Below are 123,024 nucleotides of genomic sequence, written 5' to 3' on the forward strand. Positions count from 1 at the left end.
GAAAAAGCAACTAGGGAAAGCCCTCGACTAGTCCTCATCCAAGAAAAGCAGGGACGCTTGCAATGTCTAGGTCTCTCACTCACACACACACACACACACACACACAAATGGGAAACCCCTCTAAGAAGCAAAAATAGCAAATAGTAAAATAATGAAGTAAAGGCTGTATTGTTGAAGCTGTGTGTGTGTGTGTATGTATGTATGTACGTGCATGTGCGTAGGTGAGTGTGTGTGTGTGTGCGTGCGTGCGTGTGTGCGTGCGTGTAGGCTGTAGGGACTGTGGTCTGGCATAATGGCCGCTTCATTCACTCTCAATTTGCAGTGAGTGTGTTCCTGTGTGTGTGCGTGCGCATGCACATGCGTTTAGTGACAGTGTCTGCACATTAAAACGAATACCTATGCCATGTCCTGTATAACACGTGTATGCGTATGTGCGTGCGTGCGTGAGTGTGTATTGCGCATGTGTGTACGTGTATGTGTGTGTGTTGTTATGTGTCTTCTGGGGCATGGCCCATATCCTTGACATCCTTTTAGGACTGGCTCTCACACTGGCACAACACAAACCTGTACACACACACACACACACACACACACACACACACACACACACACACACACACACACACACACACTCAAGTGGCCGTATAGGCCAAGGATGTGAGTCATGCACACACTTAAGACTTCTGGGGTCAATAGAAACCAAAGACCTAGTGAACTGCCAGAAACAGAAAAAAAAGTGTGTGTGCGAGCGTGCGTGCGTGTGTGGGGTGGGGGGGCTCGTCTGAGGGAATAAATGGAATCACCACATCTGAGCATGTATGCGCGGAAGAAATGCGCTGCCGTGTTTATACATCAGAATGTCTGTGGTAATACGGGTACAAACCAACTGTATTTGTTGAGGTTGGTTTACCGTGTGGTTTCTTTATTGTTCCACACAGGCAAGAGGTTTTCCTGAATGTCTGACAGTATGTTGAAACTCAACGCAAACAATGAACAATGCACGTTGCAAGGCCCAATGAGGTGAAACATGAAAATGACATATATATACAGTAGATACAGAGTACATGGTGTATACAGTAGATACACAGTATATGGTGTATACAGTAGATACAGAGTACATACTGTAGTGTATACAGTAGATACACAGTACATGGTGTATACAGTAGATACATAGTATAATTATAGTGTGTTATGCACGGTCTCCTTTCAAAGACAATAAAAATAGGACTTCCTATTAGGGCTGCCCAGCGTTTGTTTGTTTTATTGTCAACGCGATATCAACTTGCAAAGATATGCGATATGTGAATAAATTATGAGCAACAACAAAAAATCCACTCTACGCATACAAACAGTTCCTGTCCAATCACAAGAATGATACTGACATTCAAGGCCAATCAGACGGGGCCTTGCATGTGACACACTAGAAAGAGTGGGAAATCGGAAACCAACAGTGTTTACAAACAGCCTTCTGTCTCTGGAAACACCACGATGGAAAACGTGGTTCTCGGATACTAGGGGTGCAACGGATCACAAAACTCACGGTTCGGATCAGATGACCGTTTTGAGTCACAGATCGGATCATTGTTGTGGGATCAGCATAGAGGATTTTGTTCCCCCTCAAAGTATTAGATGAAAGTGTAAGGAACACACACTTATTTGATTACCAATTTGTTAATTCTAGGTGTCTCTCATAAGGGATTTATCATTCTGGTGTAATGAAAGAGTTGTGGTCAGTCTGGTAACTTTGCTCCGGAGGTCCATCTCTCTGTGTAGGCCTAGTGTTGGATCAATCTTTCACAATTCTGCTTTGTGTCTCTGTTGATTGATTGATTTTATTTGATCATTCATAAAAGATACATATAAAACTGCCCAGTAGAAATACATACATACATTTAAAAAATCAAGGTTAAAAACACAATAAAGCGAAAAGGCTTATTTCCATTGTGGACTTCAGGGGGTAGGGGGTGGGGTTGGGTATGGTGGGCAGTTTAGTACAAAAATACTAAAACAAACCACACAATTTCACTACATTAAAAAAGTAAAATACACACTAAAATTCAATTTATCTACAGCATTCCCTTTAGTCAGTCTAATTAATAATAAAATCAAAGATCCCTCTAACCACACATTACACATCAGTTTAACCACTCATCCTATCCTTCCTCGCTTCTATGAGAATCCCATAGGCAGACGCCAACCACTTTTTTAAAGCAGTATTAAAGCCTCTTTCTGTAGCTAGTGCTTTGCAAGTGTTCATGTTTGGAAATTACCTTGTTGCTGAAGTGACTATGAACAGAAACATTAATGTCGTGGCTTGACATTGTGCACTGAAATTACAGCTACCTGCAACTTGGTTCCTGTTGGTTGTAAGTTAAGGCCATGGGTAGGTAGGGAATTTTTAATTTTTTTTTCCCACGGCGACTATGGATAGGGAATTTCTTTATTTAATTAAAATGTTCACAACAACATGGATGCATGTACTCTGCCAGCATGTTTAATATCCATAATACTAAAGGTTTGACTAAGATTTTTATGAAACGTTATTGAAAAAATTAAATAAAAAAAATTTAACTCATAAAATACATTGGGTCGCACCTAAATCGGCAGGGTCAGTCGGCAACCAGAACCAAACCATTATTTTTTTTAGGCCTAGTTAGCTTGTTCTATAAATAACAACATTAAGGCTTTGATTATGGATCTTGCCCTGTCAATAACTAAATGCATCTGGATGGATCTGCTGGTAACGGACCGTTAAATAATCAACGCTTGCACATTGATTAATTGAAAATTGTATTAACAGATTGCAGAATGGGTACAATACAGTACGGCTCAATACACACAATTGTTAAGGGGATGCAGACCAGAGAAAGACTTTCGTCTTGTTTACATCAGGGTCCCCCATTTTCAATTCATCATGACATGCCTCACATGCCTCACAGTGCGCAATTCTCACACAGTCGCCGTTTAATCCATCTCTATGATGGACAAAACTAAATCTGTAAATGCCCCCAAACAGCAGACGTAAACTATGCTGGAGAATATCATGTGATATAGCTCACTATGATGGTACATTTTTGCAATGAACACGTAGTTCACATGCATGCCGAACCACGGGGGGCTGACCCGTACGGATCACGGATCAACTAGGATCGGTTACACCTCAACTTTGAACAGCAGCCGGTCTGTGTTACCAACAGCTCCAATATAAAGTAGGGATGTCCGATATTATCGGCCAATATTGGCATTAAAATGTAATATTGGAAAATATCGGTATCGGTTTTCAAAAAAACGTTTTTTTTCTTTTTTTTTCTTTTTTTTTTACACGTTTATTTAACCTTTATTTACCCAGGCAAGCAAGTAAGAACAAATTCTTATTTTTATTTATTGTCAAAAGTATGCATAATGTTGTGTTAATTCCACAACAAGAGATATGTAATGTTAATTACCTGAAATTATTCAGTTTATATCGTTTATATGTCGGTTGATATTGGTATCGGAAATTAAGAGTTGGAAAATATCGGTATATCGGTTATCGAACATCCCTACTGTAAAGGCCACCAAACTTAGGGCTGGGCGATATGGCATAAAAAAAAATCCCCGATTTTTTTTTTTATCCGATTTACGATTTTAAATCGATTTCTTTCTCTTGAAAACTAGAAACGCCAAGTAAATCATTCAAATAAGCTTTGTTTTTATTTGACACAAAAAGATTATCAAACCAAGATGAATTTCCCTATCGGGATTGAAGTGCAAACCTAACTTTCACCAATCTATATATATATGTAAAAGGTTACTCTTGATCAAACAAAGATGAATGTCCCTATTGGATTAATAGTGCAATAACTTGCTTTTTCACCAAACTTCACTTAAAACAAATAAAAGGTGCCTCTTGATCATCAAACAAGAATGAATTTCTCTATTGGGATTAATAAAGTGCAAATCTAACTTTCCCCAAACATCACTTTTTGTAAAGTAAAAGGTGAATCTTGAAAAAAAATAATAATAATAAAATAAATATATATATATATATATATTTTTTTTTTATCGATTTAGATTAAATGATTCATTCGAATGAATCGATAATATAGATTAATCGCCCAGCCCTAACCAAACTACATGACCAGTTCAGATTGATCATCAGACTAACAAACTAGATGACCAGTTCAGACTCGTTACACTCGTAGCCATCGGTGACTGAATTCTAAAAAAATTCATGTCAAATAGATACTTGATAGACCAGGGACCTCAGTTTCACAAGATCTTTTCCCAGGGACCCCCATCTCAGAAGACATTTCCGTTAGATATGACTGAGAATTCCATGACTGTCTGTAGGTGTGGAGATAACAGAGGAAGGCCATTCTTATATATTCTGAACATCAACTGACATCAATGTTACATTCAAGCATTGTCTTTTCATTTAATAAAACAGATGCTACACTTACAGTAGGGTTGCAAAGGGTCGCAAAGACTTCAGATAAATCTCTGGACATTTTCCATGGGAAGTTAAGCTCGGGAATTTTGGAAGTTTGGTCCAATTACAAATGAAAATGTTTAAATGGATCCTTTAACTGTTGACTGAGACGCGTTCAACTCATAAGTAAATTGTAGAGTTTATTTTATGTTTCTACCAACATATGATATGGTAAATACAGCCTGTGCAAATAACCCCTATATTTCCATTGTATACCTGTCAAAAATGTAAGTCTTCATATTAACATGCTGTTCAGAATTATTGCCATGTTACTAGCAATGAATTACCTTTGATGAACCAATTTGCTGTACTTTCTGGACATCCAGCTTTATAAGAGCCAGGAACACTGCCGACCTAACATCCAGCTTTATAAGAGCCAGGGACACTGCTGACCTAACATCCAGCTTTATAAGAGCCAGGAACACTGCTGACCTAACATCCAGCTTTATAAGAGCCAGGGACACTGCTGACCTAACATCCAGCTTTATAAGAGCCAGGAACACTGCTGACCTAACATCCAGCTTTATAACAGCCAGGGACACTGCTGACCTAACATCCAGCTTTATAAGAGCCAGGGACACTGCTGACCTAACATCCAGCTTTATAAGAGCCAGGAACACTGCTGACCTAACATCCAGCTTTATAAGAGCCAGGGACACTGCTGACCTAACATCCAGCTTTATAAGAGCCAGGAACACTGCTGACCTAACATCCAGCTTTATAAGAGCCAGGGACACTGCTGACCTAACATCCAGCGTTATAAGAGCCAGGGACACTGCTGACCTAACATCCAGCTTTATAAGAGCCAGGGACACTGCTGACCTAACATCCAGCGTTATAAGAGCCAGGGACACTGCTGACCTAACATCCAGCTTTATAAGAGCCAGGGACACTGCTGACCTAACATCCAGCTTTATAAGAGCCAGGAACACTGCTGACCTAACATCCAGCTTTATAAGAGCCAGGGACACTGCTGACCTAACATCCAGCTTTATAAGAGCCAGGAACACTGCTGACCTAACATCCAGCTTTATAAGAGCCAGGGACACTGCTGACCTAACATCCAGCTTTATAAGAGCCAGGAACACTGCTGACCTAACATCCAGCTTTATAAGAGCCAGGGACACTGCTGACCTAACATCCAGCTTTATAAGAGCCAGGAACACTGCTGACCTAACATCCAGCTTTATAAGAGCCAGGGACACTGCTGACCTAACATCCAGCGTTATAAGAGCCAGGGACACTGCTGACCTAACATCCAGCTTTATAAGAGCCAGGGACACTGCTGACCTAACATCCAGCTTTATAAGAGCCAGGGACACTGCTGACCTAACATCCAGCTTTATAAGAGCCAGGGACACTGCTAACCTAACATCGAGCTTTATAAGAGCCAGGGACACTGCTGACCTAACATCCAGCTTTATAAGAGCCAGGGACACTGCTGACCTAACATCCAGCTTTATAAGAGCCAGGAACACTGCTGACCTAACATCCAGCTTTATAAGAGCCAGGGACACTGCTGACCTAACATCCAGCTTTATAAGAGCCAGGAACACTGCTGACCTAACATCCAGCTTTATAAGAGCCAGGAACACTGCTGACCTAACATCCAGCTTTATAAGAGCCAGGAACACTGCTGACCTAACATCCAGCTTTATAAGAGCCAGGGACACTGCTGACCTAACATCCAGCTTTATAAGAGCCAGGGACACTGCTGACCTAACATCCAGCTTTATAAGAGCCAGGGACACTGCTGACCTAACATCCAGCTTTATAAGAGCCAGGGACACTGCTGACCTAACATCCAGCTTTATAAGAGCCAGGAACACTGCTGACCTAACATCCATACGCTTTATACAGTTTTCTTTGCTCCTGGGTGTGGGGTTTGCCAGGCAGGAAAGGAAATTATTATATAATTATATAATATATAATAATTAACTTTGTGTGCCACACCCACCAAAAACAACACCTTCTGTACAGTACATGGGAAGAACAAATAGTTTATTACACACAAAACATCGTCCATTTCCAAGATAATCCAGTCTTTTTCCATAGATTGCGAGATAAAACGTGTTATATGCAATAAGCCCAAACCGTTCTGGTTGATTCCCTGAAACCCCAAATACTCCCAAATATATACTGTGACGACCCCCACTCTACCTGCAAATGGGTAAGTCTGCTGACTCAGAGAGCATGGTGGAGTGGGTGTGTCGTTAGCCAAATTGGTCTCACCTGTGCAATGAGAGAGCTGCCTACACATTATGTATATTTATTACATGGCGTTTTAACATTCGCCGAAATGCTTGATTGTGATTGGTCAATAGCCCCCGACAGCGGTGAATTATTTTTCGATAACCACCGGTGATTATTGTTTTTCGCAGCTGGAGTAATCAAGCCCCACTGACACGCGTGATTACACAAACCAAGCCGCATTTCTCGGAGACGCTCTCTGATTGGCACTGACTGACGCTCTCTGATTGGCCACTGACGCGTTTGCCCAATCCGTGACGAGCTGTGTCTTTGCCCATTTCCACGCCAAACAGCCTGAAAACTACCTGGCGTTCTATCGCCATGCTCTAAGACAAACTCTAACCTTAACCAACTTCGACTGTTTCAGTGCAATCAGACACACCTGCCGGGCTGCCCGCGATAATAATAATCACTTTATTTGGGCTGACAGAGCCACAGAACAACTGCGTCTGCATTTGATCTCGTCTTGTCGATGGTGTAAAATGAATTAGGTGTATTGTTAGTAAGTTAGCCATGTAATAAGCGGGATAATGTATAGCTATACTCGGTCATCATCGCAAAATAATTTACCTTCACTGACGTTTAAAACACCTCGCCGAGGCGCCTCTGTATTTTAAACTCTGTGTCGGTCAATTATTTTGCGACAATGACCTCGTAGCTATACATTATCCCTTACATAATGTTTCCTTGTCTAATCCCCTCTGTCTGCTTCTCCACTCCTAGGAACAGGTTACCAGCACCCAATTTGATCCTTTGATAATACTAATACTTCCACCACAGCACACTTTCTCACTCATCCACACACTGCATTCACCACTGATTCTGATACATACATTTGTTGTTTATGCCATTATTCTTTGTTTAGATCTATTGATTGTACATTGGCTAGCAATATACTGGGAAGTGGTGTACGGTGTCGTCTGGATCTCAGCCTGTTTCGGATCCCAGACCTTTTTCCTCGACGTCTTTTCCTGGGGTCTAGGAACAAAGGATCCGGTCCTAGTCTCCGGAGGATTTCTTCCGGCCATTGATGTGGTTCGGAAAGTTGATCCAGCGAGTAATCCAGTTGGTAAGTTTCCCGTAATCCAATGTCAATGATTGACTGACGGTCATACACATATAATGCACCAACAGTTGGTGCAAATAAAACTCCTAATACTATAAAAATTAACAAAATAAAGCACAGTCTCGTCGGAGCGATCAGAAAGGCAGCCATCACAGCAGCGCCAAAAAAACAACAGTGTGGTGAAGAAGGCACGACAACGCCTCTACTTCCTCAGGCGCCTAAGGAAGTTCCAAGTCAGCCAGAAGATCCTTAAGAACTTCTACTCATGTACAATAGAGAGCATCTTGACCGGCAACATCACCTCCTGGTTTGGGAATAGCACTGCAAAAGACCAAAGCAGACTACAAAGAGTGACACGTTCAGCCGAACGCACAATTGGAGGGGGGCTCCCCACTCTCCAGAACATTTACAACAAGCGTTGCAAGGGGAAGGCTAAGAGAATTATTAAGGACTCGAGCCACCCGAACAACTGCCTCTTTGAACTGCTGCCGTCAGGCAAGCGACACAGGAGTCTCAAGGCGAGCACAGAAAGACTCAGAAGTAGCTTCTATCCCCAGGCCATCAGGCTGCTAAACGAACAATGAATGAACACTACACAACAACAACCACCAAACACACATAGCACACACATCCACACGCACACACTCACTTTAAACAAACACACTGTAGCACCCACTACACACACTTTATAGCACACACCCACTTTAAACAAACACACTGTAGCACCCACTCCCCACACTTTATATTTATGGATGAAGGATTGCACTACAACTCGTACACCTTACTGTAAATTGTACCTAAAATTGTACCTCATCCCATTTCTGCTTTGCACTAGATAGTACTGTACATTAGTACACTGCATAGTATTGTGTATTGTATATTATATGGTAACTCAGAACATTGTACATATGTCTATACCGAACAACTGTGACCTCATTCTTCTTCTAAATTCATGCTATATTATGTTATTATGTTATTTGATACTATCTTGTCTAGCACAGTCTCTGGAGCGTAACAGTAAGAAGCATTTTGTATGAAAGTATTCTGTACTTCTGTATGACAACTATTAAAGAACTTGAACTAGATAGGATTAAATAAATTCTTTTGTTAAATTGTTATCACGTGTGGACTCCCTATTTGTTACAAATGACCCGTTTGTGACAATACCATATACACATGTGCCTTCACAAAATTATCAATTATCAACACTGTGATCGTGTTTGTCGAGCATGTTTTACGTCCGGTAAAACACAGAACTGTGATCGTTACATAAACATGTTTCAGGTTCGGTCAAATAGACATAGGGGGTCCTTACCTTAGCCAGAAGGTAATCCAAAAAGAATAATTCCAATGATCCCATCGGCGATCGTGATTACTCGTTTATATGTAATTACACGTGTTTATGGGACACTATAGGTTTTGAGGCGAGCAGATCTGCTAGCAATTGCTTTGGAAGAGCTCCTCCCCTTCAGAGCGAGTCTCGATAGTCCGGTTCATTCATTGACTCTCCGGTTCCCTTTCTATCCGAGTTCAAAAGGTAGGCGATATTTTCACCTGGTGATATTTGATCGGCATTGCAATTCCAACGTAGGCAAACGGGCCAGGGACCCATAGAATGATCCAAATGATGGTTTAGAACGGGGATCAGAGGAAAAATATCAAAGGATCAAAACCAGAGAAATGTCGGGTCTGGCGCTGAATGAGTTAAAGGTAGAATCTGTAATGCTGTCAAACAGTGACCCTTAGGCAAAGGAGCCCCACTTGTATTGCACTTTTGTTTCGGTCTAATGTGTGGTCTAACAATGTATTGTGTCTAAATGTATCTTTACTGTCCAATTTGATGTCTGCAAGTATCTGTATTTCTTCACTGTTTCTAAACATGTGACCGCAGATGCACAGCAGAGCAGGCACATCATTCCACCACAGACAGCGTTGAAGTACTGCTAAGAGAATAACTTTGTGTAAAAAAACAACTGAACTCTGCACTCCTTTTTAAGGTACCGGTAGGTAATTTAGGATTTCTTCTTTCTCTCTATTCCAATAATCCTGTTTGCTAATGTAATGTCACTATTAAAAGGAGTGGTAGTGAAATTAACATGGATGTGTTTCAACAGATGGAAGCGATCCTGAGAGTGAGGGAAAGTCTGGAGATGAGGAGCAAGCAGCTCGAGGAAGAGGAGGAAAGCCTGGACACTGGCCTTGACTATTTGGACAGGCTTGAAGAGAGTAAAGAGGTCAGAGAGAAGGAAAGCCTGGACACCGGCCTTGACTATTTGGACAGGCTTGAAGAGAGTAAAGAGGTAAGAGAGGAGGAAAGCCTGGACACCGGCCTTGACTATTTGGACTGGCTTGAAGAGAGTAAAGAGGTAAGAGAGGAAGAAAGCCTGGACACCGGCCTTGACTATTTGGACAGGCTTGAAGAGAGTAAAGAGGTAAGAGAGGAGGAAAGCCTGGACACCGGCCTTGACTATTTGGACTGGCTTGAAGAGAGTAACACCCCTTCCTGACAGGGAGCGACGCGAGCGAGCGTGATTGCGAAAATGATTAAAATGTATTCGTTTCAATCAGACTATCCTGACCTGCCGCGAGCGACAGCGAACTGAGCAGCGATGTCGTCCACCCCTCAGATATTCGCTCGCTGTGTCTCTAGTTGAGCGATTACGCGGCCGAGTACCGCCCCTAAACACTTTTTATTGGTCAAGAATCGCAGGCTGCTTTGACCCCCCCCCCACGTGTGCTTCCAGGTAACACACACACACACACTCGGACACGCGCCGCCTCATATCAGGACAGTGTCGCGCGCGATTTCGTCTCCAGTTCGCTCGCTCGCTCCCTGTCAGGAACAGGTGTAAAGAGGTAAGAGAGGAGGGAGAGGTTGGACAGAAAAGGCAGAGGAGAATTGGCTAGTGAGGGGTTAAGAGTCCTTCATAATCAACAGCTATTTTAATGTAAGACATCAACAACCATTTCCCTTTTTTACCTCGAGAACGTAAAGCATGTCCAAATGTGGGGGAAAAAGATGCTCATGGAGAGGATGGTCCCTGCAGCAGCAACTCATTGAAAGGAACGAGAAGATCTTGATTCGTGAACAGCAGCAACTCACCATAAAAAATAGGAGGAGGCTGGAGAGGCAGAGGGCTGAATTGGAGAATCAAAGGGAGAATCCGGTGACCATCAGTTTGGCTCTGAAGGGCCTCTAATCCCTCAGGAAGGAAGACGAGGCCAAGTCAGCCCTTCCGCAAAAACCCAGCTAAGAGGCCAACTAAGTACAGCCAGCACCTGACCCGTCTGAACCTCTACTGGCCAGAGAGTATCTGGGGGTGCAAGACCGAGCATGGTGACTTAGACCTATCCCCCCCACGACACACAACAAACCACCTCAGCTGGTGTTTCGTACCAGTAGTCATCAGGCCCCACAACCGTGGGCAAAGACTGCTGCCAATTGCCGGAGAGCTAACGACTGGTGAACATAAGAACTGTTAGGACTATCTGACTCTTAACTCATTGACTACCACGCTGTTTTCCCATCTTTAATATCTGGCGCCAGCGTTTCAGACCGTTTTAATGATGTTTGTAGACCCATCAACGTATATTCCATATTATAGCTATGGAGACATACTATGGCTCATTTGAAATGCTTATATTTATACTTCCAACAGGGAACAAACCGTTTGTTTCTACAAACATCCATTCCTGCGCAATCCCAGCCTAAATAGTGGCCATTTCCCCAAAATGCATGCACATTTTCTAGGAAGAGAGATATTGCGTCTTTTGTGAATCATGCGCCTGTTTTGGCCCAGCGGTGAGATTTTGAGTTGGACAAGACCCTGCCATGTATTTGTAATCCATAAACGTACCTCGTCCATGCTGTGCGCCAGCGAATTTGCAAGAAGGAGGCTGGGAAGAGCGGCACTATGAGGAGCCAGAGCTAGCCTCAGTCGCTCGCCAGCTCTGCGGCCCCGCCTCTGCTTCCGATCCCTCGCTGCGTACGAGGCCTCTTTGTCCGAGGAGACGATGTAAACAGACCCGGAGGTCTGACGATGTTGTTGGATCCATCGAAAAATATGGAAATATCCAGTAATCCGACATGTGAACCAAGTAGCCCTTGTCTTGTGTACAAAGGGTCAGCGCGAATATACTGGGCGAATAGACTGAACATGAGTAATGCAAATAATAGTTGATCTGCTGTTTCTGGCGAGACAAAGAGCCGCTGCCGTCCCCTTGCTAAAAAATGTACTTAAAAGGTAGGCGAGACTGCTATGTAGGTAGCTTCGGCAGCTATCCCCTTAGTTCTCTCTGCTAACACAGCCCAGGCTACCAGCACTGCCGCTAGCCTAGCTCCCGTAGCTTGCACAGCTAGCAGAACCTCTGCCCCCACAGCTAAGTCAAGGGTTTATTCTGTTAGGAGGCTCAGTGTAGGCTGGTTCTCTACCACTAGCTTACTCCATCCTGCTACTGCTAGCGAGGCTTCTGCAGCTGGCAGAACCTTTGGCGATAGAGCAGCCTCTGCAGTAGCTACCTACCTAGCTGCCCTCGCGTGCACAGGCTCTATAGCTAACGTAGCCTCAGATGCTGGGACCGCCCCTTCGGCCAGCATGGCCTCCGTGGTTAGCACAGCCCCTGCCGCTAGTGTAGCCTCGGTAGCTACCACCTCAGTCCAGTCCACTAGAGCCCTGCCTGCTAGCGTAGCACGCACTGCTAGCAAGTCTCAGAAGGCTAGCAAACCTAAGAAGACTACCTCTTCCTGCTAGTGTACTCTCTACAGCTAGCACATCCCCCACTGCTAGCAGACTCTCTGCAGCCAGTGCTGCTCCTGCACCTAGCTTAGCCCCTGCTAGCTTACTCCAGATCGCCTATGTAGCCTCTGTAGCTGGCGCCTTAGCTCTTCCTGCTAGTGTACCCTCTACAGCTAGCACATCCCCCACTGCTAGCAGACTCTCTGCAGCTAGTACTGCTCCTGCACTTAGCTTAGCCCCTGCTAGCTTACTCCAGATTGCCTATGTAGCCTCTACCACCAGCATGTCTCCCACTGCTAGGACTGCCCCTTCAGCTAGCAAGGTCAGTTTCCCCACTGCTAGGACTGCCCCTTCAGCTAGCAAGGTCAGTTTCCCCACTGCTAGGACTGCCCCTTCAGCTAACAAGGTCAGTTTCCCCACTGCTAGGACTGCCCCTTCAGCTAGCAAGGTCAGTTTCCCCACTGCTAGGACTGCCCCTTCAGCTAACAAGGTCAGTTTCCCCACTGCTAGGACTGCCCCTTCAGCTAGCAAGGTCAGTTTCCCCACTGCTAGGACTGCCCCTTCAGCTAGCAAGGTCAGTTTCCCCACTGCTAGGACTGCCCCTTCAGCTAGCAAGGTCAGTTTCCCTGGAGCCGCCCCGTCAGCTAACCCCACAGTCTCGTCCGCTAGAGCCCCTGCTGCTAGCACCTCAGTCTCGTCCGCTAGAGCCCCTGCTGCTAGCACCTCAGTCTCGTCCGCTAGAGCCCCTGCTGCTAGCACCTCAGTCTCGTCCGCTAGAGCCCCTGCTGCTAGCACCTCAGTCTCGTCCGCTAGAGCCGATGCTGCTAGCACCTCAGTCTCGTCCGCTAGAGCCCCTGCTGCTAGCACCTCAGTCTCGTCCGCTAGAGCCAATGCTGCTAGCACCTCAGTCTCGTCCGCTAGAGCCCCTGCTGCTAGCACCTCAGTCTCGTCCGCTAGAGCCGATGCTGCTAGCACATCAGTCTCGTCCGGTAGAGCCCCTGCTGCTAGCACATCAGTCTCGTCCGCTAGAGCCCCTGCTGCTAGCACATCAGTCTCGTCCGCTAGAGCCCCTGCTGCTAGCCTATTAGTCCTGTCCGCTAGAGCTCCTGCTGCTAGCGCTTCGGTCCCATCTGCTAGGTTTCCTACGCCTAGTCCCTCAGTTCCGCATGCTAGAGTTCCTACTGCTAGCGCCTTAGCCCCACCGGCTAGTGTAGCCCTAGCAGCTAGCACAGGTCCTGCAGCTAGCATTACCCAGGTAGCTAACTCAGTCTCTACTGCCAGTTTAGCCCCTGCTAAAGTGGCTCTAGCTGCCCCTGTTCCTCCGGCTCCCGGGGAGACACCGACGTCTGGTCCGGGTCGTGCCCCTGCTCCTGTCCCCGGGGAGTCTCCTGCCTCCGGCTCGTCGTCTGGTCCCGGCTCGTCGTCTGGTCCCGGCTCCTCGTCTGGTCCCGGCTCCTCGTCTGGTCCCGGCTCCTCGTCTGGTCCCGGCTCCTCGTCTGGTCCCGGCTCGTCGTCTGGTCCCGGCTCCTCGTCTGGTCCGGGCTCCTCGTCTAGTCCGGGCTCCTCGTCTGGTCCCGGCTCCTCGTCTGGTCCCGGCTCCTCGTCTGGTCCCGGCTCCTCGTCTGGCCCAGCCCTGCGCCGTGGTCTACGCCGTGGTCTACGCCGTGGTCAACGCCGAGGTCTGCACCGAGGTCTACGCCAGGAGGGACCCCCGTCCGGGGTCCTGCACCCGGTTCCGAGATCTGCACCTGGAGTGACGTCTGGCCCAGCCCTGCACCGTGGTCTACGCCGTGGTCTGCGCTGTGGTCAATGCCGAGGTCTGCACTGAGGTCTACGCCGGGAGGGACCCCCGTCCGGGGTCCTGCGCCCGGTCCCAAGATCTGCACCTGGAGTGTCCCCGTCTCCAGCCCCCCTCACCGGGCCTCGGTCCCAGTCTCCAGCCCCCCTCACCGGTCCTGTCCAACCTCTCCAGTGCCCCTCTCCGGGCCTCTGTCCCTGTCTCCAGCCCCCCTCTCCGGGCCTCTGTCCCTGTCTCCAGCCCCCCTCATCGGGTCCCTGTCCCCATCTCCAGCCGCCCTCACCGGGTCCCTGTCCCCGTCTCCAGCCCCCCTCATCGGTCCTCTGTCCCCGTCTCCAGCCCCCCTCTCCGGGCCTCTGTCCCTGTCTCCAGCCCCCCTCTCCGGGCCTCTGTCCCTGTCTCCAGCCCCCCTCATCGGGTCCCTGTCCCCATCTCCAGCCGCCCTCACCGGGTCCCTGTCCCCGTCTCCAGCCCCCCTCATCGGTCCTCTGTCCCCGTCTCCAGCCCCCCTCTCCGGGCCTCTGTCCCTGTCTCCAGCCCCCCTCTCCGGGCCTCTGTCCCCCTCTCCGGTGCCCCTGGTCCCGTGCCCCGTGCGCCCTTCTCCCGGCTCCCCTCTGGTCCTGTTCCCCGGCCCCCCTGCTGCTGTGCCCCTCCTGGGTTCTTTTCTCGGCCCCCCCGGCTCCAGTTTTCTGCGTCATCTGCCCCTGTTTTTTCCGGGTTCTCTGCCCTTCGCCCCGCCTGTCCCTGGTCGGTCTTATGGGTCGTCTGGGAGCCTCCCCTTCGGGGGGGGGGTACTGTCATAATCTGCCCTTTGGACTCAGGAACGCTCTGAACAATTCCGAACATTACCCTCTGGCACCACCTTGTGGTTTATCGGGGAATGAACTCCTCCTGTCTACTGTGGCCTCAGTCCTTGTGTTGTTATGTTTACAATGTTTAATCCCTGCCTGGCTCAAGACCTTGCTGCCTATTATTATGCGTCTCTATTAGCCCTGCCTGTTAGTCTAGTGTCCTTGTCTTGTGGTATTCATTCTGTCCTTGTGTTAGTGCCTAGTCTTGTCTAGTCTCCCTTGTATTCTTGTGTCAGTATTCTTATCCTCTGTTCCCCAGCTGTTCCTGTTTAGCAATCACGTGTTTAGTATTTAGGATCTCACCCTCCCTGTTACCAGTGTTGCGCCATTGTTTGGTTATCCGGTCGCAGTACCCTTCCGTGCTGTGTTATGTCTCCCCGGTGTTATCCTGTCGTGCTACTCTGCTTATCCTTCGTGAAAGCCTTGTTATTCTGTATTTCCCCTGTGAGTCCGTTCCTGCTTCCTAGCCACGTTTTCCAGCCCTGCTGAGGTTTTTGTTCCTGTGTTTTAAGTTCGGTTTTGTTTTGTACCCCTGTAACGTGTGCCTTGTTGACTTGCTCAGTAAAAGCCTGGTTATCTGCAACTTCGACTCGTGCTCGTCTCTCTCTCACCCATCATTGTCCTGCGCTTGAATCCTACCCACTTCTCCTAAACACCTCACTACAACAACAATGACCGAGTATAGCTATACATTATCCCGCTTATTACATGGCTAACTTATTAACAATATACGTAATTCATTTTAGACCATCGACAGGACAAGATCAAATGCAGACGCAGTTGCTCTGTTGCAGTGTTGCTCCTCGCCGGCAGGTGTGGACGTGATTGCACCTGATGTAGTGCAGCTGTGCGAGATAAAGCTGGGAACGAGGTTATAGCTTTCGTGACTGCGATCAAAATGCTTGATTGTGATTTATCAATAGCGCTCTGTTGCCCCTAACAGCGGTCATTATTGCTTGTTGCCCATAGCAGCTGTCAATTATCGAGAAATAATTGACCGCTGGTTAGGGGCAACCAAGCGCTATTGACCAATCACAATCAAGCATTTTGGCGAATGTTAAAACGCCATGTAATAAGTTAATAATAATCACTGCACAGACTCTGGTGCAGTGTGTTACGACGGTTTGGACCATGTATACCATCATCACTATTACTACTGTCTGATTTAATCCTGCCACTCACTACTCTTCACTACTACTACTGTTATCACAATTATCATTATTACTTTGCACTTTGTTCTATTATTATTACTACCTATCCTACCTATACCCCCCCCCCCTCCCATGCTGCTATGACACGTGAATTTCTCCAAGGAAGAACTTGGACAAGGAGCACTTGACTTCACTGTAGCTGTGGGCCTCGCTGTTCTGTTCCATGAAGTGGGAACCACAGCTTCAATCAGCAAAACAAAAAAACAACTGACAAATTATTTTTATGAAAATGACTTGCCGATAGATATAATTTGCAACACTATGCATGTTGTAGAAGAATATTTTACTTCAGTAGGATAATTGTGATGCGTTAACTTGGAATGCGGTTGTATGATTGAGACGTGGTCCTCCAAATGAATGGAAATGAATGAGAGGAAAGGTGGTGTTGACAGCAGACGACGGGGACAGCAGTGGTCACTAGCTGACTTGTAGATGACTTTAGAGCAGTGTTTCCCAAACTCTGGGTCGCGGACCCGTTTTTATTGAGTCGCCAATAAAAAAAGAATAATAATTAAAAGAAATAATATTTTTTTTTTTATAAAAAAGCTGTAGATGTGTTGATTCAGTTGGGGACCACATACTTATGTGGATCTGGGTTTTCTACTCTAGCATACCTGAAAAACAAATACAGAAACAGACTAAATGCTCAGCATGACCTCAGAATAGCACTTTCAAAAACCAAGCCCAGAATAGATCTGCTGGTTGAAAACCATGGTTAGATTTCATTGTGCCATAGATGAAATATTATACCCCTTCTAGCATGATGTCAGGTCAGTAGAATTTTTAAATAAGTCAGTACAAATTAATCAGAATGTTGCTCAATGTTGGGGTTTAAGGTTGAGGGAGGGGGTAAGAAATGGAGAGTTGAAAAAGGGGTGAGAAATGGAAAGGATAGTAGAACATGTTTGTTCAAGTGTTACAAAATTGTATGTACATATGTTATGAGGTGGTGAGCAACTTAACATTACATTCTGATTATTGCTGTGATGTACTTTTATAATTAAATAAATACATTTCAAATACATTTGAAATTCATGGTTTGTTGTGTTCTTTATCAGTAGTTTATAAATGTATGTTATTTTTTTTTATATCTACTTTTTTCTCCCCCTTTTTACTGTATTTTTCTCCCATCCCAAGTTGTTATGCCAATTCCCTTCCCTTCCTGGTCGTTGCGCGCATTTCCCCTCCACTTGCCGGTCTAGGGAGGGTTGATAGATACTATCACATGTCCCCTCTGATACATGTGGAGTCAGCCAGCCGCTTCTTTTCACCTGACAGCGAGGACTCTCACTCGGGGAGCGTAACGCGTGGGCCGTGGGAGGCTCACACTACTTCCCCCAGTTCCCTTCCTCGCTGAGCAGGCGCCCCGACCGACCTGTAGGAGTCGCTGTTTACAACGACCAGGATACACACCCCACCGGCTTCCCACCCTCTAACACTGCCAATTGTGTTAGTATGGACGACCGACCAAGCTGGAGGTACCGCTGACAGCTGGATTCGATGCCAGTGTCTCTGCGGTGGTAGGCAGGCGCTTAGTCTGCTGCGCTACCCAGCCGCCCATGTTATGGCAATTCATGATGTATTTTTGTAAGTTTGGGTCCCGGGGAAACACCAAATTTCTCTTTTGGGTCTCGAGCTGAAAACGTTTGGGAACCCCTGCTTTAGAGAGGTAAGACTGCTGATCTACTAAAGTGAAATATTCTTTTAAGATGTGTTGTATGTAGTTATATGTTGAGTTAGTCCTACCAGTGATTCCTCCGAAGGTACCATAGGTCATGTTGCAGGCTGTTCTCTGCAGATTGTGTTCGTACACCAACTTTAACTGGTACTGGGCTCCGTGTTCCACATTCCCTGCAGTACCTACACACAAACACAGAGACACACATTTTTTAAGAAATCTTCTGGGACAATAAACCAAAATTATTCTGCCCAAATAAGGGAGGCCGCCCTTATTTGGTTTATTTATACCTCCTTCTGCATGGAAAAATTATTGGGTTATTGAACGAGCTTCATCTGTGGTTCACACAGACTCTTTGCCTTGCTCAATAATTAGCGGCTCACACTGTACGAGTGTTTCCTTCACTAGGCTTCTCATCATTCTGAACTCAGACCAACAGTGGATTGATCGCCAGCTGCGTTTCTCCGGCTGAAATGGGCGGTTAGGGGGACACTTCAGCTGGGAAGACCAAACATTTCCATGTAGGTGTTCGTCTCTGCTCGCTCCTCTCTGTTCTCTATAGACAATGAATGATTCCATATAGTGTCATGAACTGCTGGGGTGTTTTGTGTGTGTGTTTTTTGTTTTTGTAGCATCCTGAATATTCTACTATTTTTTTTTTTTTTTTTTTTTTGTCTTTTTCCCCCTCCATTTTCCTCCGATTTTCTCCCATCCCAATGTTAGTCGTATGCCAATTCCCAGTCCCTTCCTGGTCGCTGCGCTTTACCCCCCACAGTCAGATCATTTGGGAGAGTGGAGGCTACCACGTGCTTCCTCCGACACACGTCCAGCCAATCACCGCTTCTTTTCACCTGGCAGCGCGGATTCTCATTGAGAGGGCGTAGCGTGTGGGAGGACCACACTATCCCCCTCACGTCCAATCCGCGCTTAGCAGGCGCCCCGACCGAACTGTAGGAGTCGCTGTTTACAACGACCCGGACCCACCCCGCCAGCTTCTCCCACCCTCTGATACAGCCAATTGTATCAGTGCAGACGGCCAGCCAAGCTGGTGACAACCCCGGAGCTGTGAGCTGGATTCGAACGGGCGAACCAAGCTCACAGCTCCGGGGCTGGTGACGAACGCAATCTCCGCTCGACCACCTAACCGCCCCGAATATTCTACTATTATTCAGAAGTGCTAACGTAACCTTTTACTTCCCCTGTGTGCACAAAGACATGATAACAAGTGTTTCTCTTTGATATCTCGCCCGGACAAATAACGCAAGGTTCTCTTTCATCCCTCCGGCTTCAATATGGATTATTAATGTGCAACTAAATCATCCTTCTTCCTGCCTTGAGTGTCCCATTGTGGGACCAGATTGCGGTCGCCAGCAGGGGGCGGTGGTGGCAGGCGGAGCAGAGGAGAAAGGAGATGAGGAAGACGCTGGTTAGCTGGGGAGCGGAAGCGAGAGGAGTCCTCTTCGACGGTGAACTTGGACGTGAGCAGACGTGTGCTCTCGGAGAGCCCCGTTGGGAGCAAGCGGGAGAGATAGAGAGACTCTGCTACAAAACGGGTTATTATAGAAATACAGGCGATAGTGGAGTGTTGGACCAGTGAAACAGAGAATGACAGAAACTTGTAATACCACGGGTTATACTAGAAGTGTACGCGGTATAGTAGCTTGTAGCTAACGGCTATAGACACTTTGAGTGCACCACTAGGCGAGCGTCACCGAAGACAGGTGGTAGACAATAGCCACCGTGCGTTAGCTATATAGGCGACAGCAGGAGGGTCTACCAAGACCCACAGTTTAGCTGTGTTTAGGTTAGCCTACAGCTTAGGCCGCGCGCCAGCTCATCCCTTCAGCCCCGCAGTGGACGTCTCTTCGACGGAGCCGAGGACGCCTCTTCTCCCAGCAGAGGTCGCCACAACACAGCACGCTCCTCCAGCCCACGCCACTGCCCCAGCTGCCTACCCCGGCCCGCTGGCTGTTATTGCGGGATCGCCCGACAGCCATCTTACCACCCGGACGAGTGGTGGTGAGAGTGGGCCCGCCATCTCGGTTAAGTACAGCGGCACTTTGAGTGCTGAAACAGTATCATACGATTCACTGTGTGGCGCAGGCCCTAAGGGCGAAGATAAATGTTGTTTGAAATGAACGCTAGCAGCAGCGTCCAGGGGTACCCCAACCATTTTAAGCCGGCTTTAGCTAGGTCTTTCATTTGGTAACGTGGGCCCACTTTTCATTTTGTTTGAGTGTTATAACGTGCATGTTCAATTATACCATTTCCCATTCAATGAACCCTTTCCTTCCCGTTGTTAAAGTAATGCAACAGTATATGTAAACCCTTAGAGGAAGGTATTGTTACTGATACTAGCCCAGACGTGGGCAACACTTTAGTCTGCAACTTGAATGAGAGCACGTGGTGCCTAAAGTGTATAGCATTGAAGCCAACTGTATTTGTCTGCAACTTGAATGAGAGCACTTGGTGCCTAAGGCGTATAGCATTAAGGCCAACACTTTTATCTGTAACTTGAATCTTAATCGACACTAAACAAGTACTGGATGGGAACAATGTGTGTGTCGATTACGGAGTCCGTGTATTTAACCCTTTTTGGTCCGGGTAATGCTATTATTATTTAACCATTCCCCACCTACACCCCTATTTCAGCGTTAAAGGTCTCTACAGGTCATTAAGGAAGGGTACTGCTTTGGGGGAGTGAAAATCATTATTCATCTAACAGTCACCAGGTGTGGGAGGGCTAACGGAGGTACTGGGGGAAGTGAGAGTGTGTGGGGAGCTACTGTTACTGCCCTGGAGGGCGAGGAGGACCAGAGTACCACTCCCAGGTTAGTAAATCCTGGGCCCCATCTGCTCCTGCTGCCCGACCTCCAGTTCGACGTTCCGGGCCCAAAGACGGGGGTTAAGTTAGATCAAGCTCTACTGCATCCCGCTACCAGGTGGCCGTGTACAACCAGTCCCATAAAGCAGGGATAAGCCACCCTGCTACATTTTGTTTGTTTATTAGTTGTCACTATAAAATACATGTACTTCACAGTGAAATGTTTGGTTCTGTATGAGCCCCTGATAGTGTGCTTCATACAGTAAAAAAGTAAGTAAAAGAGGAATATACATATATACAATATACAATCTAAAGTACAGCCTAAGTACAATCCAAATAGAGTGAGTAAAAATGAGTAAACAGTGAGGTACAAATGCAGACAATGAGGTACAAAACTTTAAGGTAATGTGCAAATGAGGTATGAGTGCAAATCTCTTTAATAAATAGATAAATATAATGTAGTGTTGAAGTGTCTAAAGTGAGTTAATAAGGTGAGCGTTTGTTTAAAAGTGAGTGTGTGCATGTGGATGTGTGTGCAATGAGTGTGTCTGTGTGTGTGTGTGTGTGTGTGTGTGTGTGTGTGTGTGTGTGTGTGTGTGTGTGTGTGTGTGTGTGTGTGTGTGTGCGTGTTACCTGAGACGGAGTAGACCGACAGCTTCCTGGGGTGTAGTACAGCCAGATGGAGGAGGTCTGAGCACCTGGACAGATAAAGACAACCACAAACACTCTCACTCTCTACTGGACTGACGGAGTTATCACCATCACGATGATCACCAGTGATCATTCTTACCTTATAAAAGGGACCCTAAAATCTGCACCACAGCAGCTCCAATTATGTTTAAAGTAAGGCTGTCAAAGTTAACGCGGTGTGTGTGTGTGAGATATAGAGAGAGAGAGGGGGGTGAGAGAGATGAGTAAGGGGAAAGAGAGAAAGAGAGATGGGAGAGTGTGTGTGTGAGAGAGAGAGAGAGAGAGAGAGGGGGGGGTGTGTGTGATTACTCAGCCCTTGTGTGGGTGAATGTAACAAGTGCCTAACGTTTTCTTTCCCCTATTATTTCATGCACACTTTATTCATTGTTTTAAATTATTATTTTCTTTTAAGTTATTTTGTGCATCACTGTTTTGAATTTGATGCAAATTTGCAATGCATGACGGTCATCCTTTTGTGTTAAATGGCTGCATAAAGCAAGCATTTGTTGACTCGCATGTTGACAAGAGTATTAAAACTTGGAACTTGAAAAAGATCTGTTTAAGGTAGAAAAAAATATATAATAATGTGAATAATTTGCGATTAATCACGGGTTAACTATAGACAATCATGCGATTAAATATTTTAATCGATTGACAGCACTAGTTTAAAGTGATAGTTTGGATTTTTCACATGAAGTGGTATGAAATATAATAAAATAATCAATGCTCAGCCATTATCTGACTTACTGAGACCCGTGGACATTGGCGTGATGATATCTTGGTATTTATTTTTTAGCTGCCCAGAACACAGCCAGAACATCCCTCTGTGCTGGCTTGTCTGAAGCTGCCCAGAACACAGCAGAACTTCCCTGTGTGCTGGCTTGTCTGAAGCTACCCAGAACACAGCCAGAACTTCCCTGTGTGCTGGCTTGTCTGAAGCTGCTCAGAACACAGCCAGAACTTCCCTGTGTGCTGGCTTGTCTGAAGCTGCTCAGAACACAGCAGAACTTCCCTGTGTGCTGGCTTGTCTAAAGCTACCCAGAACACAGCCAGAACTTCCCTGTGTGCTGGCTTGTCTAAAGCTGCCCAGAACACAGCAGAACTTCCCTGTGTGCTGGCTTGTCTGAAGCTGCCCAGAACACAGCATAACTTCCCTGTGTGCTGGCTTGTCTAAAGTTGCCCGGCTCGCCCAGAACAGCCACAGGACTTCGACCACAGGACTCAGTAAGTCAGCTAATGGCTGTACTCTCGAAATCTCGAAAGATCATTGAGAGCAGGCTCTCATTTACAATGACGTCGAGAGGAACAATACATGATACAAAAACTATAGAAAAACAGAAAAGTAAATCAATTAAACAATTCAAATCAATCAAAACAATTACAGACTGAGGTGAATTGGCCAATTGCCAGAGAGGACCACCCAACCGTATCATAAGATAAGATAAGATAAGATATTCCTTTATTGATCCCCTTGGGGAAATTCAGGCATCATAGCAGCATGGGGGGGGAGGGGTACAGGTAGTAAAACAACACAGTATACAGGTAGTAAAAGACAACACAGGCAGTGTAAACAATTTGATCAATATGGTCAATATAATTTACTATCTGACTAGCTGAGGAATATTCACATTATTCACAGTGTCACATGAGGTGCAGTATGCAAGAGGTAGTGTTATAATTTACTATCTACTGAGTATACATTAATCAAAGTACCAGGGTAGTCATACAGGATAAAATGACGGTACCATAACTGTCACCAGAGATACATCTATATATAGCATATAGAATAAAGATATACAGAGACCAGAGGCTTTAGAGTGGAAACAGCAGCATGTCTATAAACTACAGTACATCTTCATAATCCAAAAAACAGACACCAGAGAAATTTGTTTCGTTTCATTTCATACATTTCAGTTTAAGATGCACAAGTGCATCCTGCAAAGTATTAAATTAAATGAGTTGTACGTTTTCAATGGCTAGTTGTACAGAGTCACCAAGACAATAGACAATAGTGTCATCCGCATAGAGATGAGCCCGACAACCCCCCAAAGAAGAGACAATATCATTAATATAAAGAGTAAATTAGACTGGCCCCAGGATGGAACACTCCATTTGTAATGAGCAGAAATTCTGACTGGACATTTGTCGTTTTCACACACAGACCTTTTTCGGATAAATAGCTCTGAAACCATTTGCAGGCAGATGTGTCAAAGCATTCATTAACCTTTGCAATAGAAGAGAGTGGTCAACTGTGTCAAATGCTTTTGACAGATCTACTAGAAGGGCAGCACAATGTTTTCTTTTGTCAAGGTCAGATACTATATAATTTACGTCCAACAGCGTGGCTACATGAGTAGAGCTCCGGACTCATGATCGGTTCGAGCCCCGGTCAAGGCTGCTGTCGGAAAGTGGTGTTGTTGTCCAGCAGGGGGCACTCTGTCCTCTGGACTTGTCAGTAACAATGCCCCTGTTACGGTGATAGGGACGCATGTGTGACTACATGCGTGTTGTTGTAGCGATTTTTTATTAGTTTGTCATGACAAACCAATTACATAATCCAACATGTGTAAAGGCACAACATATTCCAGTTAACGGTATATTTTTTTAATGATTCGTTACGACGCAATCAATACTTCCATGCGTTCGGGACCTCCATGTTTTGGGGGTATTCATCAGAAAAATCGGATCCGGGATTCGGCTCCCATCAGTCGGGCAAGAACTGCGGGTTTTCAGCCTCTCTCCTGGAGCTTAAGGGGGAGCCGCGCTCGGCCAATCAGAGAAACGCGGAAGGCGCTCGGCCAATCAGAGAAACGCGGAAGCGCATGTTGGTTGCCTAAAGTGTTCACGCGATAGGGACACCGTACAGCTGCGAGTGCAGTCATTCGGATGAGACGCTAAACCGAGGTCCTGACTGAATTCGGACGCCTACCGCAAAGAGTAGGGGGTTCCCCGATGTTCCTGGCCAAATTCCCAATCAGGTCTCTGACATCAAGGCCACCTAATCATCCCTTCCCCTTAATTGACTGATATCAATCCCTGTCTCCTGAGCCGTTCAGTCATTGTGTAGTGTGATGTGTGCCGGGTGCCTTTGTATGGTAGCCATTGAGCCTGCGTAGCCCAAGGTTGGGTGCTACCAGTGGTGGTGAAGGAGGCAATTCCCACGCTACAAGCGCTTTGAGTGTCTAGAAAAACGCTATATAAATGCAATTAATTATTATTATTATTACAACTTGAGTAGTGGCTGTGCTATGTTTTGCTCTAAACCCTGATTGATGGGATCCTATTGAAGCGGATACGGGACAACTAGCTTTTGTGAGTTTAGTTTTTGCCCAACAGCTAGGCTAGCTGATCCGTATTCGCTTCCATTCATTTGTGCTAAGCTAGGCTAGCTTGCAGCCAGATAGCTTTCTACTGAACGCACAGAGAGGAAATTGCGATCTATCCTCTTCCTGGCGAAGACAGTAAGCACATTTCCCATAATGTTGGTGTGTCCCTCTAATAATGGATCAGACTGGTGCTCGGCATCAGCAGATACAGTTCAGCAGTATGGCTGCAGCCTCCCTCCGGTGTTGCCGACATATCATCACTGACTTGAGAGGACATGCCAGCATGGCTTCAAGCCCCTCTCCATTCCAACCTAATCCCACCCAGCTTCTTGGCAAACAACATTCACTTCCAATTTACATTTAGAGTTAATTTGAACTGAACATTAATTGATCCCGACCAGACTGTAAATAAAAAGTTCAAAGTGACACATGATGTGGGATGAAAGACCATCAGCTTCATCGATCATCTCCACACTTGATAAAAGGGTGAACAGGGTTATAAGTGAGGACAGTGTTGCTTTCGGAGTTCTATGGCTCTGGTTGTGGGTAAAAGTGGACGGATTGATGCTGATCCTAGAGATTTGGAGATTTGGTGAGTTCATCCGAGTCACCCCGGCATGAGCGAGAAAAAGCGACAAACCTATTTGATCAAGGGGGAGGCTCTCCACATGAAAATACAAGAAATCTATTTTGGATGTGCAGCCCTGCCACATGTGCTGGCCCTGTGCCAAGCTGCCAAATGCTTTGCATCTTTAAACCGCAGCTGTGATGTTTGCAGAAGGAAGAACTACAGGATGAAAGAAAGAAGAAAATTAATTGGACCCCAGCGATTTCCTCTCTTCCTTGGAATCCTGTCAATACTTTTAGCATCTCCTTGCCTCACCCCTTTTCTTTGGCGATATTTATGGCGTGTTTTTCTCCTGAGGCGCTACTTCGAGAATACCCCGCGGCCGTTAAGTGAATAACTCGCCGAAGACCGCATGTAACAAAACGACACGACATATTCCAAACAGACAGATTTTGCGGCGAAGCCTTTGACTCGCACTCCTGACCAACCCCCATTGTGGGAAGTCTTCAGGGGAGGGGGGGGGGCAAACATGCCAGGCCTTTTTCCTGGAAACCCGGCTCTCCGGGAGGTCCCTGCACCCCCCCACCACCAAAACAACCGCTGCAATGACAAATCCTCGCATTCCAGTCATCGCCATCGTCCGCCGCAGCGTTCTGTTCATCCCTCTCTCCATCTCTCTCCTCCCGACCTTCCCTCGCTCTTAACCAGCTCCACACCAAAATATATACTTTATTTTAAAAAAAAATCACATTTCTACTCGACCTTTAAACAGTGGGATCAGCTTCTTGAGATGGAATTATCCTGCTACAATAACAAAGCGGGACCGGAGCTCTTGGGGTTTGCGACAGCTATGCGAGCATCTCCGTGGTTAGCCAGACGCTGTAGGAACGTCTATGTTTGGGATTCGGGGCGGTCGATAGAACGTGGTAAATCACGGTGGAGGAGGAGAATCTGATGACATGGTGGTTTGGGTTTAGTGTGTGTTCTGATGGAAAAACAGTTTTCTGCGGTGGTGAGTTACACTGGGAAGGCTGCTTATGAATGAACAGACAGGGTAATGAATTATGAACATGTTATTTTAAAGGCAGGCTCTGGTATGAGCTGTTATGCGACAGATATTTTGCGGCCGACCAATCAGATTGGCCGAAAGACTTCCTATGAGTCCTGATAAGTGGTTTCAGTAGAATTGCGTCCACAGCCTGGACTCAAGTTGATTCCCTGTTGCAGTGTTCACTAATATCAATAGCTGACAGGAAATGCGACATAGTCCATTTAGAATGTTTATGTTGTAGTCTATAAAATCGTCTATAACAGTACTGGAAGTGGAATATACGTATACTATATTAGTAACACGTCTTTGATATTGTGTTATATGTCCCACTGTGACACAGTGGTTAGCACTGTTGCCTCACAGCAAGAAGGTCACAGGTTCAAAACCCAGCAGGGGGATGTTCTTTGTGGAGTTTGCATGCTCTCCCTGTGTTTGCAAAAGTTTATTCCGGGTGCTCCGGTTTCCTTCCACCAAAAGACATGCATGTTAGATTTCCTGCCATTGCCCTTGACCAAGGTACTAACTAGCATTACAACTGGAGTTGGTCCCCAGGTGAACAGTGTGTGGCTGCACTGTTCCTAAATAGTTAGGATGGGTTGAATGCAGAGAACTCTCTCTCTCTCTCTCCCAAATAATATCTGATCTCCACCATGCGGAAGCTTGCGTGTGTGAGTCGGTCTGACTTTCTGACAACAGGGCTGATTTGGATGAAATGGTGCTCATAGGCTGACAACAGGCCAGGGACCTGGGCCCTCATTCATCAACGTGGCGTAGAAAATGTTCTATTTCCACACGTAAGCACAGAATTTAGAATCAGTGCACGCACAAAAAAAACGGGATTTACCACACGTGCGTACGCAGGTTCTACGCACACCTGTCATGATAAATATCACCTTGGCCCTGCGCCGAGGCTCGTGCACACTTTCACGTATTTGCATACCAAAACCGCCCCGATTAACCATATACGGTAATGGGCACCCCCATGAAATGTGGAAGAATGGACTAAACCGAGGGAAGCGTGTTATGAGACAGGCTGACAGACGTGTACACGTACGGTGATGTCGGATATGATATCTATTAACCATTGCTGCCTGGGCAGCGCAAACACTAATAAAGACCGTGCTGGAATATGACTGGCTTTTTCCGTTTTGTTTGATTAATACCCAGGGATTAAAGTTCTCCTCAATTTTATTCCAAATCGCGACGGATTTTCCGTCAATTTTCTACCTGCTGCATATGATTTCTAGAGTCATACAATCTATTTTGATGTCAGTATTGGGTAGCCTATATAAACAATAATACGAGAGCATATACAAGAACAATGAATCTCACTGCCAATGATGTAGCCTATACGCCATGTGTAGCCTGCCTATATGTGATCAATACAAACTTGAACTTGAATTCCATCATGTCTGTGTGCGGGTCACTGCGGGAACTCACAAGGCTGTTGTCACAATGTAAATAAGAACGTGCACTGAAAAGTTACAGTATGTAGTTGGTTGATTATTTGTATGACAGTCAGTAAACCCTTGCAAAAAGTATCCATTTTATTTAATGAATTGAAAACATTCAGCATCGCCTTCCTCCCGGCATGCAGCAACAACATGTATCAGGCAAATGCGCATCGCAACATTGACTTAGTGGAATCCCTTTCTATTCACATAACTGCATTTGTGATGGAGCTTTGACAGCTACAGTAACAGTCTATTGCTCGATCCATCTCCAATATCACGATGGACCGTGCCGGTGGCAAAGACCCGAGGGTGGAGAGGATCTTGAATGAATTCCATCATCATATTTATATGTTGTGTGTCTGTCCACTATGTCTGTTACTTTGTTATTCCCCCCCCCCTATCTATGTAAAGCGACCTTGGGTCTCTTGAAAGGCGCTATATAAAATGAAGCTATTATTATTATTGTTATTATTATCACATCTGAGCGGGAGCTCACAAATAGACTGTTAGTCTCAGTGAAGTTTCAACGGAGGTCATCTATTCTAACCAACAAATTGAAGTAGAAAGCATTTCGTGACCAATCTTATTTGGAAACATGAAACACAAAATAATTCGCTTTTTATTTGAAACAATATTTAATCGCGTTTGGAGGTTGGTGTTTTGCGTCTGCCCCCCCGTGCCAAACAAGCAGGCCAACCTCTTGTTCGCGTGTGAGCCCGTTATAATTACACTACTGTCGCTATTTTATAATGAACTATAATGAATTACGGGTCATACAGAAGTTGAACACTAATGCACGGAAGCTTATTTCCGCCTTGAAACTAATGCAGAACTGAGGAGCGCTTATGCCGTAGTAACGATGTTCTACCACTGGGCGTCAGCTAAGTGTGCTCCGAGCTGTGCGTACACATAAGCACGAAGTCAAGTTCAAGTTGAAATTGATGAATCCCACTCTTTGCTTAGAAATGGTCGTACGCACAGGTTAAGCACATATCTGTGCGTAAGTCAGGTTGATGAATGAGGGCCCTGGATTCTGGAATATTTTTGAGATTGGTCAATGACAAGTATTTTATTTAAAAAATATTTATTACCACCATTGTCCATTGAAATACATATTCAGTATGAACTTACACCTTTCCACAGTGAACCTATTGTTATTGCTATACCTTTGCATTAAAAACATTTATTAATTCATTGAGCGCCACACTGTTTTCCCATCTTTAATTATATTATTTCCAAATCAAAGGTATATACCATATATAGATGTTTTTCACAAAGTCATCAAGGGGGGGGGGGTTGTTTTACGAAGTTGCGATCATTACCAAAAGCATGTTTTAGGTCCGGTAAAATACGACGCTGTGATCAATACAAAAGCATGTTTTAGGTTCGGTAAAATAGACCTAGAATAGACCTTACCTTAGTCAGAAGGTACTCCAAAATAAATAACCCCAGTAATCCCATCGCGATCGCAATTACTCATGTGCATTGGGCATGGCTATCATACAGGAAACAATAGGTTTCAGGCGACCAAATCTCCGACAGATTGCTGTGTTCTGATTCACTTTGAGGGGGAGGGGTTCCTCCAGCCAGAGGCACAGAGAAAGAGAGAGAGAGACCTTAGATACCCAGTTCAAAAGGTAGGTGATACTGCCACCTGGCGGGATTCGATCATCATTGCAATTTTAACATAGGCAGCGGTGCCAGGGAGACACAGGCAGGTCCGCGCGAGTGTTTAGAATGGGGACATCGAGGGGCGGTTAGGTGGCCGAGCGGAGATTGCGTTCGTCACCAGCCCCGGAGCTGTGAGCTGGATTCGCCTGTTCGAATCCAGCTCACAGCTCCGGGGTTGTCACCAGCTTGGCTGGCCGTCTGCACTAATACAATTGGCAGTATTAGAGGGTGGGAGAAGCTGGCGGGGTGGGTCCGGGTCGTTGTAAACAGCGACTCCTACAGTTCGGTCGGGGCGCCTGCTAAGCGCGGATAGGACTCGAGGGGGATAGTGTGGTCCTCCCACACGCTACGCCCTCTCAATGAGAATCCGCGCTGCCAGGTGAAAAGAAGCGGTGATTGGCTGGACGTGTGTCGGAGGAAGCACGTGGTAGCCTCCACTCTCCCAGATGATCTGACTGTGGGGGGTAAGTGCGCAGCGACCAGGAAGGGACTAGGAATTGGCATACGACTAACATTGGGATGGGAGAAAATCGGAGGAAAATGGAGGGGGAAAAAGACAAAAAAAAAAAAAAATGGGGACATCGAGAAAAAAAAAAGGATCTAAAAACGAGAACATTTGTTTTTGGCGCTCAACAGTTGGATTTGAAACACGAGAATTCTCGTTTTTGCCGCAGAAAGAGTTAATACATTTCCATCATTGTCCATTGAATTAAGCCCCACCCCCTGTCATATTTCATGAATAATTTGTCTTAGAGACGTATGGGAGGTGTCAACAAATGTGTGATGTAGTGTGTAATGTGTAATAGTGTGTTAGTATAATAGTGTAATAGGAATAATGTGGGGAGAAATCTGCTTTCATTGGTCTAAGTTTGCCCTCCCTTCTACACTTAAGCCCTGCCTAACGTGTAGGCTACTGGAAAATAAATGGGTGGCAGCTGCCTGGTGGAGATTTGCACTCCTTGCTGGTTATTAATGTGCACATAAACACACACCCAGTGGGCTGTGCTCCATCAGTCTAATATCACTCCTGTCCAGAACCTCTCTAGCAGAAGTGTAGAGTAGGAAGGTTGATCAAAGAATGACACCATCATGGTCTCAGCATAGCCCGGTCCTTCTGAGACAGAAGCCCAGATCTCCATTTGTGAGTTGGTGCATTAGACCGTATCTAAGCAGGGCTATGTTGGGTTAATTCCACTATGACCTGTAATATGACAGCCTGGTCAAGGTCACATGCCCAGCGGGCCGAGGGCCAAGGGGGCCTGGAGGAGTGGAGGAGAGAGGGGATTAGCCTGTGATCTGCTGTTTAATGCTATGGAAATGTGAATGAAGCTACTGTGACATGTTGAAGAGCTAACATGACAAATGAACCCTTGACACGAAGGAAAACATGAAGTCTTGTTTCCAGTGAGTTTGGACACTCCAACTTACCGCCTTTAAATAATTAACCATTTAAATGAAAGGTTTGAATTACATTTTTAATTAAAATGTAAATGTTTGAAATCATTGTTCATCTGAAAACACATCGTTTGTTATGGTTATTTTTCTCAGAAATCCTAATAAAGAATGGTTTACTCACATGATGACACAACACAAGACATCACTTCTAATATCATAATGTCGAGATGTCACACATCTAATATAATGGTCAATAGCTAATGCCAATACCGATATTTAGAGGGTAGGGTGGACGATGATGGATTTTCTTTTTTTTTGCATCAGATAAAATACAACAATTTAATAATAGCAAATGAGACACATAATTGCTGAACTTAAATCAACATTTATTTAGCACAAGCATATATTCTTACAAAACATAGAAAGATTAAAAAATATTTTAAACTACAAAATGTGCATCGTCTGTGTTCTTTAGTACATCTGCACTCCTACTTATTATTTTAAATCACCAAATGTATACAAAATAAATAGATAAATAGATTTACATTTTCAGAATCAACAGACACTTTGACACAAGGGGGAGCACTAACATGTTTGTTAATCAGCCACACATGAGTGCAGTCATTGGCCAATGCAGATTATCTCATAGCAAATAACAGATATTGGCCCAGTTAATCGCTAATAATATCATTATGTGAAGAAGTAACACATGTAATATCACAATGTCAAGAAGTCACACATCTAATATCACAACGTCAAGAAGTCACACATCTAATATCACAAGAAGTCACACATCTAATATCACAATGTCAAGCTACTCTTAAACCCTCTGTGCCGTGGCCCAGAGCAGGTCTACTTACGAGATGAACTTGCCCACTTCCACCTGGATGATTGGGTCTCGGAGCTGGACCTCCAGTAGCTGGGCATCAGCCGAGCCCTGGCCCCCCTCCCCAGGCTTACTGGCCAGGGGAGAGAAGACCCGCAGCATGCCCATGTAGCTGCCCACCACCACCTTGTCTGCAAGGACACCGAGATGCATACACAATCAAATACAATTAATGTATACAGGACTTTGTCTTACTGTTAATGGTGCAGACACACAGTATGACACAGGTTCCAATGACAACAGGAGTACGCTTTTGCAGGGGACTTTGTGGTTGTTTTAATTTCAATAGTTATAACTATAATTTCATAGTAACACTGAATTTACCAACACTGATTTGGAGTTGGATATGACTGTGAATGAGATATTGCATGGTACATGTTAAGTATCTTTCATGGTATTAAAGATACACACACAACACATATAGACCACCGCAACACTTCCGCTATTCTGAAATCATGGGAGAGAGAGCGAGGGGAGAAAATGAATGTGGATGAGAGCCTTGACATTAAGTGGTTGTAGGTACGGCTGTGGGGGTGCGGGAGACATGATCCAATAACGTGGAAGTGCAGTGTGTGGCAACCCCAAGCCACCCCTGGGCTTGGTGATTGATGGGCGCTATGTGGCGACCCAATGGCTGGGCGCTGCCCATGTTTGGGCGTCCGCTTCCGGACGCACCTGTCACTAAATACCCATCAGAGTGATTACCTGATTAGCGAATCACGGCGCGGTGCGCCTGTTGGAGAGGGGGGACTTAATGGAGCCGAGGAGCCTCCTCTCAGTCCCCCGTAGCAGCGCAAGGCAAAAGGCCACAGAGCGGAGACGCCGCCCGGCCGACAGCAAACCGTTATTATTTGACTAAGAAAATAAAGAGTATGATTTTGGGAACTGCAACCTGTCTGTGTGTTGTTTATTCTGCCACCCCTACACCTGGAATTGCCACAGTGGTGGAGAATGCGGGCATAGTCTACTGGCAATCAGGGGTGCAGAATAAACAACAATAGACTTTATCAGAATAGAATAAAAGAAATTAAAAAAAAATATATATATATATATATATAAATTTAATAACGGAAAAGGCATGGACGCGCTGGTGCAGCAGCTTGTACAAGCGAGCATGGAACAACAGACCCGGCACGAAGAGGCCCTGCACGAACAGAGGAAACAGACGGGGATGATCCACGCGGAGCTCCAGCGGATGGCCGCTCACCGGCAGGAGGAAGGGGCCGCCGGGACGCGGCCTAACCCCGGGCGCTTCATCCCCAAGCTGACGGAGCAGGAGGATATAGAAGCCTATCTCCTGGCGTTTGAGCGCACCGCCGGCCGGGAGGGCTGGCCCGAAGACGACTGGGGGGGACTGCTGGCCCCCTTCCTGTCGGGTAATGCACAAAAGGCCTACCAGGACCTGCCACCGGAGCAAGCCGGGAACTACACTCGGCTAAAGCAGGAAATTCTGTCCCGGTACGGCCATAGTCTGCAGTCCCGCGCGCAGCGGTTCCATGACTGGGTGTATGACGCACAGGCCTCCCCGCGCTCCCAGATGCACGACCTGGTCCGCACAAGCCGAGCCTGGCTAATGACTGACCCCGGAGGGCCCACGGTTTTGGAACGGATTGTTATGGACCGCTTTGTCAGAGCCCTCCCCTATGACTCGAAGAAGCAGGCGAGTCAAGCGGACCCCCGCTCCGTGGAGCAGCTGGTGAATATTGTGGAGGCCCACCAGGTAACGCGGGAGTTACTCAAAGGGGGGCGAGGGGAAAAGCCAGAGCGGCCGAGAACAAGGAGGGGTCCCGACGAGCCCAGCCCAAGGGGCCGGGTAGGGAACGCAGGTGAGCCCGAACTACCCCGAAGAAGACCGCTGTTCGACCAGGACCAAAGACGCTGCTACGACTGCGGCGAGCCCGGGCATCTCTCGTGGAACTGCCCAGGCCGGGATGTGTCCATGCCATCGGCGGCAGCTTCAGACCCCCGCGGAAAGACGTGCAACTATGGCGCAGCCTGTTGGGCCCATAAGGAAACATCGGCGACACTTTTACCCGTGCGCGTCAACGACAAAGATGCCGTAGCGCTCCTGGACTCGGGTAGTGCCATAACGCTGGTTCAGCCCCATTTGGCACACTGCGACGCAGAGGCTCCGCAAGTGTCAGTGTCCTGTGTGCACGGGGACACAAAGTTGTATCCTACAGCGCCGATCACCCTGACAACCACCAAGGGGGTCTGCTCGATGACAGCCGGCGTCATACCTAACCTGCCGGTAGCGCTGCTGATTGGTCGAGACTGCCCCCTGTATCGCCAGCTGTGCTCAGCCGTCATCTCCCCGCGCACCCCACCCTCTACGGGTAAACCGAGGAAGAAGAAAGGGTTACGTCAGCCGAAGGTGTGTGCTCTGAACGTAACGGGGAGTGAGACTGAGACGGCCTCAGATGTAGGTGACGACGCGCCGGAACCCCTGGATATACCGGGGAGTGAGACAGAGACGGCATCAGGTGTGGGTGACGACGCGCCAGCGCCCCAAGCGGGCCCCGAGACGGATAACAGTGACGAGGACCCCTTTGCGGAGTTCCCCCAGGCGGACGAGGTGGGGAGGGACCTGGCGGGTCAGTTCGGAACGGCCCAGCTGGAAGACCCAAACCTAACGCAGGCCCGGGCGAATATCAAGACCATAGATGGAAATCCCGTGGAGGGGGTGAGTAACCTGCCATATCCTCACTTTGCAATAAAAAGACAATTGCTGTACCAAGTTGTAAAAAAGAATGATGAGGTTAGGGATCTATTGCTGGTACCGAAGTTCTTTATTCCCACTGTACTCCAGCTGGCGCATTCACATATCCTCGGAGCGCACCTGGGCGTGGACAAAACCATGGAGCGCATAAGGGCGCGTTTCCATTGGCCGGGCATGAAGAGAGCGGTAGAGGACTATTGCCGGAGCTGCCCAGAGTGTCAACGCGCAGCACCAAAGGTACAATATAAAAGTCCTCTGATCCCGCTGCCCATCATTGAGACCCCATTCTCAAGAATTGCCCTCGACGTAGTGGGCCCTTTAGTTAAATCGTCCCGAGGCCACCAGTATATACTGGTGATCATAGATTATGCTACCCGTTACCCCGAAGCCATCCCGTTACGCACGGTGACGGCCAAAATTGTGGCACGGGAGCTCTTTCATTTGTTTAGTCGGGTGGGAATTGCCGACTCTATTCTCACGGATCAGGGCTTGTGCTTTATGTCGCGGGTCATGAAAGAAATGTGCAAACTAATGAAAGTGGAACAGCTACGAACCTCCATATACCATCCACAGACGGATGGACTGTGCGAGCGCTTTAACAAGACCCTGAAAAGCATGCTAAGGAAGGTGATGGAGAAGGATGGGAAGAATTGGGATCAGTTGTTGCCCTTTCTGATGTTCTCTGTGCGTGAGGTCCCACAGGCCTCCACTGGCTTCTCGCCATTTGAGCTGCTCTACGCCCGCAAGCCGCGGGGTCTCCTGGACATCGCAAAGGAGATTTGGGAGGAACAGCCGTCGCCCCACCGGTCTCTCATAGAGCATGTGCAGGTAATGAGAGACAGGATGAAGGCGCTCTGGCCAGTGGTGAGAGAACACATGCAACAGGCCCAAGACGCACAGAAGCGCATTTATGACCGGGGCGCACAGCCACGGGAGTTTAATGTGGGGGACCGAGTCCTAGTACTGGTACCGACAGCAGAGTGCAAATTCCTAGCCAAATGGCAGGGACCCTACGACATAATCGAGAAAGTGGGTCCCGTCAACTACAAGGTCCACCAGCCCGACCGTAGGAAGCATCGACAGTTATACCATGTTAACCTGTTGAAGAAATGGCATGCCCGGGATGTGTTGCTCTCGCCCCCCCCTCTTCCCCCTTTTGCGCAGCAGGTGGCAGAGGCGGCCGATGTTCCCATCGGGGAACAGTTGTCCCCGACCCAACGGCAGGAGCTTCGGGAGCTGGTCCAACAGAACCGGGACGTGTTCTCGGCCACGCCGGGCCGCACCACATTGGCCCAGCACCACATCATTACCAGCCCGGGAGACAAGGTAAAGCTGAAGCCCTATCGTATCCCAGAGGCAAAAAGAGAGGCAGTCAGAAGAGAAGTGCGGGTCATGCTGGAGATGGGAGTAATTGAGGAGTCTCATAGCGGGTGGTCCAGTCCTATTGTTTTAGTGCCAAAACCCGACTCAACAACCAGGTTCTGTAATGATTTCAGGAAGCTTAATGAAATTTCAAAGTTTGACGCCTATCCCATGCCTAGAGTGGATGAGCTCATTGACAGACTGGGCCTGGCCAGATTTATCACGACACTAGACCTAACGAAGGGTTATTGGCAAGTCCCTCTGGCCCCCGCCTCAAGGGAGAAGACGGCTTTCTCCACCCCAGATGGGCTGTTCCATTATAAAGTTCTCCCGTTTGGCCTGCATGGGGCGCCATCTACCTTTCAGAGGCTGATGGACAGAGTACTACGGCCCCATCGGGAGTATGCAGCCGCATATCTCGATGACATTATCATCCACTCGTCAGATTGGGACACCCACCTCCAAAAGGTGAGAGCGGTGTTGGGGGCCCTCCGGGAGGCGGGTCTCACCGCCAACCCAAAGAAATGCAGGCTGGGATTAGAAGAGGCAGAGTACCTGGGGTTCACAATAGGCCGGGGCAATGTGAAACCGCAGAAGAGGAAGATTGATGCAATAAGGGAGTGGCCTCGCCCTTTAACCAAGAAGCAGGTCAGGACATTTAATGGGCTAGCGAGCTATTATAGGAGGTTTATCCCTAACTTTGCTGCTCGCGCTGCTCCCCTCACAGATCTGACCCAGGCGCGGCGGCCGTTCACGGTGAAGTGGACACCGGAGGCGGAGGCGGCGTTCGAGGACCTCAAGACTGCCCTCTGTTCGGGACCGGTGCTGATCTCCCCGAACTTCGACAAGGAGATGACGGTACAAACAGACGCATCAGAGGTGGGACTGGGAGCGGTCCTCTCCCAGCAACTGGAGGGTGAGGAACATCCGATTTTATATGTGAGCAGGAAGCTGCTGCCACACGAGCGCAACTATTCTGCGGTGGAGCGCGAAGGTCTGGCAATTAAGTGGGCACTGGAGACGCTCCGCTATTATCTGCTGGGGAGGCGTTTCACGCTGGTGACGGATCACGCCCCCCTAGTCTGGATGGCCAAGACAAAGGGGACCAATGCCAGGGTGACTCGATGGTTTCTGGAGTTACAGTCATTTAACTTTTCTGTCATTCACAGGTCAGGGGTGGCGCATGGCAACGCAGACGCCCTCTCCAGGAAGGATGCCTGTTGGGCGTCGGACGCTCTTCCCCGACGGTCGGAGCTGGAGGGGGGGTACTGTGGCAACCCCAAGCCACCCCTGGGCTTGGTGATTGATGGGCGCTATGTGGCGACCCAATGGCTGGGCGCTGCCCATGTTTGGGCGTCCGCTTCCGGACGCACCTGTCACTAAATACCCTCCAGAACATTTACTACAAGCGTTGCAAGGGGAAGGCTAAGAGAATTATTAAGGACTCGAGCCACCCGAACAACTGCCTCTTTGAACTGCTGCCGTCAGGCAAGCGATACAGGAGTCTCAAGGCGAGCACAGAAAGACTCAGAAGTAGCTTCTATCCCCAGGCCATCAGGCTGCTAAACGAACAATGAATGAACACTACACAACAACAACCACCAAACACACATAGCACACACATCCGCACGCACACACTCACTTTAAACAAACACACTGTAGCACCCACTACACACACTTTATAGCACACACCCACTTTAAACAAACACACTGTAGCACCCACTCCCCACACTTTATATTTATGGATGAAGGATTGCACTACAACTCGTACACCTTACTGTAAATTGTACCTAAAATTGTACCTCATCCCATTTCTGCTTTGCACTAGATAGTACTGTACATTAGTACACTGCATAGTATTGTGTATTGTATATTATATGGTAACTCAGAACATTGTACATATGTCTATACCGAACACTGTGACCTCATTTTCTTCTTCTAAATTCATGCTATATTATGTTATTATGTTATTTGATACTATCTTGTCTAGCACAGTCTCTGGAGCGTAACAGTAAGAAGCATTTTGTATGAAAGTATTCTGTACTTCTGTATGACAACTATTAAAGAACTTGAACTTGAGTGATTACCTGATTAGCGAATCACGGCGCGGTGCGCCTGTTGGAGAGGGGGGACTTAATGGAGCCGAGGAGCCTCCTCTCAGTCCCCCGTAGCAGCGCAAGGCAAAAGGCCACAGAGCGGAGACGCCGCCCGGCCGACAGCAAACCATTATTATTTGACTAAGAAAATAAAGAGTATGATTTTGGGAACTGCAACCTGTCTGTGTGTTGTTTATTCTGCCACCCCTACACCTGGAATTGCCACAAGTGGTCTATGTGCCATGTGCAGTGCACGCAGACCATGACAGGCTATCAACAACAGCACACATATACAAATACACACACAAACTGACCATATCCTGTGCCACTGTTGTCCACATCTCCGACACATAGGCAGCCCTGGTCAAACTCCTCCCCCTCGCCCAGCACAGACGACCACCAATCACGGGCCTTGAACAGAGACATGCTGCCTCTAACGGAGACATAGAGAGAAAGACAGAGGGACAGAGAGAGAGTCAGGGCCCAGGGTACAGACAAACAGTGAGAGAGAATTACATTGCCATCCTAGTGGTCACCACACATGCAGTGCCTTTCACTGTGTGAATAATAAACCGTGTACATCAACTAATGATCCACTGTTAGGATCTCAGGCAAAAAAACACTGGATTTGAACAGATTATTCTGCATGGTGATAGCATTCTCAATAGTACTGTAGGCCTAACCCAAGGGTCGGCAACCTGTGGCTCCCTGGTCAAAAAAAATAAAAAAATAGAAAATATTATTATTTTTTTAAAAATAACTTTTTTTGTATCTCTTATTTTGGAGATCGAGGTCATACTGTGACACTGAAATGAAAAAATATTTCATCAACAAAAATATTTAGTCAACAAAAATATTTCATCAACTAAAATATACAGTACGTCACACCCCGCGCCTCTCCCTGCCGTCTGCAAGTGGCTAATCTCGAGTTTCCGACCCCCCAGTAAGCTAACCATGGATAAATCCAAAAAAAGGAAAGTCTGAGGGAAATAGAGGGGTTAATTCAGCGTGGACAGATTAATTTGCTTTCACGACTAACAATGCAGGTGTACCTGTATTCCTGATATGTGGTGAGAAATTTGCAAACAACGAAAATTTAACATTTTATTTTATAGATTTTCCACAAATAAGGGAAGGACTCAAATAGCACTGCATAGTTCTGTGTTTTATTTCAAAGTAGGTCTACACATGGTAGTCTTTTTTCAAAGTGGACTACTTTTTATTTTATAAATGTTCCACAAATAAGGGAAGGACTCAAATATACCTGAATAGTTCAGGGTTTTATTTCAAAGTCGGTCTACAGACACCAGTGTTTTGTCTCCTCTTCTGTGTTTTATTTAAAAGTAGGTCTACACAGCCAGTATTTTTCTCCTCTTCATAAGAGTTTGAGGTTTTCCTTTGTTATAACAGGTAAAAGCAGCAATAAAAAGTCAAACATTTTCTTTTAGTTGCTTTATAATTCCATTAATGCAACAAACTGTGTGCTATAAGTACAAAGTATGATACATCGCTAATTACTTTGGGTATGCAATCGTCAGGCGTTTTATGCTAAATGTGGGGTATGCTTGGGGATATATAAAATGTTATACACTGTTATCTTCATATTTTCATTTTTTTGTATCCACTTTTTCTCCTCCTATTTTTCTGTATTTTCCTCCCATCCCAATTTAGTCGTTATGCCAATTCCCCCCTCTGGTCGTTGTGCGCATGTGCCCCCCACTGGTCGGTCTAGGGAGCCCTGAAGTCTATCACATGCTTCCTCCGATACAAGGAGATAGCCAGCAGCCTCTTTTCACCTGGCAGCGAGGACTCTCATTGGTGAAGTGCGTGGGAGGTCACACTACCTTCACCATTTCCCTCCCTCGCTGTGCAGGCACCCTGACCAACATGTAGGAGTCGCTGTTTACAATGACCAGATTACCACCCACCGGCTTCCCTCCCGCTGACACTGCCAATTGTGTCAGTATGACGACCGGCCAAGCCGGAGGCACCGCTGACAGCCGGATTCGATACCAGTGTATCTGCGGTGGTAGACAGACGCTGTGCTACCCGGCCGCCGTGTTATCTTCATTTTAAGGGTAAATTGGTTTTGCGGCTCCAGATGAATTTTATTTTGTGGGAGGGGGGGGAAATGGCTCTTTTGATATTAAAGGTTGCTGACCCCTGGCCTAACCCATAGAGTAGTCTATTTCTAAACCAGTCTCAATAGTAGGCCTAACCCAGATTAGTCCATTACTAAACCAGTCTCAATAGTAGGCCTAACCCATAGATTAGTATATTTCTAAACCAGTCTCAATAGTAGGCCTAACCCATAGATTAGTATATTTATAAATCAGTCTCAGAAGTAGGCCTAAACCATAGATTAGTATATTTCTAAATCAGTCTCAGAAGTAGGCCTAAACCATAGATTAGTATATTTCTAAATCAGTCTCAGAAGTAGGCCTAACACAGGGGTCTCAAATTGGCTTGGGGCCACTGCTGGTATTTTCATCTCATAGGAGGGCCACTTCAACATCCAAGTACTACTTACAAACTACAAGAAAGCACAATATTCTTTCTTTGTTATTTGAATAACAACATAATAACAACATAACATATCAAATTCAGTTTCTGTACATTTTTAACAGTTCTCTAACAAATCTATATATTTTTTTACATATTTGATCTTCAATACATTTGTAGGCTACTACTCTATTTCTTGGCAGCGCTTCTGCTCACACAGCAGAGCCACATTTACCCTGATGGAGGTCACAGTGGAAACTCTTAGTATTGCTTCAAGGTGGGCATCACTTAAGTTTCTTTAATAGTTGTCATACAGAAGTACAGAATACTTTCATACAAAATGCTTCTTACTGTTACGCTCCAGAGACTGTGCTAGACAAGATAGTATCAAATAACATAGTATAGCATGTAAATTAGAAGTAGAAAATGAGGTCACAGTGTTCAGTATAGACATATGCAGAATAGACGTAACTGAGTTACCATATAATATAACTGAGTTACCATATAATATATACTTAGTCTGGTTCTGTATATTTACATTTATTAAAGTTCATAGTTGAGAAACATTTCTCACACCAATGAGAAACACTTTGGACAGCTCTGGGAAGGAGGGGGTTCCTATTAAAGAATTTCACCACCGTAGTTTCCACCTCCACGAGTTGAATGGTTAGAGCACTTCACACTGGACCACAACAAGTTGAATGGTTAGAGCACTTCACACTGGACCACAACAAGTTGAATGGTTAGAGCACTTCACACTGGACCACAACAAGTTGAATGGTTAGAGCACTTCACACTGGACCACAACAAGTTGAATGGTTAGAGCACTTCACACTGGACCACAACAAGTTGAATGGTTAGAGCACTTCACACTGGACCACAACAAGTTGAATGGTTAGAGCACTTCACACTGGACCACAACAAGTTGAATGGTTAGAGCTTCACACTGGACCACAACAAGTGTTTTTGTTTTGAGTTGGCCTGGTAGAAAGAACTGTCCTTGAGTCTGACGGTACGTACAGCCCTGCTCCTGTATCATCTGCCAGATGGTAACAGCCAGGGGGAACAGTCTGTGTGCTGGGTGGCTGTGGTCCTTGGTGATGCCGTCTGCCTTCCGCAGGCACCACTGATGAAAGACATCCTGGATGTCTGGGAATCTGTTGCCAGTGATGTGCTGTGCCGCCTCCACTACTCTCTGTAGTGATCTGCAGCTGTGGGCAGAACAGTTCCTCCACTACTCTCTGTAGTGATCTGTGGGCAGAACAGTTCCTCCACTACACTCTGTAGTGATCTGTGGGCAGAACCCGAGTTCTGTCGTAGCTGCTCCATCTCCAAAAATCTTGGAACAAATGTTCAAACATGCCTTATTTGGATAAACTGACCACATATTGGGAATCTAAATGGTTAGCCTACTTTATGACCTGAAAAATACTGAGTGACATAATAATAGTCCTAGATCACATCTTTCAGCCTTCTGGTGTGAAATGCATTCTGGGATACTTGGTTGTCCCGAAGGATTAATCTGTTGGATCCTTCAAATTTGGGTGAAGCTGCATTTGAAGAAGCCTTTGAAATGGGACAGCCTTGGTGACGTCGCTTTGCAGCCTTTGAAGGATACGGCCCCTGAAAGGAGACACAGCTAGTGTCCTTGTTTAGTTCCAAATGATTGGAATTATAAAATTAAAAAACAGTCACATGACTTTTAATAATTTTTGTTTTGCAATAATAAAAAAAAAAAAAAAAAAAAAAACAGTCACATGACAAGCTCACCTGCCTTAGTGTTGTTGTTAAGTAATTTGATAATGTTAATTGAAAATTAAAGTTTCAGTTTGATATCACACTTGACTATGCAGTCCAACATAATGACCATCAATTACATTATTCTCCATACCTAAGCTATTGGGAAAGTAAATCATTAATGAAAGAATTCCTTCTGATTATCATGATGATCGCATTGGAAAAGCTTGATGGAAACGCTCGCTTGATGGTCGATTTTGGAGATGTCCAAAAAGACTATGTGCAAAAGAGGCGATGGAGACACATTTATGGAATAGATAACAACGTAGTAGAGGATAAAGGATTCCATGACTGCTCAGCTGATTGGTACGATTACATTAAACAAATTCAACTGGGTTTAAACTTTTGTGAAACTTTCGTAAACTGTAAATGATCTCCATCACAACTTTACCATAACTGTCAGATGTGCACTGCTGCTGCACTGGGGAGAAGTATCAAACGTGAGGCTAAAATATACTGGAGCAAAGGCAATATGTTCATTATACTATTGTTTGTTATAGCCATATAAACCACAGGAATGTAACATAACATGCCTATCCCATATATCTAGGGCTGACCTTCAAATATTTTTTTGGCATTCGAAGCTTCGGGGCAAAGATTCGATTTTAATTCGAAGTTTCGAGATTAAAAAGAAATTCGTTTTTTAATTAAAGGGGAACTATTTTACTATTTCTTTCACTATTTGGGCACTTTTACACAATTCCTGTGAGTCTATGGAACACCTCTGTAATATATATATTTTTTTTTATTCATTGTTTTGTATTTCTAATCAAGTCCTCAAAAACAGCATTTTTCTACCTCAAGATCTCGAGCCATTTGGGCTGACTGTGTGGAGTGGGTACAGAACTGTGTGCAGCTCATCCTGCACCTCCCCATTATCATGCAGCGGTGTCTCTCTGACATCACAAATCACGCACATTTTCAAATGACTCAGTTCAGTGAGGGTGAATATTGTGAGAGGAGAATTGGAAGAATGCGCCAATATGAGAATTTTGAGACATAGATCATATTAATATAAGTTCACATAGCTAGGAAACAATGCTAAACACTCAAAAAGGCCATTTATAAGATAGTTCCCCTAAAAAAAAAATTGGGACCTGTACAGCACTTGTCAACTTTGTTGTTTTTAAATGTGCTCTATAAATAAATTGGATTCATTAATTAAATTAATAATGAGTCAGTGCCGAGTCCGACCTCATCTTAAATAACAAACAGCATTGCTTGTTGTAGTTAACAAAGAGAGGCAGAGTTGATTTTGCAGGTAAAAAAAAAAATTAATTTCTTTTTAATATATTAAAAATTTATTTTCCCATTAGAATCCCATGCCCATCGAACGAAGCTTCGAAGTATTTAAGACAGCCCTACATATATCATGGCATAGTATAATACCTTTAGGTAAAGGTAGCATAATAATAATAATAATAATAATAATAATAATAATAATAATAATAATAATAATAATAATAATAATAATAATATTACCCCTGTTACAATTGCTCCCATCACTCTTTATGATGCCTGTGCTTCTGCCTTCATCTTGCTTCAGAAAACAAAAAATATGGTCTTATATGAGCCGACACAAAAAACCTGACCAATAGTCGACCATTCTAGACAGCTACGTATGTCTTGTTTTTTCTGACGTTGCTACGTTCCGTGTTCAGGTATTAAGTTTTGGAAAAAAAAGTCAGCACACCGTCTGCAGTGTGCCCAAGTTTAATATAATTTAACACAACGTTTCGGCCTGTGGCCTTTTTCAAGTGTCACCAACGTGTGAAAAGGGGTGGGGTATATATACATATTAGGGGTCAAGGTTGAACCAGGTCAAGGTTCAAATCAATTAGCCTATAGGCTACAAATTTACAAAACATACTGCAGCTCAAGTGCCAGAACATACGGTACATAGTTACAATAACAGTAGTACGGTAGTTAGTAGTTAGATGTAACACACCTTCACGTGCAAAATAGAGAAAAAATATATATAATGAGAAAACTTAAAAAACGGAACCAGACAGAATGTGTGTATTTACAGGAAGGGTTTAATGTCAAACTCTTCATTAAGTCCTAGAGGGGCCATAGTCTGAAGGGTGTGTATATGTCTCTCTCTGTAAAAAAGTAGTTTGCCATGGTCTCCGCCTCTCGCTTAAGATATTAAGTTTATTCACCTCAACCCAACTATGGAACGCACCTAATACACATCTATTAAACACCTAATGCATGCCTACAGTAATACACATCTAATACACATATTAAACACCTAATACACACCTACAGTAATACAGATCTAATACACACCTAATACGCAACTAATATGCACCTAATACACACCTAATCCACATTAAACACCTAAGGCCAAGCAAAATAAATGGTTTGGTTCCGGTTGCCGACCGACCCTGCCAATTTAGGAGCGACCCAAATTTATTTTATGAGTTTAAAAATTGTATGATTTATGATTGTAAAAAAAAAAAAAAAATTAATATATATATATATATATATATATATATATATATATATATATATATATATATATATAAAATATTTTATTTTTTTTACAATACAGTTTAGTTAAATCTTAGTCAAAAAGTGCAGTCCATGTCAATAATGAGAATATATAAAAAGCAAGTATTTCACAATATTTGCACAGCTCTCTGACGTCAGGTGATTTAGTGAGTAGTATTTAGGGGTGGCATTTTTAATACTACTGTCTTTGTATTTTAACCTTTAGTATTATGGACATTAAACATACTGGCAGGGTACATGCATCCATGTTGTTGTGAACATTTTAATTAAATAAAAAAATTCCCTATCCAAAAAATAATAATAATAAAGATAAATAAAAACAATTATTAAATAAATGCCCTACCTACCCATGGCCTTAACTGACAACCAACAGGAACCAAACAATTTATTTTGTTAGGCCTAATACACACCTACAGTAATACACATCTAATACACACTTAACCTCTTAACTCATTGACAGCCACGCTGTTTTCCCATCTTTACTCCCTGGCGCCAGCGTTATTGACCATTTGCACGATGTTTGCGGACCCATCGTATATTCTATATTATAGCTATGGAGATGTCGTGGAAATATATTATCATGTTCTTATAGATCTGTGTTGAGATATCATGTTATACAGCTTGACTCTCAGTATGACCAGCTTGACTGGTTAATGTGTGTATGTCTCTTTAAGAACATTCCGACATCCTCCCAGTCATAACAAAGTTGTTGTTGCTCCCAGTGACTGAGAACCATTTTTGTTTACCTTCATCATCATATCTGATATTATGTTATGACTGACAACTGTGTATTTAACATATGTCTGAAACAGCACTCTGGGTCAGTCTATGGCCAGACGCTAGTGGGTTAACATATTGTCTCTGACGTGGCCATGGTGAAATAAACTTTCTTCTTATTGTTAATAAACTTTCTTCTTATTATTGATAATGACTCAGAATGATTTGTAAACGGTTCATCGTTTAGTCCTTTAATATTTCCCATTACAGATGGCGACAAGGATGGGATTCGAACCCACGCGTGCAGAGCACAATGGATTAGCAGTCCATCGCCTTAACCACTCGGCCACCCCATTACAGAGACAATAGTATGGCTCATTTGACAGGCACTATTTATAGTCCAACAGGGACAAACCAGTTCATTTCTACATACTTTTGTTTGTGCGCTATTCCACGCTAAACATCGTCCCGTTTCAAAATAATCCAGTCTCGTTTTCTAGATTGTGAGATATGACGTGTTATATGCATATGCGCAAATCGTTCGGGTTGCTCGCCTGAAACCTATATTATTTCCAAATCAAATGTATATACCATATAGTGATGTGTCTTTCAGGGACCTGGATTCTGGAATATTTTTCAGATTGGTCAATGACAAGTATTTTATTTAAAAAATATTTATTTCCACCATTGTCCATTGAAATACATTCAGTATGAACTTACACCTTTCCACAGTGAACCTATTGTTGTTGCTATACCTTTGCATTAAAAACATGTATTAATTCATTGAGTACCACGCTGTTTTCCCATCTTTAATTATATTATTTCCAAATCAAAGGTATATACCATATATAGATGTTTCTTCACAAAATCATCAAGGGGGGGGGGGGGGGTAGTTTTACGAAGCTGCGATCCGAGGCACTGAAAGACAACCGAGAGAACCAGTTCAAAAGGTAGGCGATACTGCTACCTGTCGGGATTCGATCGTCATTGCAATTATAGCATAGGCAGCGGTGCCAGGGAGACACAGGCAGGTCCGTGCGAGTGTTTAGAATGGGAAAATCGAAAAAAATAAAAAAGGATCTCAAAACGAGATTGGCGCTCAACGGTTGTATGTGAAACACGAGAAATCAGAATCAGAATGAGCAGAATGAGTTAAGCCCCAGCCCTATTTTTGGAAAATCCGCCTAAAATACATACCTAAGTAAATGGAAGATTGCTCCACTTCTACAAGGCCCATTTGCATGTTATTGGTATCTAGGGACATCTAAGGGATCTCAGGGAATGTATTCCCAGTGTCAGAAATATTGTGTCCGTTACTAGGCTTGAGTAAATTGTAATGAACCAAAGGAGAATATCAATTATATATATTTTTTTTCATCTTTGACAGTGAATAACACCATGCTAAAAATGAGACATGAGAAACTGGCACTGAGTTCGTTCAGCAATCAGCACCTTCTTGAGATCACATGTACAAAAAATCTAAGCAAATGAATAAAGGGAAGATGATTAAAGGTTTTGTAGATACAGTACTGAATTCTGCCATCCGGACACATGCTATTTGAAATATTATTATAGAATATAGAACATCAGGCCATAATACATGTTGTGAAGGGCCAGATTAAACCGAATATATATATTTATTTATATATATATATTTAATTGTATTTGTATATTCTCTAATATTCCCTGATATCCCTTGTATATTCCTTGTACAATATGCATTGAATATCCATTCTAGCCTACTGAACATCCCATAATAGTCTCCATTCTACTATTGGTCGAGACCTTGGTGCCAGGCTGCCATACCCCTCAGACCCAGTTCAAACGTACCGCTCCACATGTACGAACAAGTCCTAGTTCCGCGTAGGAATCTGACTACCGCACCACTAATGGGACTATTTGTTCATAGTGCGTATATATACTGCGCTACTAAAGTAGGACTTCCTTTTTCAGTCCAGTTTCTTACCCTCCAATAGAGTCACAGACGTAAAGCCTCCCCGCGACGCCACGTGTGGGAGTAAGGCCAAGTTCGCCTACCATCGGTATTGAGACATCGTGTATATTAATATTTGAATAGTCATATTTGGCACTATATCGTCGAGTTGGACGTAGTCTATTAAGCTAATAATAGTCTGTTAATATATAGTGCTTCGTGCGGTGAGAATACTACCGTAGTCAGTACCCCATCGTTTCGGGCAGAGAACTGGCTGCTTACCCAGGGTGGTTGACCCCACGTGAAGCTGCACCCGAGGAGCCCCAGAGCCGACGAGCGAGTGGACCTGTATACCGGATTATTCTACCGACGACAGCCCGCCTTCCCAGGCACGGATTATGCTTTGTATACTTTGATTATTCCATGGATAAAGACCCCCGACACTGCCGTGTGTTGGAACCCCCCCCCCTGGAGAGGACGCAAGGTGAGGAGACGCTCTGCAAGACGAGGTCGCTTCACGTCTCTCCCCCGTGGACCGGAGAGAGCCGGCCCACAAAGAGTCCACCTGCTTTCATCTGTGGTCCAAGGATCGCCGGCGCATCGAACGGCACTACAGTGGGTTCACCTGGGATACCCTTGGCCGGATGAGGCAGCCGGATTCTACCCCCCCCCCCCCTCCTACTCCTGTCGGCTTACAAGCGACCGGATTAACCCCCTCTAGTGTATCCAGTATATAATCATTAAAGTATCATTGCTGTTATTCCTTAAACTATTCCAGGTCGTATATGTACCACCTGCGCCTTCAGAGATTGGACATTCTCTATTGATATACCGACGAATACTCTTGCCATAAAAGTGCATACTATTTCCATTCATAAATGTGATTGATTTGATTAAGTGCTTGCTCTACACACCATCAGTGTGTAGAGTGTAGAAATAAAGACCTATTTCTAATTCGTACATTTGTGTTGGATCCGTTTCATCTACGTGACAGTGTTCATCATAATATATTTATGCCGTGTACTGGGTGGCCGAATATTAAGTACAAAGGTAGTGGTAGTAAGTATCATATCTAGTAATACAGTCAGGGAATTGTACCCCTCAGTTACAATTGGTCCTTCGAGCCGGATGGTAATTAGTGTAATATTAATATAGTGTTATTAATATTGAAATGGCCTATGATGAACACTCCACGAAACGATCCTCCTAACCAACGCCCGCAGCGCGAACGACGGCTCCCTCAGTACTTAGAGGCTTACGCTGTCAGTCAACAACCTAGTCTTCTACTAACAGTAAACGCGGTAAAACTAGAAAGTAAAAGTATGTCTAACCCCAACGCCCAGACTACCCCGACCATAGAGGCCCCTACGGGCTCTAATGTAACTGACCAAGTTCACGGTGGGGACCAGTGGGAACCAGACATGACTTCACACCCCGCCAGTACTGAAGAAGTAGTCCCCGATGAGTCCCGGGAGGAATACAACGCTACCGAGAGAGAACTCGGCACGGAAGAAGACGGGGAGAGCACCGTGGAGATAGAGCTCCAAGGCTCCGCAAGGAGTACCCCGAGGGAAGGCTCCCCTATACAACCGCCTTCTCCCAGCGAGGCAGAGAGGACCCTACAGCAGGCCTTCCTCATCAGCCTGAACGCCGCTGCTGAACGCGACCGACTGCAGATCCAGCAGCAAAGCGAACACGAGCAGATACGTCTAGAAATAAGACGCATTCAGATGGAAGAGAATGTGGCCCGAGAACGAGCCGGTGCTCAACGGGACGCAGCGCGCAACAGACAGCAGTCGCAACTAATAGAACAGCTGATCAGACGGACAACACCCTCTCCCTCCGCCAGAGGCTCCAGGAACTCGTCTAGACACACCTCCAGGGCGGCATCCCCTAGCCGAGTAAACAACCCTGAACTTGACCAACAGACGAGGTCTATACCCCCCACAGACCACCTCCCCCCACCGGTCCAAGCGAGACCTAGCAACCGGGAAGGAGCAGCATATCCTGTGGAGAGGCTAAACCAGAGACTACAAGCACTGGATGACCTAACTGAAGACGAAGAGGAAGAGGAGGAGAACCACGCCCGAAGACAGCACAGTACTCTACCGGACCAGGAGGTCCGGTACAGCCCAGGCTATACTCCCGCGGAGCTGCGCTACAGACCCCCGACTCTATACACGGGTGAGCACGACGCACGACCCGCACCGAGGAACAGCACCTGGACAAGCGGGCCATGGTACACTGCCGGTACCAGCCCATACCAAGGAGCGGGAGGAGACTCGCCTAGGAGGCCTCTCCCCCAACGCTCGCCGATGTATCCACAGTCAGCGTCATACATTGGCACGCCTATGGTACCCGACTTCACCCAAGAGAACCGGGCCCAGTATACAGAACTCCGCATGTGTCTGGAGACCATGTTGGTGGATGTATTGGATGAACGCCACAAATACGCCATCCTACTGAAGCACTTAAAGGTACCCCGCGCACATAATATAGCGCTCGCCTACGCGACTTCCACCACCCCATACACAGCAGCGCTGGTAGCATTGGACCAGAGGTATGGGCGCATATGGGATTACGTGATCCAGGAGATCCGACACATCGACCGCTTACCCCCAGCAATAGACAATAGAGCACTGGACGACCTGTCCATCAGAGTGCAGTCCCTGGTAGGGATGTTGGGAGCGCAAAGAGAGAAGGGGAGGCATGAACTTTACGCCAACTCAAATGTGGAAAGGATTCTGGAGAAGCTGCCGCCCGCTCGTCAGGAGCGCTTTAGGCGGCAGAGGGACCACAGAGACCCGAATGGCCCCGAACCGAACCTCCTCGATCTAGCAGACTTCCTGGCGAGAGAAGTCAGCAGCCTACGGCTAGATACATTCGGACGGAGCACCCCTGGCTCCAGAGAAGGAACCAGACGACTAAATGATGGAAGAAGATCGGTGACCGTGATGCACCAATCGGAGTCAGTACCGAGCAGCAGGAGCCACAGTACCCCCTCCAGAACGGAGAAGTGGAAGATAGTGTGCCCCTACTGTGAGAAAGAACACTGGCTAGCGCAATGTGACTCCTTCCCCAAGCTGAACGCGGAGGAAGCAAGTCAATGGATAAAGTCCAACAAGCGTTGCTTTCGCTGTGCGCGCTCACACATGGCAGCCGCATGCCGCTTAAAGAAAAGGTGCACCAAGTGCGATGGAGCCCATCTGGACATACTTCACGACAGTAACAGACGGCGCCCTTCACCCGCACCATCCAGCCGCAAAGCGAGCGTCATGTACATCGATCCCGCCAGCAGCAGTGGAGCCCGAGTACTCCTAAAAGTAGTGCGTGTGACACTAAGCTACCAGAATAAAGTCCTGGACACTTACGCCGTCCTCGATGACGGGTCAGAGAAGACCCTGCTGCTCGCCTCCGCTGCGGCCCAGCTAGGGCTGCGGGGAAGCGAAACCCAAATGACAATTCGGACAATAAGACGAGATTTGAAGACGATAAAGGGCGAGAATGTCTCATTCTCTATCGCAGCAAGCGGCCAGCCTGAGCGACGGTACCAGATTACAGACGCTTTCACCAGCCAAGAAATAGGACTGTCGCGGTACACATACCCCGTCGCCAAGCTGATGGAGAAATATGCACATCTGCGCAAGTTACCGATCCCGCTCATAGACAATGCTATGCCGACCCTGTTGATAGGCTCCGACCATGCAGACCTCATTGTCCCGATAGACCGGGTTCATACCGGACCCCGAGGCTGTCCTGCAGCAGTCGAGACCCGTTTGGGATGGACTCTCCAAGGCCCGCTCGCCAAATCTCTCAACCGAAGTACAGCCACTAGATGTCTCCACTCCCGAGTCACAGAGGGAGAAACCGCACTCCTGCAACACGTAGAGCGGCTATGGACCTTGGAACAAATGCCCTTTAAGAACGGAAAGAAAGACATTCGCTCTAAAGATGACATTTACGCCATTCACCTCCTCGAGACAGGGACCAAGAGAGTCCCGGTCAACGGCGTGTTGAGATACGCCACGCCACTCCTGCGGCGAGAAGGAATGCCTACTTTCCACGCCAAGACAGACGCCACAGAACGGTACCTGCTGAACACGGAGCGGCGCTTAGCCAAGAACCCCGCCCAAGAGAGTGTATACCGCGCTGAGATTGAGAAGCTCATCACAGCGGGACACGTCACAAAGATGGACATTAAAGAGGCTGACCAGACCACTGAATCGTGGTACGTGCCTCACCACAAGGTCCATCACAACGGTAAAGACCGCATAGTATTTAACTGCAGCTACCAGATCGGATCCCAAAATCTGAATAAAGAGTTACTGCCCGGTCCCACACTCGGCCCCTCCCTACTCGGCGTTCTACTCCGCTTCCGCCAGGAAAAGGTGGCCATCAGCGGGGACATTAAAGGAATGTTCCTGCAGGTGAGATTAATAGAGGCGGACAAGCCCCTGTTACGGTTCCTATGGAGAGAGAAGCCAGGAGATGAGCACCCAGCCATCTACCAATGGGAAGTCCTCCCCTTCGGAACGACGTGCAGCCCCTGCTGTGCTACATTTGCACTACAGAAACATGTAGCAGAGGACCCAGCAGCGGACGAAGAGGTCCGACACAGCGTAAAGAACAGCTTCTACGTAGACAACTGTCTACAAAGCCTTTCAACCCAAGAAGAAGCCGAGGCTCTCCTGATTAAACTCCGCGCCTCATTGATCAAAGGCGGCTTTGATCTCAGGCAGTGGGCCAGCAGCGATCCGCAAGTACTGCGCAGCCTCTCCTCCGAGGACAAGGCAGCCAGCAGCGAGACCTGGATGGCTACAATCCCGGGAGAAGCCCAGGAGATGACCCTGGGATTGGTGTGGCGATTCAAAACAGATTCGCTTCACTACAGACACAAGCCCCTGACTACGGAGCAGGGAAGGCCGGCGGCGGCGCCGACCACCAGACGGAGTGTGTACACAACACTCGCCCGACAATATGACCCGCTAGGATGTATTCTACCGTACACCACCAGGGCAAAAATGATTGTACGAGCATTGTGGGACAAGGACCAGGGCTGGGACGACCCCATTCCCGCACACCTTGCATCCACCTGGAGAGAGTGGGAGATGGAGCTCCACTCACTCCCAGGCGTTAATATGCGCCGAAGCTACTTCCCACCCACGGTGAGGCCAGAGACATGTAAAATGGACTTACACGTCTTCAGTGACGCCTCAGAGGTCGCATACGGATCAGTAGCCTACTTGCGGGCCCAAGACCAGGGGGGAGAGATCTACACAGCATTTGTCCTCGCCCGCTCGAGAATAGCCCCACGCAAGCAACAATCTATCCCACGTCTAGAGCTCTGCGCAGCCCTAGCCGGAGCGCACCTAGCCACGCTCATCCAACGTGAGCTCACCATACCGGTGTCTAGAACAATCCTGTGGTCAGATTCCACGACGGTACTCGCCTGGATCAAATCGGACTCATGCAAGTACAAAGTCTTCGTGGGAGTCAGAGTCACCGAGATTCAAGACTTAACCGAAGAGTTAACCGGAGAAACAGAGTGGCGCTACGTTGATACAAAACAGAACCCAGCTGACGTCATCACCCGGGGGATGCCCCTGGATGACCTCACCCGTCGCAATGTCTACAGTGACGGCCCCGCATTCCTAAGACTCCCGGAAGGACAGTGGCCCATGCCTATCCCGAGGGAAGCAAGTCCAGAGGAGGTGGAAAATAAGAAGTCTGTGTTCTGTGGATTGAGCACCGTAGCCTCCACCGACCCTAACATAGACGATTGCACGTCCATAGAGAGTGCACAACAAAGAACATTCCTGCGGTACCACCCGGAGTGCAAGTCCCCCGCTGATATGTCAGCAGCTAACTACGAGGAAGCAGAATTGCTTCTACTGCAGCGAGCCCAGAGAGACTCGTTCCCCGATGAATTGGCCTGTCTACAGGGAGGAAAGCCCGTCCCATCCGACAGCAGATTAATTCATCTGGCCCCCGAGAGCGACGCTCATACCCTCATCAGAGTGGGTGGTCGCCTACGCAGAGCCCCCAATCTACCGGATGACATTAAATACCCGATCGTATTGAACAGCCGACACAAGGTCACAGAGCTGATTATAAAGAAATACGATGAGGATGTACATCACGCAGGAGCAGAAAGAGTCTTCGCGGAAATCAGACGTCGTTACTGGATCCTACAAGGAAGAGAGGCGGTACGACGCTTCCAGCGAACATGTCTAGACTGCCGCAAGTGGCGCGCGCAGCCCAGCATACCAAGGATGGCTGACCTTCCTCCATGTCGCCTCCGAATCGGTGACAAGCCATTCCACTCAACGGGTATGGACTGCTTTGGCCCGCTGCACATAAAGAAAGGAAGAGGAACCGAGAAGCGGTGGGGTATTGTATTCAAATGCATGACCACCAGAGCGATACACATCGAGCTTCTCCCGACCATGAGCACAGACTCATTCCTTATGGCCTTCCGTAGATTCACATCACGGAAAGGAAGACCGTCTACCCTATTGTCCGATCATGGGACAAACTTCAAAGGCGGCGAAAGAGAGCTGAGAGAGAGCTTCCAAGCTATGGGCCCAGAACTTAAGACCCACCTCGCTCCAGCACAGGTTGATTTCCAATTCAACCCCCCAAACGCACCCCACTTCGGTGGCACTTGGGAACGAGAAGTGCGCTCCATAAAGACAGCCCTGTACGCAGTACTTGGGGCCCAGACTGTGGCGGAAGAAGTCCTAATGACAGTCCTCACGGAGATTGAGGGAGTACTTAACTCGAAGCCCCTCGGATATGTCTCCAGTGATGTGGCGGATATCGACCCAGTTACCCCCAACACACTCCTGATGGGGCGGCTAGATCCTGCATTACCCCAGACAATGTACCGGCCTGAAGAAGCGAACGGCCGACGAATGTGGAGGTACAGCCAAGTATTAGCCGACAAGTTTTGGAACAGTTTCCTACTGCACTACCTACCGTCTCTACAGACCCGCCAGAAGTGGGTAAAGGAGAGAGACAATTTGACAGAAGGAACAGTCGTCATGATTATTGATCAATCACTGCCCAGAGCTATGTGGCCGGCCGGCCGCGTAAGCAAAGTGATCACCGGTGCCGACGGCAAGGTCCGAGCAGCTGAAGTGCTCGTCCAGGGTCGCACTTACACCCGTCCCGTGGCGAGGCTCATAGAACTGCCTCGACTCCCAGACACAATCGATGATGACCATGACCCTACAACCCTATGACTTTGTGAAGTTGACTGACCCCTACAGCAAACCCTTATGTGTAAATAGACAACGCGATTAATCTGTCTCTGTTTAACTGATTAGGTCTGGGACCAATCAGGGGGTGGCTGTTGTGAAGGGCCAGATTAAACCGAATATATATATTTATTTATATATATATATTTAATTGTATTTGTATATTCTCTAATATTCCCTGATATCCCTTGTATATTCCTTGTACAATATGCATTGAATATCCATTCTAGCCTACTGAACATCCCATAATAGTCTCCATTCTACTATTGGTCGAGACCTTGGTGCCAGGCTGCCATACCCCTCAGACCCAGTTCAAACGTACCGCTCCACATGTACGAACAAGTCCTAGTTCCGCGTAGGAATCTGACTACCGCACCACTAATGGGACTATTTGTTCATAGTGCGTATATATACTGCGCTACTAAAGTAGGACTTCCTTTTTCAGTCCAGTTTCTTACCCTCCAATAGAGTCACAGACGTAAAGCCTCCCCGCGACGCCACGTGTGGGAGTAAGGCCAAGTTCGCCTACCATCGGTATTGAGACATCGTGTATATTAATATTTGAATAGTCATATTTGGCACTATATCGTCGAGTTGGACGTAGTCTATTAAGCTAATAATAGTCTGTTAATATATAGTGCTTCGTGCGGTGAGAATACTACCGTAGTCAGTACCCCATCGTTTCGGGCAGAGAACTGGCTGCTTACCCAGGGTGGTTGACCCCACGTGAAGCTGCACCCGAGGAGCCCCAGAGCCGACGAGCGAGTGGACCTGTATACCGGATTATTCTACCGACGACAGCCCGCCTTCCCAGGCACGGATTATGCTTTGTATACTTTGATTATTCCATGGATAAAGACCCCCGACACTGCCGTGTGTTGGAACCCCCCCCCCTGGAGAGGACGCAAGGTGAGGAGACGCTCTGCAAGACGAGGTCGCTTCACGTCTCTCCCCCGTGGACCGGAGAGAGCCGGCCCACAAAGAGTCCACCTGCTTTCATCTGTGGTCCAAGGATCGCCGGCGCATCGAACGGCACTACAGTGGGTTCACCTGGGATACCCTTGGCCGGATGAGGCAGCCGGATTCTACCCCCCCCCCCTCCTACTCCTGTCGGCTTACAAGCGACCGGATTAACCCCCTCTAGTGTATCCAGTATATAATCATTAAAGTATCATTGCTGTTATTCCTTAAACTATTCCAGGTCGTATATGTACCACCTGCGCCTTCAGAGATTGGACATTCTCTATTGATATACCGACGAATACTCTTGCCATAAAAGTGCATACTATTTCCATTCATAAATGTGATTGATTTGATTAAGTGCTTGCTCTACACACCATCGCTGTGTAGAAATAAAGACCTATTTCTAATTCGTACATTTGTGTTGGATCCGTTTCATCTACGTGACAGTGTTCATCATAATATATTTATGCCGTGTACTGGGTGGCCGAATATTAAGTACAAAGGTAGTGGTAGTAAGTATCATATCTAGTAATACAGTCAGGGAATTGTACCCCTCAGTTACAATACACATCTAATACCGGATCCTGAACATCCACTGGCCAGATACCATCAGTAACAACGATCTCTGGCAGAGAACGGGCGAACAACCAGTGGAAGAACAAATCAAGAGAAGAAAGTGGGGATGGATTGGCCACACACTACGCAAACCAAACACCAGCACCACCAGACAGGCCCTTAGATGGAACCCCCAAGGCAAAAGGAAGAGAGGCCGGCCCAAGAACACCTGGCGCAGGGACTTGGAGACAGACATCACACAGAGCGGACTGACATGGAAACAGCTGGAAAGCAAAGCACAGGACAGAGGACCCTGGCGAACTGTTGTCGACGGCCTATGCTTCCCCAAAAGGAGCAATAGGTGTAAGTAAGTAAGTAACACATCTAATACACACCTACTACGCATTCTATTCTTGCCTCAATATGTAAATACCCTGTTCAATAATTAGTGTCCCTCCTTGAGAGGAAAGATGTGGTCGACTATAGTCCATATTTTGAGAGTATACATGTGAGTGTGTGTGTGTGTGTGTGTGCAATGCATGCAGCAAGACCTCTAAAGGCCTTTCAATAGAGGGTGTGAGCATGTGTGTGTGTGGCCTGACTTTGACCCAAAGAGAGAGTGAGAGGGGAGAGAGAGTGAGAGAGTGAGAGAGAGACAGAGAGACAGAGACAGAGAGAGAGAGAAAGAGAGAAAGAGAGAGAGAGAGAGATACCACTAGCTACGTGTGACACTAGTCACGGTCAGCCAATAAGAGAGCAGAGGTCCAGGTCACATGACACAAGGATGGACCAAGCCAAGCGGCTTTCCTAATTGTAACTGCTGAGCAGGTGGAACAGAAGGCTAATCCAGAGAGAGCGAGAGAATCCCTGCCATCTTTATATTGAAGTCATAGAAGTCACTATTAGTCACTTAGACCCCATAATATGGAAAAATAAGATCCAGATTAAAATATACTAGAAGTACCTAAATGCACCCAATGTTAACTAACTGTGTAATGAGATGTTGTGTTTTTATTGATGTTGCTTTTTACTATGTTGTATGTGCGATGGTGCTTTTTACTGTGAAACTGCAGTAAGAGGGCTCTACAGGACAATAAAGGTAGCCTATTTGTTATTACTTAACTTTATTTAACAGGAATTAACGTGGTTAATAGTAGGCCTACATTAACATTTACAATGACAATATACTAGCAAAAGGCCTAGGGGTTTTCTAAGTATCAAATGTCTTATAATTAGTGAAAGATATCGGCAATATCACAGAAGGTCCTACTAAACTTTACACGCTAATGAACCTACATACAACTATCAGAACTGCATTGGTCTGCCTTGCTGCATGCTTCATTGGACTCCAATGCCTTGACCTGTTGCACGTATAGCCTGCTACTGACATGATAATCCATCGCATATTTTGATTTGACAAAGGCATTACCAACACAACTGCAACATAGAATAACTGACAAAGTGCTGCTTTGCTCCAGATGTATTGGCAATGTAACAGCCAGCATGAAGGTCAGTTTTCTGATTATTTCAATTCGTGGGCATTGTACCAACATGCATCCTTCTGCATGTGTGTGTGTGTGTGTGTGTGTGTTAGTGGGAATAGTTTATTGAGCAAACATTGCTTTAGACTCCAGAGGGCTGTATGTGAGAAGTGAATTCCCAATCTGAGCGACCGGTCAATTGTGTGCTTCCAATGGAGTCTCTGGTTATTAATAGCCACCGGGCTAATTAACTAGGCAGCTACTAGCTAGGTACAGTGGCTAACTGACTGTACCTGGCTAATTAACTAGCTAGCTAGATGCTAACTGGCTGTACCTGCTGCTCAACACCAAACTGCTGAAGCGAGGCGTTAGGTTTCGCCAGTGTGTTTCTGCTTACCTCGGGGAAGACGAGACTGTGTGTGAAAGCCGGGCGTTTTGTTTTACAGGAGGCAAAAAAGAAATCACATTTCTTGTGTCTCTCTCATCAACTTGCTTGAAGTCATCTCCCCGTTGTCATAGCACTGACGCCAAACGGAGAGGCTGCACGCTTGTGCGCATGAACGGACATAATCTCAAGGTTCATGGGAAATGGAGTTTCCATGGTCTCTGGTTGGAGCCAACCACCAACGATAATAACATAAGATTTCTACAAACTCAGACAGATGAGTTGAGTACGGATTCGAGTTATGCAAAATGTTGATGCCAAGTTGATGTGATGATACACTTGAGTGTAAAATATGAGTGAGTACTTATATTTAAGCCTGTATACAAGTATGGAGATTATTTAATAGATATTTAAAATGTGCATAGGGCAATAATAAAATATTGGCTGGGTGGACACATCTCTGTTGTTAATCAATTCAAGTGGCTTTATTGGCATGACGCAGCTTGTACATGTGCATTTGTTAGTTGCTGTTATTACACCCTGTGGTTGTTGTGTCAATCAAAACCCTACATTTAACACTCTGTCCAGTTGTGAAAATATAGGGCTCGTCCGGGATTTGAACCCGGGACCTCTCGCACCCTAAGCGAGAATCATACCCCTAGACCAACGAGCCACATGCAAATAAGGGAAGACCATGTACCTCAGAAGGTCATATACGCCACGTTGCATACATTTCAGAACTATTTGGACTCGCTGCATGTTATAGCTAATGCTCTGCTGCCATCTAGTGTGTTGTTCTGGTATTACAGGTCATTCATGCAACAGGTGTACGTGAGACCTAGTCTGTCACAGCATGACAGTTTGACATGATCGTTTTTAAGAAATATGCACAGAAAAGTATCAAGTGACGTTTTGTTTATTTTTAAATATACATAATCCAACAAAAACAATGTACATTTCCTCAAGGCCTATATATGATACTGTATTACTGCCTGTTTTATTGAAAGGTTCTTTTTTTTCTCCCCCGGCTTTGGACATAAATTGAACAATAAGAAAAGGCAACATGCAGGTGATAGCAGCACATTTAACACACAGACATCTTAAAAGAGAACATCAACGAAATATGTGCGAAAACAACAGAGAATGTGACATTTTACTCTCTCCCTCTGAAAGAAAATATTTTAGAGGTAGTGTTCCATTAGAACCACAAAAATAAGGTAATGGATACAAAATAAAAGATTTGGGGTTTTTACTAAAAACACAAGACAGCGGTGAAAGGTGTACTTCCTTGTTCACATTATTGTCCTCGTAAACAGAGTAGCCGGTTACTTGTCGGGACCGCCGGTTTTGGGAGGCATTTATTGTAGCTTTTCTTTTAAAACGAGAAACCAACTCAAAGCATCACTTTAAGCCGAAGTCACTCTCAGCAGTCTCAGGGACATCAGATTGAATGGCAGCGGTGACCTTGTCTACTCTGTTCTCTGGTAATTCCAACGTTATTGGAACGGAATACTGTCTACATGTTGGAAAAGTTAAATAAAACCATTCCATAGACATAATTTCAAACTCCAGATGAGAAGAGGCATAAACAAACATGGCTTTGTGTGTGTGCATGTGTGTGCGTGTGTGCAAGAATCAGCCTTTACATCCATGAATCGATTCTACTGCCACCATAGTTTAGGTATGCGTTTTACTTCACTCATACCATTCAAGTTAAAGTGCATTTCTTCTGATAAACCGATTCCTCAAGCCATACATTTTCCTTTGTATATGCAAATAACAGGACACCCAATTACCAACCTTCAACCGCAATATATTCCTCTGCTCTTCTAAATGCATGAATTCTACAGCACTCAGTTGCCGATATTACACACAGAGTAACTATTTAAAATGTATTTCTTGGCGTGGTCCATTTCCTAGCACCCCTATAGCAAGCCGGTGTTCGCCGCCTTGCTCAAGGACACTTCCAACAAGGACGGGTACATTGACTGTCACAGGGACCGACCATCCACTTGCGGGACAGTCTCTCTAACCACACTCTGGTGCAGTTCCTCTGAGCTGACACTAGGGTGCACCAAAGGGATCATTCAACATCAATAACATGACCACAATCATGTGATGTTTCTAGATTCTCATGGCAAGTACATTTGTAGTAATTTTGGGGACAAAAGTAACTAATGGGTTCACATTCCCCCCAATTGTATGACGGGAGTAAACGTGGTGAGATGCATTCTGGGATTGTTACAAAGAAACCGCTGTTTGTGTCGTCTGTGGGTGCTTGGTTTTATGATACGCAAACCTTTGTACACCGATACAAACATTACAATATCAAAAAGAATCATATCAGGAACAATTGTAACAATAATGTGCAAATTATATGGATAGTTCACGTCTTTCTTTTGTCCTCTTTTGGTTATTACATTTCCAGAATGGGGTGGGAGAACACGGGCAGCGCTGCATACAGAAAAACAAAAAGACACATGGAAAGACTTGACTGATGCTGCATGTACTTTTAAATCAGTTCATTCATCGGAGAGAAAAACGTCTCTTAAAAATTAAAAATAAAAGGTGTGAAGAAGAGGGGGGAGACCGGGATCCAACCATGACCCACTTTGTTGGCGTCAGAAGTTGGATCCACAACAAGTTACTCTACAGTATGTCCGGAGTGGATTGTAATGGCGACAGCCGACGGAGTAGGAGGGCGGTGGTAGTGGTCATTTTCAGGTCGGTCTCTTGCAGTCTTTTTCCACGGGGTCTGACAGACTCAAGGGTGGGCTGGGAGTGAGGTGTATTAACAGGGTGAGAGTGGTGGGGTGAACTGGGAGTGAGGTGTATTAACAGGGTGAGAGTGGTGGAGTGGACTGAGAGGGGGTGTATTAACAGGGTGAGAGTGGTGGGGTGGACTGAGAGGGGGTGTATTAACAGGGTGAGAGTGGTGGGGTGAACTGGGAGGGGGTGTATTAACAGGGTGAGAGTGGTGGGGTGAACTGGGAGGGGGTGTATTAACAGGGTGAGAGTGGTGGGGTGAACTGGGAGGGGGTGTATTAACAGGGTGAGAGTGAAAGGGGGGAGTTATAGAATCTTCTGGAGGATGGCGTTGGGCACTTCCAGAGTCTCGTCCTTTACCAGGACGATGTCGTAAGAGTCCAGATATTTCTCCAGACGCTCCTCCACCTGCAAGGGGACAAGATGAGATGGACGCATTAATCCTGACACAAGCACACTATTAAAAAAAACACCGACATCCTTGGCTCTAAGCTAAAATGACCTAGAAACAAATTATCTCTGTTCTGGTGAGTGTTGGAGTGGAGTTGGAACAAAGTGTAGTTTCAATGAGTGTGGGTCTGATTGCTATCTGCGCTGTACCTTGTCGTTGAGGAAGCCGATCTTGAGGATGTTCTCCACATTGGGCACGCCGTCCGCCATGTTGAGGTCCCCCAGGGAGTCACCCATCAGTACAATGTTGCAGTTGTCTTTCACCTGCTTGAAGTACTCTGTGTTGCGCAGAGCACCATCGTGCTTGTTGTAGACGTGGATCAGCTCACCCTTAAAGCCCTTCAGAACGCCCTGGGGAGAGGGAAATAACAACAGAGTGAGTGATGGGATGGATTCAGAGCTCTCAACCCAGGTGAATCTAAGTGAGGAGATGATACATGTCCAAGTAACGATTTGTGTAAGTCAGAAAAGGACCCTAATGTATTGGGTATGGTTCAGGTGAAGGACCTTAATGTATTGGGTATGGTTCAGGTGAAGGACCTTAATGTATTGGGTATGGTTCTAGTGAAGGACCCTACTGTATTGGGTATGGTTCAGGTGAAGGACCCTAATGTATTGGGTATGGTTCTGGTGAAGGACCCTAATGTATTGGGTATGGTTCAGGTGAAGGACCCTAATGTATTGGGTATGGTTCTGGTGAAGGACCCTAATGTATTGGGTATGGTTCTGGTGAAGGACCCTAATGTATTGGGTATGGTTCTGGTGAAGGAGCTCTCAGACTCACGTTGTCGTCGAAGTCCATGAAGTTGGAGAGCACCTTGACGTTGGGGTGGTAGACGCCGGCCTGGCGGATTATCTCCTCCAGCACATCTCCCAGCCCCGCCGAGAAGATGAACACTGGCACATTGTGCTGCTGCAGACGGTCAAAGAATTGCTCGTAGCCCTCCCTGGAAACACACACACACACAGTTGGACAAATGTATTGGTAACATATGCCTAGAGTGAGGATCCTAGCTTTGGATAAAAGACTACAATCTTGTCCCATTTTAGCAAGTGTGCTAGCGAGTGACATGTACATGCCAGGACTGAAGAAATGCATGTACATGAATACAGAGTGAAGTGGTTATAGAGGTGTTGCTTCTGACCAACAACCTTACAACCAACAACCAACCCACACTTTTTCATATCAGTCGATAATAATGGATATACAGACGGGCTATAATGATATTGGTTTAAAAGGTATAATTCTTGTAGTTAACATATGGTTTACAACATAAATCAGTTTTCCCAAAATGTGATTCCATGCAGCTGTCCCCGAAGCCTGTTTTTGGGATTCGAACTTTGGCAGGGTTTTTCGAACGGACGTTCGAACCATCGTTTTTAATCATGCAAAAAAGTTGCTCCTAAATCATTTCTCTGGTTCAGTACTGTCAAGTCTTGACTTTAGGCACATAGCGCACATTTACGCATATAATGTAGAGCATATGAGCATATTGCTGCGGTTATTAAAAGTAGTAGTACCTACTTACTGGTCACGGGAGGCTTCAATAACGTATGGATGGTAGGGCTGACCCTTATTAGTCGATTAGTCGACTAATCGGTCGAAAGGAGCCGTAGTCGACTGCCAATCTCTTAGTCGAATATAAAAAAATATATATATATATATTAAAAAAAAAATCATTCTTTCCAAAAGAAAAGAGGCCAAGAAGCGTGGCTAACGCTAATGGCACGCATACCAGAGGCTAACTACCTACGAAAACAGGCACAGAGGCACTGAAAGAGGATTTCACCCATCTAATGAACACACTAGAGTAGACAAATATCAAGATGTATCCATCAGCATGCTTTTGCAGAGGACAAGAAGCCTTCAGTCGACTCCTTCAGACATTAAGCACCCCCCACAGCCCAAATGGAATGATACAAAAAAAAAAAAAAAAAAAAAAAATATATATATATACTATATATATTTTTTAAGTCGACCAATAGTCGACTAACGGCAGATTTTGGCCAATCATAGTCGACCATCCAAATCCTTAGTCGGGGACAGCTCTAATGGATGGTAATCCATTTTGTGAATACATTTGTTGAAACAACATCTTTGTTGGCCGATGGCTCCTGCTATCTTAACGTTAGCAAGCTAAACTTGTAACTTGTAACTTGTGTTCCGCTGGGAAAGTTCAGCATCACTGCGCATACACATGGTTTAATCCATTCGGAAACGTTGTATTATGAAATAAGACTGGTGAGTATGAGGAGTCTCTCTCTCTCTATTTTTTTGACCCCCTGATTGATTCATTTCCTGATAATGTATGACAGTGACCCCATGATTGATTCATTTCCTGATAATGTATGACAGTGACCCCTCCTCATCTCGACTAGACTGTGTTGTGTTGTGTCTGTGTTTGTGCGTGACTTTCAAATTATTGTAAACAAAACATAGTACTGTGATATTCTGATATATATCACATTCCGATATATATTTTTTGTGTAAAATAAAGAAATAAATGAAAAATGAAGGCTTGAAAAAGAAAAGCGGAGGTTCGAACCCATTAATTAAGATTTGAGTGTCAACGTAACAAAGGAAGGTCCGGACCGTCGAACGTTTGGGCTCAGCCCTAGTGCTCAGACTGTCCTGATTGTGTTCTGTTCCATCTAACTCTGGATTAGATCTAACGTTTTAATGTCCTCATAGAAGCCACTTCCCAATCACATGGATGGTAGGGCTGACCCTTATTAGTCGATTAGTCGACTAATCGGTCGAAAGGAGCCGTAGTCGACTGCCAATCTCTTAGTCGAATATAAAAAAATATATATATATATATTAAAAAAAAAAATCATTCTTTCCAAAAGAAAAGAGGCCAAGAAGCGTGGCTAACGCTAATGGCACGCATACCAGAGGCTAACTACCTACGAAAACAGGCACAGAGGCACTGAAAGAGGATTTCACCCATCTAATGAACACACTAGAGTAGACAAATATCAAGATGTATCCATCAGCATGCTTTTGCAGAGGACAAGAAGCCTTCAGTCGACTCCTTCAGACATTAAGCACCCCCCACAGCCCAAATGGAATGATACAAAAAAAAAAAAAAAATATATATATATATATATACTATATATATTTTTTAAGTCGACCAATAGTCGACTAACGGCAGATTTTGGCCAATCATAGTCGACCATCCAAATCCTTAGTCGGGGACAGCTCTAATGGATGGTAATCCATTTTGTGAATACATTTGTTGAAACAACATCTTTGTTGGCCGATGGCTCCTGCTATCTTAACGTTAGCAAGCTAAACTTGTAACTTGTAACTTGTGTTCCGCTGGGAAAGTTCAGCATCACTGCGCATACACATGGTTTAATCCATTCGGAAACGTTGTATTATGAAATAAGACTGGTGAGTATGAGGAGTCTCTCTCTCTCTATTTTTTTGACCCCCTGATTGATTCATTTCCTGATAATGTATGACAGTGACCCCATGATTGATTCATTTCCTGATAATGTATGACAGTGACCCCATGATTGATTCATTTCCTGATAATGTATGACAGTGACCCCTCCTCATCTCGACTAGACTGTGTTGTGTTGTGTCTGTGTTTGTGCGTGACTTTCAAATTATTGTAAACAAAACATAGTACTGTGATATTCTGATATATATCACATTCCGATATATATTTTTTGTGTAAAATAAAGAAATAAATGAAAAATTAAGGCTTGAAAAAGAAAAGCGGAGGTTCGAACCCATTAATTAAGATTTGAGTGTCAACGTAACAAAGGAAGGTCCGGACCGTCGAACGTTTGGGCTCAGCCCTAGTGCTCAGACTGTCCTGATTGTGTTCTGTTCCATCTAACTCTGGATTAGATCTAACGTTTTAATGTCCTCATAGAAGCCACTTCCCAATCACATATGTGTCCACCATACAGTGGTACTGGCAGAGTGTAGATGTGTGTATGGAGGTGTCTGGGTACCTTAGAGCTGCGTCAGACTCTCGTACCACTTCCGCCAGTTTCTCCCTCTGTAGCCTCTGCTCTACCAGTAACGTGTGGGACTTGAAATACCTGGGGGGAAAAGAAGCCGATATAATACTGTTGTCTTTTCATCTGATAAAATACAATCATTCAAATATAACCCAAGTAATGATACAAAAACATTGTAACTTAAATTTCTGTTAGTGAGCTTGTTTTCCTCCAACCAACCACCTCCGCCCCCTGACATGAGGAACCAAGGCAGCACATAACCATAGTTACACATACAAAAAGTCCCGCAAAAACGTCCAACAACATCCTGATAAAAAGAGCCATTTCCTCACCGCCACGTCAAACTTATATCTATTCTACAACACTGTGTGCATGTGAATACACTCAGTGTGTGAGTGTGTGTGTGTGTGTGTGTGTGTGTGTGTGTGTGTGTGTGTGTGTGTGTGTGTGTGTGTGTGTGTGTGTGTGTGTGTGTGTGTGTGTGTGTGTGTGTGTCTCTCACCATTCTACCATGAAGGGGTACTTCTCCTCCATGGTTAGATGTGGGTCGATCTCTATGGGATAGTATTTGTTCTTGAGCTGGAGCAGCTTTTGCCTACAATCCTCCGTCACCAGGCTGCAGTTGTCGATGATGTCTAGGAACGGACCACAGAGAAGGTCATTAACACACAAGCTAATGAAGCTATACAGGTCACAGCTCTGTAGTAGATTAAATCACCACTTCAATCTGATTCATTAGGCCCGTCAGGCAGATCTGATATGATTCTGATTCATTAGGCCCGTCAGGCAGATCTGATATGATTCTGATTCATTATACATGTCAGGCAGATCTGATATGATTCTGATTCATTATACATGGCACAGGCAGATCTGATGTGATTCTGATTCATTAGGCCCGTCAGGCAGATCTGATATGATTCTGATTCATTATACATGTCAGGCAGATCTGATATGATTCTGATTCATTAGGCCGGTCAGGCAGATCTGATATGATTCTGATTCATTAGGCCCGTCAGGCAGATCTGATATGATTCTGATTCATTATACATGTCAGGCAGATCTGATGTGATTCTGATTCATTATACATGTCAGGCAGATCTGATGTGATTCTGATGTATTATACATGTCAGGCAGATCTGATGTGTCCCAACATCTTAACATTTTAACTGAGGTTTGTTTTGATTCAGTTCAGTTATTAAAAGTGAAATACGTATACAAATGTGACAGACGTGTAATTAAAACCTTCCTCCTAAGTATCACCATTGTGTAAATTACTTAAATAAAGAAACACACATTAACTAACAATTCATTAGGATTAATATTGATTATTAATTCCACAGATCAATGCAGTTGGGTTTCCACATTCATACCGATGCTTCACAATGCACAGATTACTTTCTACAGCATTACTTGGTGGTGTATATATGATTACAATTAGGGATGTCCAATATTATCGGCCGACCGATATTATCGGCCGATATCGGCAGTAAAATGTGATATCGGAAAATATCGGTATCGGTAAAAAAAAAAGAAAAAAACAATAATTTTTTTTTTTTTACATTTATTTAACCTTTATTTACCCAGGCAAGCAAGTAAGAACCAATTCTTATTTTATTTATTGTCAAAAGTATGCATGTTGGTTTAATTCAACAACAAGAGATATGTAATGTTAATTTTTACTTTTTTAATTATCATATTTTGCACAGATAATGCTTACATTTAGAAAGCCTTTTGAATGCATCCAGTGAAATTATTAATTACCTGAAATTATTCAGTTTTTTTGGGGGGAAACCCTGCATATATCGGTATCGGTTGATATCGGTATCGGTATCGGTATCGAAATTAAGAGTTGGACAATATCGGAATATCGGTATTGGTAAAAAAGCCAATATCGAGCATCCCTAATTACAATGATATAATTTAAGAACTCTGTGGTGTATATATATCATTAATTATAGAATGACAAACGCTATAAACTGATCTTCCCTGGGTTGTTATTGTACTCACTGTGACATGTGGGACAGCGTTTTCCATTGATGGCGAACTTGCTTAACGTCATGTCAAAGTCTGTGATGATCTGGAACAGCAGTAAGCAGGACAAGCAGTGCGTCAGGACAACACTGATCATCTGGAGACATTGTGGATGCAGGACTTTTCACTGGGGTGGACTTTTTCCAGCGGCTTCAAAAATGACTATTAAACTAATTAGGAGGTATTTCACAGGGTTTCTACACATTATACATGTTACACTTCAGGTCCATTACTACCCATACTGCCCCATTAACTACAGGCTACAGAGGGCATAGGTTCCCCAAGACAATTGACTAGTAATTAATGGTAGTCAGCAGTTGCAAAGGTCAAGTTGATTAACAGTTTGTCACACACCCACACACCACACACCCACACACCACACACGTTACCTGTAGTTTGGAAGCTCCTCCCTTGATAAGACCACAGATGATCTGCTCAACCCTCTCAGGGTCCCTCATGTGGACTGTGTTCTTCTCAAACTGCGGCATCTAGGGAGGGGGAGAGAGAGAGGGAGAGGGGGGGGGAGAGAGAGGGAGAGGGGGGGGGGAGAGAGAGGGGGAGGGGGAGATAGAGAGGGAGAGGGGGAGGGAGAGAGAGGGAGAGGGGGAGAGAAAGGGAGAGGGGGAGGGAGAGAGAGGGGGAGGGAGAGAGGGGGAGAGAGAGAGAGCGAGGGAGAGAGCGAGGGAGAGAGGGAGGGAGAGAGAGGGAGAGGGCGAGGGAGAGAGCGAGGGAGAGAGGGAGGGAGAGGGGGAGAGAGAGGGGGAGAGAGCGAGGGAGGGAGAGGGAGAGAGAGGGAGAGAGAGCGAGGGAGAGAGAGGGGGAGGGAGAGAGAGAGAGGGAGAGAGAGGGAGAGGGGGAGGGAGAGAGAGGGAGAGGGGGAGAGAGAAAGGGAGAGAGAGAGAGAGAGAGTGAGGGAGAGAGAGAGCGAGGTATAATTGATCAGACAGGCTCTTGAATGTATGCACATGCCCCATTGAGGTTGGAATAATTTATTGGTAGGTTTTTAATTCATGAAGGTGTCCGTGTGGCTCACTCACGGAGTAACGTCACTTCAGCTTTAAAAGGGATAGTTCAGATCTTTGGAACCCTAGTCCTATTTGCTACTTACTTACCAATGATGGTGTTGGTTGATAAGAGTCCTTTCTCTTGGGCTAATGGGGATCCAAATAAACTTAAACTTCTCAGCACAATCCAGACAATTCAAATCCACTTCATAGAGCACACAAAGTAGATTTCAATTGTCTTCAGTCAGCTTGTACAGAGCAGACAGGAGCTCGACCCCATTGACTTTGCATTGATTTGCGGCTAACTATCTGGAGCTAGTATGAGGAACAGCATGGATTGTGCTGAGAAACCAACTAACATCATTGGTAAGAAGCATATGTTTTCCGAAATCTGAACTATCCCTTTAAGGGCTCTTTGGAAGCCTTCCTCCAGCTCTCTCCAAACGTACCCCCGTAACCCAATCACACCTCGGGGTTATCTTGGGTTGGGAGCTTTGGTATGTAGCGAGGGGGCTTGGGATGGGTGGGGTGGGGAGAGTTGAGGAGAAGGGGGAGGGAAGCTTCTTGACAGTACCGTCATATTACATTTTCAGACGAGTGTGAGAGGAGGGAGGGGGGAGGGCAACTGGATACCCTAAAAACACACACACACAGCCCCCTAAACAGCTGATGTTTAGATAACCTTGTTGCATAACAAACTGAAGCACCCAAACAAGCCCCCAGCAGAACTAAAGAGGGAGGGGGGAGGCAGGACAGAAAGACTGTGTTCACATCAGGACATTCTCTGCTGCTGATCAAGAAAATATATACTCATATTTCCAGCCTTCGACTACAGGACACATACAGGACTACCTACAGTAGTAGACACATTTTCACTACTGGACTGCTCCAAACCTGTGAGAAAAACTATGGCTATGGGGTTTCCAATGGGAGTGTGGTTTAAATATTGATTGGTTTGCATCCATCTTGGAGACAAGACGTTGCTGGAGGTGATTTGCTTGTATTAGCCTGAACTAGAGCTGATTTGGGAAAAAATATAATTGTGATTATTTCGATTTTCACAATATCAGATATCTTTGGCATTACACAAGCACGAACACAAACACACCCTGCTGTTTTACTGTTGACATATCAAATGGTTAGATACTCACAGTCCAGCTATTGTGTGTGTGTGTGTCAACACAACCAGAGGGTTACATAACATTGTGTAAAGAGGAAAGTGGCTTAATTTGAGGCGTAACCGACTTCGCTGAACAAACCATTGTTGGGTAAGAACCTTTTGTTTTTGTTTTTACTTTGCTTTACAATACTGTACTTTAACCTGCTTGTGCTGCTCTGAGCAGCTCTTTAGCTGAGAGCAGAAAAGTGGCTCAATCTACTGCAACTACAGAGTTTAGTTGCACTCAAGAGCTCAGGACATTACACCCCACCCCCCCCCCATGTATGGTAACAGGATCAAGTATATTAAGAGGCTACTCAACATCGTGCTCAACCGCGACACTTTAGTGGAAGTCACACTTTATTGTAACACACACACAAAATATATATCACTGCAGTATTTAAAGAAAAGTTAAAGAAAATAGACCGTTTGGAATGAAATAACACCATGACAATCACCATGACCACGTATTACAATATAAGTACATAGACAATATACATTAGCATATTGTAATTTGTACTGGAAAAGTAAATACAATCAAAACAAACAAAAATATGATATTAAGCTGACCGTGGTGGGAGCTAGGGCAGAACTCTCTATCTCCCTCTCCCACTCATCAAGCCACCATCCCCCACTACTCCGTATGTAATCTATCTACACTGCACCTCTTAAAACCTCACAATATTTTGATCCCTGCCAAGACAGCAGCACAAATGCACGGACGCAAACTAAGCTACAGGCAAGAATAACTTTTCTTCCCTATCTTCCGTTATCGGTTATCTCTATTCTTTATATTATATTATTACCTCTATTCTTTATATTATATTATTACATCCTCTCTTTTCCAGGTTCTTATTTACCTTTGTACATTGTCTACCTTTGTACGCCGTGTGTAGTGTGGGATAATAAAGTTATCGTGTTATAATGGTTTTTTATTGGACTTTTATCAAAGTGCCTTACTGTCCTGTAGTTCCAGGGATGGAATTGTATTCATGCATTCATGTTTTATTTTTCATTAGGTTTAAAGCTTGCAACATAAAATGAAGACGTTCCAAGGTCAAAATGTCTCTGAATATAAACAAGTCATGCAATAACCGTTCTCAAACACTATTAGATATTAATTTTAATATAGACAAAACATGCAAAAACTGTCCCTCAAACACTCACCATAGACGAAGCCAACCTTACTATTAGATATGAATATAGACAAAACATGCAAAAACTGTCCCCCCAACACTCACCATAGACAAAGCCAACCTTACTATTATTAGGTATGAATATAGACAAAACATACAGAAACCAACACTCACCATAGGGGAGGTGCAAGCGAGACTAACCCAGCCTAGATCCGACATGATCTACTTTCAACCCTTCTGTGTACAAAACATTCTGCATTCAAAACAGAACATTCTATACACTGCTCCAAATAACTAAAATCCTGACCCTTCACAGCATCTGTTGTTGGTTTGTTTGCTTGTTGTTGCTTTTAACAACTGGTAAAAAAAAACAAGAGGAATAGCAAATGCTATTATGGGCAGCTTTACACACACACACACACACACACACACACACACACACACACACACACACACACACACACACACACACACACACACACACACACACACACACACACACACACACACACACACACACACACACACACACACACACACACACACACACACACACACACACACACACACACACACACACACACACACACACACACACACACACACACACACACACACACACACACACACACACAGTCACACACACACACAATGGCTTACCTCTGCTCTTGGGAGTGTGGGTCAAAACAAGGGTGAAGAAAACATTATCTGGCTGACAAGAGCTTATATAGCCTCACCACGGCAACACAAGGGGAGGGGGCGTGGTCAAACAAATATTAGATAATATAATCCCTCCCCTTCACCAGGGGACTGGCAAACACACATTAAGGCCACATCCAGACGGAGACGGAAGTCACGGAACGGATCTTTTCCGTTTTCATTTTTAAAAAGTCTCAAGAAATATGTGCGTCCAAACTAAACCACTGAAAATGCTGTAACGCTGCCACAAATGTACAAAATAAATGTCTTTCCTGTTTTAGACTTCGCTCTTTTATTTTCAGTGCAAACAAACAATATGCTCAGCCAGCACTAGACTTTCCTTTCTTTAATATAAACACAAAAAACAATGTCAACGATGTTTAAATTCCCTGATTGTCAGTTCTTAATGGAAAGATTCATTTTCTGCTTGAAATTAAAGTGCAATATTTGAAATACAATGAAAGGAATATGGCTGGATTTCTTATCAAAGGGAAAAGTGTCACTGTTATTTAAAATAAATAAATAAACAAATTAGAAGGCCATCAATATAAATTGCAGCATACATCAAACTAACACACACACACTGTACTGTTTCAAAACAACACTGCTCTGTTCATTACATTTTTAAAATACGTACATTATCGGTCTACATTTATTTAGACTAACATTATTTAAATATTGAGTGCAACTGTGGTGGGTTGGAACTATCTGTGGGTTGGCGGGTCCGCAGGGACATTTTAGTGTCACAGACCTTCAGCTCCGGTAACGTTAGGAGTTCATAACATCAACATGCAGTGGAAAAGCGGCAATAGTCCCGGTTGGAGTTAGTAAAACACAGTTGTATGTTAGCCTTCTTGGATGTTGAATAAACGCCTATCATTGTCTTTAAACACCCCGCCTCTCAGACTCCCATTTTCTCCTCTGCTAGCTAGTAGCTACGATAACATTGCATTGACTGTATTAGCTGGCGGGTTACCATAGTTCAACATGCGTTGTGTTGTACAAACTGCTAACGCTATGGCAAGATGTGTGTAGGCCTATGTAATGTTAATGGCTATGTTTTTAAAGTCGTAATGAAGATTGATTTATATTGTGCTTGCCATTTACACAAACTGACTAGCACCTGGCTGCAGTGCTGCTGCTGCAGCCAGTGCTCACATCTCCCGGCTCCGTGCCAAATAAAGTTTAAATTTTTTAAATGTGCGCATCCCCTGAACCGTACGATACACAGACGCCCCGAACCGTGGAGGTCGTATCGAACGGTACACGGTTCGAATGCGTATCGTTCCACCCCTAGTATCGACTAGTGTTGTCACGATACTGGAATTTCTAACTTCGATACGATACCTTGAAAACCATTTGTTTATCTTTAGATCAGACATTTAAAAATAACTAAATGAACTAATCGCATAACAGCATCTAAGTTAATTTACTTCTGACCATTATAGTCAAAGTATTTTCCTATGAACTGAAACTCATAAGACCACATAAGACTAGCATCATTGGCGTTCAGTTACAGCTATATTGGCCAACGTTAGCCAGCTATCTAGCCAGCTACTGCACCACGAACTGCCAGCCAGCCAGCTGGCTACCTTTAACAACAGCCATCTAGCCAGCCACTGCAGTAACTGCACTATGATTCAGATTCAGATTCAGACAACTTTATTGATTCCGCGTGGGGCAATTCATATTTGCAGCTTCACCAACGAGCAACAAAGACAAACAAACAACAAAACATCTCAACGACAGCACGGCAAAAAAAAGAGAAACACTCCATGTGATACACAATCCAGCAAAGTAAAAGTAAAAACAGACAACCAAGTGCAAAAGGCTACTTAAAATGACTACAGTCTGTGTTTAAAAGTCCGATAGCCAAGGGGACAAAAGATTTGGCGTAGCGGTTGGTCCTACTTGGTGGGACGTCATAACGGCGGCCAGAAGGCAACAGTGAAAACCGCTGAGACAGAGCATGGAGGGGTTGATTAGTGATGCTCGTCCCCTTCTTGACCACCTGGTCCGTCCAGAGAGAACATAGGTCTCTCTGTTTTACTCCAATTATTTTGGAGCACACTTTCACTATGTACTGTAGGCTGTTCCTATCTTTAATAGACAGGCCACTGAACCAGCAGATAAAAGAAAAAGTTAGGAGGCTTTCAATAAAATAACTATAAAAAGTGCTTAGGATCTTCGCACTAACATTAAAAGAGTTCAGCTTTCTCAGCAGGTAGATCCTCTGCTGACTTATGAACTGCTAGCCAGCCAGCCGGCTACCTTTTAATTCACAATACAACAGCCAGCTAGCCAGCTACTGCACTACGAACTGCCAGCCAGCTAGCTGGCTACCCTTAACCCACAATACAACAGCTATCCAGCCAGCTACTGTACTACGAACTGCCAGCTAGCCAGCTGGCCACCCCCAATCCAGCAAACGGTACAAAATAGGGTCTCAGCCAAATCACCTCGATTTGTACAGTTAGTTAGCTAGCCATTCCATTGCGAATTAAAAGGTAGCCAGCCAGCCAGTATTAGCTAGCTAGGTAGCTAACGTTAGCCAACGGAAGAATGATAGCTAGCTAGCCAACGCTAGCCAACAGCTGCAAGCCTACAGCAATGAATGCCAATGATGTTATCAGCTGTTGATATAATAGCTATCAACAGCAGATAGCCAGCTAGATAACGTTAGACAACGCCTCATGTATTAAACTAAAGTTAATCGTTTACTGGGCCATTTTGTTGAATGCTTCAGTGATGTTGAAAGAAGAGCTGTCGAGGCTCTGCACTTGGAGCGAACGAGAGGATTTTGTGTTGACAAGACAGGTCCATGAGGGGTGGGGGGAGGGGCAATGCCCCAGCAGCATGTGTGTGCGTGTGTCAACAACTTGCTGTAGGAGAGAAGACAGCGAGAACGCCAGCTGGTATCGATAGTGCAGAAAGTATCGATATTGCGGGAAATGAGTATTGAAACTGAACTTACTTAAATATTCTGAATCGATATGTATCGAAAGAAATCGATATTTTTTACAACACTATATCGACCGAATCACGTCGGTACTACCAAGTGCCGATTCATGTGAAATTAACCGGTGCCACATTTTAGTAAAAATGTGTTTTTTTTTTTTTATTCCGAAACCTATGAAGTGTGCCGCACGTTCACGTCAACGTGCACAATACAAGCTTACCTAGGATTTGACTTGATTCAACAACAACAAAGCAGTCGGGGCAATGGCAAGCCGAAAACAGGTGCATACCTTCAAAATAAGCCATCACTTGTACAAATCAGTAGGGCTGACCTTTGATTTTTCTTTTGGAATTCGAAGCTTCGGGGCCGAGATTTAATTCAAAGCTTCGAAATATATATATATTTTTTTTTATGTTGTGGGACTTGTACAGCACTTTGTTCAACTTTGTCAGTGCTGTAAAGTTTAAACCTTTTTAAATCTTAGACAAACTAAACACTTTGCTTGCTTCCATGAAATGCCTTCACAAAGTGCATTGCGTAAGCAGTCACTTGGAAAGCAAGAGTGTTTGGCTGATAGTTCATGTAGCACGTTTTGAATGAACTGATCGGTGGGTTGGTCCTAATTGTGCAGGGACAGGGCTTCAAATTATAATTGATCCGCAGAATCAGGGGTTTTGGATAAATATGCCTCGTTTTATAAATGTGTATACAGAAACAATTCCGTTGCTTTTGTTGATAATATTCATTAATTTCATTGATAACTGTAATTGATGCTGTAATTTCATTTTCTAATAAATATGCATGATCAAATTCAACAATGTGCGCTTTTATTTTGATATTCCTTATTTCCACGTTGAAATGATGTGATACATTAAGTTTGGGGTCACCAAAAAAAATGGAGTCGTGGTATAAAAGTTTGAGAACCCCTGGTCTAATGACTTGTGATCCCGCTTCTATCCCCAGGCCATCAGGATGCTCAATGACTCCATGCAACACTAACCCAACCATCTATGAAATCATAGCACTGATTGGAGACAAAATAAGTGATGAGATAGTCAAACAGGTGAAACAAGCTAAATACTTTTCCATCATAATGGACTGTACTCTTTGAAAGTAATAAAAAAAAGTGTATTTCATATATATTATTTGTACTTATTTGTAACATAATGGAGATGAACACTGGTTGGGGGCACCTCCTAAGAATTATTGCCTAGGGCACCAATAGACCCTAGCGGCACCACTGCGCACACACGCGCACACACACATGCACGCACGCACGCAGTTAAGATATAAAGTGGATGATGACATTGATTCAGAAGTTGACTGCCACTATGGCTTCTTATCAATTTTATTAATAGGTTGATGCTGGCAAGCCTTCAAAATTATATCCTATTTAATCAACTTCACAGTTGGCAAAGGAATGTTTACTCAGCTAACAGTTAATTGTGGGAGTTAACAGGGTGGGACTTGAGGCGCGTTCATGTGCTGCATAATTTCAAGTTGAATGGAGTATTTGCGTATATGCAGGCGTACGCGCGGTTCTATAAATCTGAATATTTCTTGGTGCACTGCACACCATTTCCATCTTTTGAGCAAACTTGAATTTTATAAACATACCATGGGGTCAAGAATCGTTCGTCGACATCAACTAAGGCAGGACCATGCAATTATTATCCCAGCCTGGTTGGGCTTGTTGTGACCTGCTTGCAGTACCAGATGGGTAGGTGACAGTGCCATGAGTACTGCTGGTTTAGACTCTTTCAAAGTCAATTATAGCAGTGTTTCTCAACTGGTGGGTCGCGACCCACTTTTTGAGTGGGTCGCGAATGTGTGTGTAAAAAAAAAGTTTAAATTTTTTTTAACTACCTATCTTTGTGAAAGTGGCTTCTCAGCTCTGGTCCAGCTGAAGACAAAGCAGAGGAACAGATTGGACATTGAGCATGACCTCAGAGTTGCTTTGTCTACCATCACCCCAGACTTTGAGACTCTTGTCAATAGCAAACAACATCCCCAGTTATCCCATTCGTTCCCTGGGATGTTAAGCTAAGAAGTCTGCTAAGAAGGATATATTATTTATTATTATTATTTTATTTCATTGTGTTTTTAGCCCTAGTTGCACTTTTGTTGCAACCCCAGTTATCCCATTAGTTCCCCCAAACTTACTGTAGAGAAGTCTGCTAAGAAGCATATTATTTATTATTATTATTATTATTATTATTATTATTATTATTATTATTATTATTATTATTATTATTATTATTATTATTATTATTATTATTATTTTATTTCATTGGGTTTTTAGCCCTAGCTGCACTTTTGTTGCAACCCGTTATCCCATTAGTTCCCCCAAACTTAGGTTTGTTATGTTAAGCTAAGAAGTCTGCTAAGAAGCATATATTATTTAATTTCATTGGGTTTTTAGCCCTAGTTGCACTTTTGTTGCAATTGTTTGTGTTTATTTCATGTTTTTAACAGTGCATGAACGATTGTGTATTACTGCAAAAAAGAAAAATATTGAAATGAATCATAGTGGTTAAAAATATTGGGTCGCGACTTAATGACTAAGGAACATTTTGGGTCCCGAGGCTAGACCAGTTGAGAACCACTGAATTATAGTAGCCTACACTTTTCTGGGATTGACAACTGGGCTGGAACTATTTGAATTAGTCTGAAAGAGGCGCAGCCCGCCCACCCTGCTGACACTCCAAGCATGTAAAAACAATGAAATATCTGTATACGACCCAGGTCTGTGCCTTACCCAAAAACACTGATACTATTGGTGAAAGTTCTGTCCCAGCAGGTAGGGACGCCACGGTGAGGACATTGTGGCATTAATGAGACAAGCTCAGTGTTTCCCCTACCATTGCCTTGGTGGGAAGGCCCGCCCCGCCCCTCCAGAAAAGAATATTAAAGTTTAAAGTTTGCTTTAATCACAGTAACGTTGGCGAGCTAGTTAAATTATACATAAATCGGTTTTCATATAAATCAATCTTCACTAAGACTTAAAAAGGTGGTGTGGCACGGTCTACGCGGAGAAAAAAAAGCTACCAAATCAAATCCATTCCGAGACAACTCTGAGACAACTCTGAGACTGACTAGCGTCGCGCGTAACAAGTCTCAGTCTTTCTCGCTCTCCTTCAAGTAACCAAACGTTACACGTTATAAAAACGAACTAGATAGTTGATATGAACTGGATAGTTCATATAAGCCATTCTCCCTTTCTGTGTGTGTGTGTGCGCGCGTCTGGTCTTTGGCAAGTTTGATAGTATTTACTATTTACTGAGGATGGCCAGATAATGTTGATATTTAAACTTACAAAATAATTATACAGAGAGAAGCTTCAGCAAGTACAAAACGCTGCTGACCGACAAAAGAGAATCCCTCACTGAGGAAAACACAAAGGCCTAACCATCATGTATCACAATGGTGAGGTCAGCCAGAGATGGGGAGAAGCATGAACCTTTAAAGGACATCTCTTTGAAATAAATTACATTTTAAATTTTTTTTTCTTTTAAACAAATTATTATTTAGTATTATTTAACTATTTAATTATTATTTAGTTATTGCACTGCACTGGCAGTTGAACTGCATTGAACTGAACTGAATTGGAAAAAAGAAACCTCATAACCTAACTGGCACTGAACATTGAACTACACTGGCACTGTTTGCAGATGTACTGTTATTAAAGTTAGTTAAAAACATAATTTTGTATCGTCTTTTTTGGTTAAATCCAAAGGAAAAAATATAAAATCAGAGAAATCCGAAAACGGGAAAATTAAAAACAGAGAAATCCGAAAACAGGAAAATTCATATCCGAAAACAGGAAAAGATAAAAACGGATTTCACAGGGCCCTAGTTAAGGTGAGTTAATATTCTGAAAATCTGCTCCGCTCTGTGACTCTTTGGTCAGAGCGTCCAGTGTGCACTCTGTCTGAGCCCTCAGAATTTCCGAACAACTTGAGTGCGCTCGCTCCGACACTGGTTGTAAATAGTTATGAGTGTTGTATGTGCCTCCCTGTATTGTAAATAGTTCATATGCGTGTTGTCACTACTGTATAATTGTAAATAAGTAAATTTATGTGTTGTAAATATTGTTAATATTTATTTACCTAATTTATGTGCAATCGTTTCATTTCAGCTCAGTGTAGAGAAATGCACCGATACTAACAACCGCCTTGCACACGTCTATGACGACACTGTTGACACCACGTATCCGTGACACGCGCGCCCCACGACAACACTAGTAGTTTTGGGGGCCTACCACCCCCCCTGAAAAAAAATCCTAGGTGAAACACTGAAGCTATGTTAATAACTGACATGATGATGCGAGCGCTGGTGGCCGTGTGAACAGCTCAGTGAGTGATGACAAACCTTCCCAGGGAATACTCACTAAGTCTCCCTCTCTCGCTCCATTTATTTTGATATCTTTATTTTGATATATTGCCAGATAAGAGATAAATAAAAATACTGTACAATATCTGCACTTGTTAATCAGATGCATATTACAACTGTAGCACATAGAACTTCTTCATCTTCTTGTGCTGTTATTGTTCTCTCAGCTATGTTTCTGAAATATCTGATTGCAGTCATAGGCCTTTATATGATCAAATCATAACATACATCATTATTGTCGTAATAATTTTTGCTGTTCTCATTTAATCTGAACAATGATGATAATTGTAAATGCGGGACAGTCTACGTTAATTTCATGGCTTAGATTGTATTTTGTGATGGTTCCGGGAGGATGGTAAAAAAAAAGGTTAATTAGGAACAGTCACTAATGACAACACTGCCTGGTGTTACCAGTTACAGCGGATATTTTACCAGAGATGTGCGTTGCATTTAAATTCACTTGACATTTAACCGCACTAGGGTTGCCAAGGTAGTAGATGAGGAGTAGTAGCAGTTAGCACGTTTATAACAACAAAACTAGTATCTCGAGGGGGCGGTACTGAGAATGAGAGAGACGGTGGCATTTGAGAGCAAAACAACAGTGGGGGCAAGTAATGGACTCTGTGTATGGCTGACCACCAAGTAACCAGCAGTGACATGAATGTCTCGTCCTTCTCCTTTCCTCCTAGTAGACTCCAGCTATGGAATGCCCAAAAGGTCAGACGGTCAACGCTCACTTTTCTCCTAGCTAATGAGAAGGCCAGGTTGTTTAGTATTTGGCAAATGTCACTCACAAAATTATTGGGACGTGTCTCACATGTCCATGCACGCACCCCCCCCCCCCCCCACACACACACACAAACAAACAGAATAAAGTGTACCCCAGCTAGGGCTGTCTTAAATACTTTGAAGCTTCGAAGCTTCGTTCGATGGCACAAGCTTCGAACATGCGTGTGCGTGTGTGTGTGTGTGCATGGGGCCATTGGGTGGGGCCGGGGGACAAATACACTGGAGGAAAGTAACCCAGCTCAGCACTGCCCAAATTATATCATCACTATTGCCTGTTTGAAGGATATCATCCTCAAACACATATACACCTACATGCCTTATAGAATTCCACACATAAGAAAGAAAGTTACTGGGATGAATAAACAAAATAGGAAATAAAATGTAGAAATGCATGCAATACATAAATAAATATGAATCTCCATATATGAAATAGAACATTTAGATAAGGTGCTACTGAGATGTTTTGGTGAGTTCTTTGTTTTTTTGTGGAAGTAGCCCTTCTTAAAAATGCATGAACAATCACTGATAATTGGTCTGTAGTGGAGTCTACAAGGTCTACATTGCCGGACCATGTAGAATCCGGACCTTGTAGACTGACATAATTCTGTGCATAGTTTAGTCTACACAGGCCATATTTCAAATTTGTTACTTACTTCATTCATCTTAAACATTCTTGATTTGGGGGATTGGTAGTTCCCATGAAATCTGAAGTTGTTCAAACGACAACAGCGATCCACCTTGAATTAAATCACACAGCCGAGTGAAACCTTGTTGGCTGCGTCACAGTCACGAAAGGGGCTACTTAATTCATTAATCCAATCCACTTTATTTATAGAGCACATTTAAAAACAACAAAGTTTACCAAAGTGCTGTACAAGTCCCACAACATAAGATAAAAAAAGAATTATAATAATTATAAAAAAAAATTAAATAAAAAAAAATAAAATTCGAAGATTCAAATTAAAATCGAAGCTCGGCCCCGAAGCTTCGATTGCCAAAAAAAACTTCGAAGGTCAGCCCTAACCCCAGCAACATTCTGGTTAATTGAGTTCAATTGTTCAGTTGAGGCCAAAGCCTATCTGTGCTCTATAATAGTCCTGAGGCTAATTGACAGGCGCATGGACATTCCAAAGTCATGACCAAGACGCAACAAAACTAGCACACCATTATTGACAATGAACAGTCAACATGGTGTGCTCTAGAGTCCAGATTGTTCCACGGATGTTATTTGCGGTGGGAAGGAGTCTGTGCAGTCAAGTGACAGTTATGCAGATGAAGGGACCGACTGCATGCAGGACGAGAAACATATGTTACTGTGCCAGCAGGGGGAAATCTATTTGTGGTGGGCCTGTCTGACTGGGCTGATGCCTGAGCACAAGTGGACATGGTGGCTGGGATGAATCAGGGATGAATCAGTGAACTACATTATGTGGGCGAACATTGGCGGTACTCAACCTTCACTCAGTTGTTCAACACTGACCTGCGTTCGACCTACAAACAGTTAAAACTAGAGTTGTTCCGATACCGATACCAGTATCGGCAATGCCGCCGATACTGCCTAAAATGCTGGTATCGGTGAGTATGCCGAAAGTCTAGCCTCCGATACCATATGTCGTAATTTATCAACAACACCTGCGGTCTGCTGAGTGAGCATTATAAAACAAACGTGTTTTTAATCGACCGTGAATTAAAGTGTCAATGCTTTAACAGCAGAGGGGTGTTGACGGGGAGATGTGTTCGCTTGCTGGTGTTATTTAGCATTAGCTGAAGCGCTAACCGAAAGCTAGTTTTAGCTTTAACGTTACCTTGGCTAAAGTTGGGGATATTCATAATCCAGCAATAGTGGCTGCAGACCTGCAAGCAAAGTACAGCAAGTTGGCACAGGAGTATTGCAAGGTAAATCACTTTTTCATCAGTAATGTTACATTGTTTGTATTTCCATCTAACGTTAGCTAACGCTAACCTAGCTCAAGCTAATGTGGCTAACTGATCGACCTCTTGCACACAATTAATGACATGTTGCGGACAGCCATATCGGTGACAATGTTTAGCTTTTAGTGCCAAATGTTGAATATTTATTGTGCATTAAAAATCACAAGAGAGCCTCTACTAGCTAACTGAAGTTACCGGAGCCTTCTGGAGTGCAACAACGTATTGCGGAATCAATGTCCCAACAACCATTCCGTGGGTGAACTCATTGAGATAGTTGTCAATTAATGATACTAATACTAATCTATACAATCAACTGTTGTTGAATAAATACCATAACTTTATAGTTATTACTAAAAAAACATTATATATAAAACAGTAGCTGTAAACAAATTAAAAAAATTAAAAGTTTTATAATTTTATATAATATATATATATATTTTTTATGTATGCACTGGTATCGGATCAGTATCGGTATCGGCCGATACCCAAAGCTTAGGTATCGGATCGGATCGGGAAGGAAAAAATGGTATCGTAACATCTCTAGTTAAAACGTCAACCTGGGTCAACTTTTATTTGACATTGAACCACTAGGCTACTAGCACCCCCCCCCCCCCCCCCCCTCTTAGTTGTGTGTTGATTCCAAAGGAGAAGGCATAAAGCAGGCTGGAGCATGAGAAATCCCATCTTCCCTTCTCCCTCAGACCGCCCCACATACCATGGCTCCCACAACTAGGTCAGCGTCGCCCAATCACATTTCACCATAGCGACACTGCATCTGCGAGCCTGTCCAATGGCTACCTCTGACAGGGTTTTAAAAGGCACAACGGTCCAATCGTTGCAGGGCACCGAACCAGGAAGGGGGTTCGGGTTTCTTGAGTAACAGGTTGGGTTCTTGCCGGGTTGAGAAATTATTATAGGGTATAGACTATACTGCATCATATGTAGGTCAGAAATCCAACCTCTCTCTCCACCCAAAGCCCCCAGGGGTGCTTGGACTTGATCAAATGCTCCATACGCTCTTCAAAAGACAAAACATTATTTATGATCTACATTCTGGATCAACAAAAACAAGTTTCACCCAAGTTAAAAGAGTTCATCTATATCTGGCTTAAACACATGAATAAGCCATAAAGGTTTGCAGAACTAGGAACATGGACTGAACAAGGGCTAGTTGCCTGGGTGATATGAAATAAATGTATATTGATATATAATAGGACTATAACACGATACCCGCTCACGTATGGGAAATCACATGATAATCAAACTGATTAATTTATTGTATGGTCAAGTGTAGCGTTGAGTTCCGTTAACCTTGTTCCCTGTTTGAACCAGTCCCAAGTTAGTAAACTGCCCAGATTTGTTAAGTGAGAGGAGTCTAACAAATTATCTTATTGAATCTGTATCTCCCCTCAACCCCAACCCCAGTCTTTCAATATTACATTATTTATGATTTGGTAAAATGACTTAAAACTAGGGCTGGGACTTTATCGTGTTAATTTCAATTAATTAACTACAGAAAGAAATTCACCTAAAAGAAAGTACGCATTTTATCGCACGTGCAGCACTTTGCTCTCGTCTGTCGGCTCCGGGCTGCGTTTTCGCTGATCAACCAATACATTGTTCGAAAGTTTAATTTGCCGCCTTTCGATCTTCACCCCACTCAACCTATTGCATGCTTGATGCTTCGGGTCTCTCGAGTTAGAAGACGAAACATCCGGCAAGCGTCATTTGACAAGCCGTTCGGACGAGTGAGGTCCGGTTGTGAATGGTCCTGAACGCGTGAATACTTTCCCTAAGGCAGGGAACAAACTTAACTTTTTGACTTACCAGCCATTTGGCTGGTAGATTTTAAAAAGTACCAGCCATCGAGATGTTTTACCAGCCAAAAATTATAAATAGCTTTTTAGTATATCGCCATGTGTTATTATTACTATATAATACTCTCGTATGCTATTTTCAATTAATATCATAAACAACATAAGGAATATTAGCATAATTTTGAGTGGACTGAAGGAATGAGTCAGCGTTAATAGTTTTAAATGCAAATAATTTATTGCGAATTTATTTACAATATGGAAGCAAAAGAATTAAAGAACATATTAAAACAACTTCAAACAAGATAAACAAATCCATACTTGCCACCTACAAGGCAACAAGGGATGTTAGCGGAGTCTGTAATGCATCCAGCCTTGTATGGAATAATAATATAATAATAGATAATAATAATAATACCGTCCACCCCTAATATAATATAATAATAATCTGGTCAGCAGCCTCCACTGATGTAGCGTGATTCAAACCCCCTCAATGTGCAGTTTCTAGTTAATCAGTTAGTCAGTTACGCAGCCTCCACTGATGTACAGTGACGAGTGAATCTGGTAGTTGGTTTATGACGTTACGAGTTAATCAGTCAGCAGCCTCCACTGATGTTATGACGTTACAAACGCGAAATAACATTATACATTATGCTCCGCGAAATAAAGAGAGCTTATTATTAATCAGTCAGCAGCAGCCTCCACTGATGTTATGACGTTACAAACGCGAAATCACATTATGCTCCGCGAAATAAAGAGAGCTTATTATTAATCAGTCAGCAGCAGCCTCCACTGATGTTATGACGTTACAAACGCGAAATCACATTATGCTCCGCGAAATAAAGAGAGCTTATTATTAATCAGTCAGCAGCAGCCTCCACTGATGTTATGACGTTACAAACGCGAAATCACATTATGCTCCGCGAAATAAAGAGAGCTTATTATTAATCAGTCAGCAGCCTCCACTGATGTTATGACGTTACAAACGCGAAATAACCAGGGTACAAAATATGCCTCCACATATTTGGTCAAATCAAATGCAAAATTAAATATCAGAGCACAATCAAAAACACGATTGCAGGTTTTTTTGTAGGCTAAAGAACGGATGAAGACAGACCTCGTGTGCGTCTCATGTTACAAACTTGATCTCGTGAGCAGAGCGCATCTCATTTACATTTAAAGGTTCATTGTTTGTAAACATTAGAACGGACACGTGAGACGTGACACACACACACACACAGTTTCACTTTCGTTTCAACTCACCACGCCCGCATCCAATAGGGGCCAGCTGCAGCCCCGGAGATTGTTCCAGATTGGGCAACTTTCGCCCGCTCCCACGACATTTCTCCCTCCAGCTGGAGGCTACTCATATCATATTAATGGCGACGCATGCAGTGGATTTTGTTGGCCGCCAGATGGCGCCCAGGCCTTAATTTATGACGGCCAAACATTAAATCTACCAGCCTGTGGCGGTGGGCGTGTGACTATTTTGTACCCTGCTAAGGGGTTTGTACTTTTGCGCGATCTGATTGGCCACTGACATTTCTGGTCATGTGACATGTGCGCCAATCGTGTGACGGCAAGTTCTGCCACCGGTTAAGCTTAGGCACTCTTTCGAAGTTGGTTAAGGTTAGAGTTTGTCTTAGAGCAGGGCGATAGAACACCAGCCCTGATTCCAAACTCTAACATTAACCAACTTCGAAAGAGTCGCCTAAGCTTAACCAGTGATAAACTAGGCGTTAGGTAGTTTGCAGGCTGTTAGACCCGGAAATAGGCGCAGAACTTGCCGTCACACGATTGATTGATTGATTGATTGAAAACTTTATTAACAGATTGCAGAATGGGTTAGGACATTTACAGGGGCCAGTTTCGAATTGCAGTCTCCCGTAGGTGTTCTTTGAGAGTGGTTTTGAAAGTGGGTAGTGATTCACATTCCTTTACAGCTTTAGGTAGGGCGTTCCACATTGATGTGGCATAATTGCGAAACGTGTTTAGTCCCTTGTTTGAGCCGAATCTGGGTTTAACATGATTTGTGGAGCTCCCTCTGGTGTTGTGATCGTGGTATTCACTGACCTTTGGGAAGTATTTTGACATGTACATGGGTACCTTGGTCGTGTAGTGTATCTTGTAGACCAGGCCCATTGCAAGTTGCTGTACTCTGTCGTCTACTCTAAGCCATCCTAGGTTGTCAAAGTGGGCAGGGGTGAGGTGGGTTCTAAAAGTAAGGTCAAGCAGTAGTCTGACCAGTTTGTTTTGAGATGTTTGTAATTTTGTTTTTAGCGCCTTTGAGGTGCTTTGGTACCATGAGGTGCAAGCATAGTCGTAGTACCCTTGAATGAGTGCTCCTGCCAGAGTCTTCAGGGTATTCTTGTTTACCAGAGAGGAGATCCGGTACAAGAATCGAGTTCGTTGGTTGACTTTTTTTATTACATTGGATGCCATTTTGTCACAGGAAAGATTAGCCTCTAGGATGGAACCCAGGTAGGTAATTTCATCTTTCCTTGTGACAATATTGTCACCCACTGTAACTGAGAAGCCGTCGGTCTTGCTGAGTTTGTTATTTGAACCGAAGAGAATGGACTCTGTTTTGCCCATGTGTAATGATAGTTTGTTATCAGCGAGCCATATGCAGATTTTGCCTAGTTCCGAGCTGAGGGTTTTTTCAACCTGTAACTTGTTCTTGTCAGAGACCAGCAGGGCTGAGTCGTCCGCAAACAGGAACAAGTTGCAGTCACAAGCTGACGACAAGTCATTTGCATAAATTAGGAACAGTAGCGGTCCTAGTATGCTTCCTTGTGGAACACCACAGCTCACTGTGAGGGGGGGGGGATAGGGTACCGTTTACCTCCACCATCTGTTCTCTCCCCTCCAGGTAGGATTGTATCCAGCTCACTGATAAACTATCAAAACCAATTGCTTTTAGCTTGTCAATCAGAATGGAGTGATTGATTGGCGCACATGTCACATGACCAGAAACGTCAGTGGCCAATCAGATCGTGCAAACCGAACGCGAGAGTACAAAGTACAAACCCCTTAGGGAAAGTATTCACGCATCTTGAACTGACCAGTGACCAGTCACGGCTGATGGCAAAAATTATTTACCACCGTTGTAGCCAAGGGGCGTCTGCTCCGAAAGTGATCCCAGACGGGCGCTCAGAGTGGGGGAAGGTGACACAAAAAGATGAAGAAGTCCTTTGTTTTGACTCATGAGGTGAAATAAAGGCAGTGGGCGGCCATTTTGGATAATCACGCTGAATTATTGTGGTACACACATTACAAAAACCTTTGTGAAATACACATTCTCCGTGGGATTTTTATAAACCTTGGACCTGTATGACTATAAGACTTCAGGCTATGGAACCGTTATGTTTTCCAGCTCCTACCTGTCAGCTGGAATTTAAAAACAGGCATCTGGCAACCACTAAATGTGAGTACACACAACTTTTACTTCAGTGTGTTCAAACCTATTTCATTAGCACTCAAAGTGATTTTCTTTATTGTGTAAGAAACTTCGGAATGTTACCTTTCAAAAGAGAAAAGGTCCTCTATATATAATATATATTTATAATTATTCCAGACGCTCCAGAATTGCCAATCATCCGCTGATGGCAAAAATTATTGGTCAGCGTTGTAGCCAATACTTTTCCAACGATAGCCCACGTGTGAATCACACTTCAGAATGAACGGCTGTGGTCCGTGGATGAGGAAATGGATTTTGGAGAGCTTTTTTTTGTCACCAGTTTTACTCGGATGTCTCTCAAAGACCCATTTCTGAAAGGATTTTGATAAAATTTGGACCTGTACTACATAAGACGTCAGGCTATGGAACTGTGTTTTCCAGCTTATACCTATTTTTATTTTTATAAATAAATTGAATTGATTGACTGTCGGCTCCGGGATTGTTTGAACTCACTTTGCTTACCACTACTGCCACCCACAAACTAGGCCATAAGCTTAACTCGTGATTGTTCAGTGTATAATGTGAATGTAGATGAAAATTGCATGCTCCTCTGATCATTATGCTGCATTCTGGACTCAGTTAGCCCGCCTTAGACAGAAAAAGCCAAAGTCTAACCCAGCCGTGGCTAAATGACGCCACTAGAGCCCAGAGGAGAGAGTACAGGAGAGCAGAGTGTAAGTGGAATAATGATGATAGACTGTCACTCTATGTTTCTTTCTAAATGCTTAGAGACACTCGCATCAGATACCAGCTAGCAGTTAAAGCAGCGAGAGCCGCATACTTTTCATCAGCCCTGGATGTGTCTCCAACTAAATGTGTAGGGCTGTCTTAAATACTTCGAAGCTTCGTTCGATGGCACAAGCTTCGAACATTAAAAAAAAAAAAAAGTTTAAAAAAAAATATATATAAATTTGTTTAAAAAAAAATATATTTTTTCGCTTCGATTTGTGTGTGTGTGTGTCTGTGTGTCTGTGTGTCTGTCTGTCTGTCTGTCTGTGTCTGTCTGTGTGTGTGTGTGTGTGTGTGTGGGACAAATACACTGGAGGAAAGTAACCCAGCTCAGCACTGCCCAAATTATATCATCACTATTGCCTGTTTGAAGGATATCATCCTCAAACACATATACACCTACATGCCTTGTAGAATTCCACACATAAGAAAGAAAGATACTGGGATGAATAAACAAAATAGGAAATAAAATGTAGAAATGCATGCAATACATAAATAAATATGAATCTCCATATATGAAATAGAACATTTAGATAAGGTGCTACTGAGATGTTTTGGTGAGTTCTTTGTTTTTTTGTGGAAGTAGCCCTTCTTAAAAATGCATGAACATTCACTGATAATTGGTCTGTAGTGGAGTCTACAAGGTCTACATTGCCGGACCATGTAGAATCCGGACCTTGTAGACTGACATAATTCTGTGCATAGTTTAGTCTACACAGGCCATATTTCAAATAATCAAAATCTTACTTCATTCATCTTAAACATTCTTGATTTGGGGGATTGGTAGTTCCCATGAAATCTGAAGTTGTTCAAACGACAACAGCGATCCACCTTGAATTAAATCACACAGCTGAGTGAAACCTTGTTGGCTGCGTCACAGTCACGAAAGGGGCTACTTAATTAATTAATCCAATCCACTTTATTTATAGAGCACATATAAAAACAACAAAGTTTACCAAAGTGCTGTACAAGTCCCACAACATAAGTAATATCACACCACCTACATCTAGCTTAGATGTCTCACCGCTCTGTTCATCCAACCTGGCCTGTTTTCAACCTATCACCCTCTCTGCTCTCACAGATATAGTCTCAGCTATGAAACAGACCACCTGCCCCCTTGACATAGTTCCCTCTGCTCTTCTGAAAGAAGTAGTTCACACAACTGGTCCCAGCATCCTCTCTATCATTAACACCTCCCTAGTCACTGATACCGTTCCAACCTGCTTCAGACATGCAGTGGTCCAGCCCCTTCTGAAAAACCCCAACCTAGACTTCACCCAGCTCAATAACTACAGGCCAATCTCCAAGCTGCCATTTCCCAAGGTCCTTGAAAAGGTTATTCTCTCCCAGCTGTCTCCCTACCTGCACTTGAACCTCTCACCACTGACAACCGCGACTGTGCTGTCCTTATGCTCCTAGACCTTAGTGCAGCTTTCGATACGATAGACCATAACATCCTTATTGATAGTCTCTGCCAGGCAGTTGGTGTCAGTGGCACAGCTCTATCTTGGTTCACATCCTACCTCAGTGATAGAAGCTTCTCTGTCAACATCGGCAATTGCTCATCCCCCTCTGCCTCTCTCTCCTGCGGGGTCCCACAAGACTCCATCCTTGACCCTATTCTATTTTCTCTGTATATGCTGCCCCTTGGTTTAGTCATTCAGAAACACAACATCTCTTTCCATTGTTATGACACTCAGGTCTATCTCCCCATGAAACCCAATGACAAGTCCAGTCAGCCTCCGATCCTGTCTAGATCAGATGACATCAAATGCTGGATGGCACAACTTACAACTCAACGAATCTAAATGTGAAATCCTCCTTTTCGGCCCAAACCAGTGTTATCGCCAGCAGCCTGGGTAACCCGTCTGTCCTAGTTCAGCCCCTTTTTTTTTTTTTATTATATCTACTTTTTCTCCCATTTTTCTATTTTTCTCCCATCCCAATTTCGTATCGTCCAATTCTACCCTCCCCTGTCTCGAACGCTGTTAGGCCATGCCTCCCACAAGCCGGCTGCAATGTGGACGAAGCCTTACATCACATGTCCCCTCCGGTACTCGAGGAAGCAGCCGTCGCATCTTTTCACCTGCACAGCGCAATCTCTCAGCGTCGGGGGTCTGCGTGGGAGGGCACGCCGCCCCTGTCGCTTCCTGATTCTGCTGCGCAGGCGCACCAACCGACCTGTAGGAGTCGCTGTCCACAACGTCCGATCCCCACCCATCAGCTTCCCACCCCCTAATACTGCCAATTGTATTAGTATGAACGACCAGCCAAGCTGATAGCAATGCGGAGAGCTGGGCTCGAACCCAGCATCTCCTGCATTGGTGGTGAGCGCCTTACCCACTGCACCACCTAGCCGCCCTTAGTTCAGCCCTTTGTTAAAAACCTGGGTGTGTTCTTCGACCCCAAATTTCACTTTGATAGGCAGGTGGACTTGTGGTGAAGGGGTGTTTTTTCCAGCTTCGGACCATACAGGGCTGTACACTGCAACGAGATGATCGCAAATTGCCCCTTAATTTGGCTGTTGCGAGTGAAAAATAATATTTGGGAGCAACGTTGCGAGTAGTGATTTCAACCCTTCATTCGCATTTCACTCTTAAATTAATCCATACAAATTGGATAATTTTTTTTTAAAACATTAGCCTACAACCAAGGCTGTACAGTGCGACACAATGTTGTGGTGCTATGAAAGAATCTGTCGGCAATGAATGAACTTACTGCAATCGCCGATAGCCTGAGTGAAAAAAAGATTTGCGTGGAGTGAATCTGGGTCACGCTATATACTTGGTACTTGTAGTCTATCGTGCGATTAAAGACCATGTCCCTGTCTGCGTAGAGTCTATACATCCAACACCAAATCCCATAATTCCTAGCTAAACTAAACCGAATGTGGCCTCTTCCTTTCAATAATAATATGGGCTATTATTGCATCGCCAAAGAAGCACTTCCTTTCAATAAATTTATGCCGCTAATTTTGCAAGAACAACGGAGTGGATATCAGTCCATCTTATGACAACCACGTCCGATGTGGAGAGATGATAAGATGATGATGATTGACGTGATGATGTGATGATTGATTGACGGGGACACGAACACTTCTAACGTTCAGGTTCAGCCATGCATTAGGTGAGTAGTAACCCCATATTAGGACGTGAAATACTGTCTACTTCAATTTCCCTCCGGGGATCAATAAAGTATCAACCTATCTATCTATCTAATAATGAGACAATATGCAAATAAGATAATACTAATAATTGTCACGGTTCCCCGTATATGAAATGAAAGTGGCTTGCAACTTTACTGCTGGTAAAATCACTGTTTATTTCTCGTTTTGCATAGTATTACATTCCACTTCTATAAACAATCAAAGTCCTACCGTAAGAGCCTCATACGGGTAAATTAAACCTTTTTGATTAGTCTTTCCTTCGAGCTAAGTTGGACTGAACATTTCACTGTCAAAAGCGCAAATGTAAATAAGGTTGCGTCGCAACACTGTTTTCAAAATAAAGGTCACATATACAAATACCTCTCAATTCTTATAAAAAAAGTCTGGGATATACATAAACATTAATTGGCATAGATCTCTATAAACGGCCCAACACATTGATCACTTTAGGCACACACTGAAACCAGTAACATCACAAATATGAAGCAGGTAATTACCCATAAAAATAATAAACCTTTCATGGGGTTATTTACAATAATAATAATTCATTTGATTTCTAAAGCACTTTTCATTGTGAAACAAATGTAAGCAGAGTTTCTTGTCCTCCTGATTAATGCAATGGTGTGTGTGTTGTGGTGATCTCATTCAAGGAGCACTACACAAGCGCGCGCACACACACACACAGTTTGTTGTTTTTGTTCCATTAGTGATTTACACACTCTCAGTTGGTTCATTATAAAAGATACAAACCTGAAAACAAACGCACTTAAATGTTAAATAAAAGGACCACAGTAATGAGGCAGGAGGAACATATTTTTTTAATAATGGTAAAATTGTAATTTAAAAATGTGCCCCTAAAAAATATTCTTTGCCCCTAAATTTCTCATTTAGGGGCAAGTGTGCCCCTAGTGAAAAAGCTTAGCGTACAGCCCTGCCATAGCTAGGATCAAGGCCATTCTCTCCCCATCAGACCTTGAGAGAGTCATTCACGCCCTTATATCATCACGACTCGACCATGGCCCGCCTACAGCTACCCCACAACGCCGCTGCTAGATTGCTCACAGGTAAGTAAGTAAGTAAGTATTTATAAAGCACCTTTCATACATGTCATGTAGCTCAAAGTGCTGTACACAAATATAGGCATATATAACGATAAAAGCAATAAAGTCACAGTGATCAGTTAAGATCAATGTTTAAAAAAAAAAAAAAAAAAAAAAAAAATAATAATAATAATAATAATAATAATAATAATAATAATAATAATAATAATAATAATAATAATAATAATAATAATAATAATAATAATAATAATAATAATAATAATAATAGTAATAATAACGTAAAAATGAAAATAACGTAAAAATGAAAACAGTAATTTGCTTACCAGTTTGGGAGAACAGGTCCGCACAAACATGTCCGCTCAGTAGCAACCGGAAGTGCACTAAACCAATGCACTTGTACGGTAGGTAGCAATGTTTAGCTCTTATAACGCTAGTGTAGTTACGTTTTTATCAGTGGTCAGAGTTGGGTCCACAGGACTTTTCCAAGTCCCATGGATCCATCAGTGGCCGTGTATTGTGTGCGTATGTACCCGTTCCCTCATGTGGTCAGTGGCCAGAGTTGGGTCCACAGGACTTATCCAAGCCCCATGGATCCATCAGTGGCCGCGTATTGTGTGCGTATGTACCCGTTCCCTCATCTAAAGAGTTGGGTCCACAAGACTTTTCCAAGCCTTACGGATCCATCAGTGGTCGTGTATTGTGTGCGTATGTACCCGTTCCTTCATCTAAAAAGTTGGGTCCACAAGGCTTATCCTAGCCTCATGGATCCATCAGGTTTTTCCAAGCCATAACTATTTGTAAGCTAGACTGTATAGGTACGTTTTTAATTTTCCTTTAAAAATGTGTATGGAGCTGGCGTTATGTGTGTTGGTAGTGTGTTCCATAGTTTTGGGGCATAGTTGGCAAATGCCATACTTCCTATCCTCTTTTGGTTTCTGGGCGTGTCTAGTAAACCTGTAGTGGATGACCGTAGCGTTCTTGAGGGCAGATAACTAACTAGGGAATTTGCTATGTATTTTGGGCCTTGCTCATTAAGAGCTTTATATGTTAGGAAAAGGACCTTAAAATCAATTCTATGAGTTATTGGAAGCCAGTGCAGAGTGGCTAGGACTGGAGTGATATGTTCTCTTCTCCTTGTATGAGTTAGTAATCGAGCTGCAGAGTTTTGGATAAGCTGAAGCTTCCCAATGGTTGCTTTGGGAAGACCAGTGAACAGTGCATTACAATAGTCAAGCCGACTTGATACAAAAGCATGAATGAGTGTCTCTGCATCCTTTTTATTTACGAAAGGTCTTACTTTCGCTATGTTTCTTAGGTGGAAGAATGACGTTTTCATGGCCTTAGTCTGAGTCCAAGATGACACCTAGGCTTGTAACCTCAGTCTTTACATAGGATGACAGACTCCCCAGGTACTCGGAAGAGAGCTCATATCACCCCCGTTCTTGCCTCCCTTCATTGGCTCCCAGTGCGCTATAGGATAGATTTCAAAGTTATTTTATTCGTCTATAAAGCTCTTAATGGTAAGACCCCCTTTTACCTAGCAGACCTCCTCACCCCTAGGCCTATACCAACTTCAGGGCTCTCAGATCTGCTGATAAGGGTCTCCTAACCACCCGTAAGTCCAACTTCAAGTTTAGGGGGGGCGTGCTTTTGCTGTCGCAGCCCCTGACCTCTGGAACTGCATCCCCACGTCCATCAAATTTGCCCCCTTCATCGAGTCCTTTAAATCTAAGCTCAAAACTCACTTGTATTCCTTAGCGTTCCCTGACTCACTCTGACTGTTGTTTTGTTACTTGTTTGTTTTGACGTGTTTCTGTTCCTTTGTTTGTCTGTTGGTTGTTTATTTTCTGTTTATTTATACTTTAGCAGTACTTTCTTAGCTACGCGGCCCACTGTAAAGCACTTTGGTTGACAAGTGTCATTTTTAAATGTGCTATATAAAAAATATTAAATATAAAATAAAAAGTCTAGAATTTATTTGATGAACATTTTTAATCAAGTCCCACCACTACTTAAAACATATTATTCATGATTTGGTCAAGTTACATACAAGTACAACAGTATTATTTATGATGTGGTCAAGTTACTTACAACATATTATCTATGATGTGGTCAATTTACTTACAATTTATTATCTATAATTGGGTAAGTTACTTACAACATGCTGAAAGAATACCAGTGCTTTGTTACTGAACTGACTGCAATAAAAACGATAGTCTTCTTTATCCAATAAATTGTCTATTTCCCCAAAATAACAGCCTAAAAAGAGATTCACTGAGGGATGGATTAAGATTAGATATCTATGCAAAAAGATATTTCAAACGCCAATTCTTGTTTTAATCCTAGTCTGATAAATCAGTAAAGAGTATTTCATATCTCAAGTTATGAAAATGTTCAGTTAAAATGCGCTTGTTGTCATTAGGCTTAGGGCTGGGCGGTATGGTCTAAAATGTATATCACGGTATAATTTGAAGCATAGACGGTAACGGTATATATCACGGTATATTAAAATGGGATCTTAAAATGTCTATATAAATGCTTCTGAAGTGATAAAACACTGGTATGGCAGCCATTACTGTACATAATACAGAGGTATTTTAATAACATTTATTGTGCAAAACTGCAATAGAAAAATGCAAAACCTTTTCTCAAGTGTCTGCGGGCAGGTAAGGTCATTAATATTTTGACGCTGTTGAAACATAAATAATCAAAAATTATAAAATGATTCTGTTACAGCTGCTGAGCTATATATATACACTATAGCTAATGTCCATCAATATCTTCCTTTTGAATGAAATAGGTTCAAGAATCAGGATTGTTGAGAGAGAGAGAGAGAGAGAGAGAGAGAGAGAGAGAGAGGGGGGAGGGACTCAGCCCCCCCTTCCCTCACTATTGGATGCCTCTGAGTGTTCCCAGGGATAGGTTGAGTTAGCGTTAGCAGCTAATAGGCTTGGGCGGTATCATTTTTTTCATACAGTCATACCTTGCTGACATAATACTCCGGTATACGGTATATGACGTATGACTTTCATTTTCATCAGCGCGGGGGGGGGGGGGGGGGGGGGGGGGGGGGGGCGGAGCTAACAATATATTCGTTATCACCATACATAACGCTTATATTGAAACACGTTGACATTAGGGCCGTTCTTTCAACCTAAAAGTGCACTTTCTTCAACCTCAAAACTAAATTCCTTAGCAGCCCTTGTTACCAAGTAAACAAATCACAGAACGGTAGCCAGTTAGTAGGTATCAACGTTAGCTCCCGGAACGGTAGCTAGTTAGCCAGCACCATCCAGGTATCAACGTTAGCTCCCAGAATGGTAGCTAGTTAGCCAGCACCATCCAGGTATCAACGTTAGCTCCCGGAACGGTAGCTAGTTAGCCAGCATCATCCAGTATCAACGTTAGCTCCCGGAACGGTAGCTAGTTAGCCCGCACCATCCAGGTATCAACGTTAGCTCCCGGAACGGTAGCTAGTTAGTCAGCACCATCCGGGTATCAACGTTAGCTCCCGGAACGGTAGCTAGTTAGCCTGCACCATCCAGGTATCAACGTTAGCTCCGGAAATGGTAGCTAGTTAGTTAGCACCATCCAGGTATCAATGTTAGCTCCCGGAACAGTAGCTAGTTAGTTAGCACCATCCAGGTATCAACGTTAGCTCCCGGAATGGTAGCTAGTTAGCCAGCATCATCCAGGTATCAACGTTAGCTCCCGGAACGGTAGCTAGTTAGCCCGCACCATCCAGGTATCAACGTTAGCTCCCGGAATGGTAGCTAGTTAGTTAGCACCATCCAGGTATCAACGTTAGCTCCCGGAATGGTAGCTAGTTAGTTAGCACCATCCAGGTATCAACGTTAGCTCCCGGAACGGTAGCTAGTTAGCCCGTACCATCCAGGTATCAACGTTAGCTCCCGGAACGGTAGCTAGTTAGCCTGCACCATCCAGGTATCAACGTTAGCTCTCGGAACAGTAGCTAGTTAGCCCGCACCATCCAGGTATCAACGTTAGCTCCCGGAACAGTAGCTAGTTAGTTAGCACCATCCAGGTATCAACGTTAGCTCCCGGAACGGTAGCTAGTTAGTTAGCACCATCCAGTAGGCTTGGGCGGTATGACGGTATTACGGTATACCAGGGTATTTAGAAATCCCGACGGTATTGAAAATCAATACCGGCGTCAAAATTACAGATGCGCTTCAGTTTCTATTACAGTGAAACGGAGTTTTGAGTGTAGTGCACACACGTGCCAGCAGAGGGCGAGACCAGTCCTCACTAGTGGAGCGAGTGTATCACAACGGTGTTCACGTTTTACGGTAATGTTGCGACAGTGCTGTGAAAATACCGTAAATCGTTGTGACGAGAGTTGGTGTGTGTTGTTGTGGTGCACTGGTGGAGCAAGCAAATAATCCGTCTCTTATTATATGTGAACTAAAGAGTACAAGGTTTACACAACAGCCCCCACCCGCTTTTATTGTATTTGTACCGTCCTGTACTATCTGCTGTCAGCTGTTTATCTCTCTCTGTGAGCTTGATTAACTAGCGTTAGCTCACGTTAACTAGCGTTAGCTCTGCGGCTAATCTTAGATTACCCTGAACTAAATCAATGACTAGGTTATAAAGCATTAGAGTAGTTTTCACTGCACATAGATCACTGCACATAGAAGTAGCCAAACAGCGGGAGCATTTCGGGAGCATATGACCAAAACCCAGGCAATTTCGAGCACTTAAGGAATCAAATAGTCTGCCATGGCTAGGCTACATGCTAACGGTGCAGGCTTCTGACTACCATTCTGAGAGCTAACGATGATTTGTTTACTTGGTAACACAGGTTTTTTTTCTGTACTTTAGTCTCAAAAATGTTTATCTACCTACCCGAGTTGTTAAAAAAAAATCCAAACTTAAAATAATTTATTATCATTATTATTTATTTAGAACAATTTGCTAATATATATGTAACCACAGTTGCAACCGTTTTCGGCTTGCCATTCCCCCGACTGCTTTGTTGTTGAATCAAGTCAAATCCTAGGTGCGTGTATTGTGCGTGTGAACGTTGACGTGAACGTGCGGCACACTTCATAGGTTTCATTTCGCGGAAAACTAAACATTGACGTCATCGGACTTAAAAGAAAACTCGGTAGTACCGACGTGATTCGGTCAGTACCCTTAAAAGTACCTGATTTGGTACCCATCCCTACCGTTTATACCATCCACCCCTAATTAGGCTAATTGAGATTCTATAGCACAATATCACTATATGATCCCATTGAAATTATAATATTGAATTAGCCTATTGCTCAGCCTTACTGTCAACTTCCATAGAACCTTTAAGTAAAAGAGAAATTATACAAATCTTCCTTTATTTCGGTTTCTTTTTTTGGCATGATCAAAACAACCCACATGGTCACACGGTGGATCATCACGTCTAAACTGATCCTACTTCAGATTTAGCAGCGTCACCCGTCACCCAACCTCCAGGGGAGAATAGAAGACAGGCTCCCACCGACCACCACCACCTTTCCAACGACTGTTCAAACGCCAGCTGGACATTCCTCCTCACATTCCTTTGATATGAACCCTGGGCCGGCCTTAACAGAGGTCAGAGAACGCTGTTGTGACCCGACCTCGGCTCAGGTCAAAGGTGATAGGGGACAGAGTAGAGAATGGATTTTTTTTTTTTTTTTACAGACCACGGTCGATGATTAGACTATAAACTACCTGCCATTGTGTCAGGCTTTTAAAGATAACAAAAGGAGGCTCAAAACATGCTCATTTATCTCCTGCATGTTGCAACAACAGACGATGGAGGGCTGGTGCTCTTGACATTCAGGTCAGATTCTAATGACGCTTTTGTAATAAAGGTAATGGCAATGGAGTGACAATACTATAAACAATGGACTGACTTTGTCAATGGTTTCTATGCTGCGGAGTGCGGACCGCATTCAGTTTTTTCTAGCCGAGACTCGGGTGACTTTGGAGCAAAAACAATCACGCAAGTGCTTCCTGGTCGCTAAAGGAGGCCAGTTTGTTGTCACTGTACTCTTCTGGAGAATGTGTTTGTCAAACTAGTGTATTACTAGTGAATGTATGGCCCAGCATAGGTGACATCGGACACACCAATATGTCCAGCAGCTCTGCTTCAGCCCTACGATCATGACATGGTGCCATGCTGTTGTTCCGTGTTGCCTTGCCCCCCGGGGGAATGGAGGGCTTCAAACTGGTGAAACTGAAATGATTTAAACTGCATATTATAGGCTAAAACAAAGAAAGTCAGCAATGGTGCACAATTAGCAGAACATTCATTTTGAATCACGGCAATCACGTTCAGAAGACTGACGTCAGGACAAACCTACAACACACTTGAACCTGACTGTCCCGGGTACTGTTTGTTGGGCTTCAAATAGAGGTGGGCAATATGGCCAAAAAATCATGATATTTCTAAACATTTTCACAATTCACATTATTTATAATTTTGCTCTTCCATGGGTATTTCTAGGGCTAATGTACTGATTCCTTGTTGCCGTGCCGTCGCCACAGTGATGATTTCAGATTGGCTGGCGGGGGGGCTACTCCTATAAAGAGGTACTATAGTTTTTTTTATAAAAGAAAAACTAAATCACAATGTTGGGCTCAGTGGTCAGTTCTCATGACTAAATGTGCTGGCGTGAGAAGAACGGATTTCCAAAATTTATGTTTAATTATTATTATTTGTATGGTGATGTAGGCCCATTTTTGGAAGAAGAAATAAGAAATAATAATCTCAATCTTGAATTAGTCATTTATCATTAATGTCACTTGACACATTGGTCACTGGTGTGTCGCTTGGTGTATGTCTGCCATGTGCTACACAGCCACGTTCCCACTCAAGTGAGAATACATACACACTGTGTGTGAGTGTGTGTGTGTGTGTGTGTGTGTGTGTATGTGTATCATGTCTGCCTGAAGCTTCTGCAACAGAGTGATAAAACAACGGATTTTTTGTTAAGATAAATACAAACACAGCCACACGGCACAGGAACATATTGTGAAGCTATCAAATATGACGTTTCTCTTGACTTTAATGCATCCCCTCAATGACGCATGGTCATGGTGACAACCCTCTGTTGAGCCACAGATAACCCAGAGAGGTTATCACAGGAAGAGCTGCTGCTTAAAGTGACGTTCACACTACAAGCTAAGAAAGCAACAGGAGATCATTCATTTTCAATGGGAGTCGGCGACGTGGAGCTCCAGACACACAGTGCTCTGTGATGATGAAGAAGCTCTGTGATGATGATGAGGCCTGAAGCTCTGTGATGATGATGAAGAAGCTCTGTGATGATGATGAGGCCTGAAGCTCTGTGATGATGATGAAGAAGCTCTGTGATGATGATGAGGCCTGAAGCTCTGTGATGATGATGAAGAAGCTCTGTGATGATGATGAGGCCTGAAGCTCTGTGATGATGATGAAGAAGCTCTGTGATGATGATGAGGCCTGAAGCTCTGTGATGATGATGAAGAAGCTCTGTGATGATGATGAGGCCTGAAGCTCTGTGATGATGATGAGGCCTGAAGCTCTGTGATGATGATGAAGAAGCTCTGTGATGATGATGAGGCCTGAAGCTCTGTGATGATGATGAGGCCTGAAGCTCTGTGATGATGATGATGAAGCTCTGTGATGATGATGAGGCCTGAAGCTCTGATGATGATGAGGCCTGAAGCTCTGTGATGATGATGATGAGGCCTGAAGCTCTGTGATGATGATGAGGCCTGAAGCTCTGTGATGATGATGATGAGGCCTGAAGCTCTGTGATGATGATGAGGCCTGAAGCTCTGTGATGATGATGAGGCCTGAAGCTCTGTGATGATGATGAGGCCTGAAGCTCTGTGATGATGATGAAGCTCTGTGATGATGATGAGGCCTGAAGCTCTGTGATGATGATGAGGCCTGAAGCTCTGTGATGATGATGATGAAGCTCTGTGATGATGATGAGGCCTGAAGCTCTGTGATGATGAAGCTCTGTGATGATGATGAGGCCTGAAGCTCTGTGATGATGAAGCTCTGTGATGATGATGAAGCTCTGTGATGATGATGAAGCTCTGTGATGATGATGAAGCTCTGTGATGATGAAGCTCTGTGATGATGATGAAGCTCTGTGATGATGAAGCTCTGTGATGATGATGAAGCTATGTGATGATGATGAAGCTCTGTGATGATGAAGCTCTGTGATGATGATGAAGCTCTGTGATGATGAAGCTCTGTGATGATGATGAAGCTCTGTGATGATGAAGCTCTGTGATGATGATGAAGCTCTGTGATGATGAAGCTCTGTGATGATGAAGCTCTGTGATGATGAAGCTCTGTGATGATGAAGCTCTGTGATGATGAAGCTCTGTGATGATGAAGCTCTGTGATGATGAAGCTCTGTGATGATGATGAAGCTCTGTGATGATGAAGCTCTGTGATGATTTCTAATATGACGCCGTGAAGCGTTAACAAATCACAACGGAGGAAATTGTGTTTCTGCTTAAACTGTTGCATCCAAAACATTGAGAAGCTGCCACATATCTTTTACCTTTCGACTAAAACTCTGTTAAAATATCAAAACATTGAGAAACTGCCACATATCTTTTACCTTTCGACTAAAACTCTATTTAAATACCAAAACGTTGTCAAAGACAATGGAGCTTAGCAGGCTGCTGTCACGTCTGGAGCTTCAGACACACATTTGACAGGAAGATGATCTCATCACAATGAAAATTAAAATTAGGTTAGAAAAGCCAGTGATGTCATCGGAGACATTGAATCATTGTGTTGTGTTAATTACAGCTCAATGAAATGATACGGTAGCAGTCTCTATAAGACAAGGTGTTGCCATTTTTCCATCAACATAATTTAATGCTGCTATTAACACAACACAAGGATTAAATGTCCCCGATGACATCACTGGTGGTGGCCATATTCAAACTAATTTATTCTCAACTATTCTCAACTCAACTGTCAAACTAAATCAATGTGTGCAAAACTGTTTAGAGTTTTTGGATGTGTGTGCGATTATGTGGGAAATAAATCAGGATTGTTTTTTGGCGAAGTGTCCCTTTAATGTTAACGTAATTCGTGTTATGGGGAATACTTAATGGTTGCATAACAAATCATACTGATTTAACGGCATCCATCCACGGGTGCTGGAGCAACACTTCAAGAGCACTTGGGTTTGGCTTGGGACGACACTAAATAAACTACTGAGTAAGTATGCTCTTTGTACTATGGGACGACCAAACTCACTCTGCAAATGTGCAAGTCCAGTTCCATCAAATTAAATTGTAAGTTCTATCTAAGTTATAAAGTATCAATTGTATGCTAATACAATTACATTACCATTACAGCCCAATTAAACAGTGCAAGCAACGTGACAGTCCTATAATATTCAGGGCTGTCCACACTTTGTTGGCTAATCAGTCAAGGCTTATTTTAGACTAGTAGTCATTTTATTGTATGTTGTTTGCTTCTTAGTTTATTTTTTCATAATTCATTTCATACCATGAATTATTTCCTGGAGAATATTAGCTTATCTCTGGCCTCACAATAATACTCACACTATATGTTGGTATTTAGGCCTAAGTGCCAGGCCTCCATCTATTTTCCTCTTGGTGTATCTTGGTGAACCGAGGGGTGCCGACAGCCTATTTGTAAAAAGCTGAGATGCAAGCAGCTATTCTCCCCTGTAAGCAAGGTGCAGCTCTGTAAAGGTCAGGGAAATGTTGCTCTGGGGTGCCCTCTAGAGGTCAACGGGGTTACACACATAGCAGTATCCAGTCAACCCCTGCCCTGAACAAGTCTCCAAGGAGGTGATCATTCAGGACTCAGGAGGGACAGAGAGCATTTACAAGATAATGACTTGTTTCTACTGAGGAATACTGACAATAATGTCCATGTATCTCTCCTATAGCCCACTAGTGTAGAGTGGAACCAAAGGGGTTGGAACATTGAGATTGGTCTAAAAGTGTATATTAAGCACTACCCACTACCCAGCATAAGACATGTAGGCTTTAGAAAAGAGAGTGCTTCCACAACTCTGAGACCTTCATCAGGTGAAGGATGTTTGACAAGTACTGGCAATTAATCGAAAAAAAATCGCAATCTCGATTCATAGACCTATGCAATCTCATTTCTAAGTTATGACGATTTTTTTAAATAAAAATGTATACTTTTTTGTCTTATTTAAATTTTTTTTTTACCTTTTAAATGATTTTTTTTGAAAAAATAAGAATCGTGAGATAATCGTGATCTCAATTCTTAGAGAGAAAAATCGTGATTCACATTTTAGCAAGAATCTTCAACGTGGTCTACACCGACAAGCTGCGCATGCGTTTCACAGCCTCCAGAGGGCAACCTAGACTACCGTATTGCCAGTAGTATAGACGCAAAGAGATTACATGTTAACACTTTGGCTGCCAGGAGCCGTGTTAAAGCGTCATTCCCGGCCATGCTCAAGTTGCCGATGACGCTTTACAGCGTCTTTAATATCAATATTTCAAAAATCTGGAATCGGATTCATATGTCCCCTCCGCTGGCCTGAGATCCACCAGGAGGACCCACTGAGCTCTCTGGCGGTTCAGGAGCGCCATCTGGTGGCCGATCGGCGCAATCGCTTAACAGGAAGCGCAGTAGAGGTTTTGCTGGACGTCCGTATTACTTCCGGGCACTCGGTACATGTCCCGGGACTCTGGCTCGTCACACTAAATAGCGATCGATTGCCAATAACTCGATAAACAACATGATTTGGACGTATATACCATTATACAAGCTGGAGATGGACCGGGTAAATCGCCATCCCATAATGATAAAATGTCTACTCTACGATGATCGCCCAACGGCGCGCGGAGACTGGGGTGAGTTTTAGCGTGTAACGTTACCGTCTTCGATACTAACTGCTATTATCAACATTTGACCCACATTAGATGATTGGTATAACGCTGCCCACGGAATTATAAACGCCCCCTCGCCCATCCGGTCAACATCAGATGACGTGTAGTAACTTCTAGAAGTACGTCTAGTTGGAATTTTTTATATCGCGCTGATTGCCATCAAACTGTATTTCATCATCAATATAATGCATTTGGGGCTATATATCACGTTCTGGAGAAAGCTGCAGAAAGAGATGAAAACATACTTATACATTAGACCATACTTTACTATGAATATGTGAATGAAAAAGTTTAACGTTGCTACACAATGAACAATACATATAGGACTTTGAATGGGCCCTAATAATGGCAATGTAGCAATAGAATTAAAAAAGTTATAGCCCTGCAAAGAAGGGGACTTTCTCCATAGACAAATAGAGCTGGCAATCTATGGTATATCATGAATTTAACCCATGGCAGCCAAAGTGTTAACAATCTCATTCTATCTTTTTAAAGAAATAAACAAAACAAAAATAACATTACCTTGCATGAATCTTAAAACAATTTTTTTTAAATTCCCTGAGTAGTCAACATAAATTAGGGAAACATTTTAGAAACAAATACATAAACAAAAATGTTTTCAATGTTCCATTTCAAACAGACACTTTAACCCAGATCCCATTGTCCTTCACAGAGTGCTTTTAAGAGCACAAGAGCCGAAGCTCCTTTTTTTGTGAGACAGTCAGCGAGCTGAGATTTTGTGTCTGACCAACGCACCTGCTTGATGCGCTTGTTCTGAATGAGCTCCTTAATGCTACTGATTCCTGAGTCTCTTTTCTGTGACTTCTTTCGTGGACTTGAGCGCATCGAACAGAGAGTGATTATTATCGGTCATACAGATTACAGGGAGTGTATTCAGTCCAGCATTTCCAGTAGTGAGCTCAGAAAATAGTGTGGCTAGAAAAATTGCATTGTCTACCCCATCTGACATAGCAAGAGTTTCCCCTGCAAGGGTACTGCGAACCACACGTCTGATTTTCTTTGAATGCCAACAGAGGGGGGGAAACTTCCCTCTTTCTCCCATAACCATAAGTGTTATAAAAGTACCTCCCTGTGTACCTCCGTCTGGGAGGTTTCCAAATGAAGCATCACTGAAAACTATCAAGTTCAGAGCATCACCGTTTCCCAGATGTTGAAATCTGAGTGTCACCTTTTCAGACTTTAGCTTACGGATTATCTTATTAGCATCATGAACAGACTGTACTGTTGACCCTTTTATATTAGAAGCCAAACAACATGAATCAAACATTACATCAGGTCTCGTCTGTTTAGCAACCCATAGGATCTGACCTATTTTTGATCGTAGCTGCTCTCTCTCAGTTTCGTTGAGGGGTTCATTTCTCTGTGTGGACCGACTTGCTTGTATGGGAATAGGCTCCATGTTCTCAATGTAACTTTGTTGATGTACCTGAACTTCACCTTTAACAGTTACAAAATCCATTCCTACATAGGAGAACTTTTCATGCTCCTCACGCCCAACCTTGAATGCAGACTGCAGTTGGGGGATCACATTGGATGAAAAGTTTGATGAGCCTGCCCAAAGAAAATCATCTACATGACATGCAAGCACCCCAGTATCCTTACATTGCTCATCCAACCAGTAAAAGACTCAGTCCACCTGTGACACTCTACCACCAGTAGGCCTACTCAGCATGATCTCCTTCACGTTGTTGTACCAATATAGTGATGCATCTGCAAGACCATAAGCTGCAGCGCCGGACGGCCGGAGTGCAAGCGGTGTGACGTAATTGGCAGACTCGACTGTCAATCAATGGTCTACCTGACACGCAAACTCATAAACAATGTTTCTGTACTGGAGGTGTACAGTATTTCAATAGGCAACCCTGAAAGGATTATTTCTCTAGAAGAGCAACACAGCCAAAACATAGGCATTGTATGCATAAAAGGGGCAAAAGCTAAAGTTAAGTGACTGTTACTTTTGTAGCAGTAGTTTGATTTGATAGTTTATTTGATAGGGACAGCACATGTTAATGAACATCAGGTCCAAAATACAAAATGTAAACATGCAGGGTTGTAGCAAGAGCTAATTTACACACATGCACGCACAGTACAAATATACATAAAAAAAAAAAAAAAAAAAAACTCTTTTACTTGAAATATTTTCACTGTGCTCCTAAATATTTTTGGGTGCTCCTAAATTTCTTTGTGTGCTCCTAACTTTTTTCATTTAGGAGCACCTGTGCCCCTAGTGAAAAAGGTTAGCGTAGAGCCCTGCATCACACAAGAACATAATAAATGTGCATGTATACAATATATTACAATACATCACATGCAAAAACAGAATAGTCTACATGATAGTAAAAGTGTATAATACAGGGTAATACAGTAATCTTTCAGTTGGGACCCGACTACTCGGGGGGGGGGGGGGGGGGGGGGGGCATCTCTCTCTCTACTGGTTCAATTAATGTAGAAAAGTAGAAAAACGTTGCACTATAAAAACCAACTGGATAGTTGATGATAATAAACATTTAACTTCATTAGCTGAAGTATTCTAAAATCATTTAAGCCATTCTCCTTTTCTGTGTGTGTGTGTGTGTGTGCGTGTGCGTGTGTGTGCACGTATCTCATATCTGGTCTGACATCAGAGGAGTTTGATAGTATTTACTGAGGATTGCCAGATAATGTTGATATTTAAACACAAAAAAATATATAATACAAAATAAATATACATGATCATGCAACATAAAAAAAATGTGTAGGAACAGTTTGGGAGAGGGAGGTAAGGGGTTTTAGATTGTGTGTTGTGAAGTTTAGACTTCAGAGAGGGAGAGTAAAGTACAGAAAAAAAGGTACCGTTGGGTACCGTACCGGTATCGATTCCCAGGTAAAAAGAAACATTTTCAGACTCGGTGATCCCGAACAGACCCACCGCGTAGGCCAGATGCAAGCCGCATTTTACAATAAACCTCTGTGGGGCTGCTTTAAAAAAAAAATTATAATCGCAAATGTAATCGCAATCGCAATATCTGTCAGAAAAATCGCAATTAGATTATTTCCCAAAATCGTGCAGCCCTACATCACTGTGTAGCGTATCAAGTCAACGCACATAGGTGCCAAACTTAAAAGCTCCCAGTGCAGTTAGGAATGGGTAGACCACTCCTTTATAACAGTTAGCAAAGTAGTGAATGGACAGACCACTCCTTCATAACAGTTAGCATAGTGATGAATGGGTAGACATACTCAGATCAGGTCCTATTGTCACCCTGTGAGATTGCCAATAGCTGATGCTATTGCCCACGTTTCTCCTCTGTCTCTCTCTCTTCCTCCCCTCTCTCTCTTCCTCCCTTCTCTCTTCCTCCCCTCTCTGTTCCTCCCCTCTTTCTCTTCCTCCCCTCTCTCCTTCACTCCCTCTCCCATGTTCTCCTCTCTCTCTCTTCCTCCCCTCTCTCTCCATCTCCCATGTTCTCCTCTGTCTCTCTCTTCCTCCCCTCTCTCTCCATCTCCCATGTTCTCCTGTGGACTGGGTTGACAGCGGCACGCGCAAGTCTAGGCTATTGTTCAAATTGTGTGAAAACAAAACACGGTTTCTCCTGTGGATTGTGTTGACTAATACATCCGTTTGTCAGATCGTTCCATTTTTTATTGTAGCTCAACAAATACTTGTTTGCGTGATCTGGCTTGATTGTCAAAACATTGCTACCGCAAGAGATACTTGGGCTGAAGGAGGTGAGAGATAGTGTGATAGAGAGACATCCACTGTAACAGCGTTAGAGCGACCAGTGGAATGAAATCTAATCAAAATAGAACAGGTCTGCTTTTATGGCATTATAAATGCTCTCTTATTGAAAATTACGAGTCAACAATATTAGGTTATTTTATGCTGAGATTGTTGAAACTATTGTTGAAACTGAAACTATTGCAAATATGAATGCAATGTTGTCAGTGGCATTTTCACGGTGGCACACACATTTCTTATTGATAAGATGACACTATAATTGTATTAATTATGGTGGATATAATTCCTGTAGCGAGTTTGTACTCATGATTTGGGCTCTATATTGGGCTCTGTAGCAGCAACCATTTACTACTGGGCTCTGATTGAACAACCATTTACTACTGGGCTCTGATTGAACAACCATGTACTATTGGGCTCTGATTGAACAACCATTTACTACTGGGCTCCGATTGAACAACCATGTACACTACTGGGCTCTGATTGAACAACCATGTACTACTGGGCTCTGATTGAACAACCATTTACTACTGGGCTCCGATTGAACAACCATGTACTACTGGGCTCCGATTGAACAACCATGTACTACTGGGCTCCGATTGAACAACCATGTACTACTGGGCTCCGATTGAACAACCATGTACACTACTGGGCTCTGCCTCTGGGCCAGATACCATGTACTACTGGGCTCTGCCTCTGACTGAACAACCATGTGCTACTGGGCTCTGATTCAGCAACAATGTGCTACTGGGCTCCTCTGATTGAGCAACCATGCACTAATGGGCTCCTCTGATTGATCAACCATTTAGTACTGGGCTCTGATTGAGCAACTATGTACTACTGGGCTCTGATTGAGCAACTATGTATGTACTACTGGGCTCTGGGACAGATGTTTGTGGATCTTCCACAGGGTCAGCCATCATCAACAGCAGATGGCCAGAAGTTTCCATGCTGGGGTTCCATGCCAGTGTCACAGTGCGTCACCCAAGGTTATACACACAGAGCCTTTTCACAACGTACGGTCAGACACTTAACATTCTAGGAATAGCAGGCCATTACTACTGTCATCATGATCATGAATCATGGATCATGAAGTGAGGACCAGCTCATTGCAACACAAATCAACCCTATCTAGTAAACAGTCCAAACCAGGGAGCGTGGGGTGAATGGGGCCGGGGGTCAAGAAGACCACGTCAAGAAAGACAGACCAGTCAAGTCCACCACGGATTTGAAATGAAACAATCAAGATGTGCTTTAAGTGCAGACTTTCAGCTGTAATTTGTGCGTATTTTCATCTAATGTGCCTCCTCCTTTAACTAATTCAGAGCCACGCCCATATTACCAAATTAGGCATAACAAAAAATATAGTTTGTTTCCTGTTGGTTGTCAGTTAAGGTTTGACTAAGATTTCTATGAAACGTTATTCTAAAAAAATAAAATAAAAAGGGAATATTTTTTTTGAATTTACAATTTTTTTTTTTAAAACTCATAAAATATATTGGGTCGCACCTAAATCGGCAGGGTCGGTCGGCAACCGGAAACAAACAATTTTTTTTTAGGCCTTAGGTCTAGATTGCCACCGCTTTAATCAATGGGAGGACGGGGATATTTGCGAACGCTTAAACTATATCTTAAATTATGGCTATGGGTCTAATACACCCGTTGCTTATCAATGACTTGCTTGCAGTCAACATGTACGAAACGGATTGTTTTTTCATCTGTACATTTCCGTTTTATACCGTTTTGAATACGAGTATAGTTTGAGATTTCTAGTAATTCCAGAGAAAGACACGATAATAGCCCTTTAGTGGAATACACAAAACACGTTGTAATTTTTCGGCTGATTTATGAATCATTTTCAAATAAACGCTAGATTATCGATAGTGTCCTCATGTACGAAGAGAAGCGGGGTCTGAAAAATCGCTTCTCCGTACTTTGGTCGGCGCGAACCTCACACACACACGCTCCGATGGCGGAGAAAGGAACATCTGATTACCCCAAGATTCGTAACATAAATGCCTTACCTCACATCTGATGTCATGCAAAAAGATTCATCCAATTCCTGATCGCCATTCCAAATATCGATTGCGTCCATTGATCCAACGTTATAGTCCAAAACACAATGATCCACGATGCTCCCAGTGGGGGGACTCAATGCAATAGTATCCAGCTGCATGCCCGAGAAGTCAAACCTGGACCGGACTTATTTTTTTGATGCACAGTCCCAACCAATCCAATCCAATGATGTGCAATACCATCCGGGAGACGATAGGCGGCGATATTTGCCCTTTGCGAGCTCAGACCCATTCCCAATAATAACGTCAGGCTGGATGGATGAAAAATGAATGGATATCGCTAATAAAAGAAATAACTATTAAAACCCGACTATACTCGTGATTGGCACTCAACGCATGGCGAGTTAACCCGACTATTACTTGTGGTTGGCACTGAATCAGGGTTAAGGGACCAAAAGTAATTGGGCAATTGGCTGCTCAGCTGTTCCATGGCCAGGTGTGTGTTAGTCCTTAATTATTTCATTTACAATGAGTAGATAAAACATCTAGTGGTATTTGCATTTGGAATCTGTTGCAGTCAACTCTCAATATGGGGTTCAAAGAGCTGTCACTATCAGTGAAGCAAGCCATCATTAGGCTGAAAAATCTAAACAAATCCATCAAAGAGATGGCAAAAACATTAGGTGTGGCCAAATAGGTGTATCTGTATCTGTGTCAAAGTCAAAGTCAACAAGAGAAGACTTCACCAGAGTGAATACAGAGTGTAAAGGCCGAATGAGTGTTTTTGTTATAGATTATTATTATTATTATTATTATTATTATTATTATTATTATCATTATTGTTATTATTATTTCCAATCGAAGGATATGATTTATGGGAATGTTATGTTTATCTGTGTCACCCGTTGGGTGGACTCTGTTGTACTATGGGCGAATCACCTGCACCTGTCAGGTGGGTCGGCCCACGGCGCGGCGGAGATCATTAAAATGGGTGATAGGGATCAGCTGTGGGTTGGTAGCCGACGGGGAAAGCATATAATTTTCTGACCGCTTCGGGAACGCTTTAGAATAGTTTTATCTTAGGAAACACTTTGATCAATTAGAACCACGGTTATAGGACGCTTTAGGATCGCTTTGATCACCTCTCCCATGTAACCTACATTTTCTAAATAAATCGGATCACCACGTCGGTATCTGATAACGGAACTCAATGCGTGGAGACTATTCTTTGGATGGAGCGCGTATGGAATCACTCCCCGTCTACCAGGAAGCGGACACAGGCAGGTGCCGCTACACAGAGCGTTCACCACAAGAGAAGACTTCACCAGAGTGAATACAGAGGGTTCACCACAAGAGAAGACTTCACCAGAGTGAATACAGAGGGTTCACCACAAGAGAAGACTTCACCAGAGTGAATACAGAGGGTTCACCACAAGAGAAGACTTCACCAGAGTGAAGGCAACATGAATGACCACAAGGTGGCGCGATACAACGTAAGGAGGACTGTGTCAGAGGCCAAACGACGCTACAGGGATAAAATTGAACTCCAGTTTGAACAAGCTGACTCTAGAGCTATGTGGCAGGGGCTCAAAACGATGACAGACTACAAAGGCGCCTCCCTCAAACTGAACAGTGACATCTCCTTAGCAAATGACCTCAATACCTTCTATGCGAGGTTTGATGCTGGTAATAACAACACCAGCTCACAAGCCTCGGCAATGGGGGGGGGGGGGTCGGCTGCTGATGGAGGCGCAGTGTTCAGGGTAACAGAGCATGAGGTGAGGCGGACCTTTAAAAAAGTGAATATCAGGAAGGCAGCAGGTCCAGACGGCATCCCCGGCCGCGTCCTAAAAGTCTGTGCCGACCAACTGGCCCCAGTATTCACTGACATATTTAACCTGTCCTTAGAACAGGCTGTCATCCCCACCTGCCTGAAGAAGTCCACTATTATCCCTGTACCCAAAAAATCCAAGCCTGCTTGCCTCAACGACTACCGCCCTGTAGCTCTCACCTCCATAGCCATGAAGTGCTTCGAGAAGCTAGTAAAGGGCTACATCTGCTCCTCCCTCCCCATCAACATGGACCCCCTGCAATTTGCATACCGCCCCAACAGGTCCACGGAGGACGCCATATCCCATGTGCTGCACACAGCAGCATCACACCTGGACAAGAGGCAGGGGAACTATGTGAGAATGCTATTCATCGACTACAGCTCGGCATTCAACACCATAGTCCCCTCCATACTCATAGCCAAGCTCAGGGACCTGGGCTTGGGCTATGACCTCTGCCAGTGGGTCTTGGACTTCCTGACTGGCAGACCCCAGGTGGTGAGAGCGGGCAACTGCACCTCCTCATCCATCACCCTCAACATAGGGGCCCCCCAGGGCTGTGTTCTGAGTCCCCTCCTCTACTCCCTGTACACACACGACTGTGTGGCTCAGCGGAGTAGCAATACAATCGTCAAATTTGCTGACGACACAGTGGTGGTGGGCCTGATCTCTGCCAACGACGAGAGGGCCTACCTGGAAGAGGTCAAGGTCCTGGCGGGATGGTGCCAGGAAAACAGCCTCTCCCTGAACGTCAGCAAAACAAAGGAGATGATTGTGGACTTCAGGAGGTCGGGGGTCAAGGACTACAGCCCCCTCAGCATCGACGGGGCACCGGTTGAGAGAGTCAACAGCTTTAAGTACCTCGGAGCCTACATATCCGAGGACTTGACATGGACCACACACATTAACAGTGTTGTGAAGAAGGCACGACAACGCCTCTACTTCCTCAGGCGCCTAAGGAAGTTCCAAGTCAGCCAGAAGATCCTTAAGAACTTCTACTCATGTACAATAGAGAGCATCTTGACCGGCAACATCACCTCCTGGTTTGGGAATAGCACTGCACAAGACCAAAGCAGACTACAAAGAGTGACACGTTCAGCCGAACGCACAATTGGAGGGGGGCTCCCCACCCTCCAGAACATTTACTACAAGCGTTGCAAGGGCAAGGCTAAGAGAATCATTAAAGACTCCAGTCACCCGAACAACTGCCTCTTTGAACTGCTGCGGTCAGGCAAGCGATACAGGAGTCTCAAGGCGAGCACAGAAAGACTCAAAAGAAGCTTCTATCCCCAGGCCATCAGGCTACTAAACGAACAATGAATGAACACTACACAACAACAACCACCAAACGCACATAGCACACACATCCACACGCACACACTCACTTTAAACAAACACACTGTAGCACCCACTCCACACACTTATAGCACACACACACTTTAAACAAACACACTGTAGCACCCACTCCCCACACTTTATATTTATGGATGAAGGATTGCACTACAACTCGTACACCTTACTGTAAATTGTACCTAAAATTGTACCTCATCCCATTTCTGCTTTGCACTAGATAGTACTGTACATTAGTACACTGCATAGTATTGTGTATTGTATATTATATGGTAACTCAGAACATTGTATATATGTCTATACCGAACACTGTGACCTCATTTTCTTCTTCTAAATTCATGCTATATTATGTTATGTTATTTGATACTATCTTGTCTAGCACAGTCTCTGGAGCGTAACAGTAAGAAGCATTTTGTATGAAAGTATTCTGTACTTCTGTATGACAACTATTAAAGAACTTGAACTTGAACTTGAACTTGAATACAGAGGGCTCACCACAAGAGAAGACTTCACCAGAGTGAATACAGAGGGTTCACCACAAGAGAAGACTTCACCAGAGTGAATACAGAGGGTTCACCACAAGAGAAGACTTCACCAGAGTGAATACAGAGGGCTCACCACAAGAGAAGACTTCACCAGAGTGAATACAGAGGGTTCAACACAAGATGTAAACCATTGGTGAGACTCAGAAACAGGAAGACCAAATTAGAGTTTGCCAAGAAAACATAAAAAAGAAAGGCCTTTTAAGTTCTGGAACAACATCCGATGGACAGATGAGACAAAGATCAACTTGTACCAGAATGGTGGGAAGAGAAAAATATGGAGAAGGAAAGGAATTGCTCGTGATCCAAAGCATACAACCTCATCAGTGAAGCATGGTGGTGGTAGTGTTATGGCGTGGGCATGTATGGCTGCCAATGGAACTGGTTCCCTTGTATTTATTGATGATGTGACTGCCGACAAAAGCAGCAGGATGAATTGTAAAGTATTCCAGGAAATATGATCTGCTCATATTCAGCCAAATGCTTCAGAACTCATTAGACAGCGCTTCACAGTGCAGATGGACAATGACCCGAAGCATACTGCGAAAGCAACCAAAGAGTTTTTTAAGGCAAAGAAGTGGAATGTTATGCAATGGCCAAGTCAATCACCTGACCTGAATCCAATTAGATTAGATTAAAATGTATTTTGTCATTATACAGGAGATTTATGTACAGAGTTGTAATATTAATATATACAGTGATACAGGTATAAAGACAGTATGGTAGTAGTCATACTGGACAGCAACGTAACTAGTAAGAGTAGGTAAGGGATCATACAGATATAGTATCAATCTACAGATATGTAAAAGGATTATGTGCAGTGTGTACAGACAGATGTGGATATATATATATACGGTAAGAATAAATATATATACAGTATATACAGCATTATTGTACATGCTATCTTACAGAGTTATATGGGTTATATGCAGGTGTATGCAAGTATTATGATTTTTATGTTATGCGGACTCACAGCTAAAATGGAGAGCTGGATTAAAAAACAGTTTGTGGCACTCCAGGATAATCAGCTGATATTTTGGGGTATTTACTCTGCTTGATGGCTTATTTGAAGCCCATCCGCTGTAGCCACATAGAAGGGCTCATTGAACAATTATTTTCCTGAAAGAAAGGGCACAGACAATTTGGACAAATGGATCAAAGATCCGTTCATTACGGATGACGCAACAGGCCTCCCACTGTCTGAACAGGGTTACCCAGTGCTAGGGCTGGGCGATATGGCCTAAATATGATATCACGATATTTTCTGACCTTTCGGCGATACACGATACGCATCACGATGTTTTTCTTTTTTTCCCCAAACAATTCATTATGAGGCTTACCAAGACAGTATTTGAGTTTGCAAGCTAACATTAAAGACAAAATAAAATACCCATGCATTTAGCATTTTTATATTATATATTAGATTTAGATTATTGGATTATTAGATTATATATTGCATATATTTAGCAATGAGATATTATATGATTTAGATATGAAATATGATGAATTGAAAATGGGGGACCCTGATGTAAACAAGACGAAAGTCTTTCTCTGGTCTGCATCCTCCAGTCCACTGTTGTTGTATTGAGCTGTACTGTATTGTACCCATGCTGCAATCTGTTAATAACGTTTTCATTCATTCAGACGGCAAACAGAATCATTTTGATTGACAGTCGAGTCTGCCAATTACGTCACACCGCTTGCACCCGCCCTGCTGTTCTTAGCACCAATCGGCAAGCGCGTATTAATTTTTTACTTCCGCCATTGGAGAGCTCAATGACAACAACAATGGTAGCGGTAGCTCCCCGCGGCCGACGTTTAGCTTTTAGCTCCGCAGGATGACTAAACGACTGGAGGCATAATGATTTTACTGCAACGGATGTTATAATAAAAGCCTTTCCATACATCTGTCTGATTGAAAACTTTATTAACAGACCGCAGAATGTGCACAACTGAGTCAGCACGGGCTGAGATATGAACGACTAATGCTTGCTATATCTAGGTCGACCTCCGACGTTGCTATGTAAATACGCTGATGTTATTGAACGTGTAACTATATAACGTTAATGCCACAAAACGAATGCCTTTGTTATCATAAGTAGTAACTTTGATGCAGTAGTGTGTGTGTGGGGCGGCGCTGTTCAAAAGTTTCAACGTGTGGACCAGATTGACGCGACACAATCCTCTTGGGCAAAACATCACGATATCCACGATACGTTTAAAAAGTGTATCGTTAATGAACTGTACCCGATATTTATATAATATCGTCATATCGCCCAGCCCTACCCAGTGCTGTGTAATGCTGCGCTGAGAAAGCTTGTCCCCCTTGTCCCCTTTGCACTTCGAGGAGAGGATTGGGAAGCACTGCCCTCTAGTCGATTTTGTGTTTTGAGCACAAAGTTCATCATAGATCTGGCATCTTTATTTTGCTCTCAAAGTGCACCAGATTGATGCATTTAACTTTAAAATGTACCGAAAAAATAACAATTCCGGGGGAGCATGCCCCCAGACCCCCCTATAGGGTCAGAGGTTCACCCACCAGTCTCACAAAATCCTGTGGGAAACACTGACGCATGTGAACGAATTTTTTTCCCTTTATGTTCTAGCAACATATTTGGGCTAAATACACCTCGTTCTATAAATGTGTACAGAAACAATTCCATTGCTTTAGTTAATAATATTAATTAATTTCATTGATAACATTGTGCTGTAATTTCATTTTCTAATAAATATGCATGATCAAGTTCGTGTGCTTTTTTGATAAGCTAGCTCGCTTGTTTGATAATGACACATTCGCTATTAAGTTATGTTAACATTGAATAGTTCCCAGTAACTATCGAATAGTAAATTTGTGAGTTTTGACCATCCCTAATAGACACTCACTCATCTGTTCTAAATTGAACTTTACACAGCATTCCTATCTACATTACCTGGTATTTAATCAGCTAAAGCCAACAGAATACCTGAGCAAATAAGGTCTTGTTCACTTGTGCAAGGTGGTGACACCAGATGATGACTGCATGCTCAGACAAGGCGCCGTCCATGAACCTCATGGCCAGGGCTATTTCATTTGCATGCTGAATTAGTGTGCGCAGGGGTTAATGTGGGCAGAAACTAGGGGTGGACGGTATGGTCTAAAATGTATATCACGGTATAATTTGAAGCATAGACGGTAACGGTATATATCACGGTATCATCGTTTTTGATTAAAAAAAATTTTTTATTTTATATAATTTTTTTTTTTTTATAAAATATATATATTATATAATTAGACTTGTACTGGTATTATCTGCGAGACATCGCCACCACGCAACAAGCTCCACTGTCTGTGTGTACTCTAGTAGCCTCCAGCTACGGCCAGAATTCTCCGGAGCTGCACCTGGACCTATACTCGAGTAGCCTCGAGCAGAGCTACGGCCAGGATTCTCCGGCGCTGCACCTGGACCCTATTGTATTGGTATTATAACGTTAGCAAGCCCTCAGCTCGAATACGCATCGAATCAGTGTTATAAGACATTGATATCATGAGCTATCTGTAGCTACTGCATATATAACGTTAATACAACGCCTCCGTGAATTATTTAGTTCAATGGGACATTTCGTTTTGAACGGTGAACTAACTTGTGTTAACGTGAGCTAACAGGTAGCATACACGTCTCTAGTACTAGACTTTGTGGAGCGTTTGTTGATGTCAGGAGCTATCGGTAGCTGGCCGACTAGATACCGTTCGGTTAGACAATGCCCCATCATGTATTAAACTAAAAGTGAATAGTTGACTGGGTCATTTTGTAACGGTAGCTAAGCTAACGTTAGCTCAGGGAGACGCCGACAGCTCCCGTGTCCCGTCCCACTAGACTACTAGACCCGTGTTTACATGCGTGCGGTAGGGGCTGGCACGCCCACTGCGCGAAGCCTCCTAAATAACTTTTTCCAGTTCGCACATATCTATTATCTATGACTAATTCTATCTATTTTTAGGGGCAAATGCCAGTGAAATAGTCGCGCTGTGGTTACATGACGTCATTGCTATTTTAGAGCTGCACTACCGGTTACACGGTATACTCAAAATCCATACCGTAGAGCAAATTCATACCGTTTATACCGTATACCGTTTATACCGTCCACCCCTAGCAGAAACTGTCCAGAACTGTGTTCCAGAACCTTCTATTGGTGAGTAGGGCTGGCCTGAATGCCATTTCTTAGGGTTTGGACACTTGTTGCGGCTTTTACGAACTAAGCTCCAAACGTTCACTCTCACAAAAACACGTTCAAAAATCTGGAATATCGTAAGCAGCGAGGTCAACTCGTTATGGAATCACAATGGCAGCTCCGCTCACTGCTTCTGACTCACCATTTAACTCAGAAATGGTAAAGCTATTGAATCATTTTACCATAGGAGCTCAACAGTACAATTGTTAACTTGAAACCAGGAATTATTATGCTAATTTAACCGTGTTGATGAGAGACCAGCAACGTGTGTAACATAACATTAACCTTAAATCACTGCTCAGTGACATTCATCCACTCTTTCTGTGCTCATCTTCCCCTTCATAGCTAAAGTGACAGTTTTTTAATAAGGGGTGCGTCAATATATTTAACAGTATCGGCCAGTTCGCATCGCCAAGAGAGGAGAGGCAAGAGCAAAGTTCTGCTTCTCCCCAAAGTATTTACAAAAAACAAGCTCTGCATTTAGCTTCCGACAGGGCTAAATCCATAATCAAATCCTTAATGTTGTTATTTATAGATTTATAGCGAACTAATTGCAGCCCAAAGCAGTCGCAGGTGGTTTGTTATTTCAGTGCATAAATCACTTCAGCAACAGGTAAGAACAGACACAAGGCAGAGTTATCCAACACATCCACTATATATAGGCCTACAGAGAGGGATGGACCTCCAGAGGGTTCTTAAGACACACCCCTTTATGAGAGCCACCTATAATTAACAAATAATTGATAATAGACAAGTAACTATGGACTGTTTTTGTGTGAATAACACACCACAAAAAATACACCCTTTTTGATCAACCTTTGATATGCTGGTCCAGAAAATATTCTTCCAGTGGACTACTGAATACATTTTGAATAGACATTTTGGCCATAACAAGAGGTGTGTTATTCACATTGGCATCCACCATTATAACACCATACCTATCATTATGCATGGTGATGATCACAGGAGTGTAATTTCTGTGGGCTGCTGTATTGCCTCTGGTCCTGGTGACCTTGCCATTACGAGGAAATCAGTGAATTCTATGTTTTTATTTTGAAATTCTACAGAGGAATGACAGGTAATGAATGTGCTCCATGCCCTGTAGCCATGCCAAAGGAGTTATGCAGCAAGGCAACAATTCTAAATATTCAAGCAGATAGACATAATAGTGGTTAAATGAGAAGACATGTAGCAGTATGGATAGTGAGATGACACTGGGAACTTTGAAATACTGTGGAGATTGTATTGTTCTTCCTGCAAGGAATCCCTAAAATGTCAGTGAATTGAGGGAGTTCAATGGTGAAAAGTTTAAACTAATCAAAATCCACCAAAGAGACTAGTATTCAACTCTAGGAAATGTCTGGGAAAGGTTTAGTTGAAGTCATAGGTGCCAGCAGCTGCTGAGTCCCAAGGGTTCACTTATGCACACAGGGATATTTCATGTTTAATCATTGTATATTTAGTAAATAATCAAAATATATTCAAACTATTTGTGTGTTCCTTCAATCATGACATGCTTGATCAGAAACTGTATCTTAGATGGAAGATATAATAAAGATGAATGTGTGAAATAACATGACTATTCCAAAGGGGTTCACATACTTATTATAAGCTGAAACGTATGCATTAGGAAACTTGTTGTGCACCCGAGAAGCCCCGCCCATCAGGACAGCCACACTCGCTAGACTGATTTGATAACTCGAAGACTGTCCAGAATGTTGGTGGCAGTTAGTCATTTGAAGAGGGGCTAATGGGGGTCAGACTCCGCAGGCATAACTCCTCTGACACAATATTCAACAAACCACTTCCATGGCGAGGACATGTGGGTTTGCTGACAAAGAGTGTTTGTTGTCATACCACGGTTTGGTTAGTAGCTAGCTAACGATGACCTCTAAAAACCAATTGGCTATTTCCGTGAACATCCGCATCTGCGCAATGCGCGACGCAAGAGTGGCGCACGAGGTCACGTATTACTCACCATCTCTATGATCTTGGTTTTCTTCCCCGCTCGTTTCTTCTTGGCGACGATGTATTGGGCGAGAACCACCCCGCCGAAAAGGACACACACGCTGGCACTGGCCGCGGCGCCGACTTTCACCACGGCTGTTTTGTCCATGGCTGTGCCTTTTCCTATAACCGAACGACCCAACCAGTCCTGTCTATGTCAACATGGTCCCTCCCTTGTTGTCGGGGCGCCCGTCCGTCCGCTACCGACGACGTCCGCGAGCTCTCGACGGCCTCTACCATTTCCTCGTGAGCGACGGGTGACACGCACACCGATTTATTAAAAAAAAGAAGAATGCTATATAAGCTTGACATTTCCAAGCAAATATACAAGGGGTTCATGATAACTAACGGCGTACGGTGGACAATTGAGGAAACGTTCTGATATTGTTATATAGAATGTCTATATACACATTAGAAAAAATAACCCCGCAACTCAGTGTGGCTGAGTGGTATGAGCCATATCCATGGAAGCAAGATGCAACAAAACAGATGCATGGATGGATAGGAATGGGATGCCAGGATTTTTATACGAAATAACGTCTCTGATAATACATGGATGTGTAGGCCTACAATTTATGTAAGATTGTGTGTCTGAATAATTCCAGAGATAGCTAGCAATTTGGAGAATTGTTATGTATTCCATATTCCGATTCCATTCCAACTTTAAAATGTTCCAGCTTCAAGGAAGTCATGATGAACATTAAAAAAAAATGCAAGAATTTGAAACTAGTCTAAATCTATTTAATTCAAATTATTCACTTCCCAGTACCTCTTTATTCTTTTGTATACAACGTTTTGGTGGGTATAGTACACACACACACACACACACACACACACACACCACATTTTAATTAATATTTCCTTCCCTGCCTGGCTACCCCACACACGAGTAATTCGACTTTTACAAACTTGGCAGTACATTAGGTAAGCAGTGTTATTGATTGATTGATTGAAAAGTGTATTAACAGATTGCAGAATGGGTACAGTACAGCTCAATACATACAATTGTTAAGGGGATGCAGACCAGAGAAATACTTTCGTCTTGTTTACATCAGGGTCCCCCATTTTCAATTCATCATAACATATAATGACATACAGATAGACAGTACTGCTACATCTATACATTTATGACATATCAGATTTGCAAATACAGTACCGTTTGTGATACAAAAGTGTCCAGAAAAAGAGTGTATATACATTTGGCGTAGAAACTGTACTGTTACAGACTCCAAAAAGCAGATAATTGATTAATTAAAGCTAATATATTGCTTGTGTCATCACCAATGGCAATAATTCAGAGCAGTTGGTGTAGGCTTGTTAATCTGAGGACTTCAAACCCTGGCCAAACTGCAAGGAGTTTCCGTTCAGTTTTCAGTTCCCCCCAGCATAGGCATCCCCTTAACAATTGTATGTATTGAGCCGTACTGTATTGTACCCATTCTGCAATCTGTTAAATAAAGTTTTCATTCATTCATTCATTCATAGACCACTACACTTCCGCGTTACATTGAAATCGGGGAGGAGATTGCGGGGGGGGGGGGGGGGGGGGTCAAATGAATGAATGTGGATGAGAGCCTTGACATTAAGTGATTGCAGATACGGCTGTGGGGGTGCTAGAGACATGAAATGTATAGTACTGTCTATCTGTATGTCATATATATGATGCATTGAAAATGGGGGACCCTGATGTAAACAAGACGAAAGTCTTTCTCTGGTCTGCATTCCCTTAACAATTGTGTGTATTGAGCTGTACTGTATTGTACACATTCTGCAATCTGTTAATAAAATGTTCAATCAATCAATCAAATAACAACCGGTAACTTCACTGTGCTTCTTAAACAAGATGTAGCAGTACTGTATCTGTATGTCATGTATGTCATATATGTTATGATGCATTGAAAATGGGGGACCCTGATGTAAACAAGACAAAAGTCTTTCTCTGGTCTGCATCCCCTTAACCCATTCATTGCCAACCACGAGTATAGTCGGTTTAACTCGCCATGCGTTTCGTGCCAATCACGAGTATAGTCGGGTTTTAATCGTTATTTCTTTTATTAGTGATATCCATTCATTTTTCATCTATCCAGCCTGACGTTATCATTGGGAATGGGGCTGAGCTCGCAAAGGGCAAATACCGCCGCCTATCGTCTCCCGGATGGTATTGCACATCATTGGATTGGATTGGCTGGGACTGTGCATCAGGGAAAAAAACTCCGGTCCAGGGTTTCCCTTCTCGGGCAAGCAGTATCGTGTTACCACATTCCCTGGGGAGGCTGGGAGAAGCGTCGATTATGTGTTTTGGACTATAACGTTGGATCAATAAACGCAATCAATATTTGGAATGGCGATCAGGAATTGGATTAATCTTTTTGCAGAACATCTGATGTGAGGTAAGTAAGGACTCTATTTTACCAGTCTTGGGTTAATCAGATGTTCCTTTCTCCGCCATCGGAGCGTGTGTATGCGAGCCGTTAGCACTGACCAAGGCACGGATAATCGATTTTTTTAGCCTGCTTCTCTAGCGTGCATAAGGACACATACTATTGATAATCTAGCGTTTATTTGAAAACGATTCATAAATCAGCCGAAAAATGACAACGTGTTTTGTGTATTCCACTAAAGGGCTATTATCGCGGATTTCTCTGGAATTACTAGAAATCTCCAAAACTATACTCGTATTCAAAATGGTATAAAACGGAAATGTACAGATGAAAAAACAATCCGTTTCGTACATGTTGACTGCAAGCAAGTCATTGATAAGCGACAGGTGTATTAGACCCATAGCCATCATTTAAGATATAGTTTAAGCGTTCGCAAATATCCCCGTCCTCCCATTGACTTCAGTGCTGGCACGCTAGACCTAATTTGGTCATATGGGCGTGGCTCTGAATGAGTTAACAATTGTGTGTATTGAGCCGTACTGTATTGTACCCATTCTGCAATCTGGTAATACAATTTTCAATCAATCAATCAAATAACAACCGGTAACTTCACTGTGCATCTTAAACAAGATGTAGCAGTACTGTCTATCTGTATGTCATGTATCTCATATATGTTATGACTTATGATGCATTGAAAATGGGGGACCCTGATGTAAACAAGACGAAAGTCTTTCTCTGGTCTGCATCCCCTTAACAATTGTGTATTGAGCTGTACTGTATTGTACCCATTCTGCAATCTGTTAATACAATTTTCAATCAATCAAATCTGACAACAAAAAAACGTCGGCCATTCTATCTCCGATTTTTCTTTTGTTTCACAATGAGTCATGACAAATTAATTAATCCATGTGTATGTAACGAACTAACATATTCCAGTTGACTGTATCTTTTTTGGAGGATTCGTTCAAAAGCTATTCATACTTCCATTTTTCTATCTATGGCGGATTGATTCAGACTGCTACTGTTCCTAATTTATGCAAATGACATGTTGTCAGCTTGTGACTGCAACTTGTTCCTGTTTGCGGACGACTCAGCCCTGCTTGTCTCTGACAAGAACAAGTTACAGGTTGAAAAAACCCTCAGCTCGGAACTAGGCAAAATCTGCATATGGCTCGCCGATAACAAACTATCATTACACATGGGCAAAACAGAGTCCATTCTCTTCGGTTCAAATAACAAACTCAGCAAGACCGACGGCTTCTCAGTTACAGTGGGTGACAATATTGTCACAAGGAAAGATGAAATTACCTACCTGGGTTCCATCCTAGAGGCTAATCTTTCCTGTGACAAAATGGCATCCAATGTAATAAAAAAAAGTCAACCAACGAACTCGATTCTTGTACCGGATCTCCTCTCTGGTAAACAAGAATACCCTGAAGACTCTGGCAGGAGCACTCATTCAAGGGTACTACGACTATGCTTGCACCTCATGGTACCAAAGCACCTCAATGGCACTAAAAACCAAATTACAAACATCTCAAAACAAACTAGTCAGACTACTGCTTGACCTGACTCCTAGAACCCACCTCACCCCTGCCCACTTTGACAACCTAGGATAGCTTAGAGTAGACGACAGAGTACAGCAACTTGCAATGGGCCTGGTCTACAAGATACACTACACGACCAAGGTACCCATGTACATGTCAAAATACTTCCCAAAGGTCAGTGAATACCACGATCACAACACACAAATTGCTCCACAAATCATGTTAAACCCAGATTCGGCTCAAACAAGGGACTAAACACGTTTAGCAATTATGCCACATCAATGTGGAACGCCCTACCCAAAGCTGTAAAGGAATGTGAATCACTACCCACTTTCAAAAACACTCTCAAAGAACACCTACGGAAGACTGCAATTCGAAACTGGCCCCCACAAATGTCCTAACCCAGTTGTACAGTAAATGACCAAGTATGGCTTTGTCAGTATTCCAATGTACAGTGTACAGTGTCACATCATATTACAAGTCATGTGTGAGTCTGAACAATCTAGGAGAATATCACATCATATTACAAGTCATGTGTGAGTGAACAATCTAAGAGAATATCACATCATATTACAAGTCATGTGTGAGTCTGAACAATCTAGGAGAATATCACACCATGTATATTACAAGTCATGTAAATGGTAAATGTATAGTCATGAAGAAAAAAAGTCACTGTGTATTAGTCCCATTGTGATATAAATAGTTGTCTATAATGAAGTGGCGCCATCTGCTGGGTGAATTCACACAGACTGACACACACACAGGATTGCCT

General features: G+C 43.9%; 2 protein-coding genes across 3 annotated transcripts; both read right to left on the minus strand.

Annotated features, from left to right (window-relative positions):
• Positions 1 to 10,886: 10,886 nt before the first annotated feature.
• On the minus strand, positions 10,887 to 58,334 carry LOC311246432 (protein PTHB1-like; the record flags this gene model as incomplete). The annotated part of the gene is made up of 6 exons (XM_084336588.1): positions 58,225 to 58,334; positions 38,418 to 38,536; positions 31,901 to 32,057; positions 21,519 to 21,583; positions 18,130 to 18,243; positions 10,887 to 10,909 (listed from the first exon to the last, which is right to left on the minus strand). The coding sequence occupies exons 2-6, from the start codon at positions 38,527 to 38,529 to the stop codon at positions 10,887 to 10,889; spliced, it is 471 nt and encodes a 156-aa protein (XP_084192714.1). The 5' UTR covers positions 38,530 to 38,536; positions 58,225 to 58,334.
• A 778-nt stretch (positions 58,335 to 59,112) lies between these two features.
• nt5c3a (5'-nucleotidase, cytosolic IIIA) lies at positions 59,113 to 118,878 on the minus strand. 2 transcript variants are annotated; one of them, XM_084336250.1, is made up of 8 exons: positions 118,296 to 118,878; positions 67,827 to 67,925; positions 67,414 to 67,483; positions 65,909 to 66,041; positions 65,398 to 65,487; positions 62,213 to 62,375; positions 61,579 to 61,779; positions 59,113 to 61,386 (listed from the first exon to the last, which is right to left on the minus strand). In XM_084336250.1, exons 1-8 carry the CDS (start codon positions 118,431 to 118,433, stop codon positions 61,285 to 61,287), a joined length of 996 nt encoding a protein of 331 aa, XP_084192376.1. In that variant the 5' UTR covers positions 118,434 to 118,878; the 3' UTR covers positions 59,113 to 61,284. The 2 variants fall into 2 exon arrangements, with proteins under 2 accessions (XP_084192376.1, XP_084192377.1); XM_084336251.1 differs by lacking the exon at positions 118,296 to 118,878 and adding an exon at positions 71,397 to 71,438.
• Positions 118,879 to 123,024: the final 4,146 nt, after the last annotated feature.

Source organism: Notolepis coatsorum, assembly GCF_963971535.1.
Source record: "Notolepis coatsorum genome assembly, chromosome: 19".
Lineage (NCBI taxonomy): Eukaryota > Metazoa > Chordata > Actinopteri > Aulopiformes > Paralepididae > Notolepis > Notolepis coatsorum.

What these genes read in the sequence shown, in the direction of transcription:
- nt5c3a (XM_084336250.1), bottom strand. Translation starts at nt 118,433, where the DNA reads ATGGACAAAACAGCCGTGGTGAAAGTCGGCGCCGCGGCCAGTGCCAGC. An exon ending in ACGCTGTCCCACATGTCACA is followed by an intron (nt 66,042 to 67,413) that starts GTGAGTACAATA and finishes GTCCGTTCCTAG; the next exon opens with ACATCATCGACAACTGCAGC. An exon ending in GAGTCTGACGCAGCTCTAAG is followed by an intron (nt 62,376 to 65,397) that starts GTACCCAGACAC and finishes GTGTGTTTCCAG; the next exon opens with GGAGGGCTACGAGCAATTCT.